Source organism: Oncorhynchus keta, chromosome 11 (genome assembly GCF_023373465.1).
Source record: "Oncorhynchus keta strain PuntledgeMale-10-30-2019 chromosome 11, Oket_V2, whole genome shotgun sequence".
In the NCBI taxonomy this organism is placed as follows: domain Eukaryota; kingdom Metazoa; phylum Chordata; class Actinopteri; order Salmoniformes; family Salmonidae; genus Oncorhynchus; species Oncorhynchus keta.
Genome location: NC_068431.1, coordinates 53,855,453 through 53,999,631, shown reverse-complemented (window position 1 = coordinate 53,999,631; position 144,179 = coordinate 53,855,453). Strand labels below are relative to the sequence as shown.

Sequence of the window (144,179 nt, the reverse complement as noted above, 5' to 3'; positions counted from 1 at the left end):
ACGGGCCTGGACATGTACTGGCTTAAGCAGGGGGGCACGTTTGGCACTGCAGGATTTGAGTCCCTGGCGGCGTAGTGTGTTACTGATGGTAGGCTTTGTTACTTTGGTCCCAGCTCTCTGCAGGTCATTCACTAGGTCCCCCCGTGTGGTTCTGGGATTTTTGCTCTCCGTTATCAGTGGTCTTGTATGTCTTCCATTTCCTAATAATTGCTCCTACAGTTGATTTCTTCAAACCAAGCTGCTTACCTATTGCATATTCAGTCTTCCCAGCCTGGTGCAGGTCTACAATTTTGCTTCTGGTGTCCTTTGACAGCTCTTTGGTCTTGGCCATAGTGGAGTTTGGAGTGTGACTGTTTGAGGTTGTGGACAAGTGTCTTTTATACTGATAACAAGTTCAAACAGGTGCCATTAATACAGGTAACGAGTGGAAGACAGAGGAGCCTCTTAAAGAAGAAGTTACAGGTCTGTGAGAGCCAGAACTCTTGCTTGTTTGTAGGTGACCAAATACTTATTTTCCACCATAATTTGCAAATAAAATCATTAAAAATCCTACAATGTGATTTTCTGGATTTTTTCTCTCATTTTGTCTGTCATAGTTGAAGTGTACCTATGATGAAAATGACAGGCCTCTCTCATCTTTTTGTGTGGGAGAACTTGCACAATTGGTGGCTGACTAAATACTTTTTTGCCCCACTGTATGTCACACAGCTGAGAGCCAAGTGAACTGAATCACACAGGGTTGTGACAGCTAAGGAGGACATTGTTGCCGTTCATGCTCTCACCATTGAGTAGACTATATCAAGGTCACATCTAGACGGCTACCAATATTAGTTATTTCTTGGATAGGCTGCTGTCCTACTTGAAATATAATCCTGGGAGGGAAAACAAATTGGCCACTGCCGGCGACACTGTGAAAAAATTACTACCGCCGACGACACTGTGAAAGGCTACAGCGACCCAGTACCCACTGCACCTTAGGTCGGCAGTTACCTCGTTACAACACTGGTGCACTAATCATTCACATCAGCTTTAGCGGTGCCCTCAATATGGTGTATGTGTAAAATGCGGCCCTACAATCCCCCCCCAAAAACTTTCTGCTGGTATTATGGGTATTATCTTTTAAACTGCTAGAAACAAGCCATAGTAATGCTGAAAAAAAACGGTCATTAATCTGCACTCAGTGTATTCTCTATGGGACTCAGAGGCTGCGGTACACCGGAGCCTATCACCATTACAGCAATTATTATCGGGGTGATGTTTTTCTATGTTGCACAGCAAGATATTTAAGAGCAATTTAGAGCGGCCCGAAATGGCTTGTCTCAATTTGAGCGAACTAACTAGCTAGCTTCTTCGAGATCGGTGTCCCTTTCACGGGACAGTTGGGCTAATGTAGGCTAATGCGATTAGCATGAGGTTGTAAGTAACAAGAATATTTCCCAGGACATATCTGATACAGTGCCTTGTGAAAGTATTCGGCCCCCTTGAACTTTGCGACCTTTTGCCACATTTCAGGCTTCAAACATAAAGATATAAAACTGTATTTTTTTGTGAAGAATCAACAACAAGTGGGACACAATCATGAAGTGGAATGACATTTATTGGATATTTCAAACTTTTTTAACAAATCAAAAACTGAAAAATTGAGCGTGCAAAATTATTTATGAAGCTTAATTTGAAATGTACATTTACATTTACATTTAAATGATGACATATACCAATACCAGTCAAAGGTTTGGACACACCTACTCATTCAAGGGTATTTTTTTTTCTATTTTCTACATTGTATAATAATAGTGTCAGGATTTGGCCAGGATTGTTCAGGTTTTGGTCACTAGATGCCCCCATTGTGCTTTTTTGACCCTTTTGTTTTTCACTTGATCTAGTTATTAGTTGCACCGGTGCCTCATTTCCCTTGAATGTATTTAAACCCTTAGTGTTCCTCAGTTCTTTGCTCTGTGTTTGTATGTTTAGCACCCAGCCCCAGCCATGCTGTGAACTTTTGTTTCTCTAGTTGGATTTTCTTGAGGTACTCTGGTTTTGTTCTTGTTTATTTTTTATTATTCTTTTGAGGTTTCATTTTTCCCTGCTGTTCTTACCACTTTGTGGATTTTCCTTGTGTCTTGGAGGATATACCTAGACCAGCGTCTGAGAGAGAGAGAACTCAACCGTAGACCTCTCACCCTAGCTCCTATCGGTCCCAGCTCTGAGTCTCCACCTTTATCCTCGCTGGCTCCACTGGAACCCATGCAGATTGGACGCATCTCCCAGGCTGAGAGAGACCGCCGTATGAGGGAGCGATGCTGTCTATATTGCTGCAAACCGGGCCATTTCCGCTCCACGTATCCTGGGCTCCAGGGAAACGTACTGTCCCGTGCAGGCCTGGGAGGACTGTAATGGGAAACATAACCTCCTCCCATCCATCCAACTCCCACCTGCTCATCACCTGCTCATTCCAGTCACCCTTTCCTGGGACAACCACGAGCTTCCCCTTCAAGCCTTGGTAGACTCTGGAGCCGCAGGTAACTTCATGGATGCTGTCTGGGCGAAGGAGAATGGCATTCCCTCTGAACCTCTAAGTGACCCCATGAGGGTTACTACGTTGGATGGAAGCTCTTCGGCATCTGGACTTGTCACTCGTGTCACTACCCCATTGCGACTTTCAGTTTCCCAACACCAGGAAGTGATGAACTTTAATCGGATCTCCTGTTCCGAGTTCCCTCTCGTCCTTGGATACCCCTGGCTTCACAGCCATAAGCCTCACATCGACTGGTCTGTGGGCACTATCAAGCAGTGGGGTCCTACGTGCCAAGCCACTTGTATCTTCCCGCGTTTCCCGAGTTCTCCTCCTGAGTCTCTAGAATCCATTGACCTGTCCCAAGTTCCCGAGTGTTACCATGACCTTCAACCGGTATTTAGCAAACAGAGGGCCACCATGCTACCACCCCATAGACCTTACGATTGCCCCATCGACCTGTTTCCGGGCATCTGCCCCCACAGGGCTCGGATCTTTTCCTTATCTCCTCCCGGACGAGCTGCTATGGATACCTACATCAAGGACGCTCTGGCAGCAGGCCTCATGCGTCCATCCACCTCTCCGGCGGGAGCAGGGTTTTTCTTCGTGGCCAAAAAATATGGTGGATGACTCAATGCCATAACCGTCCGTAACCGCTACCCGCTACCCCTTATGGCCACAGCTTTTGAGCTGCTCCAGGAAGCAGTTGTCTTCACTAAGCTTGACCTGCGGAACGCATACCATCTTGTGCGGATCAGACCCGGTGACGAGTGGAAGACCGCTTTCAACACGCCCCGGCTGTGTTCCAAGCGCTCATAAATGATGTGCTTAGGGATATGCTTAACTTCTTCGTGTTGGTTTACTTGGATGACATCATCATCTTTTCGAGCTCCCTTCAAGAACACACTAAGTATGACAGACAAGTACTCAAACGCCTCCTAGACAGCCATTTGTACGTTAAGCCGAAAAATGTGAATTCCATTCCTCCCGAGTTACAATTCCTGGGATTTGTAGTGGAACCCGGTCGAGTCCAGATGGACCCCAGGAAGGTAGGGGCGGTAGCGGATTGGTCCACCCCCAAGTCCGTTAAGGAAGTTCAGCGTTTCCTGGGCTTCACAAACGTTTACCGCAAGTTCATCAAGAACTTCAGCTTGGTGGCAGCCCCTCCTCTCAGCTTTAACCAAGGGTGGCAACGCAATGTTTCTGTGGGGAGAAGAAGCTGAGACGGCCTTCCAAGGACTCAAGCAGCGCATCCTCTCTGCTCCCATCCTGACACTACCGACTGCGGATGAACCTTTTGTGGTGGAGGTAGACGCATCAGAGGTTGGTGTTGTAGCTGTCCTGTCTCAGAGGGGTGAAGACAAGAAGCTTCACCCTTGCGCCTTCTTCTCTCACCGACTTACCCCTGCCGAGAGGAACTACGATGTGGGGGATCGTGAACTCCTAGTGGTTAACCAGTTATGCATTAGGGGGCGCTATTTAAAATGTTGGATGAAAAACGTTCCCATTTTAAACAAGATATTTTGTCATGAAAAGATGCTCGACTATGCATATAATTGACAGATTTGGAAAGAAAACATTCTGACGTTTCCAAAACTGCAAAGATATTGTCTATGAGTGAAACAGAACTGATGTTACAGGCGAAACCCAGATAAAAATCCAACCAGGAAGTCCCGTATTTTTTGAAACCCCTTCATGCCAATGACTCATTATATGGCTGTGAATGAGCTACGAATGAGCTTACATATTCCCCAAGGTGTCTATAGCATTGTGACGTCTTTTTAGGCATTTCCATTGAAGAATGGCTGTAAGGGACCATATATAGCATGTGGTCACATGGTGTCTCCCGCATAAAATCTTGTGTAAAATACTGAGGTAGCCATTTTTTCAATCGCTTCTCATGAGAAACCAATTGCCTCGACGGATATATTATCGAATATATATGTTAAAAACACCTTGAGGATGGATCCTAAACAACGTTTGCCGTGTTTCTGTCGATATTATGGAGCAATTTTAAAAAACAGTTTGGCATTATAGTTGCAGCATTTTCCAGTGTGATTTCTCAGCAAAGCATAATGAAGAAACGGGAGCTATTTCGCCTACAAAAATAATATTTTTGGAAAAAAGGAACATTCGCTATCTAACTGGGAGTCTCCTGAGTGAAAGCATCTGAAGTTCTTCAAAGGTAAATTATTTCATTTGGTTGCTTTTCTTATTTTCCTGAAAATGTTGCCTGCTGCCAGCAGAGCCTAGCATAGCATTATGCCATGATAAACTTACACAAATGCTTGTCTAGCGTTGGCTGTAACGCATATTTTGAAAATCTTTGATGACAGTGTGGTTAACAAAAGGCTAAGCTTGTGTTTGAATATATTTATTTAATTTCATTTGCGATTTTCATGAATAGGAAAAGTTTCTAGGGGTATTTATGTCCGCTGCGTTATGCGAATGCGTTTGAGGCTATGATTACGCTCCTGGATACGGGTTTGCTCATCGCAAGAGGTTAAGATGGCATTGAAGGAATGGAGACACTGGCTCGAGGGGGCTTCTCAACCGTTTCAAGTGCTTACGGACCACAAAAATCTGGAGTATATCCAGCAGGCGAAGCGGTTGAACTCCAGACAAGCTCGATGGTCTCTTTACTTCAATCAATTCCAGTTTATCCTCCCCTATAGACCCGGGTCGAAGAATCTCAAACCGGACGCCTTGTCACGTGTCTACGCTCCTGCCATTCGAGAAGATACTGACATGCCTGTCATTCCTGCCGCTAAGATCGTGGCTCCGATCTCGTGACAAGTTGAGGATACCGTGAAACGAGCTCAAGCCATCGAACCGGGTCCTAAAGGAGGTCCTGCCAATCGGTTGTTTGTTCCCAAGGCAGCGAGGACCCAGGTCCTTCTGTGGGGGCACTCCTCTCGCCTCACCTGTCACCCAGGCGTAGGTCGCACCTTGGAGTTCATCCAGCGAAAGTTCTGGTGGCCCACCATAAAAGAAGACGTTGCCACTTTCGTCAAGGCCTGTCCCGTCTGCTGCCAGGGCAAATCTTCTCACCTCCGCCTTCAAGGACTCCTTCACCCTTTATCTATTCCCCACCGACCCTGGTCCCATATCTCGTTGGACTTTATTACTGGCCTTCCTCCGTCCCATGGTAATACTAGTATCCTAGTCATCATCGACAGGTTTTCTAAGGCGGCCAGGTTTGTCCCCTTGACTAAGTTACCTTCTGCCAAGGAGTTCCGAGTCTTCGGCATTCCTCAAGATATGGTTTCCGACAGAGGTCCCCAGTTCGCCTCAAGGTTTTGGAAGGCCTTCTGCCAACTCATAGGGGCCACTGCCAGTCTATCTTCAGGGTACCACCCGGAGTCCAACGGCCAAACCGGGAGGATGAATCAAGAGCTGGAAACCACCCTCGGATGTATGGTCTCCAACAACCCGTCCACCTGGTCGTCCTTCATTGTCTTGGCCGAGTACGTGCGCAACACCTTGCGCTCCTCCGCCACTGGTATGTCCCCGCACGAGTGTCAGTTTGGCTATGCCCCTCCATTGTTCCCGGACCAGGAGGCAGAAGTCAGAGTGCCTTCAGCCTTGAGGTTCATTAGACGCTGTCGGCTTACGTGGAAGAGGACCCGTCTTAATCTTCTGTGTTACTCACAGCGGTACCAACGACAAGCCAACAGACGTCGCAAACAAATTCTTATTTTCAATGACAGCCTAGGAACAGTGGGTTAGCTGCCTTGTCCAGGGGCAGAACAGTCAGTGTCACCAGCAAAGCACCTTCACAAATCACACGTCCTCCATGCTTCACGGTGGGAACCACACATACAGAGATCATCCGTTCACCTATTCTGCGTCTCACAAAGACACGGCGGTTGGAACCAAAAATCGCAAATTTGGACTCATCAGACCAAGGACAGAATTGATTTGTTTAACATCTTTTTGGTTCCTACATGATTCCATATGTGTAATTTTATGGTTTTGATGTATTCTCTATTATTTTACAATGTAGAGAATAGTTTAAAAAATTACCTGGAATGAGTAGGTGTGTCCAAATCTTTGACTGGAACTGTATGTGTTCTGGCGGGATGACAGGATTACACCCTGATGTAGTATACAGTTCACTGCCAAGCTATTGGACGGGTCCACAATCTCCGAAGATACGTTTTTCCTCTCTCCCATAAATCATGCAAACACTGGTTTCAGGCCAAATTGAGTAGCCATCCGAGCCACTCATGCCCTCATAAATGCATCGTATGGTATACCTTTGATCTTGCCACACATATATTACAGGTTAGATGCCTGTTTTCACTATGAGGTTTATGAACAATCTTCTGTGCAATATGAAGTCTGGAGACATCAGTCAGCATTTGCCCTTTGGGATTTCTCAAGTCTGTTGAAATGTAAATTAATAGTGAGGAACTTTTGGACTGTTGTTAGTCTCTCTTTGTCTCCATCTCTCCTTCTCTCACTCTCTTTTTATCCTATTGTGCTTGTCACATAAGCCCTTTTTAGGGCCAGGAAAACCCCTGAATGTGACCTGTGTGTAAACCCAACAAAGACTGCCCTCTAGTGCACAACAACAGTGATATTACAAGTCAGGGGATGGCCCTTACAAGTGCCACCAGTGATGTAAGGGAAGACCCCACTGTATTGGACAAAAATGACTGGCAAGTCATTGGCATCGGACAAACCATATACACATTGGCCAATACCACCCAATTCGGCGTTGATTCATGCAAAGTGTATTGCAAATGCCATATGGCAATTGCCAGTTGTAACACTTTAAAATCCAACAGGGGGCGAATCCGCTCCACCGGGGTTTTCATATTGGAAATGTAACCCAAGTCAACGTCCAAAAGCAAAATTTTGAAAAAATGATTTTTTGTCAAAAACTTATCACCCCTTAAAAAAGTGCTTTCTGGACCGTTTTTCGAAATTCTTTCGATTTTTTTTGTCAATTACACATGTGTAAGAACTGTATGAATATACTTTTGTCCAATTTTATTATCATATTTTTTTAATATATTTTTTAAAATTGTGCATAAGGAATTTTTTTGTGGGCCAAATGCCTTAAGAAATTTGACATGCTCAAAAATCCTGCAGAAATGCAAAATTGACTGGCCTGATGAACTCGGGATGGCCGGGCAGTGATAGTTGTTCCTTTCCATCACTCGTTGTGTTGACTTCATCATGTCCATTTTGTGATGTTTTTTCACTATATAATCATATTGCAAGTGCACGTGCATTTGCAATATGTTATAATATAATAATAATAATAATAATAATAATAATAATATAATAATATATAATATAATAATAATAATATATGTTTCAATGTGCATTTACCATATGAAATTTGACATGCTCAAAAATGCAAAATTGACTGGTCTGATGAACACAGGATGGTCGAGCAGTGATAGTTGTACATTTCCATCACTCGTTGTGTTGATTTCATCATGTCCATTAGGTGATGTTTTTTCACTATAGAATCATATTGTAAGTGCACGTGCATTTGCAATATGTTTCAATGGGCATGTACCATCACGATTTTGTCATCCTATAAAAATGCTGCAGGAATGCAAAATTGACTGGCCTGATGAACACAGGATGGCCTGGCAGTGATAGTTGTTCCTTTCCATAACTCATTGTGTTGATTTCATCATGTCCATTTGGTGATGTTTTTTCACTATAGAATCATATTGCAAATGCACGTGCAATGTTGTGCAACTGGTAACCCAAAAATTAAAATATGGTTGTAAATGCATTTACCGGGACTCCTATTGTCCATGCCCGCTATGGGAGTACCCTACTACGGCCCTCTATCTATGGGGGCAGTCCTGAGTGCTTTATGGACTGTTTAAAATATTCTGATGGATACGCATTGTTGTGCAACTGGTGATTGAAAATAGGCACCTGGTAACCCAAAAATAAAAATATGGTTGTGAATGCATTTACCGGTCATTCTGATATTAATGCCCGCTATGGGAACACAGGATGGCCGGGCAGTGATAGTTGTTCCTTTCCATCACTCGTTGTGTTGATTTCATCATGTCCATTAGGTGATGTTTTTTCACTATAGAATCATATTGCAAGTGCACGTGCATTTGCAATATGGTTCAATGGACAATTACCATATGAAATTTGACATGCTCAAAAATCCTGCAGAAATGCATAATTGACTGGCCAGATGAACTCGGGATGGCCTGACAGTGATAGTTGCTCCTTCCATCACTCGTTGTGTTGACTTCATCATGTCCATTTTGTGATGTTTTTACACTATAGAATCATATTGCAAATGCACGTGCATTTGCAATATGTTTCAATGTGCATTTACCATATGAAATTTGACATGCTCAAAAATGCAAAATTTACTGTCCTGATGAACACAGGATGGCCGAGCAGTGAGAGTTGTACCTTTCCATCACTCGTTGTGTTGATTTCATCATGTCCATTTGTTTATGTTTTCTCACTTTTGCAAAGTCACTGTGCATTTGCAATATGGTTCAATGGGCAGGTACCATCACGAATTTGTCATGCTATAAAATCCTGCAGGAATGTGAAATTGACTGGCCCGATGATCGCGGGATGGCTGGGCAGTGATTCTGGTTCATCTCAATGGCTCGTTAGGGTTGATTTCAGAATGTCACTTTTGGTGATGGTACCTCGCTGTTTAAACATATTGCAAATGGACAAGAGTGACCAGCAAGTCACCGTCCATCAGTCAATTAGATATCATTCTGACACCAAACTGATACAAACTGACACTAAACCCACTTTTTCCAACCTGTTTAGTAGCCAACTATCACATACATCAGAGCTGGCCCAAAATTCACAACGCCTTTGGTTCAAACCATAAAAAAACATATAACACGTAGTTACGTTCTAGCTGCGGGTCCATTTCTTATGTTACGTGTAGGCCTAGCTGAGGCGACCCCGAATCCCAAGTTTCGGCTCGATCGGTCATTTGGTGTCCAAGCAAAACACTATGGGCAGAGACGGTCGCAATGCACCTAGTCTTGTGTCTCTGAGACATTTCTAAATGTCGCCATTTTCGTAATGGTCAAAATGAATTGAAGTCATTGCAAATGTACGAAGCTGTTTCTCGGTCCGAGAACCGTCTAGAGCCACGTAACTCACCACGCACTATCGACCTGAGGTCTAGAACAGGATTCTAAAGTTTCGGAACTCTAGGTCTGACGGTTCTTTAAAAGTTCCAACAAGGTTAACTAATGCAGGCAGTGTATGTCTCTACGCACCCCAATGGGTCCCTACTTCCAAGCTGTGTGTATGTGTGATTTAGTTTTCCTTTGAAATTTTATGGGAAAAATGACTGATTTACAGTTCATGGGGGTTACCTAGTCACACATATGAAGTTTTGAAAAGATCTGACCTTTTTAACCCTTGGAAACTGCCACAGTGACATCATTAATGGCACTTCCGGTTGGCACAGGAAGCTATAAGTAAACCCATGTCTTGATTGACATAGAAACTTACAGAATCCTGAGTTTTAAGTCTTTAAGCTAAGAATTGACTGATCTACATTTACATTACATTTAAGTCATTTAGCAGACGCTCTTATCCAGAGCGACTTACAAATTGGTGCATTCACCTTATGGCATCCAGTGGAACAGCCACTTTACAATAGTGCATCTAAATCTTTTAGGGGGGTGAGAAGGATTACTTATCCTATCCTAGGTATTCCTTAAAGAGGTGGGGTTTCAGGTGTCTCCGGAAGGTGGTGATTGACTCCGCTGTCCTGGCGTCGTGAGGGAGTTTGTTCCACCATTGGGGGCCAGAGCAGCGAACAGTTTTGACTGGGCTGAGCGGGAACTGTACTTCCTCAGTGGTAGGGAGGCGAGCAGGCCAGAGGTGGATGAACGCAGTGCCCTTGTTTGGGTGTAGGGCCTGATCAGAGCCTGGAGGTACTGAGGTGCCGTTCCCTCACAGCTCCGTAGGCAAGCACCATGGTCTTGTAGCGGATGCGAGCTTCAACTGGAAGCCAGTGGAGAGAGCGGAGGAGCGGGGTGACGTGAGAGAACTTGGGAAGGTTGAACACCAGACGGGCTGCGACGTTCTGGATGAGTTGTAGGGGTTTAATGGCACAGGCAGGGAGCCCAGCCAACAGCGAGTTGCAGTAATCCAGACGGGAGATGACAAGTGCCTGGATTAGGACCTGCGCCGCTTCCTGTGTGAGGCAGGGTCGTACAACGGATGTTGTAGAGCATGAACCTACAGGAACGGGCCACCGCCTTGATGTTAGTTGAGAACGACAGGGTGTTGTCCAGGATCACGCCAAGGTTCTTAGCGCTCTGGGAGGAGGACACAATGGAGTTGTCAACCGTGATGGCGAGATCATGGAACGGGCAGTCCTTCCCCGGGAGGAAGAGCAGCTCCGTCTTGCCGAGGTTCAGCTTGAGGTGGTGATCCGTCATCCACACTGATATGTCTGCCAGACATGCAGAGATGCGATTCGCCACCTGGTCATCAGAAGGGGGAAGGAGAAGATTAATTGTGTGTCGTCTGCATAGCAATGATAGGAGAGACCATGTGAGGTTATGACAGAGCCAAGTGACTTGGTATATAGCGAGAATAGGAGAGGGCCTAGAACAGAGCCCTGGGGACACCAGTGGTGAGAGCGCGTGGTGAGGAGACAGATTCTCGCCACGCCACCTGGTAGGAGCGACCTGTCAGGTAGGACGCAATCCAAGCGTGGGCCGCGCCGGAGATGCCCAACTCGGAGAGGGTGGAGAGGAGGATCTGATGGTTCACAGTATCGAAGGCAGCCGATAGGTCTAGAAGGATGAGAGCAGAGGAGAGAGAGTTAGCTTTAGCAGTGCGGAGCGCCTCCGTGATGCAGGGAAGAGCAGTCTCAGTTGAATGACTAGTCTTGAAACCTGACTGATTTGGATCAAGAAGGTCATTCTGAGAGAGATAGCGGTAGAGCTGGCCAAGGACGGCACGTTCAAGAGTTTTGGAGAGAAAAGAAAGAAGGGATACTGGTCTGTAGTTGTTGACATCGGAGGGATCGAGTGTAGGTTTTTTCAGAAGGGGTGCAACTCTCGCTCTCTTGAAGACGGAAGGGACGTAGCCAGCGGTCAGGGATGAGTTGATGAGCGAGGTGAGGTAAGGGAGAAGGTCTCCGGAAATGGTCTGGAGAAGAGAGGAGGGGATAGGGTCAAGCGGGCAGGTTGTTGGGCGGCCGGCCGTCACAAGACGCGAGATTTCATCTGGAGAGAGAGGGGAGAAAGAGGTCAGAGCACAGGGTAGGGCAGTGTGAGCAGAACCAGCGGTGTCGTTTGACTTAGCAAACGAGGATCGGATGTCGTCGACCTTCTTTTCAAAATGGTTGACGAAGTCATCTGCAGAGAGGGAGGAGGGGGAGGAGGATTCAGGAGGGAGGAGAAGGTGGCAAAGAGCTTCCTAGGGTTAGAGGCAGATGCTTGGAATTTAGAGTGGTAGAAAGTGGCTTTAGCAGCAGAGACAGAGGAGGAAAATGTAGAGAGGAGGGAGTGAAAGTTTGCCAGGTCCGCAGGGAGGCGAGTTTTCCTCCATTTCCGCTCGGCTGCCCGGAGCCCTGTTCTGTGAGCTCGCAATGAGTCGTCGAGCCACGGAGCGGGAGGGGAGGACCGAGCCGGCCTGGAGGATAGGGGACATAGAGAGTCAAAGGATGCAGAAAGGGAGGAGAGGAGGGTTGAGGAGGCAGAATCAGGAGATAGGTTGGAGAAGGTTTGAGCAGAGGGAAGAGATGATAGGATGGAAGAGGAGAGAGTAGCGGGGAGAGAGAGCGAAGGTTGGGACGGCGCGATACCATCCGAGTAGGGGCAGTGTGGGAAGTGTTGGATGAGAGCGAGAGGGAAAAGGATACAAGGTAGTGGTCGGATACTTGGAGGGGAGTTGCAATGGGGTTAGTGGAAGAACAGCATCTAGTAAAGATGAGGTCGAGCGTATTGCCTGCCTTGTGAGTAGGGGGAAGGTGAGAGGGTGAGGTCAAAAAAGGAGAGGAGTGGAAAGAAGGAGGCAGAGAGGAATGAGTCAAAGGTAGACGTGGGGAGGTTAAAGTCGCCCAGAACTGTGAGAGGTGAGCCGTCCTCAGGAAAGGAGCTTATCAAGGCATCAAGATCATTGATGAACTCTCCGAGGGAACCTGGAGGGCGATAAATGATAAGGATGTTAAGCTTGAAAGGGCTGGTAACTGTGACAGCATGGAATTCAAAGGAGGAGATAGACAGATGGGTAAGGGGAGAAAGAGAGAATGACCACTTGGGAGAGATGAGGATCCCGGTGCCACCACCCCGCTGACCAGAAGCTCTCGGGGTGTGCGAGAACACGTGGGCGGACGAGGAGAGAGCAGTAGGAGTAGCAGTGTTATCTGTGGTGATCCATGTTTCCGTCAGTGCCAAGAAGTCGAGGGACTGGAGGGAGGCATAGGCTGAGATGAACTCTGCCTTGTTGGCCGCAGATCGGCAGTTCCAGAGGCTACCGGAGACCTGGAACTCCACGTGGGTCGTGCGCTGGGACCACCAGATTAGGGTGGCCGCGGCCACGTGGTGTGGAGCGTTTGTATGGTCTGTGCAGAGAGGAGAGAACGATCTACACAGGGTTGAATGTAGTCACCTTTGAAGGTTATGTACATCAAAACACCTTTTGGGTCAATTTAACCACTTCTGGTTGCTTCAGGAAGCTTAGAATCGGCACAGGTAGACCTCATAGTGATCTGATGGACTGTCATAGAAGACAGGTTCATAAGGCATTCATAACCCACATAGGCTTCAGGTTGAATTTAGAGGTGCAGGCAATGTATTCCTATGGGAGAGAAGTCAATGCAAACTGTTTGAAGTAAACACCTTCTTTTAACTGTTAAGGGTTAATGCCACACGGTCAAGGTTAGGCTTGCACGGATCGGGAGGACCTCAGGAACGTACCTGAGGTCGAATTGTGCTTCTCACCTAACAGTTCTCTCACTGTCATGCAAAAGCAAATGACATTGAGGGCCAGCCTTCCTTTTGCGCCTTCTTTTTTTTTTCAAGGTCGCTGCACTCAGAGCGAGCTACGGTCAAGCGGGGCATCTCGTTGAACTCTGCACAGTCTGGAGACTATGGTGATGCCATTTTTTGTGTTGATTTCAGAATGCCATTTTGGTGATGGTCCCTCTCCGTTTAAACATATTGCTAATGTACAAAAGTCAACTAGCAAGTCAGTGTCCACCAGTCAATTAGATGTCATTCTGACACCAAAGGATACCAATTGACACCAAACCCACTTTTTCCAACTCATTTAGAAGCCAACTATCACATATGTCAGAGCAGGCCCATAATTCACAGCGCCATTAGTTTAAAACATAATAAAAACGTAAAACACATAGTTACGTTCTAGCTGCGGGTCCAGGTCGGACATTATGTGAAGGCCTATGTGAGGCGACCCCGAATCCCGAGTTTCGGCTCGATAGGTCCTTCGGTGCCCGAGTAAAACCCTAATTGGTGCTGAAAATCAAATTTTTCAATGCCTTGCTATGGGGTCCTTGAATGAGCTATCGGACCGAAACGTTGGGGTCCGTCTCTAGGGGCCGAGCCGGTTTCAATGCACCTAGTCTTGTGTCTCTGAGACTTTTCTAAATGTCGCCATTTTCGTAATGGTCTAAATGAATTGAAGTCATTGCAAATGTACGAGGCCATTTCTCGGTCCGAGAACCTTCTAGAGCCACCTAACTCACCACGCACTATCGACCCGAGGTCTAGAACAGGTTTCTAAAGTTTCGAACTCTAGGTCTGACGGTTCTTTTTAGCTCGAACAAAGCTAACTATTGGAGGCACTGTCTGTCTCTACAAACCCCAATACGTCCCTCCTTCCAAGTTGTGTGTCTGTGTGATTTAGTTTTCCTTTGAAATTTTATGGGAAAAATGACTGATGTTCATGGGGGTTGCCTAATCACACATATGACGTTTTGGACAGATCTGACTTTTGTAACCCCTCGAAACAGCCCCTGAGACACCAATTAAGGCACTTCCGGTTGGCACAGGAAGCAATAAGTCAAGACATATCCTCACTGGGGTATGCTTTTACAGAATCCTGAGTTTTAAGTCCTTACGTTAAGAATTGACTGATTTACACAGGGTTGAATGCACTATGTCTATCAAACTGCAGGCAGGTAATGGAAAAACACTTTTAGGGTGATTTTAACCACTTCCGGTTGGTCCAGGAAGCTTAGAATCAACACAGGTAGACCTCATACTGGCCTGATGGACTGTTACCAAAGACAGGTTCATACGGCATTCATAACCCATATAGACTTCAGGTTGAATTTAGGGGTGCAGGCAATGTATTCCTATGGGGAGAGAAGTCAATGCAAACTCTTTGAAGTAAACACCTTATTTTAACTATTAAGGGTTAATCCCACACAGTCAAGGTTAGGCTTGCACAGATCGGAAGGACCTTAGGAACATACCTGAGGTCGAATTGTGCTTCTCACCCTAACGGTTCTCTCACTGTCACCCAAAAGCAAATGACGTTGTGTGGCAGGCTTCATTTTGGGCCTAATTTTCTAATGGTCGCTGCGCTTAGACCGAGCGAGCTACGGTCAAGCGGGATATCTCGTTGAACTCGCACGGCCTAGAGATTATGTTTATGCCATTGCCTGCTCTCTGTGTCTTTGAGAACCGCACTTTTTCACTCCATCCTTGCTGTGTGTGCGTGTGAGAGCTTTTCTTTGACATCTGTTGGGAGAAATGACTGATTTACAGTTCATGAGGGTTACCTAGTCACACATATGACGTTTTGAAAAGATCTGACCTTTTAACCCTTGGAAACTGCCACTGTGACACCATTAAAGGCACTTCCGGTTGGCACAGGAAGCTATAAATAAACTCATATCATGATTGGGGTATGCCTTTACAGAATCCTGAGTTTTACGGCTTTATGTTAAGAACTGAGTTATTTACGGAGGGTTTAGTCAGTATGTGTTATTTCAGAAAATCATAGAAAATCACAGAAATCTGCAGAGCTCCGCAGCACACTTTAAAAGATTCATAAGAACACCCTGCAACTGGATCTGTAACCGTTGAAAAAAACACCTATCCGTGAACATCACCAAGGTGTCGTTGTACGATTTCTCTTAAATGACGATAGATAAATGGCTGGTTCTTTTTTTATTGACACCGGAGGCTCCTTGACTTTGACGTGAAGTGGAAAAATAATTTCTCTATTTTCATTTTGGACCTTTAATCCCAGATAAATGGCCATAACTCAAAAACCGTTGAGGCCTAGACGCCATCTTGTTCGGGGCCAACTGCCCATTATGCCGCCCCTACGCTCACCGAGTTTCGGCTTCTAAATATTTTCAGTTTTCGAGATAAGGCCCCGTCGTGAATCGTGATGTTTTGTCCAATAGCAATATGATTGCTTATGCCCTCTTGTGGGAATTTCCGGGACAGCGGAAAAATGACCAAAATCTTATTATTTTTGTAAAACGGAAACCGAATGTCCGACAAAGTTCATTTGATGACTTCCTGGTAGGTCCGGCCCTGCCGCTGGTTACGCCGTCCGCGAATTTTAGAAACGATTTCGGACGTCTAGTAAGGGATATGCAATATGCAATATGCAACATTTGCAATATGGACTTTCTCACTAACCATACAGGTACTGCCGAAATCTTCCCTTAAGGTATGGTATTATACAGCTGAAGTCGGAAGTTTACATACACCTAAGCCAAATCCATTTAAACTCAGTTTTTCACAATTCCTGACATATAATCCCAGTAAAAAATGCCCTATTTTACACCAGTTAGGATCACCACTTTATTTTAGGAATGTGAAATGTCAGAATAATAGAAGAGAGTATGATTTGAGAATGATCCCACAGGGTTCAATTCTCGGGCCGACTCTTTTCTCTGTATATATCAATGATGTCGCTCTTGCTGCAGGTGATTCCCTGATCCACCTCTACACAGACCACACCATTCTGTATACATCTGGCCCTTCTTTGGACACTATATTAACTAACTTCCAAACGAGCTTCAATGCCATACAACACTCCTTCTGTGGCCTCCAACTGCTCTTGAACTCTAGCAAAACCAAATGCATGCTTTTCAACAGTTCACTGCACACACACACCCGACGAGCATCACTACTCTGGACGGTTCTGACCAAGAATACGTGGACAACTACAAATACCTAGGTGTCTGTCTAGACTGTAAATTCTCCTTCCAGACTCATATCAAACATCTCCAATTCATAATCAAATCTAGAATCGGCGTTCTATTTCAAATCAAATCAAATCTACAAAAAATTGTCACATACACATGGTTAGCAGATGTTAATGCGAGTGTAGCGAAATGCTTGTGCATCTAGTTCCGACAATGCAGTAATAACCAACAAGTAATCTAACTAACAATTCCAAAACTACTGTCTTATACACAGTGTAAGGGGATAAAGAATATGTACATAAAGATATATGAATGAGTGATGGTACAGAGCAGCATAGGCTCTACAGTAGATGGTATCGGGTACAGTATATACATATGAGATGAGTATGTAAACAAAGTGGCATAGTTAAAGTGGCTCGTGATACATGTATTACATAAGGATGCAGTAGATGATATAGAGTACAGTATATACATATGAGTATGTAAACAAAGTGGCATAGTTTAAAGTGGCTAGTGATACATGTATTACATAAGGATGCAGTAGATGATAGAGTACAGTATATACGTATGCATATGAGATGAATAATGTAGGGTATGTAAACATTATATTAGGTAGCATTGTTTAAAGTGGCTCGTGATATATTTTACATAATTTCCCATCAATTCCCATTATTAAAGTGGCTGGAGTTGAGTCAGTGTCAGTGTCAGTGTGTTGGCAGCAGCCACTCAATGTTAGTGTTGGCTGTTTAACAGTCTGATGGCCTTGAGATAGAAGCTGTTTTTCAGTCTCTCGGTCCCAGCTTTGATGCACCTGTACTGACCTTGCCTTCTGGATGATAGTGGGGTGAACAGGCAGTGGCTCGGGTGGTTGATGTCCTTGATGATCTTTATGGCCTTCCTGTAACATCGGGTGGTGTAGGTGTCCTGGAGGGCAGGTAGCCCCACTACCCTCTGGAGAGCCTTACGGTTGTGGGCGGAGCAGTTGCCATACCAGGCGGTGATACAGCCCGCCAGGATGCTCTCGATTGTGCATCTGTAGAAGTTTGTGAGTGCTTTTGGTGACAAGCCGAATTTCTTCAGCCTCCTGAGGTTGAAGAGGCGCTGCTGCGTCTTCTTCACGATGCTGTCTGTGTGGGTGGACCAATTCAGTTTGTCTGTGATGTGTATGCCGAGGAACTTAAAACTTACTACCCTCTCCACTACTGTTCCATCGATGTGGATAGGAGGGTGTTCCCTCTGCTGTTTCCTGAAGTCCACAATCATCTCCTTAGTTTTGTTGACGTTGAGTGTGAGGTTATTTTCCTGACACCACACTCCGAGGGCCCTCACCTCCTCCCTGTAGGCCGTCTCGTCATTGTCAAGCCTACCACTGTTGTGTCGTCCGCAAACTTGATGATTGAGTTGGAGGCGTGCATGGCCACGCAGTCGTGGGTGAACAGGGAGTACAGGAGAGGGCTCAGAACGCACTCTTGTGGGGCCCCAGTGTTGAGGATCAGCAGGGTGGAGATGTTGTTGCCTACGCTCACCACCTGGGGGCGGCCCGTCAGGAAGTCCAGTACCCAGTTGCACAGGGCGGGGTCGAGACCCAGGGTCTCGGGCCTGCAGCCTTGCGAGGGTTAACACGTTTAAATGTTTTACTCACCTCGGCTGCAGTGAAGGAGAGTCCGCATGTTTTCGTTGCAGGCCGTGTCAGTGGCACTGTATTGTCCTCAAAGCGGGTAAAAAAGTAATTTAGTCTGCCTGGGAGCAAGACATCCTGGTCCGTGACTGGGCTGTTTTTTTCTTGTCGTCCGTGATTGACTGTAGACCCTGCCACATACCTCTTGTGTCTGAGCCGTTGAATTGAGATTCTACTTTGTCTCTATACTGACACTTAGCTTGTTTGATAGCCTAGCGGAGGGAACAGCTGCACTGTTTGTATTCGGCCATGTTACCAGTCACCTTGCCCTGATTAAAAGCAGTGGTTCGCGCTTTCAGTTTCACGCGGATGCTGCCATCAATCCACGGTTTCTGGGTCGGCAATGTTTTAATTGTTGCTATGGGAACGACATCTTCAACGCATGTTCTAATGAACTCGCACACCGAATCAGCGTATTCGTCAATGTTGTTATCTGACGCAATACGAAACATATCCCAGTCCACGTGATGGAAGCAGTCTTGGAGTGTGGAATCAGCTTGGTCGGACCAGCGTTGGACAGACCTCAGCGTGGGAGCCTCTTGTTTTAGTTTCTGTCTGTAGGCAGGGATCAACCAAATCGATTTGTGGTCAGCTTTTCCGAAAGGAGGGCGGGGCAGGGTCTTATATGCGTCGCGGAAGTTAGAGTAACAATGATCCAAGGTTTTTCCAGCCCTGGTTGCGCAATCGATATGCTGATACAATTTAGGGAGTCTTGTTTTCAGATTAGCCTTGTTAAAATCCCCAGCTACAATGAATGCAGCCTCAGGATGTATGGATTCCAGTTTGCAAAGAGTGTCTGCTTGGGGGGGAATATATACGGCTGTGATTATAATCGAAGAGAATTATCTTGGTAGATAATGCGGTCGATATTTGATTGTGAGGAATTCTAAATCAAGTGAACAGAAGGATTTGAGTTTCTGTATGTTTCTTTGATCACACCACGTCTCGTTAGCCATAAGGCATACGCCCCCGCCCCTCTTCTTACCAGAAAGATGTTTGTTTCTGTGGGCGCGATGCGTGGAGAAACCCGCTGGCTGCACCGCCTCCGATAGCGTCTCTCCAGTGAGCCATGTTTCCATGAAGCAAAGAACGTTAGTCTCTGATGTCCCTCTGGAATGCTACCCTTGCTCAGATTTCATCAACCTTGTTGTCAAGAGACTGGACATTGGCGAGAAGAATGCTAGGGAGTGGTGCACGATGTGCCAGTCTCCGGAGTCGGACCAGAAGACCGCCTCTTTTACGGAGTCGGTTTTTTTGGGTCGCCGCATGGGATCCATTCCGTTGTCCTGTTTGAAAGGCAGAACACAGGATCCGCGTCGCAAAAATCATATTCTTGGTCGTACTGATGGTGAGTTGACGCTGATCTTATATTCAGTAGTTCTTCTCGACTGTATGTAATGAAACCTAAAAAGGACAATCCTACCGATCCTCGACTTCGGCGATGTCATCTACAAAATAGCTTCCAATACTCAGCAAATTGGATGCAGTCTATCTGTTACGCCCTACCTTAGAGAGCTTTTTTATTTCTCTATTTGGTTAGGTCAGGGTGTGATTTGGGTGAGCATTCTAGTCTTTCTATTTCTTTGTTGGCCGGGTATGGTTCCCAATCCCAATCGTTGTCTCTGATTGGGGATCATACTTAGGCAGCCTTTTTTCTAGTTTGTGGGATCCTGTTTTTGTGTAGTGCCTGTGAGCACTCCAGTCGTTTTTTGGGAGGGGCACACGGGGGTGGCCGGCAGTGTGCCAGAGTGCCAGAGGCCGCCTGGGATTCAATAGAACAGTGCGAGGAGGGACGCCGGTGAATTGAGTTGGCGAGGAGTATGCGGAAACGTAGGCGTTTGGAGGAGCGTGTCACCAGTCCGGTGAAATCTGTGCCGGTCCCACGCATCATGCCTCCAGTGCGCCTCCCCAGTCCGGTACGTTCTGTGTCTCCTCCTCAAACTCTACTTGAAGTACGTATCCCCAGTCCGGTACGTCCTGTGCCTGCTCCCTGCACTCGCTCTGATGTAAGCCTCCACAGCCCAGTACGTCCTGTGCTACCTCCCTGCACTTGCCCTGAGGTACGTGTCACGAACCCGGTGACACCTGTACCAGTCCCACGCATCAGGCCTCCAGTGCCTCTCCTCAGTCCAGTACATCCTGTGCCTCCTCCCCGCACTCGTCCTGAGGTGTGTGTCACCAGCCCGGTATCACCAGTGCCGTCCCCACGCACCAAGCTCCTGGCGGCAGTTCCCAGTCCAGAGCGTCCGGCAGCGGTTCCCAGTCCTGAGCGTCCGGCGACGGTCCACAGTCTGGAATCTCCGGCGACGGTCCGGAACCTCCGGCGACGGTCCACTGTCCGGAACCTCCGGCGACGATCCACGGTCCGGAACCTCCGGCGACGGTTCACGGTCCGGAACCTCCGGCGACGGTTCACGGTCCGGAACCTCCAGTGGTGATCCATAGCCCGGAGCTTCCAGTGATGATCCATGACAGGACGCCTCCAGTGATGATCCATGGCCCGAAGCCTCCAGTTGGTATCCATGGCCCGAAGCCTCCAGTGATGAGCCATGGCCCGAAGCCTCCAGTGATGATCCATGGCCTGAAGCCTCCAGTGATGATCCAAGGTCCGGAGTCTGCAGTGATGATCCATGGCCTGGAGCCTCCAGTGATGATCCATGGCCTGGAGCCTCCAGTGATGAGCCAAGGTCCGGATTCTCCAGCAAGGGTCTGCAGTTCAGAGTCTCCAGCGACGGTCTGCGGTCCAGAGCCTCCAGTGACGGTCTGCGGTCCAGAACCTCCAGTGACGGTCTGTGGTCCAGACCCTCCAGCAACGGTCTGCGGTCCAGAGCCTCCGGCGACGATCCACGGTCCGGTTCCATGGAAGCGGAGGGATCAGCGAGCGGAGCGGGGCCTACGTCCCGAACCGGATCCGCCACCGAGGCTAGATGCCCACCCAGCTCTCACCCATGGAGTCAGGTTTTGTGGCCGGGATCCGCACCTTTGGGGGGCGGTTACTCTCACACCCTGACCTTAGAGCCTTTTTATTTCACTATTTGGTAAGGTCAGGGTGTGATTTGGGTGGGCATTCTAGTTTTTCTATTTCTTTGTTTGCCGGGTATGGTTCCCAATCAGAGGCAGCTGTCTATCGTTGTCTCTGATTGGGGATCATACTTAGGCAGCTTTTTTCCAACTTTAGTTTGTGGGATCTTGTTTTTGTGTAGTGTCTTTGAGCACTCCAGTCGTTACGTCTCGGTTGCTGTTTATTGTTTTTGTTGGTGAGTTTTATTTTAATAAGAAACATTTGGAACTCTATGCATGCTGCACCTTGGTCCGCTCATTTCAACGAACGTGACACTATCACAGTGCCATCCGTTTTGTTATATTTATTTTCTGTAATACCAATTACCCCAACGAAGACATTCTTTAAAAAGGTGTACTCAGTCATAAGTTTTAAATCAGGAAAGCAAAGACTTTTAAGCAAAAATTTGCATCCTGTAGCTCTAACTCCAAAGAGTTTTGGGACACTGTAAAGTCCATGGAAAATAAGAGTACCTCCTCCCAGCTGCCCACTGCACTGAGGCTAGGTAACACTGTCACCACCGATAAATCCACGATAGTCAAGAATTTCAATAAGCATTTCTCTACGACTGGCCATCCTTTCCTCCTGGCTACCCCAACCCCGGCCAACAGCTCCACACCCCCCGCAGCTATTTGCCCAAGCCTCCCCAGCTTCTCCTTCTCCCAAATCCAGATAGCAGATGTTCTGAAAGAGCTACAAAACCTGGACCCATACAAATCAGCTGGGCTAGACAATCTGGACCCTCTCTTTCTAAACTGGTCCGCCGCCATTGTTGCAACCCCTATTACCAGTCTGTTCAACCTCTCTTTCGTATCGTCCGAGATCCCTAAAAATTGGAAAGCTGCCGCTGTCATCCCCCTCTTCAAAGGGGGTGACACTCTAGACCCAAACTGTTATAGACCTATATCCATCCTGCCCTGCCTCTCTAAAGTCTTCGAAAGCCAAGTTAATAAACAGATCACTGACCATTTCGAATCCCACCGTACCTTCTCCGCTGTGCAATCCGGTTTCCGAGCTGGTAATGGGTGCACCTCATCCACGCTCAAGGTACTAAACGATATCAATAACCGCCATCGATAAAAGACACCACTGTGTAGCCATCTTCATCGACCTGGCCAAGGCTTTAGACTCTGTCAATCACCGTATTCTCATCGGCAGACTCAACAGCCTTGGTTTCTCAAATGACAGCCTCGCCTGGTTCACCAACTACTTCTCAGACAGTTCAGTGTGTCAAATCGGAGGGCCTGTTGTCAGGACCTCTGGCAGTCTCTATGGGGGTACCACAGGGTTCAATTCTCTGGTCGACTCTTTTCTATGTATATATCAACGATGTCGCTCTTGCTGCGGGTGATTCCCTGATCCACCTTTATGCAGACGACACCATTCTGTACACACCTGGCCCTTCTTTGGACACTGTGTTAACTAACCTCCAAACGAGCTTCAATGTCATACAACACTCCTTCCGTGGCCTCCAACTGCTCTTAAACGCTAGTAAAACCAAATGCATGCTTTTCAACCGTTCGCTGCCTGCACCCGCCCTCCCGACTAGCATCACTACTCTGGACGGTTCTAACTTTTGAATTTTTAAGATTTTTTAAGAATTTGTGGACCACTACAAATACCTAGGTGTCTGGATGGACTGTAAACTCTCCTTCCAGACTCTTATTAAACATCTCCAATACAAAATTAAATCTAGAATCGGCTTCCTATTTCGCAACAAAGTCTCCTTCACTCACGCCGCCAAACTTACCCTAGTAAAACTGACAATCCTACCGATCCTCGACTTTGCCGATGTCAGTTACAAAATAGCTTCCAACACTCTACTTAGCAAACTGGACGCAGTCTATCACAGTGCCATCCGTTTTATTACCAAAGCCCTTATATCACCCACCACTGCGACCTGTATGCTCTAATCGGCTGGCGCTCGCTACATATTCATCGCCAGACCCACTGGTTCCAGGTCATCTAGAAGTCGATGCTAGGTAAAGCTCCGCCTTATCTCCGTTCACTGGTTACGATAGCAACACCCACCCATAGCACGTGCCCCAGCAGGTATATCTCACTGGTCATCCCCAAAGCCAACACCTCCTTTGGCCACCTTTCCTTCCAGTTCTCTGCTGCCAGTGACTGGAATGAATTGCAAAAACATTTAAACATCTCCTTGCACATCATCATCTGCTCATCTATCACTTCAGTGTTCATTTGCTAAATTGTAATTACTTCGCTACTGTGGGCTTTTATTGCCTTACCTCCTCACGCCATTTGCACACACTGTATATAAGAAAGTCTATATACAGTGTGTGCAAATGGCGTTTTTTTCTATTGTGTTATTGACTGTACGCTTGTTTATTCCATGTCTAGCTCTGTGTTGTTGTTTGTGTCGTACTGCTTTGCTTTATCTTGGCCAGGTCGCAGTTGTAAATGAGAACTTGTTAAAATTAAATTAAAATAACGCAAAACTAACTCATTGAATAAAAAAAGAGAGCAGACGTTGATTTTAACCTTCCAGACTTGGAATTGTATTAACTCGCCCAGGGTTTTTACTTGCGACATATATGCAGTTATATGCACTAAAGAAGGACAATGGGTATGTATTGAAGATGCGCATGCTCATCCCCAGAATCTTTTCACATTTTTATTTTTTAAGGGTAGAGCTAAGAACATGAACAATGTCATAGTTAAGAACACTATAACAATATGGAAGAAAATGAAACGTAATCTACATGTAAAGAATCTCCTCTATGTAACGAATCTCCAATATGCAGCGTGGTAAGTGTTCGTCATATTTTAATTGAAAAGCTGAACACTACACAAAATAACAACGAAGAGAAAACAAAACAGTTCTGCCAGGTGAACAGACACTAAACAGAAATTAAACACCCACAACCGAAATGGGGAAAACAGGCTACCTAAGTATGATTCTCAATCAGAGACAACGAATGACACCTGCCTCTGATTGAGAACCATACTAGGCCAAACACATAGAAATATAACATAGAAAAAAGAACATAGACTACCCACCCCAACTCACGCCCTGACCAACCTAACACAAGGACATAAAAAAGGAACTAAGGTCAGAACGTGACACTACAAGAACATGTATCACTCCATTAAAAACACAACCCTATGGAACAAAAGTTGGATAGCTTTTCAGAATTCACAGCTAAAGTGATATACATGGAAGACTAAAGGCACAGAAACCCGAAATAACTTGGTGATAGGAAATGCATTTCATTCCATGACAGAATAAAAAATCAATTTTGGACTGACCTATGTAGATACATTTTAATACATCCAATTTAAACGTTTCAGATCAAGAAATGTCTATTTGAAATCTTTTGGACATCAGAGTAATTCATATGATAGGTAAGATATACAAAACCTCGCAGAGAGCCTATCCAACTTGGAACCAAGACTTAAAGAACTGATATTGGCACAAAATGGAGGAAATGTTGGAACTAACTAAATTACAGTTAACGTAAATGTACGCTTAATCCAGTATAAATTAATGTACAGAATGTATAACACGAGACGACATTCACAAATTCTACAGCACAACGACAGAGTAAAACTAACAAATGACTCAATAATCCATTCCTTCATGGAATGCTATAAAGTCTATAAAGTTGGCTGTCAGAAGTTTTACAATGTAAATTAACTTTTAATATGTCTGTCTGCATATTTCAAGACATGGCATATGAGGGTGCAGTGAGATAACCGATGGGTTGGACGATAGTTTTGTTGTCAATCATCTTTAAAAAAAAACGTGTACATAAAAACTGGAAATCAACCAGTCCTCCATCGTTTGATCTTAGACACATGAAAAGTGGGATGTACAGTGGGGCAAAAAAGTATTTAGTCAGCCACCAATTGTGCAAGTTCTCCCACTTAAAAAGATGAGAGAGGCCTGTCATTTTCATCATAGGTACAATTCAACTATGACAGGCAAAATGGAAAAAAAAATCCAGAAAATCACATTGTAGGATTTTTAATGAATTTATTTGCAAATTATGGTGGAAAATAAGTATTTGGTCACCAACAAACAAGCAAGATTTCTGGCACTCACAGACCAGTAACTTCTTCTTTAAGAGGCTCCACTGTCCTCCACTCGTTACCTGTATTAATGGCACCTGTTTGAACTTGTTATCAGTATAAAAGACACCTGTCCACAACCTCAAACAGTCACACTCCAAACTCCACTATGGCCAAGACCAAAGAGCTGTCAAAGGACACCAGAAACAAAATTGTAGACCTGCACCAGGCTGGGAAGACTGAATCTGCAATAGGTAAGCAGCTTGGTTTGAAGAAATTAACTGTGGGAGCAATTATTAGGAAATGGAAGACATACAAGACCACTGATAATCTCCCTTGATCTGGGGCTCCACGCAAGATCTCACCCCGTGGGGTCAAAATGATCACAAGAACTGTGAGCAAAAATTCCAGAACCACACGGGGGGACCGAGTGAATGACCTGCAGAGAGCTGGGACCAAAGTAACAAAGCCTACCATCAGTAACACACTACGCCGCCAGGGACTCAAATCCTGCAGTGCCAGACGTGTCCCCCTGCTTAAGCCAGTACATGTCCAGGTCCATCTGAAGTTTGCTAGAGAGCATTTGGATGATCCAGAAGAAGATTGGGAGAATGTAATATGGACAGATGAAACCAAAATATAACTTTTTGGTAAAAACTCAACTCGTCGTGTTTGGAGGACAAAGAATGCTGAGTTGCATCCAAAGAACACCATACCTACTGTGAAGCATGCGGGTGGAAACATCATGCTTTGGGGCTGTTTTTCTGCAAAGGGACCAGGACGACTGATCCGTGTCAAGGAAAGAATGAATGGGGCCATGAATCCTGAGATTTTGAGTGAAAATCTCCTTCCATCAGCAAGGGCATTTAAGATGAAACGTGGCTGGGTCTTTCAGCATGACAATGATCCCAAACACAATGCCCGGGCAACGAAGGAGTGGTTTCGTAAGAAGCATTTCATGTTCCTGGAGTGGACTAGCCAGTCTCCAGATCTCAACCCTATAGAAAATCTTTGGAGGGAGTTGAAAGTCTGTGTTGCCCAGCAACAGCCCCAAAACATCACTGCTCTAGAGGAGATCTGCATGGAGGAATGGGCCAAAATACCAGCAACAGTGTGTGAAAACCTTGTGAAGACTTACAGAAAGCGTTTGACCTCTGTCATTGCCAACAAACGGTATATAACAAAGTATTGAGAAACTTTTGTTATTGATCAAATACTTATTTTCCACCATAATTGGCAAATAAATCATAAAAAATCCTACAATGTGATTTTCTGGATTTTTTTTCTCATTTTGTCTGTCATGGTTGAAGTGTACCTATGATGAAAATGACAGGCCTCTCTCATCTTGCTCAGGGAAGAGCAGGGGCTGTTAACCCAGGGAACGCTCAAAGGGCGAGAGACCGGGGTCGCTAATGTTTCATCCCTTCTCGACTGAGGTGAATGAATAAGTTATGTTAATGAGTAGCGACCACAATCAGGTCAGCTCTAGCCTCTAGTTATCTGGCTATTTTTACTATCTAACAGCAGTTGTTTGTATGGAACATTTTTGTAGCCATTGTTTTGTTACGTTTCAGAAGTACATGCTGGAAGAAGAAGAAACGGTGTGACTTAGCATTTACTGTATAGGGGGGACTAATAAATGCATTGCCATTAATTGAAAGGTACGGATGAAATGTCAAGTTATGTACAGTATCACTATATTTGTTTTAAGATTATGGGTATACTGTGCAACTTTCATAAGGTCTGGATGCCTTATATGGAATACTGTATAACGAAAGGCGTCTGTATTGAAAACATGCCCACGTCAGTGGAGATACCTATTTTATATATTTTTTTTAACCAGGGAAGTCAGTTAAGAACAAATTCTTATTTACAATGACTGCCTACACCGGCCTGGATCCGAACCAGGGTGTCTGTAGTGACGCCCCTAGCACTGAGTGCCTTAGAACGCTGCACCACTCGGGAGACAATCCCTAGCTGCTGGGCTGCTCAGTCCTGGACCTGGGGGTTTGCTGTACTGCTGTCACTCTGGCCTTGGCCTAACACACCTGAAACCCATAATGTGTGGGGTGTGTTGGGTTGGGGCACTGCAGGGCCGTGGACCCCTAGGGGCAGGGCGGGGTGACCCAGATATATTGTGTGCAAGTAAAAATAGCTTTACAGTGCTATTAGGCCTATGATATGAATTATATGGTGGGTGTACTGTTTCTGTGTGTTAATGTGTAGGCGTATGTGTGTTTTCATTAAACTTTTGTTATCCAAACCTTTCCCTTGAGACATTAAAAAAAGATGGATAGGAAGTTGTATTGGGGAGAGATTTGAGTTATTGACTAGAGCCGCGTGTAGGCGGTTGGCTGTGTGGTTTGGCTGAAATTTGATATGGAGGATGTCTTTAAGACAATCAAAAGTTGTCTTTGTACTTTAATTGTAAGAGTTCATTTGTTAGGCAATTGGTTAAAGGTGGAACACAATATTGATTACTTAATTATTATGGATGTAGTTCAATCTGATCATTCACTTAAATATATTTTATAATCTCTTACCTAGGTTGATGACTGTGGGCATTTTTGCTTACTTTTTGTTGTTGTAAATAGAGAAGGCTAGAAGGGCCATGGGTCATATTAGATTGTGTAGAAATGCAGGAAATGTGGTTTAGATGCGCCAAAAAATGGGAGGGGCCCCAGACCCCTGCCAAATTATGTCCCAATCTGCAAATAGCACTGCTGGGTGATTTAAAAAGTCCTAGTTAATCGATCGATACTATAATAATAATCTTAGCAAAAATATGTATTTTTAATGTACAATATGTAGAATCTATGATAATAGAAAGGTTCAGAACTTTTGGGACACATCACAGCACAGTTGAAAAACATGGAAAATAGAAATCTAAACTGGATGGTGTTCGGAGATAGATGGAAGTGGTTGAGGGGAGCTGAAAGCTGGGACTAAAAACAAACAAAAAATAACTATTGTAAAATATACTGTGTACATAAAATGTATATAAACTCAGCAAAAAAAGAAACTGGACCCTGTCTTTCAAAGATAATTCGTAAAAATACAAATAACTTCACAGATTGTAAAGGGTTTAAACACTGTTTCCCATGCTTGTTCAATGAACCATAAACAATTTATGAACATGCACCTGGGGAACGGTCGTTAAGATACTAACAGCTTACAGACGGTAAGCAATTAAAGGTCACAGTTATGAAAACTTAGGACACTAAGAGGCCTTTCTACTGACTCAAAAAACACAGAAAGAAAGATGCCTAGAATCCCTGCTCATCTGCGTGAACGTGCCTTAGGCATGCTGCCAGGAGGCATAAGGACTGCAGATGTGGCCAGGGCAATAAATTGCAATGTCCGTACTGTGAGATGCCTAGGACAGCAGTACAGGGAGACGGACAGCTGATCATCCTTGCAGTGGCAGACCACGTGTAGCAACACGTGTTACACCAGGAACGTACAATCCCTCCATCAGTGCTCAGACTGTCCGCAATAGGCTGAGAGAGGCCTGTAAGGCAGGTCCTCACCAGACATCACCGGCAACAATATCGCCTATGGGCACAAACCCACCGTCGCTGGGCCAGACAGGACTGGCAACAGACAGGACTCAGTGGTCTTCACTGACGAGTCGCGGTTTTGTCTCACCAGGGGTGATGTTCGGATTCGTGTTTATAGTCGAAGGAATGAGCGTTACACCGAGGCCTGTACTCTGGAGCGGAATTGATTTGGAGGTGGGGGGTCTGTCATGGTCTGGGGCGGTGTGTCACAGCATCATCGGACTGAGCTAGTTGTCATTGCAGGCAATCTCAATGCTGTGCATTACAGGAAAGACATCCTCTTCCCTCATGTGGTGTCCTTCCTGCAGGCTCATCCTGACATGACCCTCCAGCATGACAATCTCACCAGCCATACTGCTCGTTCTGTGCATGATTTCCTGCAAGACAGGAATGTCAGTGTTCTGCCATGGCCAGCAAAGAGCCCAGATCTCAATCCCATTGAGCAAGTCTGGGACCTGTTGGATCGGAGGGTGAAGACTAGGGCCATTCCCCCCAGAAATGTCCAGGAACTTGCAGGTGCCTTGATGGAAGAGTGGGGTAACATCTCACAGCAAGAACTGGCAAATCTGGTGCAGTCCATGAGAAGGAGATGCACTGCAGTACTTAATCTTTGTGCTAGTCCCCTTTTTTCTCCACTTCCTGTCTGAATGACGTGCCCAAAGTAACCTGCATGTAGCTCAGGCCCTGAAGCCAGGATATGCATATAATTGGTACCATTGGAAAGAAAACACCTTGACGTTTGTAGAAATGTTAAAATAATGTAGGAGAATATAACACAATAGATATGAGAGGAGAAAATCCAAAGAAAAACCAACCAGAATTATTTTTGGAGAGAGACCATCCTCTTAGAAATGCAAGAGAAATTGTAATGAGAATAGCGAGAATTGAGAATGAGCTCCCTGGATGCAATTCCTATGGCTTCCACAGGGTGTCAGCAGTCTATGTTCCAGGTTTCAGGCTTGTAATTTAAAAACGAATAAGAAATATCAGTTTAGCAGAAGGACACAGTCTTGGAAATCCGTGTTTGCGTGCGTCATGAAAACATTACGCATCTGCTAAAATTGGTTTCCTATTGAACATACTTCTTTCCGTAAGAAATATTCTAGTTTGATTACATTTTAGGGTATGCGAGGAGTAAATAGAAACTCATTTTGACTTGTTGAAACAAAGTTTAAGGGTAGATTTTCAGATTCCTTTCTCTGCACATTGATTACTCAAATCAATGGCGCCAACTAAACTGACTTTTTGGGATATAAAGAAGGATTTCATCTAACACAAATACACTACATGTTATAGCTGGGACCCATTAGATGACAAATCAGAGGTAGATTTTCAAAAAGCAAGTGAATATTTTATCGTTATATGTGAATTTATGAAACCTGTGCCAGTGGAAAAATATTTTGATGTGGGGCGACGTCCTCAAACAATCGCATGGCATGTTTTCGCTGTAATAGCTACTGTAAATCGGACAGTGCAGTTAGATTAACAAGAATTTAAACTTTCAGCCGATATAAGATACTTATATGTACCTAATTTTATTTTTATTTTTAAATAGCATGGTTGGTTAAGAGCCGATACGACGGCAGCCCTACCCTCCGGCGCCATCTTGTAGATCTTTAATTCATTTTCTGTGTTAAAACAGAAAAATCGGCAACATGAAAACAACCCTTTTTTAATTACATTTTTTTATGGAAAAATTTAAAATGGCTTGATTTTTTGTTGTTGTGTTGTTTTTGCACATAAACCAAAAAACAACCAAAAAAAACCACTTTCACAAGTGGGCAGGGTTAAATGCACAGCTAACACTTCCTGTCCTTTCAAAACATGAGTTCACCTTTTTAACTTCATTATATTAATCTAATATCTATTAATTTATTAATGCCAATATAAGGTGATATTTCTCAATTTCTACATTAGATTTAAGATTATAAGCTAGTCACAGCATTGGTAGTGTTTATTCACTTATTAATGAACCCTAGTGCTGTAAATGGTTTGTTAACTGTCCTAGCTACCTAGTTAAACATTGGTAATCTGAGCATTTTAGACCATATCATTTCTAAAGAGGTGCCATTTCAGAATGAGGGGTGCTGTAGCTCTGCTGGTGTTGCTATTCTGTCTGTCGAGGGCATGGGCTCAGGAAAGGAGGAAAGTGGAGGAGTCAGAGAATGACAGCACAGAGTGACAGTAAAGAGGTAGAGAGCAGGGTGAGAGTTTCAGATTAAGAGCCAAAGGCCTGAGGCTACAGAAACAACCCACAAAGGACTGGCCAGGCCACCACACACACACCTGCAGTATACTCATCTCCCCCCCTCATTAGGAAAAGGCCCATTTAACAAATGATTGTGTAGATGATTTGTCTTTATACTGCGTTGTTGTGTCCATGTTTGATGTTCTATTCCAGGGAAAATCATGGAACGTAGCCTATACTCAATGTTGTACAACATTTGCAACCGCAGTGTTTTCACGAGACAAGTCTCTCCCCTCTATTCTATTAAGGGACACATATCCTGTCACCCTGATTCAGACTCTTCACACCTTTTTCTTTATACCACAGTGCACAAAAATATTCTAGAAATGTCCAATATTTTTCATGCTCTAATCTTTACACACGTACAACTCAGATATCAATATGTGCTTTAATGGATAGAAACAATGATTTTGGGGGTTCTTATCAATAATTTCAGAAAAAGGCCTATTTAATCCATTTCAATTGTATGTAGTAGCCTGTTAAATTCCACCAGATAGCAGTAAGGAGCAGCAATTAACCCTGGATTCCAGTTTAGCCCTGTTGGTATCTTGTGTCAGTATGTTGGTAGCTTGAATATGTTACATTCAATACAATGATAAGTAGGAGTGTTACACACACACATACACAGCATTAAAAAGAAAGACGGTCAGACTTTTATATCACTAAGCTTTCTTTATGGTCATATTGCATTTTACCTACACACCCACTAGCTGTCAAATCCATGCCTCCTCCGTCCTCAAATCCATGTATCCTTCATTCCTTACCTCTCTTTCAAAGCGCATCGGAGGAGGAGGCCCGAGGGGAGGAACCTGCAATCCTTTCCCCAAATGTGGTTTCAAATAAAATCAAATCAAATGTATTTGTCACATACACAGGGTTAGCAGATGTTAATGCGAGTGTAGCAAAATGCTTGTGCTTCTAGTTCCGACAATGCAGTAATAACCAACGAGTAATCTAACTAACAATTCCAAAACTGCCTTATACACACAAGTGTAAAGGGATAAAGAATATGTACATAAAGATATATGAATGAGTGATGGTACAGAGCGGCATAGGCAAGATGCAGTAGATGGTATCGAGTACAGTAGATGAGTATGTAAACAAAGTGGCATAGTTTAAAGTGGCTAGTGATACATGTATTACATAAAGATGCATTAGATGATATAGAGTACAGTATATACATATACATATGAGATGAATAATGTAGGGTATGTAAACATTATATTAAGTAGCGTTGTTTAAAGTGGTCTAGTGATATATTTTACATCAATTCCCATCAATTCCCATTATTAAAGTGGCTGGAGTTGAGTCAGTGTGTTGGCAGCAGCCACTCAATGTCAGTGGTGGCTGTTTAACAGTCTGATGGCCTTGAGATATAAGCTGTTTTTCAGTCTCTCAGTCCCAGCGTTGATGCACCTGTACTGACCTCGCCTTCTGGATGATAGCGGGGTGAACAGGCAGTGGCTCGGGTGGTTGTTGTCCTTGATGATCTTTATGGCCTTCCTGTGACATCGGGTGGGGTAGGTGTCCTGGAGGGCAGGTAGTTTGCCCCCGGTGATGTGTTGTGCAGACCTCACTACCCTCTGGAGAGCCTTACGGTTGTGGGCGGAGTAGTTGCCGTACCAGGCGGTGATACAGCCCGACAGGATGCTCTCGATTGTGCATCTGTAGAAGTTTGTGAGTGCTTTTGGTGACAAGCCGAATTTCTTCAGCCTCCTGAGGTTGAAGAGGCGCTGCTGCGCCTTCTTCACGATGCTGTCTGTGTGGGTGGACCAATTCAGTTTGTCTGTGATGTGTACGCCGAGGAACTTAAAACGTACTACCCTCTCCACTACTGTCCCATCGATGTGGATAGGGGGGTGTTCCCTCTGCTGTTTCCTGAAGTCCACAATCATCTCCTTAGTTTTGTTGACGTTGAGTGTGAGGTTATTTTCCTGACACCACACTGCGAGGGCCCTCACCTCCTCCCTGTAGGCCGGCTCGTCGTTGTTGGTAATCAAGCCTACCACTGTTGTGTCGTCCACAAACTTGATGATTGAGTTGGAGGCGTGCGTGGCCACGCAGTAGTGGGTGAACAGGGACACAGGCGAGGGCCCAGAACGCACCCTTGTGTTGAGGATCAGCGGGGTGGAGATGTTGTTACCTACCCTCACCACCTGGGGGCGGCCCGTCAGGAAGTCCAGTACCCAGTTGCACAGGGCGGGATCGAGACCCAGGGTCTCGAGCTTGATGACGAGTTTGGAGGGTACTATGGTGTTAAATGCTGAGCTGTAGTTGATGAACAGCATTCTCACATAGGTATTCCTCTTGTCCAGATGGGTTAGGCAGTGTGCAGTGTGGTTGAGATTGCATCGTCTGTGGACCTATTTGGGCGGTAAGCAAATTGGAGTGGGTCTAGGGTGTCAGGTAGGTGGAGGTGATATGGTCCTTGACTAGTCTCTCAAAGCACTTCATGGTGATGGAAGGTAGTCATTTAGCTCAGTTACCTTAGCTTTCATGGGAACAGGAACAATGGTGGCCCTCTTGAAGCATGTGGGAACAGCAGACTGGGATAAGGATTGATTGAATATGCCTTGCAAGTCCAGACGGCATCCCCAGCCGCGTCCTCAGAGCATGCGCAGACCAGCTGGCTGGTGTGTTTACGTACATATTCAAATGTTAAATGTTTTATTCACATCGGCTGCAGTGAAGGAGAGTCCGCAGGTTTTGGTTGCGGGCCGTGTCAGGGGCACTGTATTGTCCTCAAAGTGGGCAAAACAGTTAGTTATTTAGTCTGCCTGGGAGCAAGACATCCTGGTCTGTGACTGGGCTGGTTTTCTTTTTGTAATCTGTGATTGACTGTAGACCCTGCCACATACCTCTTGTGTCTGAGCCGTTGAATTGCGATTCTACTTTGTCTCTATACTGACGCTTAGCTTGTTTGATTGCATTGTGGAGGGAATAGCTACACTGTTTGTATTCGGTCATGTTTCTGGTCACCTTGCCCTGATTAAAAGCAGTGGTTCGTGCTTTCAGTTTCATGTGAATGCTGCCATCAATCCACAGTTTCTGGTTTGGGAATGTTTTAATCGTTGCTATGGGAACGACATCTTCATCGCACGTGTATTCGTCAATGTTGTTGTTTGACGCAATACGAAACATGTCCCAGTCCAGGTGATGGAAGCAGTCTTGGAGCGTGGAATCAGATTGGTCGGACCAGCGTCCCTCAGAGGGAGGCAAAGAATGAAGGAAACAAGGTGGGTTTGTAGGGTACGTTTAGCACCAGTGTTAATTTTGTCAACAATAACTATGATGAAAAACATCCAACTACCTATTTTTTCTGAGAAAAACATTTACAAATTACTTTTAATTTTAGTTGATGAAAATGTAATGAGAAGAGAATTCCACGAGAGACAAATGTGCATTCCGTTTCATGGACATTCGGCTCCTTTTGATCTCCTTTTGTTCTGTTTTGTCCGATCATAATCACCCATGCCTTAGCAGAATATAATACAATCCTCTCATTGGTCTTGCAGTTGTATGGGCTGATTGAGCTGATCTGCCTGGCTTTCCCACACACACAGCTGCCATTTGGTCACTTCAGTCACTCATCTCTCTTTTGAACTAATGCGCAACCAGGACATTTCAATTGTAATTTACCTCAATTAGAAACTATGTATTTGATCATCTTTGCTTTCATATATGCATTTAAAAAAAAAAATCTTTGCTCACATCCAAAACTGTATTTTGCCATGTGTATTGTTAATTAATCTGTTTCCTTTCTTGCATTTGTCAAATGTAAGTGCAGTTGCCTCTTCCCAATATTAAAAATACTATTTGTAATAATATTAGGAGTACAGTAAATATTCTGGGCATTGTTGGAAAGCTCAGATTCCCAACTTTTTTTAAGGCAATGCACCACACCCTCTTAGGGGGAAAAATGTCTTAATAATATCACAATCAAATTTAGCAGCTGAATATCGACACAAAAATAAGACTTTTTTTGTGATACAATTTTTAAAAAAATATTGTATTAAAATATGCAAACGAGGTCCTTCTGTAGCTCAGTTGGTAGAGCATGGCGCTTGTAACGCCAGGGTAGTGGGTTCGATTCCCGGGACCACCCATACGTAGAATGTATGCACACATGACTGTAAGTCGCTTTGGATAAAAGCGTCTGCTAAATGGCATATATTATTATATATTGAGGTGAAATCTCATTATACAAATACATTCTTCTGGACACTGGATGAAGTCAACCTAAAAAAGTTGGTTTCATTTTGTTAAGTCACTCCAGGATTGGATTTGTCCACAGCAGATTGTGGGTAAATACTTTTTTCATCTTTCTATCTGTAAAATACAGTACTAAAGACAGAAAATGGTGCTAAATATGTACAGAAAATGGTTTTTGTCACATTTTTCTAAAGAAAATGTAATCTAGAAAACAAATATTACAACATATAATGGGCAAGTCTGGAGAATATATCCAAAGATAACCACACATAATTTAGTGAATGAAGAAAAATAGTTTGGCGTGTGGGAATATAGCCCAATTTGTAACACTTTTAAATGATGTGTAATTTTATGTTGTCAGCTTTACAATTATTGATGTATGTTCATTATAAAGTGTTCATTATAAAATCATTCAAATGTTGATGACGGTAATATGATTAACTAAAGAATATATACATTTTTATCAAGGGTTTTACATTTTTATGTTTACTATTTGAAAATACTAATACTCCCAAGGTTATGAGACTCGAAATTGAGCTCAGGTGCAACCTGGTTCCATTGATCAACCTTGAGATGTTTCTACAACTTGATTGGAGTCCACATGTGGTAAATTGAATTAATTGGACATGATTTGGAAAGGCACACACCTACAGTTGAAGTCAGAAGTTTACATACACCTTAGCCAAGTACATTTAAACTCAGTTTTTCACAATTCCTGACATTTAATCCTAATAAAAATTCCCTGTTTTAGGTCAGTTAGAATCACCACTTTATTTTAAGAATGTTAAATGTCAGAATAATAGTAGAGAGTGATTTATTTCAGCTTTTATTTCTTTCATCACATTCCCAGTGGGGCAGAACTTTACATACACTCAATTAGTATTTGGAAATGTTCTATTGGATTGAGGTCAGGGCTATGTGATGGCCACTCCAATACCTTGACTTTGTTGTCCTTAAGCCATTTTGCCACAACTTTAGAAGTATGCTTTGGGTGATTGTCCATTTGGAAGATCCATTTGCGACAAAACTTTAACTACCTGACTGATGTCTTGAGATGTTGCTTCAATATATCCACCTACTTTTCCATTCACATACTTTTCCATCCTCATCATGCCATCTATTTTGTGAAATGCACCAGTCCCTCCTGCAGCAATGCACCCCCACAACATGATGCTGCCACCTCGAAGCTTCACGGTTGGATGGGGTTCTTCGGCTTGCAAGCCTCCCCCTTTTCCTCCAAACATAATGATGGTCATTATGGCCAAACAGTTCTGTTTTTGTTTCATCAGACCAGAGGACATTTCTCCAAATAGTACGATCTTTGTCCCCGTGTGCAGTTGCAAACCGTAGTCTGACTTTTTTATGGTGGTTTTGGAGCAGTGGCTTCTTCCTTGCTGAGCGGCCTTTCAGGTTATGTCGATATAGGACTCATTTTACTGTGGACATAGATACTTTTGTACCTGTTTCCTCCAGCATTTTCACAAGGTCCTTTGCCGTTGTTCTGGGATTGATTTTCACTTTTCACACCAACGTACGTTCATCTCTAGGAGACAGAACGCATCTCCTTCCTGAGCGGTATGACGGCTGTGTGGTCCCATGGTGTTTATACTTGCGTACTATTGTTTGTACAGATGAACGTGTTACCTTCAATCGCTTGGAAATTGCTCCCAATGATTAACCAGACTTGTGGAGGTCTACAATTTTTTTCTTGGCTGATTTCTTTTGATTTTCCCATGATGTCAAGCAAAGAGGCACTGAGTTTGAATGTAGGCCTTGAGATACATCCACAGGTACACCTCCAATTGACTCAAATTATGTCAATTAGCCTATCGGAAGCTTCTAAAGCCATGACATCATTTTCTGGAATTTTCCAAGCTGTTTAAAGGCAAAGTCAACTTAGTGTATGTAAGCTTCTGACCCACTGGAATTGTGATACAGTGAATTATAAGTGAATTAATCTGTCTGTAAACAATTGTTTGAACAATTACTTGTGTCATGCACAAAGTAGCTGTCCTAACCGACTTGCCAAAACTATAGTTTGTTTACAAGAAATTTGTGGAGTTGAAAAACGAGTTTTAATGACTCCAACTTCAGTGTATGCAAACTTCCTACTTCAACTGTATATAATGTTCCACTGTTGACAGAGCATGTCAGAGCAAAAAGCAAGCAATGAGGTCAAAGGGATTGTCCTTAGAACTCCGAGACAGGATTGTGTCGAGGTACAGATCTGGAGAAGGGTACCAAAGAATGTCTGCAGCATTGAAGGTCCCCAAGAACACAGTGGCCTCCATCATTCTTAAATGGACTAAATTTGGAACTTTACATAAGCTTTACAAAGGTTATTTATTTATTATTTAATTAAGAACAAATTCCTATTTACTGTGATGGCCTACCCTAGCCGAACCCGGACGACGCTGCAGCCCTATGGGACTCCCATTCACAGCCGGATGTGATACAGCCTGGATTCAAACCAGGGACTGTAGTGACGCCTCTTGCACTGAGATGCTATGCCTTAGACCCCTGTGCCGCTTGGGAGCCCATAAACTGTGCATGACTTTCAAGTTTGGGGAAAATAATTTTCACCATAAAAAAATATGCATGTTTAAAACGAAAGCATTACATGCATAACTGTATTTGCGGTCACTTTTGATAATGGTGTTTTCCGCTAATGGAATATTTGCATTTATAACCTATATTATAGCGCATTGCTGCGCTTATAATGTGAAGAAGTAGCCAAATAGTTGATCAACATTTTAAGCTAAACGTTCTGCTATGTTGCGTCTGCTCTGTTGCCAGTAGTTGTATTTTTTGGGATCTATCCTATCCCACAACTGTCCTAGACTATGTTTGTAATATTTATTTATCGCACAGAACAGAATATGGTGACCTTTGTACTGTGGGGAATAGTAGAATGACATAGACATAGGCTTTTGCTGATCCCATTAGGCCTGCTCGTCTTGTTGGCTGACGAAAAGTAAATGTGGACAGTTTTTCCAATATCTTCAATATGCACCTCGGAATTAGATAGATAGAGATCCGATCACGTGATGGAGAGCCATGTGAGTGAGAGGTGACTCGGAGCACTCAGCACTTAATAAATAGGAGAAGGGCACAACGGACACTGGCCACAAAAGGCATGGATTTTTTTTTACGGGATGCCACCGTGAAATTCTAGGCATTATCAAATGCTTGTCAAATTATGAGTGAGTGAATGATGCAGTGTACAGCCTGCGCAAAATAAACAAAGCAGAGCTCATCCTTTCAAGCAACTGTTTTCAAATCATCATTAGAGTCGCATCATGCAGCCTTACCTAATTTCTTTGTTAACTGGCATAGCCAGATCAGGACCTAACATAAGGACAACTCAGAGTATGCTATTCTGTTCTTCTGAAACAGACTACATTTTCTTCATATCATGTTTCTTTAGACCTGTCTAAAATAAATAATGGATTTATTGTGAAGGTGTAGGCTATATTACATGGATTTATTAGTCTTTATAAAATATAGATGTTACAAAGGTCTGCATCTGTCACGGTTTTCATGTGGTGAAGGAGAGTCGAACCAAACTGCAGCGTGTCGATTGCGATCCATGTTTATTCAAACAACGTAAACACAAATAAACAAACACTCCAAAACAATAAACGAAACTAAAACAGCCTATACTTGTGTCAACTAAAACAGCACACGTACATCAAGACAATCACCCACAATACAACCAAAGAATATGGCTGCCTAAATATGGTTCCCAATCAGAGACAACGATAAACACCTGCCTCTGATTGAGAACCACTTCAGACAGCCATAGACTCTCCTAGGACACCCCACTAAGCTACAATCCCACGAAGCTACACACCACATACAAAAACCCATGTCACACCCTGGCCTGACCAAATACATGAAGAAAAACACAAAATACTTCGACCAGGGTGTGACAGCATCAGTGGCATTTTCTGTTTTTCCATTAAAAAAACACAACAAACCCCAAAATAATAGATTGTGATAACATTGCCGATTGCTCCGTTATAACACAGAAAAGGAATTAACCACACGTACATGGACCTCATTCATTTGTTATATTTGGTCTTAGATCACGTCAAATAACAATACTATATGCTTTTAAACAATTTAATGCTGAAATGTATTTCAAAATATATACACTGATGTCATTTTATAGATTTTTTTCACATTTTCTCAAAGTCGCAGATTTGTTCGACACTGGAAGTATGATAGATAATGACAATTGTCACGCCCTGGTCTTAGTATTTTATGTTTTCTTTATTATTTTGGTCAGGCCAGGGTTTGACATGGGTTTATTATGTGGTGTGTTTTGTTTTGGGGTTTTAGTAGGTATTGGGATTGTGGCTTAGTAGGGTTATCTAGAAAAATCTATGGTTGCCTGAAGTGGTTCTCAATCAGAGGCAGGTGTTTATCGTTGTCTCTGATTGGGAACCATATTTAGGCGGCCATATTCTTTGAGTGTTTCGTGGGTGATTGTTCCTGTTCCTGTGTACCAGTATAGGCTGTTTCGGTTTTCGTGTTACGGTTTTTGTATTGTTCATGTTTATTCGTTATTAAACATTTATGAAAATAACCACACTGCATTTTGGTCCGATCCTTGCTACACCTCTTCAGAGGAGATAGAAGAAAACCGTAACAACAATTTTAAAATGTCAATGTGGCCTGTCTAGATTATTGTACTAACTTTGTTGACACCGCATTTTATGCATTTACACCAAACATAATTTGTTCTGTGGCACATTTTGATATATACTAAATATATCACAACCAAATATTAAAATCGGTTTCTTATTGAAAGATGGGAATCTGTAGGATTACCCATTGAGCAGAAATTATTTCCACATTTCCACTATCTTTCTTAAACGATCAGTATTTATTTATTCTATATAGCTGAGCATCTCTCCATCGTCTTCTTGAAACGCACTTTGAAGTAAATCTCAGCTATTTTATTGACCACCAATATTAGACTACTATACAAAAAGCCCTAAAATTGCTGAAATAAGTAGTCAATGAGAGCAGTCAATGAGAGAATATTTGATTAACTGATAACTCACACAGACATGGTGGCGTAGCAGGAAGTTTGGAATGACGTGAACTGATGAACACCGCCTCCACATTGACACATTGACTCTGTACCTGTTGGCTGGGCTCCCTGCCTGTGCCATTAAACCCCTACAACTCATCCAGAACGCCGCAGCCCGTCTGGTGTTCAACCTTCCCAAGTTCTCGCACGTCACCCCGCTCCTCCGCTCTCTCCACTGGCTTCCAGTTGAAGCTCGCATCCGCTACAAGACCATGGTGCTTGCCTACGGAGCTGTGAGGGGAACGGCACCTCAGTACCTCCAGGCTCTGATCAGGCCCTACACCCAAACAAGGGCACTGCGTTCATCCACCTCTGGCCTGCTCGCCTCCCTACCACTGAGGAAGTACAGTTCCCGCTCAGCTCAGTCAAAACTGTTCGCTGCTCTGGCCCCCAATGGTGGAACAAACTCCCCACGACGCCAGGACAGCGGAGTCAATCACCACCTTCCGGAGACACCTGAAACCCCACCTCTTCAAGGAATACCTAGGATAGGGTAAGTAAGGGTAAGTAATCCTTCTCACCCCCCTTCTCCCCCCAAAAAAAAAAAAAGATTTAGATGCAAGTGGCTGTTCCACTGGATGCCATAAGGCGTATGCACCAATTTGTAAGTCGCTCTGGATAAGAGCGTCTGCTAAATGACTTAAATGTAAATGTAACTAAGCAGTTCAAATCCCAGATGAGGATATGCTGAATAATACATTCTGTATGTATTAACATGCACAATGTTATCATGTACACGTAGTATACCAAACATTAGGAACACCCTCCTAATATTGAGTTGCACCCCCCTCCCTTTTGCCCTCAGAACAGCCTCAATTCTTCGGGGCATGGACTCTACAATGTGTCCAAAGCATTTCACAGGGATGCATGTTGTCTCCAATGCTTCCCACAGTTGTATCAAGTTGGCTGGATGTCCTTTGGGTGGTGGACCATTGTTGAAACACAAGATAAACTGTTGAGTATGAAAAACCCAGCAGCATTTCAGTTAAGTGATAATGCCAGAGAAGCCGGTATTTGGGGGATATATTGACACGGGTTCTGTTAGGCACGAAACGAAGTGGCAAAACTGGCAACCATGTTCTGTATATTTTTTTGTGGGTCATTAAATGAAATATTGTCCTAACCCTCAGAAAACTGGACAAAGGGAATGTTCTTGCAACATTCCAATGAAACGTGTCTAGGATATTAATATTGAATATTCTGAGGAGTTCTGTTTGCCATTTAGAGAGTGTTCTCCTAACTCTAATCCCAAACATGCTAAATTGGTTCTCAGGAGGTTTTTGTAACAGACATGTTCCCCTAATTATCGTAAAACTGGACACTCAAACATCTGGGGAACATTATGGGCAACATTACGTAATCGTTCTCTCACCCTAGAATTGTTAGCTGGGATGCCTGGAATGTTTCATGCCAGGCGTCCTTGTGGTTGGTGGAACAACGGGGGATTGAACACAGGTTCTGTTAAATTGCCATGCTGGCATTCCCTCTCTTTTACATCCTGGATTAGTGAGCTTTCTCTCAGAGTTGGAGATTTGTGAGGCTACAGTAACCTATTTGAGTTGCATAATGCATAATAAACCGTTTAATTCGAGAACACGATCCACTGTCCTGGAAATTATTTTATTCATTATATTGGTGTCAGAAGCAGAAACAAAAAATTGAGGTAGTTAGCTGACAAACATTGCGGTGGCTAGGTAGCTACGTGGATTACGGTAGCTGAGAAAAAGGACTGAAAATACCTTGTGGTAGTCCGAGAGTAAAGGAGGAGGAGGAGGCACATTGGGAAGCTTTTCGTGCCCAGTTCCAACTGTTAGCTTAATCACGGGAGTGGTTAGTTGAAGATAAGGCACTTCAGCTAGCTTTGTGCCTCACGGACGATGCTCTGTTCTGTTTGTTATTAATTAGCCCGGAGGACAGACATGATTATGGGGCTTTAGTTAGAGCACTGAAGAGGCGTTTTGGACATTGTTTACAAACTGGTTGTCACGACTCTGACTGAAGGTGGCTCCCCTTCCCATTCGGGTGGCGGTCGTCGTCGCCGGCCTACTAGCTGCCACTGATTCCTTTTCTCCCCCTCCTTATGTGTTTATTGAGTACACCTGTTTTAAGTTGGTTATAATTAGTGAGGCTTTATTAGTCAGCCGGCCCGCCTGGTTCTTTTTGCGGGATTGGTTATTGTAACCCTGGTGTTTGCATTAGATGTACATGTTTGTGTACTTAGTGCTAGACTGTTTTCGTTCCCCTGTGTCTGGGGCATTTGGTTTGCGCACCCGTAAGTGGGGTGACCGTAGTTCACCTTGTGTGCATTAAAAAAAAGCACTTTATTGAACTCTGCTTTCCTGCGCCTGATTTCACCCTCACGACACCCAGTACCTTACACTGGTCTGCAGTGCTCCGAATTGACTAATAGATGCATGCAGCCAGGGGAGCCACTACGGTTAGTAGCTAATGATTACAAAATGCCTTGGAGATGTATTTGAAGAGGGAACTTTCCGGGCTGTGGTGCAAAGCAGCCCAGAGCTGGAAAAGCCTGCATGGGTGGCTGAAATAAATTAACTAATTTGTGCTGTAGCACTACAGATTGCATGAAACACACAGACCGCACGCAACACACGCTCAGGCCCCATGGTCTGCTGGGGTTGTGGAAAAGTCAGGCCATCTGCACAGGGATTGCCCCATGTCCCCCAGGGCCCAAGGAAATGGCGCAAGGTCCATATCGAAAGTGCAGTGTGGACCCCTGGCTCTCTTTCCCAATCTCCACCATTGCCAGGAGGAGCCCAATGGCACCTGTGTTGGGGACTTTTTTCACGTCCCTGCCACTGTGGAGGGAGTACCCTGCTCTGCCCTGGTGGACACTGGGTCCACAGTCACCCTGGTGAGGCCGACATTGTACCAGGTTGAACACAGTTCAGTGCCTGTATCCCTGGGGTTGGACTTTCTTAAGAGCACAGACTTCCAACTAGACCTAGACAGGGGCACATTGAGCTTCCAGGGAGGGCCTGCAATCATCATGCCCCCATGTCACAGGTGTCCTTCATAGGGCACAAAGTGGGAGGAGAGAGCATCGGCACCATGGAGGACAAAGTGTGGGCTGTCCAAGATTGGCTCACCCCCACTGACCAGCAGCAGCTGAAGAACCTCCTGGGCATGGCCTCATAGTACAGGAGGTTTGTAAATGGATTATCTGGTGTCACTGCTCCATTAAACCATCTGCTGTCGAAGAACAAGACCTTCATATGGACAGTGGAGTGCCAGGAGTCCTTCCGCAACCCTTCAGCGTGCACTGGTCAAAGCCCTCGTGCTGAAGCCACCCCCGACCCCACCTTGCCCTTTATCTTGGAAGCAGACGCAAGCAATGTGGGCATGGGTGGGGTTCTGGCCTAGGTGGTGCCAGAGGAGTAGAGAGGGTTGTGGTGTACATCAGCAAGACATTCAACAAACACGAGCACCACTGCTGTGCCACCCGGCGGGAGCTCCTTGCTGTGGATGGGTCCATCAGCCACTTCAAGTTCTACCTGGGTGGCCTGCACTTCACGGTAAGGACTGACAAGTCTGCTCTACAGTGTCTCATGTCTTTCAAAGAGCCAGAGAGACAGGTTGCACGCTAGTTGGAGGAGTTTCGGCCATACAACTTCACAGTGGTACACAGACCGGGGGCACACCACTCCAACACCGACACCATGTCCCGCAGTCCCTGTAGTACAGACGGTTGCCGCAACTGTGAGCTGAGAGAGGCCCGTGAGTAAGAGCTGTGTGCAGAGGAGGAATTCTATGCCTCAGTATGCAAAGTGTGCGTGCCTGTCTGCTGTGAGCTGCAGGCTGTAGATGTGGATGAATGGAGGCAGAAGGTCACAGGCCTACAGACAGTGCTACAGTGGGTGAAGGCTCAGCAGAGTTGTCACGAAAACCCTCAGCAGACTCCGAAAACGGACCTCGGAGATGGCGTTCGAGCGGCCCTCTGATTGCCCTGCTGTTCTCCTGGGCCAGAGTACGGCAGGAGACACCAGGACCGTCTGGAGATAGCTCACACCTTCGACACAGAGCAGCTGGTAGATGCAGGTTTGAGGCAGAAAAGGAACTATGATGTGAACACACAGGGAAGACATTTTGTGGCTGGGGAGCTGTTCTGGGTCTACAGCCCCCTGAGAAAGAAAGGCCGATGCCCCAAGCATGACAGTGACTGGGCGGGGCCCTGCAGGATCTTGGACAGGATGGGGGAGGTGGTGTACTGGTTCTAGCGATCTCCCAGGGTGAGAAAGCTGGCACTGCACTGGGACAGGTTAGCCCATACAGAGGGGGCAGCTTCTCCTCCACAAACCCCAGGGACCCACACAACCCCTCCCTCTGACAATGACATTCCCCAAACTCCCACACCCACGCCCCACAGACTGGTTTCCAGATGGCCCACTCACCCAGTCTCCACTGTGCCACTGCATGGTTCCCAAGAGCCACGGACTGTATCCCCTGTTCCGACTGTAGCTCCTGTTCCCTTATCCTTTTCTCCCATGTCCCTGTCTCCACCACCTTTGCCCCAGAGGGACAACCCCCTACATTCTGTTGTTGTGTGGTTATCAGGGCACATTTACAAGTTACTCAAGGTTTTACAGGGTCCAGCAACCCAGACCCCTGCCGTGCCAGGCGTCCTTGTGGTTGGTGCAACAGCGGGGGGCTGGACAGGGGGCTAGACACAAGTTTGGTTATATTGCCATGCCGGTCATTATTCTCTATCTTTCTGTCCTGGATCACAGTGAGATGGCTCTCAGAGTTGGTAATTTGTCATTTGTGTATTCATTATAGCCTGTTCGAGTTTCATAATAAACCGTTTGATTCGAGAATGCGATCCACTGTTCTGGACATTATTTTATTCCTAATCTATCGAGGTCATTACAGTATGTAATCATTTAAGATAACTATTTTGCTTGTTCATGCTCTGGTCTGAATCGTTGCCTACCCAGCTAACAATTCTATGGAGAGAGACATTTTTTGCAATATTACCCATAATGTTCCCCTAATGTTTGAGTGTCCAGTTTTCTGTTAGTTAAGGGAACATTCTATCTATTTTAGAAAAACCTTCTGAGAACCTTTTTACCATGTTTTGATGGTAAAGTTAGGAGAGCATTCCCTTAGTTAAAGGAAAACTCCAACCAAAAACGATATTTTGGTATTTATTTCATTAGTCCATGGTTGATATAGTCCCAAAATGTTTTGCATGTCAGCAATCAAGTTTTCAAGATATATAACTTTCAAAATACAGAAATACAAGTGGAATGATGCATCTTGCATTATATGATGCTGTGAATTTGATGTGTGTATATTTACAGTAGCATGTCTGTACATTCTTACATTTGCATTTAAGCAATGATGATGCCAATTACACCAAAACAATACACAAAACAGTGTTCCAAGTTTTATTGTGGAAAAATAGATAAATTGCTAAATAATAATAATTAATATATTACTTACAGTTTTATACATTTTATGAGTTACAACGAGTTACTGTCTTCAAATATTGTAATATTATTACAGTTACTTTTGCAAGTAACCCATATATTACATTGGCTCTTCCTTTAAAAGCTTTGAGCTTATGCTGCAACCGTTTGTGGTAGATGGTGGCAGATTGTGGTAAATTGAGTCATTTTGGCAACAATGGCTGACACTGAATTAACGTGCCATAGAATTCCTTGGCACCCCGCAAGCTTTTCCACAGTGTGCCGCAACTTTTAAAGGACCACTGTACTTTCAGAAGCATACAGTGCCTTGCGAAAGTATTCGGCCCCCTTGAACTTTGCGACCTTTTGCCACATTTCAGGCTTCAAACATAAAGATGTAAAACTGTATTTTTTTGTGAAGAATCAACAACAAGTGGGACACAATCATGAAGTGGAATGACATTTATTGGATATTTCAAACTTTTTTAACAAATCAAAAACTGAAAAATTGGGCGTGCAAAATTATTCAGCCCCTTTACTTTCAGTGCAGCAAACTCTCTCCAGAACTCTTGTCTCTCCAGTGAGGATCTCTGAATGATCCAATGTTGACCTAAATGACTAATGATGATAAATACAATCCACCTGTGTGTAATCAAGTCTCCGTATAAATGCACCTGCACTGTGATAGTCTCAGAGGTCCGTTAAAAGCGCAGAGAGCATCATGAAGAACAAGGAACACACCAGGCAGGTCCGAGATACTGTTGTGAAGAAGTTTAAAGCCGGATTTGGATGCAAAAGATTTCCCAAGCTTTAAACATCCCAAGGAGCACTGTGCAAGCGATAATATTGAAATGGAAGGAGTATCAGACCACTGCAAATCTACCAAGACCTGGCCGTCCCTCTAAACTTTCAGCTCATACAAGGAGAAGACTGATCAGAGATGCAGCCAAGAGGCCCATGATCACTCTGGATGAACTGCAGAGATCTACAGCTGAGGTGGGAGACTCTGTCCATAGGACAACAATCAGTCGTATATTGCACAAATCTGGCCTTTATGGAAGAGTGGCAAGAAGAAAGCCATTTCTTAAAGATATCCATAAAAAGTGTTATTTAAAGTTTGCCACAAGCCACCTGGGAGACACACCAAACATGTGGAAGAAGGTGCTCTGGTCAGATGAAACCAAAATGGAACTTTTTGGCAACAATGCAAAACGTTATGTTTGGCGTAAAAGCAACACAGCTCATCACCCTGAACACTGCATCCCCACTGTCAAACATGGTGGTGGCAGCATCATGGTTTGGGCCTGCTTTTCTTCAGCAGGGACAGGGAAGATGGTTAAAATTGATGGGAAGATGGATGGAGCCAAATACAGGACCATTCTGGAAGAAAACCTGATGGAGTCTGCAAAAGACCTGAGACTGGGACGGAGATTTGTCTTCCAACAAGACAATGATCCAAAACATAAAGCAAAATCTACAATGGAATGGTTCAAAAATAAACATATCCAGGTGTTAGAATGGCCAAGTCAAAGTCCAGACCTGAATCCAATCGAGAATCTGTGGAAAGAACTGAAAACTGCTGTTCACAAATGCTCTCCATCCAACCTCACTGAGCTCGAGCTGTTTTGCAAGGAGGAATGGGAAAAAATGTCAGTCTCTCGATGTGCAAAACTGATAGAGACATACCCCAAGCGACTTACAGCTGTAATCGCAGCAAAAGGTGGCGCTACAAAGTATTAACTTAAGGGGGCTGAATAATAATGATTTGTTAAAAAAGTTTGAAATATTCAATAAATGTCGTTCCACTTCATGATTGTGTCCCACTTGTTGTTGATTCTTCACAAAAAAAATACAGTTTTATATCTTTATGTTTGAAGCCTGAAATGTGGCAAAAGGTCGCAAAGTTCAAGGGGGCCGAATCCTTTCGCAAGGCACTGTATCTTTACCAGCGTGTTATATATTTTTTATGTCTGAATTCATGCTGTAGGCCAGCGGTTCCCAAACTTTTCATAAAATGTACCCCTTCAAACATTTAACTCCAGGGTAAGCATACTCTCAAATGTTATTTTTTTGCCATCATTGTAAGCCTGCCACGCACACTATACCATTTATTAAGCGTAAGAATGAGTTTGTTACAATCCGGCTCACGGGAAGTGACAAAGAGCTCTTATTGGACCAGGGCACAAATAATAATATAATAATAATCAATAATTTTGCTCTTTATTTAGCCATCTTAGATATAAAACTTTATTTGTTCATCAAAACTTGGGAATAACTCACCACAGGTTAATGTGTGTGCTTGAAAGGATACACATAACTGTGCTATGTTGGGATGTATTGGAGAGTCGCAGTCTTAAATCATTTTCTGTGCCTGTATTTGGTTTTCATGCTCGCGAAGGCCAAGAATCCACTGTCACATAGATATTCGCTTGCAAAGGGCATCAGTGTATTAACAGCACGATTGCCAAGGCAGGATATTCTGAGCACAGCCCAATCCAGAAATCTGGCAGCGGTTTCTGATTTTTTTTTAAATTCACAGAACCGCTTGTCGCAATTTCGATGAGGCTCTCTTGTTCAGATATCGGTAAGGGGACTGGAGGCAGGGCATGAAAGGGATAATGAATCCAGATGTTTGTGTCATCCGTTTCGGGATAGTACCTGCGTAATTGAGCAGGCAACTCACTCAGGTGCTTCGCTATATCACATTTGACATTGTCCGTAAGCTTGAGTTCATTTGCACACAAAAAATCATACAATGATGGAAAGACCTTTTGTTGTCCTTGTTAATGCATACAGAGAAGAGCTCCAACGTCTTAATCATGGCCTCAATTTTGTCCCGCACATTAAATATAGTTGTGGAAAGTCCCTGTAATCCTAGATTCAGCTCATTTAGGCGAGAAAAAACATCACCCAGATAGGCCAGTCGTGTGAGAAACATGTAAGTGGTCAAACAAGTGAAAATTATGCAGTAAATAACTTTTAGCTCGTCTCTCAATTCAAACTTTCCCCCTTGATAACCAGCACACTTTTGTATGTTGTAAAAGTGTTACATGGTCGCTGTCCATATCATTGCATAGTGCAGAAAATACACCAGAGTTCAGGGGCCTTGCTTTAATTAACAAAGTTATTCACCACACTGTAGTGTCCAAAACCTCTTTCAAGCTGTCAGGCATTCCTTTGGCAGCAAGAGCCTCTCGGTGGATGCTGCAGTGTACCCAAATGGAGACGGGAGCAACTGCTTGTGCGTGCGTTACCACTCCACTATGTCTCCCTGTCATGGCTTTTGCACCATCAGTACAGACAACAACACATCTTGACCACCAAAGTCCATTTAATGTCTGTTACGGATACAGTTATCCTGTGTCTGTGTGTATCCTGTGTGTGTGTTTCTTTTCTCTCCTTCTCCCCTCACAGGTGAAAATCATCACTCCCCAATCAATCATCAATCAGAAGACACACCTCCTCCTATTTCCTGACCTATCACAGTTCCTTCCCCATGGTTTAAAAACCCCATCATTTGTTTGTTCTAAAGCTCAGCTCAGCTCAATCTCTCTGTAAATGCCATGTCTGTAGGTCTCTGTGTTTCACTCTCGCTTTGTGTCTTAAACCTCTCTTTTGTTTAAAGCACCTCCATAGCACTTTGTCATCACCTGTGAGTATTGTTTTTGGTTATGGTGTTGGTTTGTTGCTGGTGGGAAAAGGGGGAAACCAAGACAAGTCGCCCATGGGCATACACTACCCGTAGGTGAACTTTGTTAAATACACTAGTTAGAACTGGGCGGACCACCCACTGTATTTTTGGTTAGTTAGTTAGCTGTTGTTAAAGTAGGCTATTCTAGCTTAGGGGTGTTTTTGAATACTTCTTGTTTCTTTCCTTGGGTCCAGCTCAGCCCCTTTTCCTGCTCCCCCCATTACCGTGTGTTTATAAATAAACCTAGAGTTTGACGGTAGATTTCTGTTGTCGTGGTTATTTCGTGCACACTTTTACTTTGTCACAATAATAATTTGCATGAGTTATGTTACGGGTCTCATTACCATCCCCCTAGACTGTCGGGCCAAAAGGGATTCGTAACAATGTCACAAAGCTGTCCAGTACATTAAAAATAACCTCTCCTCTTGTCCTGGTTTCCAGTGGTTTGCAGAAGAGGATGTCTTCCTTAACCGCTTGCTCCTGACACGCAGGCGTCCCATCTAGACATCTGGAAATGCAAATGCGCTACGCTAAATGCTAATAGTACTAGTTAAAACTCAAACGTTCATTAAAATACACATGCAGGGTATTGAATTAAAGCTACACTCGTTGTGAATCCAGGCAACAAGTCAGATTTTTTAAATGCTTTTCGGCGAAAGCATGAGAAGCTATTATCTGATAGCATGTAACACCCCAAAAGACCCGCAGGGGACGTAAACAAAAGAATTAGCATAGTCGTCGCTACACAAACCGCACAAATAAAATATAAAACATTCATTACCTTTGACCATCTTCTTTGTTGGCACTCCTAGATGTCCCATAATCACTATTGGGTGTTTTTTTTCTCGATTAAATCGGTCCATATATAGCCTAGATATCAATCTATGAAGACTGTGTGATAAACGGAAAAAAATAGCGTCTTGTAACGTCATTTTTTTAAATGAAAAAAGTCGACGATAAACTTTCACAAAACACTTCTAAATACTTTTGTAATGCAACTTTAGGTATTAGTAAACGTTAATAAGCGATCAAATTGATCACGAGGCAAAGTATATTCTTTAGCTGTCCGTCTGGAAATAATGTCCGGGTAAATCTCAACCAAAATATCCGGTCGGAGACTTGAACAAATGGCTTGTCTCTTCTTTGTTTGACCAAGAAACAAAGTGTCACGGTTCATGAATCCACTGCCTCTCTCTCTCTCTCTCTCTCTCTCTCTCTCTCTCTCTCTCTCTCTCTCTCTCTCTCTCTCTCTCTCTCTCTCCCATGTTTGTGTGGGCGTGGTTCCCAATCTCGGCCTGATTGTCTGCGCCAGCTGGAACCACTTATCTTCCCTTTATATGTTCTGTAACCAGTGTTTCTTGTTGTCAGATCGTTGTTACTTCCCTGAGGTTGTGTCGTGTGTCTGTGCTCTTCTCTCGCCGCCCTTGTGTGGATTATCTGCTGTGCTCCTTCCTACCCATCCGGACACACTCCCCTGGATTTCTCAGCACGCTATCATTGGAAGATGCGCCCTAGTCCCTGGGTCGGATTCCGTCTGAGTACAGTCTGTCTGTCCTGTTGCTGTTGTAAACTGTATTCATTAAACCATCGTTGCTTGCATCTTGCATCCGCCTCTGTGTTGTCACAGAACGATCTGACCAGACCATGGATGCAGCGAGTTCAACGAGTCTGACCGAATTCATTTCCCGCAGTATCACGAGAATGGATCAACAAGAGGAGAACATCTCCAGCACAGGTCGGGCAGTAGAAGCCCTTGCGACGCAGGTAGCCCAGCTGATCCAACAATTACAACATCTGAGGGGTCCCGCTGCGCCACCTACACCGGCAGTTCAACCCGCCCCGCCAGAGCCGGATTCCCAGCTAGAGCCACGGCTACCGACACCAGAGGGTTATTCAGGTGATCCTGACTATTTTTATTTATTTATTTTACCTTTATTTAACCAGGCAAGTCAGTTAAGAACATATTCTTATTTTCAATGACGGCCTGGGAACAGTGGGTTAACTGCCTGTTCAGGGGCAGAACGACAGATTTGTACCTTGTCAGCTCGGGGGTTTGAACTCGCATCCTTCCAGTTACTAGTCCAACGCTCTAACCACTAGGCTACGCTGCCTGACTATTGCAGAGCCTTTCTTACGAGATGTTCCATGCATTTCTCGTTGCAGCCACGGACCTTCAACCGTGAACAGTCTAAGGTAGCATTCGTACTCACACTGCTATCAGGCAAAGCGGCTCTTTGGGGAACGGCGGTGTGGGCGAACCAGGACCCATGCTGCACCTCTTTCCAGACACTCTCCGAGGAGATGAGAAGGGTCTTCGATCGGGCCGTGGCGGGTAGGGAGGCGGCCAGACTACTCGCTGACCTTCGCCAAGGAGACCGTTCAGTATCGGAATACTCCATCCAATTCCGCACTCTGGCCGCAGAGTGTCAGTGGAACGAGGAGGCGCAGTGGGACATGTTCCTGCATGGGCTGGAGGACCGGATCCAGAAGGAGATTTATGTTCTGGACCTTCCCAGGAGTTTAAACGGACTAGTGGAACTAGCCTTGAGGGTCGACGCTCGTCTGAGTCGTATTGGCCGCCGAGCATGCCCTAACAGACCGTATAACGACACGGAGGGCGGGCATGCCAGTGGCGGGAACACGGCCAGTTCAGCCTCCGCTCACGAACCCATGCAGCTGGGGAGAGCTCGCCTCTCCCGGGAAGAGAGGGAGAGGCGGAGATCCCAAGGACTCTGTCTCTACTGTGGTAGAGCGGGCCACTTTATCCACTCCTGCCCGGTAAAAGATCAGGCCCGGTAGTAAACATGAGGCTACTATCGGGTGGTGTCACCACAGAGAAGACCTCATCATCTACTCTCCTCCCGGTAAGACTAAGATGGGCCACCCACACGCACGACACCCAAGCCTTACTGGACTCAGGAGCAGAGGGTAATTTCATGGACTTCAAGCTCGCTCACAAACTCCAGATTCCTATCACCTCACTCACGCACAAGATATCCGTCAACGCTCTCAATGGTCAAGAACTCCCCAACATTTCTCACACCACTGAACCTATCACACTCATCACTTCTGGCAATCACACTGAGACACTATCATTTCTACTCATGGACTCACCCCTTGCACCATTAGTCCTCGGCCACCCTTGGCTCACCCAACACAACCCCAGAGTTGACTGGGGTCATAACTCTATATCCATGTGGAGTAACAAGTGTCTTGAGTCCTGTTTAGTGTCTGCCTGTTCATCTGTGTCTGATTCTGTGTTTCTAGAGGAGGCAGTGGATTTGTCTAACGTGCCCGTTGAATACCTCGACCTGAAGGAGGTGTTCAGTAAGTCCCGTGCTGCTTCTCTTCCTCCGCATCGTCCCTATGACTGTGCAATAGAATTATTGCCAGGTGAGTCTCCGCCTAAAGGCAAGTTATATTCACTCTCTGTTCCTGAGAGGGAGGCTATGGAGAGATACATCTCTGATTCTCTGGCATCTGGATTCATTCGTCCTTCCTCTTCTCCAGCGGGGGCGGGGTTCTTCTTTGTGGGGAAGAAGGACGGATCTCTGCGTCCTTGCGTTGATTACCGTGGGTTGAATAACATCACAGTGAAGAATACCTATCCCTTACTGTTGATGTCCTCAGCCTTTGAAAGGTTACAGGGAGCATCCGTGTTCACTAAGTTGGATTTACGTAATGCTTATCATTTGGTTCGCATAAGGGGGGGGGGACGAATGGAAGACCGCGTTTAACACCCCCAGAGGGCACTTCGAATATTTGGTCATGCCTTTTGGGCTATCCAACTCCCCAGCGGTTTTCCAGGCACTCGTCAATGACGTGCTGAGAGATATGATTGATCAGTTCATATATGTTTACCTGGATGACATACTGATTTTTTCTTCTTCTCTCCAGGAACACGTTCAGCACGTCAGACGAGTGCTTCAGAGGTTGTTGGAGAATGGACTTTTTGTCAAGATGGAGAAATGCATTTTTCATGCACAATCCGTTCCATTCCTAGGTTACATCGTCTCGACTGAGGGTATTCGCATGGATCCTGACAAGGTTAAGGCTGTGGTGGATTGGCCAAGCCCAGATTCCCGTAAGGCCCTACAGAGGTTTCTGGGATTCGCCAATTTCTACCGGCGTTTCGTTCGCAACTTTAGTCAGATAGTCGCTCCTCTTACCGCCTTAACCTCCCCCAGAGTGACGTTCAGGTGGTCCGATACAGCCGAGGCTGCATTCGCCAAACTCAAGAGCCGCTTTGTTTCGGCTCCCATCCTCATAGCTCCCGATTGCTCGCGTCAGTTCGTAGTAGAGGTGGACGCTTCAGAGGTGGGGGTAGGTGCGGTACTTTCCCAACGTTCCTCTTCTGACGACAAGATGCACCCTTGTGCGTTCCTTTCCCATCGGTTATCACCTGCGGAATGCAACTACGACATTGGCAACAGAGAGTTGTTGGCAGTGAAGTTAGCACTGGAGGAGTGGCGCCATTGGTTAGAGGGTTCGGGGGTACCTTTTATAGTTTGGACCGATCACAAAAATTTGGAATATATCAGAACCGCCAAGCGACTCAACTCCAGGCAGGCGCGGTGGGCACTCTTTTCGGACGTTTTGACTTCTCTCTCTCGTATCGCCCGGGTTCCAAGAATGTCAAACCCGATTCCCTTTCTCGCATTTTTGACCATTCCGAACGCCCATCCACTCCCGAGTGCATCCTACCCGGGACCCTAGTAGTATCCACACTCACATGGGAGGTTGAATCGAGGGTCAAAACGGCCTTAGAAGGGGTAACGCCTCCGCCCGGTTGCCCGCCTAATCGGTTGTTTGTGCCGGAGGGGTGTCGGTCCGATGTTATTCGGTGGGGGCATTGCTCCAACGTAGCGTGTCATCCAGGAGTCAGCCGCACTAGCTTTTGGTTAAGCAGCGCTTTTGGTGGCCACTGATGGCTCGTGACATTCACAGTTTTGTCTTGGCTTGCTCGGTTTGTGCCACTGGGAAGACTTCTAATCGACCCCCAGATGGGTTACTCCAACCGCTGTCGGTCCCTTCGAGACCCTGGTCCCACATCGCGCTAGATTTTGTTACCGCCCTCCCGCCCTCCCAGGGCAAGACGGTGGTGTTGACCGTGGTGGACCGGTTCTCGAAGGCGGCTCATTTTATTCCCTTGCCTAAATTACCATCTGCCAAGGAGACAGCGGTAGCTGTCGTCGATCACGTCTTTCGCTTACATGGCCTGCCGATGGACGTAGTTTCTGACAGGGGGCCCAATTTGTGTCCAAGTTTTGGCAAGAGTTTTGTAGGTTACTGGGAGCGAGTGTCAGCCTGTCTTCAGGGTTTCATCCCCAGAGCAACGGTCAAACGGAGAGGGCCAACCAAGATTTGGAGAGAGTGTTGCGATGTTTGGTTTCTAAGAATCCCTCTTCCTGGAGTCAACAACTCTCTATGGTTGAGTACGCTCACAATTCGTTGCCAGTGGCAGCTACGGGTCTCTCTCCATTTGAGTGTAGTTTAGGTTACCAGCCACCTATCTTTCCCAGTATGGAGTCCGAGGTCACTATTCCTTCCGCTCACGCTTTCATCCAGAGGTGCCGTCACGCATGGAGCAGAGCCCGTGAGATCGCCACCGGTCGAAGCCTCCGGTATACGTCGTTGGCCAAAGAGTGTGGCTTTCTACGAAGAACATTCCACTCCGATCTGTTTCGAACAAGCTTGCCCCCAAATTTATCGGCCCGTTCAAAGTCACCAGGATCATTAGTCCGGTGGCGGTCCGGCTCAAGCTTCCTCCAGCGTATAGGAGAATTCATCCTACCTTTCATGTGTCTAAAATAAAACCTGTGTTTCAGGCACGCATTAACCCGCCGGTCCCGGTTCCCCCGCCGCCACGCCACGACTTGTTGATGGGGAACCCACCTTTTCTGTCAATCGTATTTTGGACTCTAGAAGGAGGGGGGTCTGAGTACAGTCTGTCGTTGCTGTTGTAAACTGTATTCATTAAACCATCGTTGCTTGCATCTTGCATCCGCCTCTGTGTTGTCACACAAAGCCTATGCAAATGACAAGACTGTTGACATCGTGTGGAAGCTGTAGGTATTGCATTCCAGTACCTGGTGGACTGGGAGGGTTACGGAATCTTCCATTCGGAAAGATTTTAGAAGGCTGGGTACTCACTGCACGGAGGAGATCTGTCCAGTGTTTCTTGAAGTTGGGTACCTGCTAGGGACATTCTGGATCACTCCCTTATCACACATGATTTGGAAGCAATTGCGACAGGTAAGTGGATGGATGCAAACTTTTCCGCCTCCAAACCTCAGGGAACGCCAAGAGAGAGATCGTTCCTCTTGAGATGAAAATAATCATGGGGTATTGTCAACGGTTCATGAATCCACTGCCTCTCTCTCTCTCTTGACTCCCATGTTTGTGTGGGCGTGGTTCCCAATCTCGGCCTGATTGTTTTAATGCAGTGCTAGCCAGCTGGAACCACTTATCTTCCCTTTATATGTTCTGTAACCAGTGTTTCTTGTTGTCAGATCGTTTCCTCATAGTTACTTCCCCTGAGGTTGTGTCGTGACACACAGCTGTCTGTGCTCTTCTCTCTGCAAACTTTCTACTATTAAACTCGCCCTTGTGTGGATTATCTGCTGTGCTCCTTCCTACCCATCCGGACACACTCCCTGGATTTCTCAGCACCATGCTATCATTGGAAGATGCGGTTAAAGCCTAGTCCCTGGTTCGGATTCCGTCTGAGTACAGTCTGTCTGTCCTGTTGCTGTTGTAAACTGTATTCATTAAACCATCGTTGCTTGCATCTACAGTGCTGCAAGGGCTGATTTCAGACTGCTAACCTACAAAGGCCTCCTACCTATACATACCTACACGTACGCTACGGTCACAAGACGAGGCCTCCTAATTGTCCCCTGAAACAGCTGGACTCCGCCTCCTGTGTTGTCACACAAAGCCTATGCAAATGACAAGACTGTTGACATCGTGTGGAAGAAGCTGTCCACCTGACTGTGCTGCTGCTCCAGTTCAACTGTTATTGCAACCTCAGCCCATTTATTTCTTCCTAGTGGTTTCTAGGGAGTTTTTCCTAGCCACCGTTAATCAATGGGTTGAAGCACTTTGAGATATCAGCTGATGTACTAAGGGCTATATAAATAAATTTGATTTGATTTGATATTTCCAGTGATCAGATTTTCCTGCGCTTTTCGATGAAACGCACGTTCTGTTAGTCACAGCCGTGATTTAACCAGTTTTATAAGTGTTTTCTATCCACACATACTAATCATATGCATATAATATATTCCTGGCATGAGCAGCAGGGTGCTGAAATGTTGCGCGATTTTTAGCAGAATGTTCGAAAAAGTAGGGGGTAGGAGTAACAGGTTAATTGACCCCCCATAAACGTAATGGACATATACCAGGAGCTGTGCCAGGCCTGCGACGCAGTAATTGTTTCAAAATATCTCCTGCCACGTCATCAATGCGTCTTGAAACAGTGTTGTTTGATGAAGGCATTTTCTGTATAGTTTTTTTGGCCTTTTCCCCCAGGATTGTCCCAGCCATATCCGCGGCAGCAGGATGAACTATGTCCCCCACAATAGTTTGGGGCTTGCCTGTCCTAGCCACTCGGTAGCTCACCATTAAAAGACTATTCTAGCCCCTTCTTATTAATGGTATCTGTTGCTTTTATACATGTCTTACTACACAAAAGTCATCTTAATTTGCGCTCAAAAAGCGTTTGCCTAAGTTTATCGATAGCCTAGCATAGCATTATGTACACTTAGCATCAGGAAGCTTGGTCACGAAAATCAGAAAAGCAATCAAATTAACCGTTTACCTTTGATCTTCGGATGTTTTCACTCACGAGACTCCCAGTTACACAACAAATGTTCCTTTTGTTCCATAAAGATTATTTCTATACCCAAAATACCTCTGTTTGTTTGTCGCGTTATGTTCAGAAATCCACAGGAAAGAGCGGTCACGACAACGCAGGCGGAAATTCCAAATAGTCTCCATAATGTCCACAGAAACATGTCAAACGTTTTTTAGAATCATTCCCCAGGTCGTTTTTAAAATATATATTCGATAATATATCAATCATGTGTAGGTTATTCAATAACAGCGGGAGGAACAATGGCCGCTTTACTCTGTAGCGCAAAAACTCACTCTGAGAGCCCCCACCTATCCACTTACACAATGTGATCTTTCACACTCATTTTTCAAAATAAAAGCCTGAAACTATGTCTAAAGATTGTTGACACCTTAGGGAAGCCATAGAAAAATGAATCTAGTTGATATCCCTTGAAATGGAGGATAGGCATGCATAGGAACAGAAGGGTTTCAAAATAAGAAGCACTTCCTGATTGGATTTTCCTCAGGGTTTCGCCTGCAATATCAGTTCTGTTATACTCACAGACAATATTTTGACAGTTTTGGAAACGTTAGAGTGTTTTCTATCCTAATCTGTCAATTATATGCATATTCTAGCATCTGGTCCTGAGAAATTGGCCGTTTACTTTGGGAACGTTATTTTTCCAAACATAAAAATAGTGCCCCCTAGTAGCTTCAAGAGGTTAAATTAACTTGCTATGGCTGCAATCCCGATATCGGGATCGATATGACAACTACCAGTGAAAATAGAGGGCGCCAAATTCAAACCACAGAAATCTCATAATTACAATTCCTAAAACATACATGTGTCTTATATCATTTTAAAGCTATTCTCGTTGTTAATCCCACCAAAGTGGGCACTACAAACGATTATGTTAGGTCTCCACCAAACCACAACAAGCACAGCCATTTTCCAGCAAAATATAGCATTCACAAAAAGCATAAATAAAGATAAAATGAATCACTAACCTTGGATTATCTTCATCAGATGACACTCATAGGACTTCATGTTACACAATACATGCATGTTTTGTTTAGTAAAGTTCATATTTATATAAAACAATCTGAGTTTACATTGGCGCGTTAGATTCACTAGTTCCAAAAACATCAAGTGATTTTGCATAGCCACATCGTATCAACAGAAATACTCATCATAAATGTAGATGATAATACAAGTTATACACATGGAATTATAGATATACCTCTCCCTAATGCAACCGCTGTGTTAGATTTCAGAAAAAGTTTACGAAATTAGCCTCCATGTTGGAGTCAACAGAAAGCAGAAAATACTAAATACATGTTTCCTTACCTTTGATGAACTTCATCAGAATGCAGTCCTAGAAATCCCCGGTCCACAATAAATGCTTAATTTGTTCGAAAATGTCCGTTATTTATGTCCAATTAGCTACTTTGGTTAGCACGTTTGCTAAACAATTCCAAAGTCAAAAAGCGTGTCTACTATAACGTGTCGAAATTTCCAAAGGTTCCGTAACAGTCAGTGGAAACCTGTCAAACGATGTACTGAATCAATCATTAGAATGTTGTTTACATATATCTTGAATAACGTTCCAAACCAGAGAATTAGAATTACTTCAGATGAGTGGTGGAACGCAAGTCCTTCCCCTGTGAACGCGCCTGGTGAAAGCATGGCCAACTCATGGCTGTGTTGACTATTTCCTGTGTCAATCGACCCCCCTTCACATTATAGTCATCAGACAAAGTTCTATTGAATACTGATATCTAGTGGAAGGCGTAGGAAGTGAAAATTCGCTGCAATTTCAATGAGACCTTGGTTGAAAATCTGCCACCTCCAGAAGAAAACAAATCAGGAAGTGGAATTTCTCAGGTTTTTGCCTGCTATATGAGTTATGTTATACTCACAGACATAATTCAAACAGTTTTAGAAACTGCAGAGTGTTTTCTATCCAATACTAATAATAATCTGCAAATATTAGCAACTATGACTGAGGAGCAGGCCATTTGATATGGGCACCTTTCATCCAAGCTATTCAATACTGCCCCTGCAGCCATAAGAAGTTAACCAAAAAAGTGTTAAACAAATCAAAATATATTTTAAATTCTTCAAAGTAGCCACCCTTTGCCTTAATGACAGCTTTGCACACTCTTGGCATTCCCTCAACCAGCTTCAAGAGGAATGCTTTTCCAACTGTCTTGAAGGAGTTCCCACATATGCTGAGCTCTTGTTAGCTGCTTTTCCTTCAATCTGCAGTCCAACTCATCCCACATCATCTCAATTGGGTTGAGGTCGGGTGATTGTGGAGGCCAGGTCATCTGATGCAGCACTCAATCACTCTCCTTCTTGATCAAATAGCCCTTACACAGCCTGGAGGTGTGTTTTGGGTCATTGTCCTGTTGAAAAACAAATGATAGTCCCACTAAGCGCAAACCAGATGGGATGACGTATTGTTGCAGAATGCTGTGGTAGCCATGCTGGTTAAGTGTGCCTTGAATTCTAAATAAATCACTGACAGTGTCACCAGCAAAGCACCGTCACACCTCCTCCCCCATGCTTCATGGTGGGAACCACACATGCAGAGATCATCCGTTCACCTACTCTGCTTCTCACATAGACGCGGCGGTTTGAACCAAATATCTCAAATTTGGATTTATCCCACCAAAGGACAGATTTCCACCGGTCCAAAGTCCATTGCTCGTGTTTCTCTGTCCAAGCAAGTCTATTCTTATTATTTTTGTCCTTTAGTAGTGGTTTCTTTGCGGCAAGTTGACCATGAAGGCCTGATTCACACAGTCTCCTATGAACAGTTGATGTTGATAAGTGTTGCATTTATTTGGACTGCAATCTGAGGTGCAGTTAACTCAAACTTATCCTCTGCAGCAAAAGCAATTCTGGGTGTGTCTTTCCTGTGGCAGTCCTCATAAGGGACAGTTTCATCATAGTGCTTAATGGTTTTTGCGAATGCACTTGAAGAAACTTTTAAAGTTTGTGAATTCTTTTCGCATTGACTGACCTTCATAAAGTAATGATGGACTGTCGTTTCTCTTTGCTTATTTGAGCTGTTCATGTCAAAATATGGACTTGGTCTATTACAAAATAGGGCTGTCTTCTGTATACCACCCCTACCTTGTCACAACACAACTGATTGACTCAAACACATTAAAAAGGAAAGACATTCCACAAATGACATTTTAACAATGCACACCTGTTAATTTAAATGCATTCCAGGTGACTATCTCATGAATCTGGTTGAGGGAATACCAAGAGTGTGCAAACCTGGGGTAGCTACTTTGAAGAATCTCAAATTTAAAATATATTTTGATTTGTTTAACACTTTTTTGGTTACTATATGATTCCATATCTTTTATTTCATAGTTTTGATGTCTTCACTATTATTCTACAATGTAGAATATAGTAAAAAGAAAAAAGAAACTTGAATGAGTAGGTGTGTCCAAACTTGACTGGTACTGTATATATAATTTATTATATTTATTTTTAAAATAAAACATTTTCAGGCCTCAAAATGTGGACAATGAGGCTTGCAAGACAAGAGAATCCTCTTGTGTTGAAGAACTGGTTGAACAAGACAGACCCAACAAAAGTGTTTCAGTCAAGAGACATCTTTATTGTTAAATTATGAATCAGTCTAATTTCTTACAATTCAGGAAGATAGACAGCAGCAAAATAAAGATGAAACTGTAGTAATTAGTCTGAAAGTATTAAAAAATAAATAGCTTTGTAGGGAAGCTATAACAATAGCATCGTAAAGACCTTCATTGAAGGGATAGAATGCTTTGAAATCAGTTCTACATTTTTTCTCCTTTAAATACATTCTGGAATGCTCTATCATTACATACCTAGTGAGAGGAAATTTGAAAACAAAGCTGTTTTCAACTAACGACACATAAGGGGTGGCATAATAGCTAACTCCCCCTTTTTACTCTGTCACCAGCAGCATCTTAAATTAAATAAAGCAATGATGTTTTAACACTCAGGGATTTACCTGGCAGAAATATAATAATTTTAATATGCAGTTGAAGTCATAAGTTTACATACACTCGTTTTGCAACCACTCCACAAATTTCTTGTTAACAAACTATAGTTTTGGCAAGTCGGTTAGGACATGTACTTTGTTCATGACATACAGTGCCTTGCGAAAGTATTCGGCCCCCTTGAACTTTGCGACCTTTTGCCACATTTCAGGCTTTAAAGATATAAAACTGTGTTTTTTTTGTGAAGAATCAACAAGTGGGACACAATCATGAAGTGGAACAACATTTATTGGATATTTCAAACTTTTTTAACAAATCAAAAACTGAAAAATTGGGCGTGCAAAATTATTCAACCCCTTTACTTTCAGTGCAGCAAACTCTCTCCAGAAGTTCAGTGAGGATCTCTGAATGATCCAATGTTGACCTAAATGACTAATGATGATAAATACAATCCACCTGTGTGTAATCAAGTCTCCGTATAAATGCACCTGCACTGTGATAGTCTCAGAGGTCCGTTAAAAGCGCAGAGAGCATCATGAAGAACAAGAAACACACCAGGCAGGTCCGAGATACTGTTGTGAAGAAGTTTAAAGACGGATTTGGATACAAAAAGATTTCCCAAGCTTTAAACATCCCAAGGAGCACTGTGCAAGCGATAATATTGAAATGGAAGGAGTATCAGACCACTGCAAATCTATCAAGACCTGGCCGTCCCTCTAAACTTTCAGCTCATACAAGGAGAAGACTGATCAGAGATGCAGCCAAGAGGCCCATGATCACTCTGGATGAACTGCAGAGATCTACAGCTGAGGTGGGAGACTCTGTCCATAGGACAACAATCAGTCGTATATTGCACAAATCTGGCCTTTATGGAAGAGTAGCAAGAAGAAAGCCATTTCTTAAAGATATCCATAAAAAGTGTTGTTTAAAGTTTGCCACAAGCCACCTGGGAGACACACCAAACATGTGGACGAAGGTGCTCTGGTCAGATTAAACCAAAATTGAACTTTTTGGCAACAATGCAAAACGTTATGTTTGGCGTAAAAGCAACACAGCTCATCACCCTGAACACCGCATCCCCACTGTCAAACATGGTGGTGGCAGCATCATGGTTTGGGCCTGCTTTTCTTCAGCAGGGACAGGGAAGATGGTTAAAATTGATGGGAAGATGGATGGAGCCAAATACAGGACCATTCTGGAAGAAAACCTGATGGAGTCTGCAAAAGACCTGAGACTGGGAAGGAGATTTGTCTTCCAACAAGACAATGATCCAAAACATAAAGCAAAATCTACAATGGAATGGTTCAAAAATAAACATATCCAGGTGTTAGAATGGCCAAGTCAAAGTCCAGACCTGAATCCAATTGAGAATCTGTGGAAAGAACTGAAAACTGCTGTTCACAAATGCTCTCCATCCAACCTCACTGAGCTCGAGCTGTTTTGCAAGGAGGAATGGGAAAAAATGTCAGTCTCTCGATGTGCAAAACTGATAGAGACATACCCCAAGCGACTTACAGCTGTAATCGCAGCAAAAGGTGGCGCTACAAAGTATTAACTTAAGGGGGCTGAATAATTTTGCACGTCCAATTTTTCAGTTCTTGATTTGTTAAAAAAGTTTTTGATTTGTTAAAAAAGTTTGAAATATCCAATAAATGTCGTTCCACTTCATGATTGTGCCCCACTTGTTGTTGATTCTTCACAAAAAAATACAGTTTTATATCTTTATGTTTGAAGCCTGCAATGTGGCAAAAGGTTGCAAAGTTCAAGGGGGGCGAATACTTTCGCAAGGCACTGTACGTAAACAACTTCTCATTTCTTATTTCACTTCTAAAAGAAGCTGTGATTCTACATGCAATTTAACACAAATTAATGAATGACATCTAGGTTGTGGCATCAAAGTACATTTACACCATTTCAATAGCTGCTATGCTCGTTTCAGTTGAGCTCAAAAGTATTATTCTTCAGCTAACCTTTCATAATGCCATATTTTCTGGCACAGCATATTTCAAATGAAGCATCATATACATGTTTTACATTAGATACAGATATTCCATCGTTTTCCTTGTCATTAGTTGAAGAAAAAACACAACTCATAAAATGTTTATCTACAGCATTCACCATGGCCAAGAATAATAACGAAAACACAAAGTTAAGAAAATAAATACAATCTCCTTGTTATTAACATGACAGACATTTGTTTGAAAAGAATGCCACAAAACCATTCCAACTTGCAGTAGATACAAACTTAAGTCTAAAGAACGAGTACTTCTATCATGAATATGCATATTTCAGCAAGCTATAAATAGTCAAGCAAATTAAAAAGGTTATGTGGGTTTGTTTCAATCATCCCTACTTGATTAAATAGCTCTGATTTATGTGAGAAATATGATAGTGTGAGTTTAACTCTGTGGCCAGAGACTTGGCATCAAAAACATGCTCCAGTGTTCCAGAAACACAGACAGAATGGAACAGGGTTTCAGATGTTCCGATATGGCTCCTCAACACGGGGGCCCCTCAGGGGTGCGTGCTCAGTCCTCTCCTGTACTTCCTGTTCACTTATGACTGCAGGGCCAGGCACGACTCCAACACCATCATTAAGTTTGCTGATGACACAACAGTGGTTTGCCTGATCACCAAAAACCATGAGACAGCCTATAGAGAGGAGGTCAGAGACCTGACCATGCGGTGCAAGGTCAACAACCTCTCCCTCACGTGATCAAGACAAAGGAGATGATTGTGGACTACAGGAAAAGGAGGACAGAGCACGCCCCATTCTCATCAACGGGGCTGTAGTGGAGCAGGTTGAGAGCTTCAAGTTCCTTGGCATCCACATCACCAACAAACTAACATGGTCCAAGCAGAAGAGGGCACACAAAACCTAATCCCCCTCAGAAGATTAAAAAGATTTGGCATGGGTCCTCAGATCCTCAAAAGGTTTTATAGTAGCACCAACGAGAGCATTCTGACGGGTTGCATCACTGCCTGGTATGGCAACTGCTCGGCCTCTGACCGCATGGCACAGAGGGTAGTGAGTAAGGCCCAGTACATCACCGGGGCCAAGCTTGCTGCCATCCAGGACCTCTATACCAGGCGGTGTCAGAGGAAGGCCAAAAAAAATGTCATAGACTCCAGCCACCCTAGTCATAGACTGTTCTCTCTGCTACCGCACGGCAAGCGGTACCGGAGCGCCAAATCTAGGCCCAAGAGGCTTCGAAACAGCTTCTACCCCAAAGCCATAAGACTCCTGAACAGCAGCTCCAGACTATTTGCATTACCCTTCCACCTCTTCTATGATGCTGCTACTCTCTGTTATTATCTATGCATAGTCAATTTAATAACTCTACCTACATGTACATATTACCTCAATTACCTCGAGACCGGTGCCCCCGCACATGGACTCTGTACCGGTACCCCTTGAATACAGCCCTGCTATTGTTATTTACTGCTGCTCTTTAATTATTTGTTATTCTTATTTCACTTTTTTTTTTTTCTTATAACTGCATTGTTGGTTAAGGGCTTGTAAGTAAGCATTTAAGGTCTACCTACACCTGTTGTATTCAGCACATGTGAGAAATAACATTTGATTTGAGGTATTGTCTCTCTATTCATATGAAAGGTTTTTCTTTATTCCCTAAAATATTGAATGTCACTTGATTTGATTAGGTAGTATACTTTGAATCGATTTGAGGTGCATGTGTGTTCAAATGGGGGGCATGTGACCCAACAAAAATGAATGACAGTGCTATTCAACCACTCCAGTGGACTATCAGCAGCATTTGTGGAAAGTGAAGATGTACCTTTGATAATGTGTTAAGCTAGATGCAAACAGAAACTTTAGGTTAAGAAGTGATAGTTGATTATTTTTACATCCTTCGAGGTAGATCTCTGTTGGAAAACAAACCGTCAATAGGCGTTTTGAAGCTATGACATCATCAAGGAAATAAACATTGAAATAATTAAGTTAATCTATCAAATGTGAAATATTTCTACAACCAAGCCAAACCACAGTTTTGGTTCTGGCCGATATAGTGAACCGACCACTCTTGATTATTCTAGCTTCCCTGCTTGTCTCTGAAGCAGGGTTTTGGAGGTTGGGAAAGGGTTGTTGCACTGGTTAGTTGACTAACTAACCAGCTTCCTACACTACTTCCCTCGGCCTTGGATCCCACCACTGCCACCAACTGCCCTTTCCCTTCCTGCTTTATCAGCACAGACTCAGCAGTCCTGGAAGCTGCACTCTGAAGAAACCACCTCTGGCCTCTTGGCGAGGTTACATTTTCCTACTTCCACCACCTTACCGGTGTAGTCAATACACAGCACGCTTCGATGGCGCACCCCCACACCACATGTCCTCGAGCATGCCGACCAGGGACCCATCTGCCAGACAGGGCAGGGCAGGTCCCCACACGGCCGGATATCTACCGGCCGCAGGTCCTCATCACAGGAGAAGGACAGGGTGCCTGCCCCGTCCCGGCACTCTACGTTCCTTCTTGACCAACCTGAACCACAGCTCTTGGAGCACTCGGACCACTCCCCCAGAGCCCACTCTGAGCCCCCTAGTGGCAGAATCGCATGTAGCGAAGCTCTACCCTCAGCTCCAGGCTTGGTGAAGGGGACATCCCTGGGGAGGAAAAAGCTGTACTTGACCCTAGGGGTAGAGGCGTCTCCGGCTGTGGACAGGAGTTGGACAGCGACTGCCTGTCGGAGCTTCTGGTAACTCAAGACCCTCTCCAGGGTGGTGGAGGAACCACTGTACCGGAGTACGGCGCCCAGGACTGGGATGTCCTGCTCTGCTGTGGACACAGAGAAATTCCCGTTCAGGATGTAGGAAACCTCTGTCTTCAAGGCCAGGTAGTTGCCGTCGTGTCTGATCCCGCGGTGGCTCTTTTGCTTGATGTCGATGTTGGTGGCCCCAGCCGGAATGGTCACAATGTCGTTGTAGCCGAAACTGTGTTGAATTAAATTAAGACAGAGGAAAGTTTCAGTTGAAAGCTTATACTTATCTACAGGATGTATGCTAATGACTTTCCATGACCAGCATTTGAATGCTTTCTATGACACCAGAATCATCTTGAAAAGACGTGAATCAGTCAACCATTTTCACGAATTCAGAGAAACAACTCTGCCCTCAAAGGAATTGAATCCTGAATATATTTATTTTACTCACATGGCTTTATTCATCGATCCAGTGATCTTCCTGCAGGTTGTTCCATCACCCCCACACATGCCACATTTGTCCAGCTTCACACTGGAGCCGATCACCTGATCGCAGCCAGCTTTGACGCACTGTCCCTGGACACAGATGGAGGTGGTGTCTGGGCCACAGGTGGTGCCATCAACAACCTGAAACAACACAGAAAAACATGCAAAGTATTCGCCTCAACTCCTAGAGCACTGTAAATCAAGCGTGTTGATGAGTTGGAAATGAATCAACCCAGTGATCAAAACTGGTTTCTGGTTATAATGATGTCATTTCAACCAGCTGGGAACTATTTCAAATTTAAGTAGAGTTATAGATACCTTGGCCTCGAAGACTTTGAATTCATTGCTGCCTCTTGCTCTGCAGAACAGTTTGCACCTGTCCCTGGGTGAGACACCATTGTATTTGGGGATCCACTGCTTGATGTTCCCATGGATGTCCAGGTATCGGTCGCTGTTGTACTTCTCACACTGCTCATCTCTGAAGCTCTTACCTGGGAGAACGATATCATTATCAATCCTATCTCTACTGATGACATTCAAGCATGTCAAGGGAACTCTTATACTACTAATTAAACTAGCCTTTCATAACACTTTTCACAACACATTAAGTGTGTGCCATCAGGCCACTACTTTACTACCTCATATCTACAATACAAAATCCATGTGTACGTGTGTGTAGAGTGCGTGTGTTTGCATGTGTATGTGTGTATCTGTGCTTGGGTGCCCGCCCAATGTAATTGTTGAGGTGTGGATATATTGATCAGTTATTGATTTGGATATAGTGATTCATTGTTGGTGTTAATTTACCATGCTCATCTTGGCAGGCCTGTATGTGACAAGTCTGGTACTTGGCTCTCTGTCCCGCACAGTATGCTCCTCCGTTTTGTGGCTTGGGATCAGTGCATTCTCTCTGGGAAAACTCCACCCCTCCGCCACATGACCTGGAGCATGACCCCCAGGGGCCCCACACACCCCAACCTCCGTCCACAGGCTCCTACAAGATACAACCAGACAGACCAATCAGTAATTATATCAATGAAATTGTGCTTAGAACCCTTCAACTGTTGTCACAAAGTTTACAGGCTTTGAGTGAACATGTGAAATGAAATTATTCACACTACAAAAATGGAATCTCTACCCTCAGTAATGAAATACCCTACCCGTGTCATTTGAAAACAATTACTATATGGCAGTCTTGATAAGAGTTTTTTTTTGCTTGGTTAGGGTTTTTAGTTTGGCATCTCTTGTGACATATAGTGGCCTGCCCTGCAGTCTGCCACGCGTGTAACTGCCTCTTGTGCGTACTCACAGCTCCTGGCATGTGCTACTAAGACACAGCATTTCATTTCTCTGGGGTTTTTACGAGTTGGCTGCAACAACTCCTCTAACAGCCAGAGTGTCTGGAATCACAAGCTAGTCCCTTGGAACAGGCTTGGCTGTTTTTAAATATACTTACTTTTTAAAGGCCTGAACAAAATATACTAAGCCGGGCCCTCAGACTGACATTTGGGGGTCTGAATAAGAGAGGGATTTATTATTTTCAGCTGCCACGCGACAGGGCTGGTACTGGGGCCTGGCATAGGGCCAGGGCCGGATGGGGGCACATGACAAAATGAGACTACATTCTATTTCTGAAGATGAAGTATTGAAACAGACGGGAGCCAGAAACTGTCTCTCACCAAAGCAGTGAAAATAAATAACACCTGTCATGGTCAAGTGTAGACAGTGAGAGAAACAGAGCGCAAGAGAGAGAAAGTCAGAAGAGAAAGACTGCAAGAGAGAAATCCTGTAGGCTATGACATAAACACTGCATACAAAAAGCTAAAGTAGGTAGTAAATCGTTGAGGTAGCCTATTTAAACAAGTTTTTTCAGGCAGGTAAGAGGGTTCATAAATCACACAGAGACTGGAGGAGTTAGTGCCTCAGACACAATCATCCGATCCCTATGCAGAAGGATGGAGGATTTTAGCCAGTCACTCAGACAGACAGAGCGAGAATCAGAATGGTTCAGAATACTGTTGAAGTCGGAAATGTACATACTAATACATTCAAACTCAGTTTTTCACAATTCCTGACATTTAATCCTAGTATAAATTCCCTGTTTTAGGTCAGTTAGGAAAACCACTTTATTTTAATGTGAAATGTCAGAATAATAGTAGAGAGTGAAGTTTACATACACTCAATTAGTATTTGGTAGCATTGCCTTTAAATTGTTTAGCTTGGTTCAAACGTTTCAGTTAGTCTTCCATTTTGGCCCAATCCTCCTAACAGAGCTGGTGTAGCTGAGTCAGGTTTGTAGGCCTCCTTGCTTGCACACATTTTTTCAGTTCTGCCCACAAATGTTCTACAGGATTGAGGTAAGGGCTATGTGATGGCCACTCCAATTCCTTGACTTTGTTGTCCTTAAGCTATTTTGCCACAACTTTGGAAGTATGCTTGGGGTCATTGTCCAAGGCCGGAAGGGTAGCCTAGTGGTTAGAGTGTTGGACTAGTAACTGGAAGGTTGCAAGTTCAAATCCCCGAGCTGACAAGGTACAAATCGATTGTTCTACCCCTGAACAGGCAGTTAATCCACTGTTCCTAGGCCGTCATTGAAAATAAGAATTTGTTCTTAATTAACTGACTTGCCTAGTTAATTAAAGGTAAAATTAAAATTTGCAAGACCCATTTGCGACAAAGCCTTAACTTCCTGACTGATGTCTTGAGATACTGCTTCAAAATATCCACATAACTTTCCATCCTCATGATGCCATCTATTTTGTGAAGTGCACCAGTCCCTCCTGCAGCAAAGCGCCCCCACAACATGATGCTGCCACCCCTGTGCTTCACGGTTGGGATGGTGTTCTTTGACTTGCAAGCCTCCCCCTTTTTCCTCCAAATATAATGATGGTCATTATGGCCAAACAGTTCTATTTTTGTTTCATCAAACCAGAAAACATGTCTCCAAAAAGGACAATCTTTGTCCCCATGTGCAGTTGCAAACTGTAGTCTGGCTTTTTTATGGCGGTTTTGGAAGCAGTGGCTTCTTCCTTGCTGAGCGGCCTTTCAGGTTATGTCGATATAGGACTCGTTTTACTGTGAATGTAGATACTTTTGTCCCTTTTTCCTCCAGCATCTTCACAAGGTCCTTTGCTGTTGTTCTGGGATTGATTTGCACTTTTCACAACAAAGTACATTAATCTCTAGGAGACAGAACACGTCTCCTTCCTGAGTGGTATGACGGCTGCGTGGTGCCATGGTGTTTATACTTGCGTACTATTATTTGTACAGATGAACGTGGTACCTTCAGGCATTTGGAAATTGATTCCAAAGGATGAACCAGACCTGTGGAGGTCTACACTTTTTTTTCCTGTGTTCTTGGCTGATTTCTTTAGCTTTTCCCATGATGTCAAGCAAAGAGGAACTGAGTTTGAATGTAGGCCTTGAAATACATCCACAGGTACACCTCCGATTGACTCAAATGATGTCAATTAGCCTATCAGAAGCTTATAAAGCCATGACATCATTTTCTGGAATTTTCCAAGCTGTTTAAAGGCACAGTCAACTTAGTGTATTTAACTTCTGACCCACTGGAATTGTGATACAGTGAATTATAAGTGAAATAATCTGTCTGTAAACTGTTGGAAAAATTACTTGTGTCATGCACAAAGTAGATGTCCTAACTGACTTGCCAAAACTATAGTTTGTTAACAAGAAATTTGTGGAGTGATTGAAAAAATAGTTGTAATGACTCCAACCTAAGTTTATGTAAACATCCGACTTCAACTGTACATATAGTACCTCTCTTTTCTGCTGATCAGTCACTGCAGCACAGACACCTCCCTGACAGGTGGTGTTGGTCCCAGCTCCAGCTCCAGCCCCAGCCCAGCAGAGCGTGCCATCAGCCCAGGGCAGGCTGCCGTTCCGGGTGGTGCAGTGTGGCTGGCCCTCCTCCCGGCACCACAGCTGGCTGCAAGTCTGGTCCTCTGGGGTGTCCGGACACAGGCTGAACTCCTCCCCGAAGGCCTGCTGGCACTGACGGTCCAGGTTGTAGGAGACACCAGGGGGATCAACAGGGAGAGGGAGAGTCTGCTCTGGAGGATCCAACAGACAGTCACCTGAGAGAGTGGAACATAAAGCAGGCACAAATCAGTCAATCAAATTGATTCATAAAGCCCTTTCTAGTTCAGCCGACAGTCACCTGTAAAGAGACACATTTTTATTTATTCAGTCAGTTGAGGATAAATGATTGCATACAACGATGGTCTAGCTACATTAACATACAGGCACAGACCCATGAACAGGCATGAAAGCTCCAGTAAGCTCAGGGGTGACAAAATGTCAATAAGATCTGGAGGACGTGTTAGTCAGTGACTGACATTTGGGAGATCTGTACATACTGTATTATACTGAAGGTGTTAAGAAGACCTAGGGGGGGGGGGGGCTAAAGCTCTGATAAAGTTGGGAGCACACGTTCCTCTTCTATCAATCACCAGGAAACGACAACTGCAACTGGGTGCCAGTCCGCCTGAAGCACGTGAAATTGGACTGTTATGTTTATTTTTTGCAAACCTAAAACAGGTGTACAACAGTTTTAGCTTGAGGGGGCTATTTCCATAGCAGAATGGAATCGCCAAATACACAGAGATGTGTTTAAGGGAAGATACATTCTTTGCCTCTAAAGATTTTGTTGCCAGAAGGTCCAGTGGCTGAATCGGGTGATAGAAATGGTTGTAGATCATTGCCAAACATTACATTTCACTTTAGACTTCTGAAGCAGCTTCTCTTCATGAACTCTATGTAGACAAATATACTTTAACTCTTGGCATTGATGTGCATGTCAGACAGAAGAGTTACTGCCTCTCTGCCCTGGTACAGTATGTTGCTTAATCCTATTTTGTTAGATCTTTTTGGTGGTATGGCCCCTTTAACAAAGGAGAATTCTGCAACATCAGTCCACTATATATCTGTGGCAAGGTCGGTAAAGACAACATGTGCTTGGCTACACTCGTTTTCTCTTCTCTGTGAGGGAAAACAGTTGTTAAAGCTGGAATGTGTGACTCACCAGCAGATGAGGCAGAGAGAGAGACAGAGAGATTATTTTATTACAATGTATATTGTATATATTGTTGCTTTGGCAATATTGACGCAATGCTTTTTTCATGCCAATAAAGCAACTTGAATTTGAATTTGAGAGAGAAATCAAAGTGAAGATTGAAATATCGATGTGGGATAAAACATTGACTGAGAAAAATGGATGCTATTTCGCAACACAAATATCTGCTTTGCCTTAGATTTGCTATCTTCCATTCTAGGAGCAAAAACATTCATCTTGAGATGCCTTCTCCCAGCAATCTCAGGCATGTCTGCTGTGTGTGTGTGTCATCTGAATTATTACAGTGCTGTCTGTGTCTCTGCCCTGCCATGAGCAGACAGAAGTGAAGAGAAGAGCCTCTCACTGCAAAGAGAGAGGAGCTTACTCTCCAAGGACTGTTAGTTTGGACACTCTCAGCAAAATTACAAATAGTGGTTTTCAGAAACCATAAATAGAGGTTGGTGGAGCGCGTTTAGGCAGAATGGGCTTTTTAAAAAGAGAGAGAAATAAAATAAACTTGTGAAATGTTAGGGGTTCATATTATATAGGGATTTCTCCCCACTCTCTGAGTCCTAAATTACATAGCACACTCTCCGTGGCAGGTGTCTATTAACTGCATAATAACAGCCTATGGCCCTTTAGGACAAATGTCTCAAAACTGTTATTCAAACATAATGAAACCGCAAACTGTTTTCACTCAGATTCAGTTTGTCTGGAATGCTACCTCATGACCAAAACCAAATGAAAGCTGGGAACCACATGTTAACCAATAAGAACAAACTGTTGATGCAATTATGTTCGTGGGTAGTAAGTAGTGCATCGGGGAGTCATGATTTCAGCCAATGCATCTGACTCAATACATCTACACTTGATACAGTGGTTAGAGAGAATCGAATAGAATAAAAGAGTAGAGAAGAAAGCACTGGGATAAAGGTTTAAAAGGGTAAGTTATCCTACCATATCCATTGTCGAAGAACTCTGTGACATAGCGTGCGCTACATGGTGACCATGGCAAAGTCTTGCTGAGGCTAAAGAACACAGACGCCATCACGTGTGGCCCATCCAGGTGTCCGAACCATCTGATACAGTTATTAGAGTCGTCATGAGGCATGCTGAGTACATGACCTGAGGAGATAAAGAAGAAGATGCTGCTGAGAGCTGACGTATGGCTTACATCATGCACTTTTCTAACTTTATTTCTCATTTAAGCTAGTTGGATGGTTTTGTGGTTTACAAGGAACCTAATTATGATATTAACTGAATGAAAGCAAGAGGCAAAGCAGGACAGCCATCACAAGTGACTCAGGAGAAGGACGAGACATCCATCCACATTGGCCTTTACTCAAGTTTCCTTCCTTGTGAGATAGGAAACACACAAGTATGCAGTTTGTTCCATAGTGTGTTACTGTAACATACCATGCCCATATTTCTATAGCGTATTAACATACCTAGCTCGTGTGTCACGGTGTAGGCGGCCTGCAGACCGTTATCCTCTATTACAGAGCAGCTTCTCTTGGGGTCACACATGGTGCCCACGTCAGCCACCCCCAAGGTGTCACAGCTCCTCTGACCACAGATGTCCTGCATAGGGGGTACAGGGAGAGAGGACATGAGGACTTTATCACAATGGGAAAGAGGACAAGATGAGAGAAAAATGGCGAGAGGAGTAGGGATCTCACAACTCATCTGCCCATAGATATCCTACATGGGGTAGAGGGAGAGGAGAGGAGAGGAGAGGAGAGGAGAGGAGGAGAGGAGAGGAGAGGAGAGGAGAGGAGAGGAGAGGAGAGGAAAAGGGCTAGGGGATTAGGGAGAGTAGGAAGAGGAGGGACACATTTCAGACACTGATATCCAGACATTGCTACGTTTGTTCCAGACAGAGGGGGTTTTCCCCCTAAAAGTGAAGCTCTTGCCAGCAAAACATATTTGTCAGTGTTTCCATCGTAAAATGAAGCAAATACATGGCAGCCAGTAGATTTGGGGAGAAAGAAAATTTAACTGTGTGGTATCTAAAGCACACAGTGAAGGGGGATTCAGTATAACAAGGCCATTGAAGCTCTAGTTTCAGTTACACTTACAGACAGGCATCCCCAAAAAAGGGTACTTTGGAGACTGGAAGGGCAAAGGGGCATGTGCTCTGCACAACACAGGGGTTGATGGGAGAATAGGCTGGTGGTAATGGCTGGAGCGGAATGAGTGGAATGGTATCAAATACATCAAACATATGGTTTCCATTCCATTTGCGCCGTTCCGGACATTTTTACGAGCCGTTCTCCCCTCAGCAGCCTCCTGCGCTGCACAGGTGGAGCCCTATCTGTGCACGTGCCACCCTATCTGTGCACGTGCCTGCTTTTCACACTAAACAGAGCCAAACCAAGCTGTACCGAGCATGGCCTGGTTTTGCATCCACCATAGTTGCTGGAACCATACTGAAAAGGACAATGTTAAAATAAAATATTTGAGCTAGTACTGTTTGGTCAGCACGAGAGTAAAAGGGTAATAGGGTTCATCTCACCTGCCTGGTGAATTGGATAGTTGTGTCCTCGCACAACTATTGAGTGATTGAGATGGAATGGCTAATGTTCTAAGTTCTCACCTGTCTGGTGAATAAGATGGCTGTATCGTAGTGTTCCAGGTGCCTCTGGCTGGAGGGGTTGAAGAGCTGCTGCCAGTTACAGAAGTTCCTGAGGGCCATTCCTCCGTTGCTGGACACCTGGGGCCCTACATCTTCGTCCTCCACCACCAGCATCTTCACAACCACCAGGCTCACTGAGTTCTTCAGACTGGGGTGGCGGTAGACCCGCGCCGCCACTGCCATCAGAGTCAGTAGGTAGTGCTTTAGAGGGAAGAGAGAGATATGCCTTGTAATATATAATTTAGTAGAACTGTCAGCATTGACAGTGACACATATATTACGGAAATGTGGCTCATGCGGGAATCGAACCCTGGTGTTGCCAGCACCATGTTTTAACCAAATGAGCAACTGGAAGCACATGTGGAAGCATGGGAAACAATGACCTAACCAATGATCTGTAACACCCAACTAGAGGTCGACCGATTAATCGGAATGGCCGATTAATTAGGGCCAATTTAAAGTTTTCATAACAATCGGAAATTGATATTTTTGGGTGCCGATTTGCCGATTTTTTAAAATATATTTAATTAGGCAAGTCAGTTAAGAACACATTCTTATTTTCAATGAAGCCCTAGGAACGGTGGGTTAACTGCCTCGTTCAGGGGCAGAATGACAGATTTTCACCTTGTCAGCTCCGGGGATCTGGTCTTGCAACATTACAGTTAACTAGTCCAACGCAATAACGACCTGCCTCTCTCTCGTTGCACTCCATTGTTACGCGAATGCAGTAAGCCAAGGTAAGTTGCTTGCTAGCATTAAAATTATCTTATAAATAACTATCAATCATAATTAACTACACATGGTTGATGATATTATTAGATATTATCTAGCGTGTCCTAGCGTGTCCTGCGTTGCATATCAATCAATATCAATCATCAAATTTGCAGACGACACTACAGTGGTAGGCTTGATTACCAACAATGACGAGACGGTCTACAGGGAGGAGGTGAGGGCCCTCGGAGTGTGGTGTCAGGAAAATAACCTCTCACTCAACGTCAACAAAACAAAGGAGATGATCGTGGACTTCAGGAAACAGCAGAGGGAGCACCCCCCTATCCACATTGACGGGACAGTAGTGGAGATGGTGGAAAGTTTTATGTTCCTCTGCTTACACATCACGGACAAACTGAAATGATCCACCCACACAGACAGCGTGGTGAAGAAGGCGCAGCAGCGTCTCTTCAACCTCAGGAGGCTGAAGAAATTTGACATGTCCCCGAAAACACTCACAAACCTTTACAGATGCACAATCAAGAGCATCCTATCGGGCTGTATCACCGCCTGGTACGGCAACTGCTTCACCCACAACCATAATGCGCTCCAGAGGGTAGTGAGGTCTGCACAACGCATCACTCCCGGGGGAAAATGACCTGCCCTCCAGGACACCTACACCACCTGATGTCACAGGAAGGCCAAAAAGATCATCAAGGACAACAACCACCCGAGCCACTGCCTGTTCACCCCGCTATCATCCAAAAGGCGAGGTCAGTATAGGTGCATCAATGCTGGGACCGAGAGACTGAAAAACAGCTTCTATCTCAAGGCCATCAGACTGTTAAACAGCCATCACTAACATTGATGGCGCACGGCCATCCATATATTTGTATATACATTTTCTTCACTCCTTTACACTTGTGTGTATAAGGTAGTTGTTGTGAAATTGTTAGATTACTTGTTAGATATTACTGCACGGTCAGAACTAGAAGCACAAGCACATTACACTCACATTAACATCTGCTAACCATGTGTATGTGACCAATCAAATTTGATGATATAGAGACACATGGCATTTTAATTGAATTCACAGAACATTTGAACAGTATTTAATCATACAAACACAACACAACTATCTGTATTACCCTTCATATGCTGACAAACTGCATATGTGGGGTTTGAACTTTCAATGTTTGGGTTTTCCAACCAGATAATTAACCATCTGAGCCACTGGGGGATAGCCTTGTGGCTTTGTTCAGCCAAATTTGGTCAATCAGGACACAGAACACATAAAAATATATCCTCCTCATATGCTGTGTACTTGTAACACTGTATTTCATGATTTTCTTTCTACAACACGTGTTGAAAGTCTTATTATTCACACCCCTTGACTTTTTCAAAATGTTGTGGTGTCACAGCCTGAATTTAAATTTGATTTTTTTTTGTCACTGGCCTACACACAATATCTTGTAATGTCAAAATGAGATGTTTTTTATTTATTTGACATTTTTACAAATTAATTAACAATGAAAAGCTGAAAGAAATGTACCGAGTCAATAAGTATTCAACCCCTTTGTTATGGCAAGCCAAAATAAGTTAGGGAGTAAACATGTGCTTACCCAGTTACATATGTTGCCCGGACTCACTCTGTGTGCAATAATAGTGTTTAACATGATTTTTTAATGACTGCCTCATCTCACTACCCCCACATATTTTTATTTTATTTATATATCCATTATTTTACCAATTAAGTTGACTTGAGAACACATTCTCATTTACAGCAACAACCTGGGGAATGGTTGCAGAGGAGAGGAGGAGGATGAATGAGCCAATTGAAAACTGGGGATTATTAGGTGACCTTGATGGTTTGAGGGTCCGAGTGGGAATTTAGCCAGGACACCAGGGTTAACACCCCTACTCTTACGATAAGTGCCATGGGATCTTTAATGACCTCAGAGAGTCAGGACACCCGTTTAACATCCCATCCAAAAGACGGCACCCTACACAGGGCAGTGTCCCCAAACACTGCCATGGGGTATTTTTTAGACCAGAGGAAAGAGTGCCTCCTACTGACCCTCCAACGCCACTTTCAGCAGCATCTGGTCTCCAATCCAGGGACTGACCAGGACCAACCCTGCTTAGCTTCAGAAGCAAGCCAGAAGTGGTATGCAGGGTGGTATGCTGCTGATATGCGTACAGTTATGGGTAAGGTCCTTCAGTGATGCAGTGCATTTCAAACAGAGATTCAACCATGAAGACCAGGGAAGTTTTCCAATGCCTCGCAAAGAAGGGCACCTATTGATAGATGGGTAAAAATAAAAAATGCAGACATTTGAGCATGGTGAGGTTATTAATTAGACTTTGGATGGTGCGTCAATACACCCAATCACTACTGGCGTCCTTCCTAACTCCGTTGCCGGAGAGGAAGGAAACCATTCAGGGATTTCATCATTAGGTCAATGGTGACTTTAAAATAATTACAGAGTTGAATGGCTGTGATAAGAGAAAACTGAGGATGGATCAACAACATGGTAGTTACTCCAAAATAATAACCACATTGACCGAGGGAAAATAAGGAAGCCTGTACAGAAGAAAAATATTCCAAAACATGCATCCTGTTTCTAACAAGGCACTAAAGTATTACTGCAAAAAATGTTGGAAAGCAATGCACTTCTTGTCCTGAATACGAAGTGTTATGTTTGGGGCAAATTGAGTACAACACATTACTGACTACCCTTCTTCATATTTTCAACCATAGTGGTGGCTGCAATATGTTATGGGTATGCTTGTAATCATTAAGGACTGGGTAGTTTTTCAGGATACAAAATGAATGGATGGTTCAGTCTGCTCTTACACACTGAGAAATTAATTCCCCTCTCAGCAGGACAATAACCTAAAACACAAGACCAAACCTACACTGGAGTTGCTTACCAAGAAGACAGTTAATGTTCTTGAATGGCCGAGTTACAGTTTTGACTTAAATCTACTTAAAAATCTATGGCAAGACCTGAAAATAGCAATGATCACCAACCAATTTGACACCGCTTGAGGAATTGTGACTAATGGGCAAATGTTGCACAACCCTGGTGTGGAAAGCGCTTAGAGACTTACCTATGACTCATAGCTGTAATCGCTGCCAAAGGTGCTTCTACAAAGTACACTGCTCAAAAAAATGAAGGGAACACTAAAATAACACATCCTAGATCTGAATGAATGAAATATTCGTATTAAATACTTTTTTCTTTACATAGTTGAATGTGCTGACAACAAAATCACACAAAAATTATGAATGGAAATCAAATTTATCAACCCATGGAGGTCTGGATTTGGAGTCACACTCAAAATTAAAGTGGAACACTACAGGCTGATCCAACTTTGATGTAATGTCCTTAAAACAAGTCAAAATGAGGCTCAGTAGTGGTAGCGCCTGGGCATGCTCCTGAGGGATCTCCTCCCAGTCCTGGACTAAAGCATCCGCCAACTCCTGGACAGTCTGTGGTGCAACGTGGCGTTGGTGGATGGAGCGAGACATGATGTCCCAGATGTGCTCAATTGGATTCAGGTCTGGGGAACGGGCGGGCCAGTCCATAGCATCAATGCCTTCCTCTTGCAGGAACTGCTGACACACTCCAGCCACATGAGGTCTAGCATTGTCTTGCATTAGGAGGAACCCAGGGCCAACCGCACCAGCATATGGTCTCACAAGGGGTCTGAGGATCTCATCTCGGTACCTAATGGCAGTCAGGCTACCTCTGGCGAGCACATGGAGGGCTGTGCGGCCCCCCAAAGAAATGCCACCCCACACCATGACTGACCCACCGCCAAACCGGTCATGCTGGAGTATGTTGCAGGCAGCAGAACATTCTCCACGGCGTCTTCAGACTCTGTCACGTCTGTCACATGTGCTCAGTGTGAACCTGCTTTCATCTGTGAAGAGCACAGGGCGCCAGTGGTTAATTTGCCAATCTTGGTGTTCTCTGGCAAATGCCAAACGTCCTGCACGGTGTTGGGCTGTAAGCACAACCCCCAACTGTGGACGTCGGGCCCTCATACAACCCTCATGGAGTCTGTTTCTGACCGTTTGAGCAGACACATGCACATTTGTGGCCTGCTGGAGGTCATTTTGCAGGGCTCTGGCAATGCTCCTCCTGCTCCACCTTGCACAAAGGCGGAGGTAGCGGTCCTGCTGCTGGGTTGTTGCCCTCCTACGGCCTCCTCCATCTCCTGATGTACTGGCCTGTCTCCTGGTAGCGCCTCCGTGCTCTGGACACTACGCTGACACACACAGCAAACCTTCTTGCCACAGCTCGCATTGATGTGCCATCCTGGATGAGCTGCACTACCTGAGCCACTTGTGTGGGTTGTAGACTCCGTCTCATGCTACCACTAGAGTGAAAGCACCACCAGCATTCAAAAGTGACCAAAACATCAGCCAGGAAGCATACGAACTGAGAAGTGGTCTGTGGTCACCACCTGCAGAACCACTCCTTTATTGGGGGTGTCTTGCTAATTGCCTATAATTTCCACCTGTTGTCTATTGCATTTGCACAACAGTATGTGACATTTATTGTCAATCAGTGTTGCTTCCTAAGTGGACAGTTTGATTTCACAGAAGTGTGATTGACTTGGAGTTACATTGTGTTGTTTAAGTGTTCCCTTTATTTTTTGGAGCAGTGTATTTTCTCAGGGGTGTGAATACTTATGTAAATTAGATATTTCTCTATTTAATTTTCAATACATTTGCAAAATGTTCTAAAAACATGTATTAACATTGTCATTATGGAGTATTGTGTGTAGATGGGTGAGAAAAAAAGGCTGTTACACAACAAATGTGGAAAAAGTCAAGGGGTAAGAATAGAGAATAATGTGGTTTCTGAAGGCACTGTATGAAGTATTAAAATACATGTTTATTTTTATTATTAAATGCGTTTCAAATGTCCTATTAATGAAATTCTATGCATATTGTTTACATAGCAAGTGTAAAATAGATCTGGTTGTGTTTGTATGATTAAATGTTCAAATTCAAATGTCCTATGAATTAAATTAAATACAGATTGTCAACATATGAAGTGTTAAAAATATGGATGTGCTTGTATGATTAAACGCTGTTCAAATGTCCTACGAATTAAATAAGAATGTCCTGTGTCTCTACAGTGCATTTGGAAAGTATTCAGACCCCTTGACTTTATCCACATTTTGTTACTGTCACATTCTGTCCATCGTTCGTATGTGTTTTCCTTGTTTTAGTGTTGGTCAGGACGTGAGCTGGGTGGGCATTCTATGTTGTGTGTCTGGTTTGTCTATTTCTATGTTTGGCCTGATATGGTTCTCAATCAGAGGCAGGTGTTAGTCATTGTCTCTGATTGGGAACCATATTTAGGTAGCCTGTTTTGTGGGTGATTGTTCCTGTCTCTGTGTTTGCACCAGATAGGACTGTTTAGGTTTTCACTTTTCTTGTTTTGTATAGTCTGTTCATGTATAGTCGTCGTTTATTAAAAACATGAATAACCACCACGCTGCATTTTGGTCCGCCTCTCTTTCACCAGAAGAAAACCCTTACAGAATCACCCACCAACCAAGGACCAAGCGGCGTGGTAAACAGAGGCAGCAGCAACAGCAGCAGCAGGAGAAGCGACAGGTGCAGCAGGAGCAACAGCAGCAGCAGCAAAGGCAGCAGCAGGAGAAGCAACAGAGGCAGCAGCAGCAGTGGGAGAGGCTGCACTATTTGGATAAATGGACTTGGGAGGAGATCCTTGACGGAAAAGGACCCTGGGCTGAGCCAGGGGAATATTGCCGCCCCAAAGCCGAGCTGGAGGCAGCGAAAGCAGAGAGGCAGCATTATGAGGAGCTAGCACGGCAGAGTGGCTGGAAGCCCGAGAGGCACCCCCCAAAATTTATTGGGGGGGCACAGGGAGAGTGTGGCAGTGTCAGGAGTCAGACCTGAGCCAACTCCCCCTGTTTACCGTAAGGAGCCATGGATGGAATTGGAGCTGTCGGCGAAGCAGAGTGCTGAGTCTGAGAGTGTGGAGGATGTATTGGACAGAGTAGAAAGAAAGCTGTTGGTTTTGCATAGTAAGCACGGCATACCAGTGCCAGCACCACGCATCAGGCCTACAGTTCGTCCCGCCTGTCCAGCGCTGCCGGAGCCTTCCTCCTCTCCAGCGCAGCCAGAGTCTCCCGCCTGTCCGGCGCTGTCAGAGCTTACCGCCCCTCATGCCAGAGGCGCCAGAGCTCCTCATTCCAGAGGCACCAGTGCTCCTCAGTCCAGCGCTGCAAAACCTTTTTCTCCAGTCTGCCCAGCGCCGTCTGAGCTACCCGTCTGCCCAGCGCCGTCTGAGCTACCAGTCTGCCCAGCGCCGCCAGTGCTGCCAGTCTGTCCAGCGCCACCAGTGCCGCTAGTCTGCCCAGCGCCGTCTGAGCTACCCGTCTGCCCAGCGCCGTCTGAGCTACCAGTCTGCCCAGGATCCGCCAGAACTGCCAGTCGGCCAGGATCTGCCAGTCGGCCAGGATCTGCCAGTCAGCCAGGATCAGTTAGATCCGCCATTCAGCCAGGATCCGCCAGTCTGCCAGGATCCACCAGTCAGCCAGGATCCGCCAGAAGTGCCAGTCAGCCAGGATCTGCCAGATCCGCTAGTCAGCCGGGATCCGCCAGTCAGCCAGGATCTGCCAGTCAGCCAGGATCTGCCGGAACCACCAGCCAGCCAGGATCTGGTAGATCCAGCAACCTGCCTGAGCTTCCTCTCACTCCTGAGCTTCCTCTCACTCCTGAGCTTCCTCTCACTCCTGAGCTTCCTCTCGGTCCCGAGCTTCCCCTCGGTCCCGAGCTTCCCCTCGGTCCCGAGCTTCCCCTCAGTCCTGAGCTATCTCAGTCCAGTGGGGCCCGTTGTTAGGTTTCCTAGGCCAAGGTTAGCGGTGAGGGTCACCACTCAAGGGACACTAAGGAGGTGGACTAAGACAATTATGGAGTGGGGTCCACGTCCAGCGCCAGAGCCACCACCACGGACAGATGCCCACCCAGACCCTCCCCTATAGGTTTAGGTTGTGCGTTCGGAGTCCGCACCTTGGGGGGGTTCTGTCACATTCTGTCCATCGTTCGTATGTGTTTTCCTTGTTTTAGTGTTGGTCAGGACGTGAGCTGGGTGGGCATTCTATGTTGTGTGTCTGGTTTGTCTATTTCTATGTTTGGCCTGATATGGTTCTCAATCAGAGGCAGGTGTTAGTCATTGTCTCTGATTGGGAACCATATTTAGGTAGCCTGTTTTGTGTTGGGTTTTGTGGGTGATTGTGTTTGCACCAGATAGGACTGTTTAGGTTTTCACTTTTCTTGTTTTGTATAGTCTGTTCATGTATAGTCGTCTTTATTAAAAACATGAATAACCACCACGCTGCATTTTGGTCCGCCTCTCTTTCACCAGAAGAAAACCCTTACAGTTACGTTATAGCCTTATTATTTAATAGATAAAAAAAATCCTTCATCAATCTACACACAATACCCCATAATGACAAAGCAAAATAAGCTTTTTAGAATTTTTGCAGATATCACATTTACATAAGTATTCAGACCCTTCACTTAGTACTTTGTTGAAACATCTTTGGCAGCGATTACAGCCTCGGATCTTCTTGGGTATGACGCTACAAGCTTGGCACACCTGTATTTGGGGAGTTTCTCCCATTCTTCTCTGCAGATCCTCTCAAGCTCTATTAGGTTAGATGTTGAGCGTCGCTGCACAGCTATTTTCAGGTCTCTCCAGAGATGTTTGATTGGGTTCAAGGACATTCAGAGACTTGTGTTGTCTTGGCTGTGTGCTAAGGATTGTTGACCTGTTGGAAGGTGAACCTTCGCCCCAGTCTGAGGTCCTGAGCACTCTGGAGCAGGTTTTTATCAAGGATCTCTCTGTACTTTGCTCCGTTCTTCTTTCCCTCATACCTTTCCCTCAGTCTCCCTGATGCTAAAAAACATAACCACAGCTTGATGCTGCCACCACCATGCTTCACCATAGGGATGGTGCCAGGATTCCTCGGGATGTGGCACTTGACATTCAGGCCAAAGAGTTCGATCTTGGTTTCATCTGACCAGAGGATCTTGTTTAGAGGATCTTGTTTCTCATGGTCTGAGAGTCTATAGGTGCCTTTTGGCAAAATCCAAGCGGGCTATCAAGTGCCTTTTACTGAGGAGTGGCTTCCGTCTGGCCACTCTACCATAAGGACCTGATTGGTGGAGCGCTGTAGAGATGGTTGTCCTTCTGGAAGGTTCTCCTATCTCCACAGAGGAACTCTGGAGCTCTTTCAGAATGACCATCGGGTTCTTGGTCACCTCCCTGACCAAAGCCCTTCTCCCTGATTGCTCAGTTTGACTGTGCGGCCAGCTCTAGGAAGTCTTGGTGGTTCCAAAATTCCTCTATTTGAGAATGATGGAGGCCACTGTTTTCTTGGGGACCTTCAATGATGCACATATTTTTTGGTACCCTTCCCCAGATCTGTGCCTCGACACAATCCTCAATCGGAGCTCTACAGACAATTCCTTTGACATCATGGCTTGGTTTTTGCTCTGACATGCATTGTCAACTGTGGGACCTTATATAGACAGTTGGGTGCCTTTCCAAAATATGTCCAATCAATTGAATTTACCACAGGTGGACTCCCAATCAAGTTTTAGAAACATCTCAAGGATGATCAATCTAAACAGGATGCACCTGAGCTCAGTTTTGAGTATCATAGCAAAGGGTCTGAATACTTATGTAGATAAGGTATTTCTGTTTTAAAAAATGTCTATAAACCTGTTTTCACTTTGTCATTATGGGGTGGATTAATGAGGAAAAACGTAACGTAACAAAATGTGGAAAAAGTCAATGGGTCTGAATACTTTCCGAATGCACTATTTGTCAAATACAGTCCTCAAATGTGAATTGCCATTAAATCCGGAGAGAAACATAATGTGGATGCATTCCAATCTGCTTTCCTATGCTTTAATGTGCATATGGTGTGGTAATATTAGGTCAAACGTAAATACATAATTTTCTAAATGCCCTTGAATGTTGTGAAGACCTCCAAGACAAGGTAAAAATGTATATTGAGTGAACATCAATGGACTATTATGTTAAATTTAAAAGAAATATGCTCTGAATTTCATAACTCACATTTCATTCTTACAACATTAAGGGAATGTCCTGTGCAACCTAACTTAAACATTGTATGAATGTCATCACATCAGCATATTTTGTGTTTTGGTAACCTATCATAATTTACACACACTGTTCCCACAACCTAATTGCATGTTCTTGGAACCTTTAAAGAACTCAGAAACACTGTTTTGTCAACCTTCTTGCAACATCAAATGAATGTTTTGTACACGCTGATACAAACGTTATCTGAATGTCAAAACTACTCAACCGTTTTTGAGTTTTGGGAGAATGCTGTGTCTCTTGTTATGTCTTAACAATGTTCCCACAAAGTTCCCACAAATTTGTGGGAATCAACAGATGAAATGTGTTGTGGGAACGTTCTTGTAACATAAAGTGAATGTTTTTTGCACCCTTAAAGAAACATTGTGAAATCATCTGCACAGCTGGACAGTTTTGGTGTTTTGGGAACATATATTTTGTCCCCACAATGTTCCCACCAGACTCTTCCCACAAGCTAATTAAACATTCTGGGAACCTTTAAAGAACAGATTAAATGTGCTATAGGAACATTCCTGCAACATCAGGCAAATGTTTTATACAAACATACAAACTGTTCTGTGGTCGTTGTTACAGATGTTGTGCACAACATTTTAGCGAACGTTAGAACATTCCAAGGATATTTAATATAAAACATTTCTGATAAATACATTTGTATGAATGTTTTTGTATGTTATATTCTTAGTGTTAGATACATCCCTAACTAGAACTTAATGTGAATCTAGGTTAATGTTATGGGAATGTTCCTGGGTTTGCTGGGATGGTCCTGGGTTTGCTAGGTGGTCCTGTAGCTCAGTTGGTAGAGCATGGCGCTTGTAACGCCAGGGTAGTGGGTTCGATCCCCGGGATCACCCATACGTAGAATGTATGCACACATGACTGTAAGTCGCTTTGGATAAAAGCGTCTGCTAAATGGCATATATTATGGTACTATCAATTGTGCACTACCTAGTTGTCAATAAACATTGAATCCTGGATTCATTTCACTAGTTAATTAATTGCAAAGAGATCTGACAACACACGCTCTGCAGGCAGTCAGAGAAGGGACCCAAATCCATAAGCCAATTGGAATCAAATGTTTAAACATTTGTGTTTTTCTTTCCATCAATAAAATGGGTTGAAGACCACAAAAACAAAACTCCTCTTGGCTTCCTCTCATTCCCAGATGGTTTAAACTCAAACACAAGACTCTGTGCCAACATTTTTATTTACAGTTTCAGATAGACACAAACTTAGTCAGATTGTATAACATCACTCCATCTTTTCTGAGGTTATTAGGTATTGACAGTATATATAGTGAGCTCCAAGAGTATTGGGACAGTGGGATTTTTTTTTTGGCTCGGTACTCCAGTACTTTGGTTTTGAAATTATAAAATTACTATGAGTGCAGACTGTCAGCTTTAATTTGAGGTACTATTAGAAATTACAACACTTTTTGTACATAGTCCCCCCCCATTTCAGGGGAGCAAAAGTTTTGGGTCAAATTCACTTACATTACCGTTCAAAAGTTTGGGGTCACTTAAAAATGTCCTTGTTTTTGAAAGAAAAGCTATTTTTTGTCCATTAGAACGCCATCAAATTGATCAGAAATACAGTGTAGACATTGTTAATGTTGTAAATGACTATTGTAGCTGGAAACAGCAGATTTTTAATGGAATATCTACATAGGCGTACAGGAGTCCAATTATCAGCAACCATTACTCCTGTGTTCCAATGGCATGTTGTATTAGCTAATCCAAGTTTATCATTTTAAAAGGCTAATTGATCATTAGAAAACCCTTGTGTAATTATGTTAGCACAGCTGAAAACTGTTGTACTGATTAAAGAAGCAATACAACTGTCCTTCTTTAGACTGGTTGAGTGTCTGAAGCATCAGAATTTGTGGGTTCGATTACAGGCTCAAACTGGCCAGAAACAAATAACTTTCTTCTGAAACTCATCAGTCTATTCTCGTTCTGAGAAATTAAGGCTATTCCATGTGAGAAATTGCCAAGAAACTGAAGATCTCGTATAACGCTGTGTACTACTTCCTTCACAGAACAGTGCAAACTGAACTATCCAAGCAGAAGATGTATCTCCTTCAAATGTTTATATTTGGTCACTAAATATAATTACATTTGAAATCGACCAGAGCTTGAAACCCTAGGCCTATACTCTAAGTCGGTGTTCATGTCATAAGCAGGAATTCCCCTCGACCACACCCAAAAAATTGGGGAAGACAAACATCACTGACAACGATGAGACAGGCTATAGGGAGGAGGTCAGAGACCTGACCATGTGGTGCAAAGACCACAACCTCTCCTTCAACGTGATCAAGACAAAGGAGATGATTGTGGACTAAAGGAAAAGGAGGACCAAGCACGCCCCCATTCTCATCGACTGGGCTGTAGTGGAGCAGGTTGAGAGCTTCATGTTCCTTGGCGTCCACATCACCAACAAACTAACAAGGTCCAAGCACACCAAGACAGTCGTGAAGAGGGCACGGAAAAACCTATTCTCCCTCAGGAGATTGAACAAATTTGGCATGGTTCCTCGGACGAAACACACATCACGACAGGAGAGACACCACAACACTACATCAAGAGAGGCTTAAGACACGTCATAGCATGGCAGCAACACATGACAACACAGCATAGTAGCAACACAACATGACAACAACATGGTAGCAACACAACATGGCATCGGCACAACATGGTAGCAGCACAAGACATGGTACAAACATTATTGGGCAAAGACAACAGGATAAAGAGCAAGGAGGTAGCGACAACACTACATCAAGCAAAACAGACACAACTGTCAGTAAATGTCCGTTATTGATTCTTTGAATGAAAAGATGAAGATAACCTGTCCAGTTTGAGTGTTATTTGCTGATCGTTCCAGTTGCTAGCTGCAGCAAACTGAAAAGAGGAGTGACCCAGAGATGTGTGTGCTTTTGGGACATTTAACAGAATGTGACTGGGAGAACAAGGTGTTGTATGTGGAGGATGAGGGCTGCAGTAGGTATCTCAGATAGGGGGGAGTGAGGCCTAAGAGGTTTTTATAAATAAGTATCAACCAATGGGTCTTGCGACAGGTATACAGAGATGACCCGTTTATAGAGGAGTATAGAGTGCAGTGATGTGTCCTATAAGAAGTATTAGTGGCAAATCTGATGGCCAAATCAAATCAAATGTATTTATATAGCCCTTCGTACATCAGCTGATATCAAAGTGCTGTACAGAAACCCAGCCTAAAACCCCAAACAGCAAGCAATGCAGGTGTAGAGGCACGGTGGTAAAGAACCTCTAGCCACTGGAGAGCACCCTTACCTGCCGATCTATAAATTGCGTCACCGTAATCTAGCATGGGTAGGATGGTATAAGACTGTATCATCTGTATATAAATAGAGGAGAGAGCTTTCTACTGCCTGAGCTATGTTGTTGATGTGTATTGAGAAGAGCGTGGGGCCTAGGATTGAGCCTTAGGGTATCCCTTGGTGACAGGGAGTGGCTGAGACAGCAGTTTTTTTTTACTTTATACACTGCACTCCTTGAGAGAGGTAGTTAGCAAACCAGGCCAAAGACCCCTCAGAGACACCAATACTCCTTAGCCGGCTCACAAGAATGGAATGGTCTACCGTATTAGGGGCGGCAGGTAGCCTAGTGGTTAGAGCGTTGGAATAGTAACCGAAAGGTTGCAAGATCGAATTCCTGAGCTGACAAGGTAAACATCTGTCGTTCTGCCCTTGAACAAGGCAGTTAACACATTGTTCCTAGGCTGTCATTGAAGATAAGAATTTAGAAAGGTAAGAAAGGTAAAACATAAATAAAATCAAAAGCTTTGGCCAGGTAAATAAAAATAGAAGCACAACATTGCATGTCAAGTGTCCAAAGTTGTCATCAAGGCAAAGAGTGGATACTTTGAAAAATCTCAAATATTAAATATATTTTGATTTGTTTAACACTTTTTTGCTTACTGCATGATTCCATATGTGTTATTTTATAGTTTTGATGTATTCCCTATTATTCTACAATGTAGATTTTTTTAAATAAATAAAAAACCTGGAATGAGTAGGTGGGTCAAAACTTTTGACTTTCACTGTATGTGCAATTTGTAAAATATGTTACGTTTTTGCAAAATGTACAATATGTTATGAATATGCAAATGTATGATATGTTACAAATTCCAATTTTTTGTTGCTAACATTTGGCTAGGTGGCTAATGCTAATGTTAGCCAGATGGCTAACATTAGCTAGGCTAGGGGATACTGTTACAGTTAGGAGTTAGGTTAAAGGGTTAAGGTTAGCTAAAAGGGTTAGGGTTGAGGAAGTGTTAGCTAGCATGCTAAGTGGTTCCAAACTACCTAAAAAGTAGTAAATAGTTGCAAAGTTGTTAATTAGCTAAAATGCTAAAGTTATCCATGATGAGATTAGAACAAAGATTGCTAGACATTTGCATTATATGCTCACCCATCCACCCTCCTTTTGTTTTTGCCTTAAATAACCTTCTATCTTATGTTTAACCTCTTGCTCCTTCCTACCTGACACGCAGGCGTCCCATCTAGACATCTGGAAATGCAAATGCGCTACGCTAAATGCTAATAGTACTAGTTAAAACTCAAATGTTCATTAAAATACACATTCAGGGTATTGAATTAAAGCTACACTCGTTGTGAATCCAGGCAACAAGTCAGATTTTTAAAATGCTTTTCGGCGAAAGCATGAGAAGCTATTATCTGATAGCATGTAACACCCCAAAAGACCCGCAGGGGACGTAAACAAAATAATTAGCATAGTCGTCGCTACACAAACCGCACAAATAAAATATAAAACATTCATTACCTTTGACCATCTTCTTTGTTGGCACTCCTAGATGTCCCATAATCACTATTGGGTCTTTTTTTCGATTAAATCGGTCCATATATAGCCTAGATATCGATCTATGAAGACTGTGTGATAAACGAAAAAAAATTGCGTCTTATAACGTAACGTCATTTTTTAAAATTAAAAAAGTTGACGATAAACTTTCACAAAACACTTCAAAATACTTTTGTAATGCAACTTTAGGTATTAGTACACATTAATAAGCGACCAAATTGATCACGAGGCGATGTATATTCTTTAGCTGTCCGTCTGGAAATAATGTCCGGGTAAATCTCAACCAAAATACCCGGTCAGAGACCGGAAGAACTGCGCTGCCTTGCGTCTGTTTGACCAAGAAACAAATAGTAGGCAAATGACAAGACTCTAGACATCGTGTGGAAGCTGTAGGTATTGCAACCTCAGCCCCATTAAATGTGGTTCACCTTTATCAATGGGTTCAAGTCGCGCATGGATATATTTTTCCATTTTCAGTGATCAGATTTTCCTGCACTTTTCGATGAAACGCACGTTCTGTTATAGTCACAGCCGTGATTTAACCAGTTTTATAAACGTCTATGAGTCTATGAGTGTTTTCTATGAGTGTTTTCGCCATCACGGTTGACAACTCCATTGTGTCCTCCTCCCAGAGCGCTAAGAACCTTGGCGTGATCCTGGACAACACCCTGTCGTTCTCAACTAACATCAAGGCGGTGGCCCGTTCCTGTAGGTTCATGCTCTACAACATCCGCAGAGTATGACCCTGCCTCACACAGGAAGCGGCGCAGGTCCTAATCCAGGCACTTGTCATCTCCCGTCTGGACTACTGCAACTCGCTGTTGGCTGGGCTCCCTGCCTGTGCCATTAAACCCCTACAACTCATCCAGAACGCCGCAGCCCGTCTGGTGTTCAACCTTCCCAAGTTCTCTCACGTCACCCCGCTCCTCCGCTCTCTCCACTGGCTTCCAGTTGAAGCTCGCATCCGCTACAAGACCATGGTGCTTGCCTACGGAGCTGTGAGGGGAACGGCACCTCAGTACCTCCAGGCTCTGATCAGGCCCTACACCCAAACAAGGGCACTGCGTTCATCCACCTCTGGCCTGCTTGCCTCCCTACCACTGAGGAAGTACAGTTCCCGCTCAGCCCAGTCAAAACTGTTCGCTGCTCTGGCCCCCCAATGGTGGAACAAACTCCCTCACGACGCCAGGACAGAGGAGTCAATCACCACCTTCCGGAGACACCTGAAACCCCACCTCTTTAAGGAATACCTAGGATAGGATAAGTGATCCTTCTCACCCCCCTTTAAGATTTAGATGCACTATTGTAAAGTGACTATTCTACTGGATGTCATAAGGTGAATGCACCAATTTGTAAGTCGCTCTGGATAAGAGCGTCTGCTAAATGACTTAAATGTAAATGTAAATGTTCTATCCACACATACTAGTCATATGCATATACTATATTCCTGGCATGAGCAGCAGGGCGCTGAAATGTTGCGCGATTTTTAACAGAATGTTCAAAAAAGTAGGGGGTAGGAGTAACAGGTTAATATGTTTTTATTCATTTTACCATTATTTTACCAGGTAACCATACCAAGTAACACTAATTTAGTTTTCACGGATTTACATTTACTATATTACGCCTGGTCTATGAGATCAGGCTGGGCTGCCTTGACAGTTCCACAAATGCCATTTCAGGCGCTTATTTTTGCCTGGAAAAATTAAACTGCATTGGAAATCCTTTGTGTGTAATGACGCGTTTGGACATGTGCCCATCACATTGCATCCAATGCAAAAATATATATAATAGTGTATTGGTTTATAATTTTTGTTAACGATATATTCCGTTTGTGGTTATCAATTTGTGCCAGTTCATGCCCTCACCTTTATTTCGTCTCCATAGAAATGTGTCATTGAAGCGTCGGCTACGACCAGCGTCTCGATATATCTTGGAGAGGAGACAAACCGTCGCTTCCGTCCCGTCGCTAGCTCAGCATCATCAACAGGATATGCAGTGCCGTCATCTGTGGCCAGACGGCTTTTATCCTTCACCTGATCAAACGCTTGGAAAGTCTTGGACAAATGTTGTAATTCGGTCAAAACTCTCCTTTTTATAATGTGCACCTGCAAGAATGATCTCTCTGTTTTACCATGGCCAATAACTTTGGGTTGAATTAGATACACATCCCCATGCGCTATGAAGAACCCTTGCATCCCGTGGCACAGGCTCACCGCGACAACAGATTCCTGGTCGGTGTCCACCTTCCCTGAGAAGAAGCAGCCTTTAAGCTCGTCCCCATTCCCCTCTGGCTTGATGATACCACCGGTAAAATGCCCTGATCTGGTTCCGTTGAAAAGCGCAGCCAGATGTTTCGATTGTATGTGCTGAATGGTTAACTTTGGAGCAACAAACGAGTCATCCGGAGTCAAATTCAATGTGAAGTCCTGGCCGAAAGCTGTCAATCTGAAGCTATGTTGATCCTCGCTCCTTTTCCAGAGCCGACCGCTGGTCTTCACACTGTTTATGACGGGTATGGTCTCCTCCGAGTGGAACAATTCCGACAGCACAACGTTGTTTAAGGACAGGGTTAATAAAGTGATATGTAAAGTTGAACCCATTTTATTACTATCACAAGCACCGTTTATATCAAAGAAACGATGTAAATGTGTGATAAGATCTTTTTTCTTCTTAATCTTCTTAATAGAGAAATTGCTATGAATAAAGAAGAGCGCGTATGACAGGTACCATACAGTCTTGAGTGCTCAACATAGAATTGCGCTATACATCTTGATTTTACTTAATAAATCAAAATTAAACAACCACCAATCACCTATAGCCATTGACATCTATAGGAGTTGCAAAACAGTAGGCTATACTAAAAATAAAGAATTATTATTATAGTTAGTTGAAGTCAGAACTCGAGACCTGTAGCAGACTGAATAAGCGGCGACTTCTCGTGACTGTGGTATTTATACAGCCTTGCTCTTCTTAAACATAGGCCTAAGTGGTTTATTGTTTTTATATAATTTGCTGCTGCTCTCTCCACCCCCTCGTGCTTACAGAAAAAAAAACATAAACTAAAATCAAATTGATCCAATGGGACCTCACTGGCACGCCCACTCTTCAATAGTTCCAACAGATATTCTAGACGAGACAGTCTAAATGGGATCCTTGGGACGTCCCTGGACCGAGTAAGGTCGAAGTAATACCAGCAAACCGTTGACTCATCTCACTCCATTACGTTTAGCTCTCTATTTCAGCGGCAAACTTGCAGCCTAAGTCTGAAAATATAATCAAATCTCTTCCAGAACTGCATGCGCACACTTAAGGCTCGAGTCTCATCTTCACGTTCCATCTGACAAGACTGGACCGAAGACAGTACAGTATTTAGAACCTCTGTGACTGGACTGTTTACCACCAAATATTTGATTTCAACTCAAAGGAAGCACTTACATAGATTACATAAATAAAGCCGTGAGTGATACATAGAGGAAAGACTTGAGCACATTTTTCTTTCTCTGGAATTATTTTGTAGGCTGTGCTTGTGCTGCTTATTCATTCTCAGTGATTGACTGAGCTCGACACGTGCACATTATTTAGGATCAGTAGCCATTGACAGTTATAGCCTGGTAGTAAAAATGTAAAATGGCTATTTGTTACACAACAATAATAATGTAATAATTGTGTTTTCGTTAGACACATTAAGTTAAGTTAAAACACGCCCACACCTAACACACAAATGTGGAGTTAAATAACATTTCCAAAATTACAATGAAAAAAAAATGCAATCGCATCACATTCACTTTGGGACTTTGAAAATGCTTCGATGTCTATTACTTATTTCCCATTTTGGCCACATTACAATAGGCTACTTTACTTCGAAGTCTCTATCAGGTGTCAGCTAAATTATCATAATGACCAATGATAAAACAAACGTATTATTAAATCACCGTCTTTTAACCACGACGTGGCAGTGTTGTCTCACAATTCAAATGTAGGCGCTTCTGATGATGGAGTTGAATCCCATGTATGTTACAAAAAAAAAATGCATTTAAATGGAAAGAAATCAAACAAATGATGCACACAATTAAAACGTAACAGTTAATGGATGATAGCAGCTAATTGTATTCAATTGATTTGATTAGTCTTGTTTAGTTAGACAGAAGCGGTGTACATGATTATGCCTATTAGCCACAAGATGCCGCACTTGTATCAGCCTCCAGAACATTGTATCTGAAAAGAGAACTGTCTGGACACCGCCAGGCATCCAATCTAAATTAAGTTGGAGTTCTGAACAATCTTGAAAGACCAAACACCGTCAAGTAAAAGTACCCAACACATCACATTGTTTCCCTTTGTCACGGTTGTGTTGTATTGTTATTTTCACAGTTCCATAGTAACATTAGGCTACTGTTTTACATTGTAGGCTATAAACTCGTGTTGAACTTGAATGGACTTTTCCCCAGTGATCTGATGATGATGATTCGTATGATGATTGTGACAGCATGATTAATCAGATATAGCCTAAACCCTGTCTCACTGGCTCAATTATACTACAGCGCATAGGCATGTAGCCCACTGGTTTCAGTTAATTATAAACCCCAAGAAGATTGGGTATATTGAGCACAAGACTAAAAGTATGCACACTATCCACTATCCACTTTCCACATCCATGTTGGTCTCTGAGCTCGCATGCCAATAAGATGATCATATTTGTATCATCAGTGGGTGTTGAAGCATAGCCTAACTCCTAGATACATCTTACTAATTCACAAAGGCATGTTATAAAAGGGCATTTTGTAGAGTATAGGCACTGGCTAGTAAACATATGCAAAATATATCACTCATTTGGTGTTGTGCTACTTTGCTTTGGATGTTGCGTTGGATACAAATGTGTATGGAGGCAGGCTGCGCGCTAAGCACTGCATAGCATAGCACAGACCCAGCTCGAGGGGTAAGTGGAAGGAAACCCTGTTTTTCGTGTGCTGCGCGGAAGTTGTGATGCTAATACAGTACAGAGTTTCAAGTGGTCGCAGAGTAAACCTTGAACTGAGACGCATAACCAATGAGCTTTCCCGAGCGCCTCCCCAAAAACTCTGTTGTCACTAGTTACCGCAGCCACAAAGTCAAAATGGTCTATATCGTAAAAATTCATTAAAACAAAATGTGCTTTATAGTCTTCATTTAAGGTTATGGTTAGGCATAAGGTTTGCAGTGTGGTTAAGGTTATGGATAAATTTAACGTTAGGTTTCAAGTCAGATTTTAAGAGAAATTGTAGAAATAGGCGGGGTTAAACCATAATTACGACTTTGCGGCTGTGGTAACTAGTTACGACCCCAAAAACTCTGATTACAATTTCTCAATATTTAGGCTACTCATGACGCAAAAGCATAAAGTCCACAGAAGGCAGCAATCGGCTCAGCAGACAGGTAGATGATGGGAACGGGTCAGATATTGAAGGATTTTGCACTGAGCGGACTTGTAACGGCAATGTTTTAGAATAGCCTTCCATTTGCGCCTTGGATTATTCTCTGTTGTATCGATCACTCATTACGACTGCATTAGAGGGAACGTTTACGGCTCGTGCAGGCTACTTCTGTTGTTCATTTCAATTCCTGATCATTACATTAGGTTACTCAATAAAACCAATCATGGTGATGTTCATAAGGACAATATTGCTCTATTGTTTCGTGATTCTACACTCCAGATCCGTTAATTGCATGGAGAGTGAAAGTGAACTTTGCTACCCCATTAGACTGGATGACAAACAATATGAGCATAATGTTTTTGACAACGGCGAGGATATTCTTACGGGGATAATTGTTCTTAAAATAAGCGCCTTCCAGCAGGAGCTAGTGCTTGATTTGCATCCAGATTCAAATTTCCTTGCCCCCACCGTCTCTGCCTCCAGTCCAGCTGCAAGCGGGGACCTGAGCAGGTGTTTTTTCTCTGGTTATGTCAACTCAGACCGGCTCTCATACGCAGCGCTGAGTCTGTGCAAGGGCTTGCAAGGCGCATTCGGTTTCAAAGGCTGGGAATATTTCATCAACCCTGTCCACAATGACACTACTTCAGGAAATACCAGGAGCGCCGAGAGCGTGCATGTTATCCGGCGCCGTAGCAACGATAACTTCAACGGTAACTCGACCTCCAGGTGCGCGGTGGACACGGGTCCAGACGTCGCCGCGTCTTTGGAGAAATACAAGCACTTATACAAAGGTCACAATGTGACTGAAACAATGTTAAAAGGTATCCAAGGTAGATCCAAGAGATTTGCCTCCATCCCCAGATACGTGGAGACGCTGGTTGTTGCTGATGAGTCCATGGCTAGTTTCCATGGAGATGACCTTAAACATTACCTCTTGACACTCATGTCTGTGGCAGCTAGGCTCTACAAACACCCCAGTATTCTCAACTCCATCAACATTGTTGTTGTCAAGTTCATTGTGCTAACTGATGATGACAAAGGACCCAAAGTCTCAGGCAATGCAGCAATGACGCTGCGTAACTTCTGCACTTGGCAAAAAAAGATTAATAAGAATAACGACAAGCATCCAGACTATTGGGATACTGCCATACTGTTCACCAAGCAGGTAAAGTTGAGCTTTATTCTGTCAACATGGGGTGCTCTCTATCTGTCACCTTGCGATCACCATGGGAGCATGGGATGGCAGGTAGCTTATTGCAAAGGTGTTGGGACAGTAACCGAAAGGTTGCTCGTTTGAATTCCACAAGATGAAAGCACATTTCCATTTTACACCTCACACTTGTACATGCCGTGAAACTGGATAGATTTAAGCACCCTCTATTTTACCTTGGTTTGCAAGTACGTATGCATCTGTGCAATTAGAATTACTGTGTAATCTGTATGCAGAATGAGGATGATTGTGATGCATTGGATCATTGCAATAGTTTGAATGGGAATATAATTGAATGCACCACATAAGCAGTCCAAACCAGTCTATAATGCTGACCATTATCTTCCATCAGTGTGTTTGTCTATGGTGACATAGATGCCATATAATGGAACTTGTGTCACAGGGAGGTATTGGAGCCTTGGCATAAGTCCATGTAAACCCAATGGCACACGAGACATAGTCACAGACATAAAACTAGCTAAACCAACCCAACCCCAGGTCTCATAAAGTAGACACTGACTTGATTTATGCTTGTTTACAAATCACAATGCTTATTTATAAAAGGCTGGGTTCAGTGGGTTGTCCCTGCCCTTAAACATGAATTGATTCGCACTCAAACACACTTTCCACCTCTGATGAACTCTGAGACAATCCCCACCTGTTGGGAGGGAGAGGAAGACAGAGAGGAAGAGGGAGAGCGAGAGAGTGAAATGGAGGGCCGCGCCCACAGCACAGTGTCGACAGACCAGACCACTCATTACTCACACAGCCAAACAACAAGACTCTACATGCCACGTGGCCAACCGGCTGGTCAGCCCTAACACTGAAGTAAGGTCAGGGATTGTCATGGTCCAAGTTTACCATTACAACCAAAAATAGTCACTGTCAGAGCAGAGTGGCAGTTATTTGTTTCTGTTTTGCTGACATTTTTTCTTTTTGATTCATTTCTAAATTTCAGACAAGGTCAGAGTTGAAGTCCCTCCTTACATTCCAACCATTATTAGAGAAGGTGTAGCTCTTTGACCCATGAAGAGACATGTGAACACTCACTTCTCAGCCAAGTTTCAGACAGCCGTGATATGACAGACAGACACAGACGTTATACAGTCCTTTGTTTTCCTTAGTATAGAAGGTTGTCCATGGTTTACTGTCTTGGAAGGTAGGCAAGCATTTTAGTGGGGAGAGAGATTCAGACACCTCCAATAGTAGCAAGGAATACAGTTACCATGCAGTTAGATACTTTAGTCTCAGAGCTTTCATGCAATAAATAGATTGGCAGAGCCAAACTTAATGTCAGTGCAGTGCTGTACTCAACCACCCTTACTTGGTAGATGTAATTTAAATAATTCCGGATCATGTCATATAGCACGTTATGTCATGGCCAATCTCTTCATGACCAAGTCACTGTACTTTCCAGCAAACATACTGAACATAATAATCCAATAGAAAATGTACCAATAAACTAACAACTAGCTTAGTTATTTGACCTGTGCTCTGTGACAAGGGAGTGTCAGTCAGTCCGTCAGTACCCCGAGGGATGAAGCAATCGGAAGTGTCTTGTTTTATGTGGACCTTTCCCACCCTGCCTTGCCTCCAGCTGTAAATGCGCTGGCTTGTCCCTCCCCACCTCCCCCTTCCCCCTCTGAGGATGCCTTGCCTGCTCCCCATTAAATATGCCCCTCGGGAAGATCACCATGAACATGTCAGAAATTCCCCTATCCTTCCCTCCCTCCCGCCACGTCTCTGGCCCTGGCCCACTTGCTTGCCCCCAGTCTGAAACCACAGCAGCACTAGAGGAGGGGGAGCCTCGCAGCTGCAGCCAGCCGCAAGGGACAGGATTCAGCACACCTCTCCTCTGCCTAGTGCACATTTCTCATCTGGGTTGTTGGCTCAATTTTAGCATTTTGATTTAGATCTGTTTGTGTGTATTTCCATTCACTCCTGCGTTTCTACCATGTGACCTCTACAGCGATTATTTTTTTTACCTGTCACTCGTCAGGATTGTTCACCTACACATTATGTGGAAGTCATTCTGAAAATTGATTGAGAATTTATTGTTGAGTATTGAAAATACACTGGAGATTTTAAACAACTGCACAATAACTACACTATTACACGTCTTGTTGCTTTTTAATTTACCATAGTGGTTTCCAGTTGGCTAAACCTTACCTTTAATAAAGCCCAACTTTATCGAGTCCCTCAGATTTACACCTAATAAAAGAGGCTTAGTAGCACTGGCAGTGTGGCGTGGCACAGTTGGCCATCATCAGTCACACGCTTTCCTCTCAAAACCCCAAAAGTGACAAAGAAGCCTTGCAAGTCATTTTAAACAGCACCATATGAGCCTGTCATCCTAAAACCACTAAATATAAACAGTCTCACGCCAGGCTATAACCAAGTAATTACACATGAATAACATAACAGAGACTAACTGTTGTGTGTGTCAGAACATTCGCTGTGGTAAATAGTGGCAAAGAGTGGCAAAGAATGGCAATATGGATCAGCATCACTATTAGAAAATTGAATGTGTCAGAATCATATCTCTCCAGGCGACACTTTTGTTGGCTTAGTTGGCAGCTGTATAGGCTGAATGTAGGCTTAAAAAGTCATGTCAATGATAATAGGCCTACTAGAAGAGGAGTAGATTGATAAAACTTAATTCAACAAGTTGGATGAATATTTTATCTCTAGAATTACACTCTGCAGTCATTGCCTTTGCAGTAATCTTGGTAACCATACAGACCATTGGCAACAGGATTTGTTATGACCACTGAGATACTATGCAGTTCTGTGAGGGTAAAACCTTCCAAAGCATGGGCTTGGGCTCATCATTTAAAATATACTGCCATGGGGACTTGTAAAGGAAGTGAGAGAAAGAAAGACTTGAAACAATCAGTATCAGTTTAAATTTAGCTCCCTCAGGCATTCAGATTATTCCTCATGACAAATGAGTCTTACTGTTCCTGAACATTGGAGTGGACGTGAAAGACTAACATATCTCACCTTCAGCTGTGAAGCTGTCATTATGAGACCCAATACTCCCAATGGGCCCTTACAACTACCACACAGCAGACCCTTGTGTGAGCTAATTTCTTTACTGTCTTTCATTGGCAGTAATCCTAACTTCCTCCTCTCACCCCAATCCCATTCTCTCCAGCTCTCCTTTCCATTTCCGCTCGTTTCTGTCTATAATAATAACAAGTCTGATTAAACATGTTAAAGCTGAGTTGTGGTGGACACTGGTATGTAGTCTGTGACTCAGAGAGAGAGAGAGAAAGAGAGGACGGGGAGAGTGGGAGAACTAGAGAGAAAGAGAGGGAGAAAGTGAGAGAGAGGGGGGGGGGAGAGTGCGAGAACTGGAGAGTGGGAGAAAGTAGACAAATTGAGAGGGAGTTGGAGTGAGATAGAGGCAGAGAGGAAGAGAGAGAAATGGAAAGAGAAGGAGGGGGAATGCACACATGGAACAGTTTGGATGTTATAAAAGCCTAATGAAAGTCTGCTGTTTTTACCACCGGGTGCCAATTGGGTCAGTGTTGCTTGAGGAGAGGAGTCGTCTTTGACACAGTGAAAATGAATAGGTTTTGACAGACATGGGCTGGTGGTGATGCTGATGATGCACTCAGCCGACCTTGGTCCATAGCAGGAGACAGTCATGGGACACTTTCCATGCTTGTGGCATAGGCATTCTCATTCTAAATACCCAGAGGGCATGACATCACAATGACGTAATTTCAATCCGTTTCTAACGCCATTTCAACCATTTCCCCCCAGCTGGTTAGGCACATTAGATTTAGACGCCTGTGAAAGGGTCTTGAAATGGTTTGCAATCAACAGCACAATGGCTTGAGTAAGGCACAGATTGTGCCTGATGTGATGTTTACTTATGCTGAGTTTAATGTACTATACTTATGTGTTTTATATAGACCACTCAGCTCTCACAGGGAGCCTCAGTTCTCCCCATGGCTCCTTCCTTACTGCTCTGCAGCTTGCTGAGATCGCACAGTAACGTCCACAGAATGTGCAGTGTATGTGAAAACCCCTTTTCCAAAAGATTAGTAATGGATTCTGACCATAAACCTGCCAGATTCATATTTCCCCAGAGAGGGCTGGATGGGAGAGTAACTCTACACTAAGTTTGCTATTAACTTCCATGATAGACAGATACACACCAGGGTAACAAGGGGGGAAGGACACACCTAGCTAAGTATTTCCAGATCTTATAAAACCCTTCCCGGTGATACTGGTGAATCAGACCAAGGTTTCCAGTTGTCGTTGCAAGCTGCTGCAGTTGTTGTTGTGTAACTTGTTTAGTGCCTAGCCTAATTCTTTCTTGCTGTTGCTCTTTTAACATTTTGCAACAACATGTCGCTTTTGAATATGCCACCAGGCCCCTACTAATCAGCCACCGGCTGATTGATTGAATCACTACAACTTTGATTGGCCCTACTCTGTTCTGTTGCAGTTCTGTGCAACAACATGTTGCTTTTGAATGTCCCTCCAGGCCCTACTGAGCCATCACGAGCAACATGACTTATGTTATGGAGGGAAGTTTTAAAATTTTTATTTAACCTTTATTTAACTAGGCAAGTCAGTTAAGAACAAATTATTATTTACAATGACAGCCTAACGGGGAACAGTGGGTTAACTGCCTTGTTTAGAACGACAGATTTTTACCTTGTCAGCTCGGGGATTCAATCCAACAACCTTTCGGTTACTGGCCCCACACTCTAACCACTAGGCCATCCCAAATCCTACTCTGTTCTATGCCTGGTTCAGTGAAAAGAGGAAGTAACATGCAGAAACAAGGTCACCAAAAGCAGTGGGTCTTTTAATTATGATTAGTCAGGATTGGAATGCTATTATTGGTCATTGTCATTAAACAGCTGGGTGAGTGAGTCCACACCGTGGAAAGATGGATAGGATGGAGAGTCAGGATTGGCAGTTGTGTTTGTGTGTGTGCGTGCGTGTCTGTGTGTGTGTTAAACAGCTGGGTGAGTGAGTCCACACCATGGAAAGATATGGCAGATGGCGGATGGGAAAAGTAGGTCATTGGCAGATGAAAACACAGCAGCTCATTGCAGTTTAGTATACTTTCTCATAGGCCTAGCGCAATCAAAAAATGTGATTGTCCTGTGTTTTATATATATTTCCACACTATGAGGTTGGAATAATAATATGAAATTGTGAATATGATGATAATGGCCATTTAGTGTAAGAGCTGTTTGAAAAGACAGTTCTCAGTTTTTCCCTCCCCACTCAAACCACTCCCAGACAGTCGTAGAAAATGATTGCTTGAGAAATGACAATTTTTGACCATTTTAATTGCTAGGTGGTCGCGGACTCCGTCCAACCAATCTCCCTACTTTTGTTTCAGTCTAAAGTAACTAGATCATTAGTAGGTATCATACATCTTGGAGATGCTCAGAAATACATTAAGTATGTTTCATATTGCTCTGATGCCAGGCTGTGCACACTAGAGTAGAATCTTCGACAAACACACAGTAAAAACCATCAATCCCCAAAGCTCCTCTCAGCTTTGATCTGGTGTTTAAAAGTATATCCAAACTGAAGCCTTAAAGTACTGTGACAAATTATTTGAAGTATCTACCACAATTGCTTGACAATGAAAATCCAATCCAGATGTGTGTGTGTGTGTGTGTGTGTGTGTGTGTGTGTGTGTGTGTGTGTGTGTGTGTGTGTGTGTGTGTGTGTGTGTGTGTGTGTGTGTGTGTGTGTGTGTGTGTGTGTGTGTGTGTGTGAGTGTGTGTGTGTGTGTTTTAACTCAATATCAAATAATAAAGTACCTGGGATTCTTTTCAATTTAAAGGTTGTGTGTTTGAGTCACGTCGGGAACAACTGTATTATTTTAGCTAACCCTTCCCCTAACCTTTATTCTAAACTTTAAACCGATTCACCTAAACTACTACTTAAATTCACCTTACAGTTTTGTTTTAGTTCCCCTAACCTTTCACGTAATTTATCCTAACCTTTGTTGTTAGTTCCCCAAACCAACAACGTAAATTCTCCCCGTATTTCTACTTTGTTGTTACATGCAACAATCAACCTGGTCTCAGAGAAAGACGTATAATACTATATGTCCTCCCAGATGTGTGATAACTTCCGTCATCCAATTCGTATGCTACTATACGACCAGGTAAAATGTATGATACTATACATCCTCGAAATTTGTATGATATTGTACGACCGCTATTCCATTCATAATGTAACCCGACATAACGTAACATACTGTATCATACTAAATTTAGTTTCACAGATTTATTTACAGAATAATACAAACTGGGGAGAAAGGCATTGCTCCATGGGTTGTTTAGGTACTGCCTGGTTGTCAGTGAGGCCTGTGATAATGAGGTCCCAATGGGTCCCTACTCACTAACATACATTGTGTTTAAAACAGTGTGGTGCAGACATATAGGTAAATTGGAAACTTTGCTACTTGGCAGAACAATTGGAGGCATTTTCATTAACTCAAGTAAAGGTAGATTAAATGTGTAGTGGGGGTTTCCAGAAAGCAATGCCTATTGGGAGAACGTATGGCAAGCCCAAGCAGACATATTAGAATGGTTTGTCACAGCATTAACATCTGCTAACCATGTGTATGTGACAAATACAATTTGATTGATGACACACAGTATAATCACTATATATAGTACATACTACTGTGTTGTCTACCTCTTTCAAGGTATTAAAAGCACGACAAGTAAGAGGGTCAAATTAGCTTGACAGCAAGTGAATATCCTAGTTAAATCTCAGAACAGCAATATACATGTTATTGCCATGTGTAATGGGAGAGATGAGTGTGTTTGTCTGACCAGTGTGTGGTGTGTGTGTTATCTCCTGTCCAGGACCTGTGTGGAGCCTCCACCTGTGACACCCTGGGCATGGCTGACGTGGGCACCATGTGTGACCCCAAGAGAAGCTGCTCTGTGATAGAAGACGACGGTCTTCCCTCCGCCTTCACCACTGCTCACGAGCTTGGTGAGTGCTCTGCCACATCACCTTAGTCCGTCCTCCAGGGTTGGAATTGAACGTTCAGTTTACTTCCTGAATTGACTCAATGGGGTGAACCCATTCACCCAAACCTGCTGTCCTCTCCAAACCCCCTTGGCACAGTCATTGAGAACCCAAAGTTGCTGTTTTGTCAGTGTGGCAAGAATAGTTACGAAAAATGACCCAGATTTCCACTTTTTAGTTTGAACAGCATTAGAGCTGATATAAAGGAAGACCGATATCTATGCAGATTCTCATTGTATTTTTATGTGAATGTAAAACTGTAAAAACGGTCAAACAAAGACGAAACTGTTGACGGTATCACCTCCTTTCACAATACCTGAGCAACCATAAAATCATTTTTGTAAATGTCCAGTGTTTATTGACTGACAAAAACAACAAGCCAGTTGACGGCAAGGTACATGACCTATGCTGCCCAAGTAAATCCAGTAAGTAATTTATTGAATAACAAAGATGAATGAGACAGTAATGTCTCCCTTCTTCCTCTTCCTGCTATAGGCCACGTGTTCAACATGCCGCATGACAATGTGAAGGCGTGTGAGGAGACGTTTGGGAAGCTGAAGGACAACCACATGATGTCCCCTACCCTGATCCAGATCAACAGGACCAGCCCCTGGTCCCACTGCAGCGCAGCCATCATCACTGACTTCCTGGACAGCGGACATGGTGAGTCAGCAGAACCTCTGACCTCTAACCCCTGACGCTCACACATAGGCATGTACGCACAGCACATACCTGACCCTTACTAAGGTGTTGTAGTGGTAAAGAGATATTTGGGTAACCCTTGAGTGCTGCCGGTAAAAAAACTAGGCAAACCCTTAACCCATTTATCTTGTGTAATATGTGGGAAAACCCTACAAGGTTGGTACACTGCCTGGACAGTGGAAATGGTGAGTCATCGTGACTCTTACCTTCTGACCCCTAACCCCTGACCCTTGTTGTGTAGAACAAGAGGAAGGAATGTAGGGAGAGTGTTTGATAAAGAGGTGTGAGTGAGACTCAGCTGAACTCAGTCTCACTGTGGTGCTTCAGGCACCCCTTATAACACACTCATTGGTTGACAACATACAGTACAAACATCTTGTGTTGTGTTGGCACCAGGACTGCTGATGGCTGATCACATTGAGAGAACACATGCCCATCCTAACGTGCTGCTGAGCACATAATCACAGAGCCTGTTCTGTTCCTGTTGTGTCCCTGTCACAAACAGAGTCACACAGTCTAGCCTGTTATCTGTTGCCACAGGGTCAGTAACTAGGGGGCTATGAAGCCTGCAGTTGGCAAGGAGGAGGCTGACTTACTTCGCAAAGCAGACATTTGTATTTTTATTTTTATCAATTCCGCCTGATAAGATCAAATAGATAAAGATGGTAGTTATTGTCCCTGAAAGGGAAATGTGTTTTAGACATATATACTGCTTAACATAATGATTATAAGTCTGCAAATAGTCCAAGAATATAATAACCTCTCAGCCATGAATATGACCTGATGGGGTAACAACAGCTATAGTTATCTCTGTCGTAAAGACGAATCACGTATCAGATAACTCTAAATGGGACATGTGCACAGACCAGACAGCTTACACTCACTGTAACGTTGGAGGCACTCACAAAATGTTACATTACAGACAATGAGAGAGAGAACGCTCTCTGCAGACATCCTAATCCTACTCTCTTGAATATGGAGCTTGTGCCAAGCAGGGCAAACCACAAGGTCTGGACCCAGATCAGTGACAAACTGTTATTTCAAGGCCTGCTATCCTGACCATCTGTCCCAAATTAGAGGGGCTGTTATACGAAGAACCACCGCAGTGGTTTGGGCAGCTAGGTGTAGTCCTCAATACTTCCCACATAGGTTAAAATAGAATAGAAGAAACATGCTCTGTTCGTTCCATTCTGTTTTCATGGCCGTTACATGACATTTTTCCTCAGGACAGAGAAAAGTAGACAACGACAATGCCTGGTTCAAAGTAGCACAAGCACGCACGCAAGTTAGGAGTGCCTTGAGACATTAGGAGTGTGTGTCTCTTTGTTAAAAACAGCTGGTGCGTGTTCTCTAATGATAAGGAAGTCTCAAGTTTTTGCTCGCCTGAGTTAGAATACCTTATGGTAAGCTGCAGACCATACTATTTACCAAGAGAGTTTTTATCTATATGTTTAGTAGCCGTCTATTTACCACCACAAACCGATGCTAGCACCAAGACTGCACTCAACAACCTGTATAGGGCCATATTCAAACAAGAAAATGTACACCCAGAAGTGGCGATTTTCGTGGCCGGTGATTTTAATGCAAGGAAACTGAAATACGTTTACCTAATTTTTACCAGCATGTCACCTGTGCAACTAGAGGCCACAAAATTCTAGATCACCTTTACTCGACACACAGAAACATATACAAGGCTCTCCCTCGCCCTCCCTGATTCCTACTTACAAGCAAAAAACTCAAACAGGAAGAACCAATACGGAAGTGGTCCGATGAAGCGGATGAAACACAGCAGGACTGTTTCGCTAGCACAGACTGAAATATATTCCGGTATTCATCCAATGACATTGAGGAGTGTACCACATCAGTCACCGGCTTCATTAATAAGTGCATCAATGATGTCGTCCCCACCGTACGTACATATCCCAACCAGAAATCATGGATTACAGGCATGCCATGGATTCTTGTGCGACCTCACTGAGCTAAAGGCTAGAGCTGCTGCTTTCAAGGAGTGGGACATTATCCGGACGCTCATAAGAAATCCCTCTTCAACCTTTGGCGAGCCATCAAAAAGGAAAAGCATCAATACAAGACTAAGATCGAATCCTACTACGCCGGCTCTGACGCACGTCGGATTCGGCAGGGCTTGCAAACTATCACGGATTACAAAGGGAAAACCAGCAGCGAACTGTCCCGTGACACGAGCCTACCAGATGAGCTAAACACCTTCTATGCTCGTTTCAAGGCAAGCAACACTGAACCATGCACGAGAGCACCAGCTGCTCCAGACGGCTGTGTGATCTCACTCTCCGTTGCCAATATGAGTAATTCCTTTAAACAGATTAATATTCACAAGGCCGGACTACCAGGATGTGTACTCAGAGCATGGGCTGACTAGCTGGCAAGTGTCTTCACTGACATTTTCAACCTCTCCCTGACAAAGTCTATAATATCTACATGTTTCATGCAGACCACCATATTCCCTGTACCAAGAATGCCAAGGCAACCTGTCTAATTGACTATCGCCCCGTAGCACTCACATCTCTAGCATGAAATGCATGGCTCACATCAACACCATCATCTGAGGCACCCTGGACCCAATTTGCATACCGCCCCAACAGATTCACAGATGATTCAATCTCTATTGCACTCCACACTGCCTTCTCCCACCTTGACAAGAGGAACAACTATGTGTGAATGTTGTTCATCGACTAAAACACCATGGTGCCCTTCAAGCTCATCACTAAGCTCAGGACCCTGGGACTGACCACCTCCCTCTGCAACTTGATCCTGGACTTCCTGACAGGCCGTCCGCAGGTGATGAGTGTAGGCAACAGCACAACCTCCACACTGACCCTCAACACATGGGCTCCTCAGGGGTGCGTGCTTAGTCACCTCCTGTACTCCCTGTTCACCCATGACTGCGTGGCCATGCATGACTTCAACACCATCATCAAGTTTACTGATGATGACTACACAACGGTGGTAGCTCTGATCATCAAAGATGATGAGACAGCCTATAAGAAGGAGGTCAGTGACCTGGAAGTGTGGTATCAGGAGAACCTTACCTCTCCTTGCCTAGTTAAAGGTTAAATAAAAAAATAAAAAATGTCAGCAAGACAAGAGTGCTGATCGTGGACTACAGGAAACGGAGGGCTGATCATGCCCCCATCCACATCGACGGGGCTGTAGTGGAGCAGGTTAAGACCTTCAAGGACCTCTATACCAGGCAGTGGAGAAAGGTACTAAAAGTTGCCAAAGACCCCAGCAGACACTGGGACACATGTTGGACAATAGAACCCAGATTCATACAATCAGTAGGTCTAGGCAGTGTTGTAATACTGGAGACTGTGACCGTTCTTGAGACCACATTTTTAGTGTCTCGGTCTTGTCCTGTCAGAAACATTTGTACTCAGTCAGCCGGCGGAGTAAAAAACACATAATTATCAGCCTCCATTTAATAAGCGCATACAACCGCTTCGCCAGGCCAAATATACACACTCCTTTCTTGAAACATTAATTCCTGCAGTCTTTATATCTATTATAGACATGTTTGCATAGTAGCGAACCTATTGGACCTAGGCCTTCATTGTGTGACAAGTTGGTGATGCTGAAACACAGCAACGGTAATACCAGAGCACTCATGTACGTAGGAGAGTGCACTTTTTGTAAAACAGATGATCCCCAGGTGAAGAAGAAAAAAAATGTATGGATAGCGGGGGCTATTTAAGCAATAAGACAGGTGAACTCAACAGGGTGGGGGGTGGACTCAACAGCCCTTAGCCGTGGTATATTGGCCATATATCACAAACCCCCGAGGTGCCTTATTGCTCTTATAAACTGGTTACCAATGTAATTAGAGCAGTAAAAATAAATGTTTTTGTCATACCCGTGGTATATGGCCTGATATACCAAGGCTGTCAGGGCTCGAACCATCCATTTTTTTAAATGCAGGTATATGCCGTATACCCACTTCTCTTTCAGTGGGCATTTGCATTTACTCACTTCTTAATCCCCAGTTATGTGTAACAAAATAGTGTAGTAGAGGTATACAATATCAAGTATGTAGTACAATAGTGGAATCCTGCCTACACAATTGCAAAACACGTGAAATATATTCACATGCACGCTGCTCACATAGCCTAACATCTTCTTCGATAACACCTGTTGCAGCCGCTGCAAACTAGCCAACAACAAAAGATAGCTAGCTAGACCCTGGGCAAACTACTGCTCGCTATTGCACAGCGATCTGTTGACCTTTGATAAGGCAGAAGTTTCCATACGTATTTTTGGTAAAAACGGTCCCACCCATTACAATTTCAAATGTGATTGGTTTATTCCACTGTCACTCCCAAATGTTGCCCTAATACAGTTGAATGGCATGTGCCTTCTATCCAGCTTCTCATGGCCTAGCTAATGGCTGAATTAGCTAGGTAGATTTATCTCGCCAAAGACAAAATCTGAACTGAAGATATTAAATCAGAACATGATTGAAAATAATAATATAATTGTAATTATTGTTGTTTTTATTATATTAGAAATCCTTAGCCCTCTGAAGGCGTAGACGGTCCACATTGTTCCCCGCTGTGTTTGGGTTAGTAATAATTGCCCTCAGCATGCATTTGTTTACCATTCTGAATGTCTATAGAATCCATATGTTCTTCTGAAATAGGCAGAAATACTGGACAAAGAATTACAATTATGGTCTTGAATGGGACTCGCTTTTTTATGTTCTCGGTATTGAATTGGTCTCGAACCTGCTTGTCCCTCTCCCGATCTCGGTGTCAACTCGGTCTCGACCTCCTCGATTTGCTCCGGTCTTGGTCTTGAATTTGTCTCGCTTTAGGTGGTCTCGAACACAACACTGGGCCTAGGCTACATAAAAAAACATACAAAAATCAATGAGTCTGATGCAACAGATCAGAAAATGTTGATGCACTATTAGTCTGTGTCTTCACATTATAAGCGCAACAATGTGCACAAGACAGTAGGCTACGCGTGAATGTTTGTTTCATAATGCAATTAGCATGAAAATACCATTGTCAAAGTGACAGATATGAAAATATCCTTTAGAAATTTAGAAAGAGGAGAGATCTAAAGATGCAACAACTAGCATGGGTTGCTAATACGACTAGGATTGTGCCTTTGGTTACTGGAAAATGAAAGAAAGTTGAAAACCAATAGAACATGAGAAAAATAGGCTACTGGTTTCAATGGCATATGGAAGTCTTTATAATATAATTGCCTATACAGATATGGTTGGATTTTGCCGAGACTACCTTGAAGCAAAGTATAATATGTAGTAAAACTTTCAGGTTTCAAACAAATAGCTATACTTTTTCAAAATGTGTATTGCCTCCAGCACATTGCAAAGTGTTGTGTGGCGCGCTGATGAAGCCTGCCTTCCATTGCCAATGCATTTAAAAGGCAAAAGGGAATCGCGCTTCAATTACGAGTTGAGATTTTTTTGTTGCTATTTTTAATCGTGGCCAGAAAAATTATTTTCAACGTGCGATTGCATTTCAAATGATTGAGCAACGATTGGGCTTATAAAAGCTGTGCGCGTGTGATAAATAAGATATCCTACATAACAAATATACACTACCGTTCAAAAGTTTGGGGTCACCTAGAAATGTCCTTGTTTTTGAAAGAAAAGCTCATTTTTGTATATATTTTTCTGTATATAGCCTTGTTATTGTTATTCTTATTGTGTTACTTTTTATTATTACTTTTTATTTGAGCCTACCATTATGGGCTATTAGCAGGACAATATACCTTAACCAACACCTCTCTGTATTTTGATACTTTGTAAATGGGAGCTCCGGAGTGGATGGGGGCTCTCGCAATGTAAAATGCGTGTTGCTACAGATGCAGGTTTGATACCTGTGCCGGCCGCCACCATATTTTTCGATCTAGTGTAGGCCTACCCATAGGCGACATGAGTCTCACTAGTGTTGAGTAATTTGCTGTTAAAGTGGTGTAGGTCTTATTTATTTAAAGAGCATATTGGAGTTAGAAGCAATATAGGATTTGAAGCAAAAGCCTACAACTATTTTAGCACCATTTCGCGCTGCTCTGAGACAAGCATGGGGACTGGTCTTGATAAATCGATTGAGGTTTTTATTTTCACTTAATCTCCATTTGGATATTGGTTAGACTATAATAAAAAATTAGGTCGCAGATATGTTATGCTCTTAGTGTAACCTTTATTTAACTAGGCAAGTCAGGTAAGAACAAATTCTTATTTACAAGAACAGCCTATTCCTTCCTCCCCGTCGGGGAATTGAACCCAGATCTCCCGCGTGCCCTGTCCACATGACATGGGGATTCTTTAGCTAAATAGCCAAGTACTGTACTGCCGACCGTCACGTTGTACAGCGCCATATTCTCCATTCCTTCCTAACGGAAACCCAGAGGGTTTTTTGTTTTTTCTTGGAATAGAAACACCATAATATTAATCTAATTAATTAAGCAAGTAACAATCCAAATTTGACACGCCTAATCATTCCAGGATGTTCCTTTATTTTGACGATTTTCTACATTGTAGAATAATAGTGAAGACATCACAACTATGAAATAACACATATGGAATCAGTTAAGAACAAATTCTTATTTACAAGGACAGCCTACTCCTTCCTCCCCGTCGGGGAATTGAACCCCAGTCTCCCTGTGCCTGCATTCTCTAGTACAGCCATCATTGAAGGTACTTGAGGTCACCGAGAAAGTCTGGTGATGGCCTGCTCTCCCTTATGTAAGAAATTAGGCACTTTCCCATGTTCACTACAGTGTGTATTGTAGGCTATGCTTACTTGTCAGACTGCACATTGGCCTAATAAACAAATGCAGGTGGCTTATATACATTTACATTTAAGTCATTTAGCAGACGCTCTTATCCAGAGCGACTTACAAATTGGTGCATTCACCTTATGACATCCAGTGGAACAGCCACTTTACAATAGTGCATCTAAATCTTTTAAGGGGGGGGGGGTGAGAAGGATTACTTTATCCTATCCTTATATCTTCAAAATGCTTTAAATGCTTTATTATCAAAATGTAAAAGCATGTACTTTACAGTACTGTATTTCCTCATCAGCATCTTTATGCTTTCATTAATAAAATAATGATAAAAATACTCTTTCAAAATGCAGATGTTGATTTAGCTTTGGATCCATAACGAATTACTATGAGAATAAATCACTGAATTACAGAAATATTGGAACAATATGTCTAATGAAGGCAAACAAATTGTTGCTTACTGGAAAATACTCTTTCAAACGCACATGGTCACGTTGTACATCATCATTATGGCCATTAGCAGTGCTATATATTTTGTCCTTTATTCAGATTACAATCGCTCACTGTTGTTTTAAAAAAAAATATATATATATATAGCCTTCCCGCTGTGGATGTCTATTTCAGCACCGTTTCTCGCTGCTATGAGACAAGCATAGAGAAACGAAAATGTTCAATTATATTCCATGATATTCTTAAGATATATCTTTTTAGATATACTGTAGGCTCATAGGCGAAATGAGTATTGGTCACACTACAATTAGGGTGTGAAAATGTTATGCCCCTTAGATATTAATTTAGAATCCTCCAATCTTCTTATGCTGTAGCCTACTCCCGACCGTCACGTTGTACAGTGAAATATTTTCCATTCCATCCTAAAGGAAACCCTGAGGGTTTCGTTTTTATTTTCCTCGGAATTTGAAACACCATAATGTACTATGTTATTACAAAAAAGGTTTTGCATTCTCTAGTAATGCCAATATGGGAGACTATCAAATGGTTCTCGAAGTTGCCCTCTGGTGGTCAAACTAGCACTAACTCGCATTAACATAAAAAATGGCTGACAATTAAATAACGTGCCATAGAATGCTGCAGCAAGGTATGCTGCAGTATGACACAACTTTTAATGGAGGAACCACTGTGTGTGCCAATTTTATTCCACAAAATTATGCAAATGAACCCATCGACCGATAAGCATGTGACCGGTCAAATGTATTGACTTGTTTTTCCATCAATGAATAGGCTAAAAATGATTATTTTACAATGTGATTTTTTCTTCTTCTCCCAGACAATTGGCCAGTGCTAATTTTATTTATCACCTTTTCTATTGTTTTTATCGTCCAAAAGCCGGCTATTACCTTCTAACAGAAACTCTACGCTGGAGAAGTGACGATTTTCATTGATCGGACATTTGAAAATGTATTGGTCATCTATGTGCATTGGGGAGTAACCCATTAGGGCGTCCACATACGCAGCCAGCGGCATCAAAAACCTAGGGCTATTGGCCAAATGTCACGCCCTGGCCATAGAGAGACTTTTTATTCTCTATTTTGGTTAGGCCAGGGTGTGACTAGGGTGGGCATTCTATGTCCTTTTTTTGTATGTTTTGTATTTCTATGTATTGGCCTGGTATGGTTCTCAATCAGGGACAGCTGTCTATCGTTGTCTCTGATTGAGAACCATACTTAGGTACCCTTTTCCCCCACCTGTTTTGTGGGAAGTTAACTTTGACTTTGTTCAGGGCACATAGCCCAAAGCTTCACGGTTTGGTTTTTGTTCTTTGTTTTGTCGGCATCATTTTTAATAAAGAGAAAATGTACGCTTACCATGCTGCACCTTGGTCCAGTCCTTCAGCCAGCCGTGACACCAAATGATTTACATGTTCTTAAAAACAGCCTACAACAAATTACAAAACACTATTCTATATGTTTTGATTTTCGATGTGTAGCATATGCAAAACTATAGCATATGGTTTTATTGAGTTTTACTTTCCTAAAATAATTATTGTCAACCTAACGGTTCAGCTGTTAGATTTGAGCACGAAATGCATCAGAAAATTGCATGCATATAGGCCTATAGACTTATGCATCCACTCTATGATATTAATATTTTAAAATAAAATGTAAAAAGAAGAGATGCTTAGGCCTAGCTCCAGAGAGAGAGATACAGATATGCCAGTGGCATGCTATGACACCGACATGCATTTATTTATCCTTGTCAGATAGGCTACTGCGTCTGCTATACAGATATAGACATAGGAGGCTAATTCGTAAATGTTTTACCCTAATATTTTTTAATAAAGATAAGCATGATATGTTAGATTATAGGATAATCTTTGGTAGGCCTAAAATGTTCTTCCTCAAGTTCTACTGTCATAGACAGTTGGAGTGCCAGTGCACACTGCCTTCATATCACACCACACCAAACTGTCAAAACCGTTTCTAAACTTAAGGTAATGTAACATCAGCATCAAGTCAAGTTATTGCGAAAGGGAAAATATCACAGCAAACACAACATTGCATTTGGAACTTCATTTGGCCAAAGAAAATGGCGGAAGAGAATGAAATAAAACACTTGCAAACTGGTTTAAACCTTCACCAAAGTTCTGAACAGGCTGTATTGCAGGAATTATCAAGAAAGGTCCTATAAGTAAGCCTTTCACTGTTAGTATGCCCCTTTTGTTTACGAAAGCATGTGACAAATACAATTTGATTTGAGTGTATTGAGAAGTTAGCTTCCAATTCAGTCTGGCCTTTTGATGTTGTGTAACACAGACCTGTCAAACCTGAATTATTATTAGACTTTTCCTGGAAACAGCTAGGCCCTCTGCTCTGTGCTTCTTCTTCTTATCGTTACTCCACTCTGCAGGGCTTTTGTCACTCAGGTGTGCTGTCTTAGGTAGGGTTGCACATTTTGGGGAATATTCAGAGGTGGAAAGATTCCGTGGGAATTAATGGAAATATATGCACATTAATATTAATACCATTTAAATTTAGATTTTTTTGTATTGGATATATTTACCATATCACATGGAGACAGAAACATAAACCTTTTACCTTGTCATAAGTTGACATAATGGTAAATGATAAATGCTTCCAATAGAAAACAAAACAGGTTTAGTTACGAATTGGACTTTAATTAAATTAGTTGACTATTCACACGTGGGATGATTTCACTGAACAATAAAATAAAAGGGAATATTGAATGATCCCCAATGATCCATCGCATCTCCCAAAAATCTTTTCAACATACATCTGTAAAATGATAGTTTATAAACAAAAACTTTGGTTGTTTTCCTCTCAGACTTCCCATGTCTTCTCCCTGGACCTCCTCAATGTCCACCTCTTGAACATCAGACTCTGAGGCCTCATCTTCACTGTCACTTTCCAACTTTGTTGAGGATGGCTCATTGTCAGGCTCAAAAAGCCTCAAATTTGCCTGGATGGCCACCAATTGTTCAACCCTTGTGTTGGTCAGCCTGTTGCGTGCTTTGGTGTGTGTGTTCCCAAACAAGAACCAGTTGTGCTCTGAGGCGACTGATGTTGGTGGGATTTGGAGGATGATGGAGGCCACAGGGGAAAGAGCCTCAGATCCATAAAGTCCCTTCCACCAGGTGGCTGATGAGATATGTTGGCACGACTGACATATTTGCATCTCCATCCCAAAGCCCTTGTTTGGAAGTGTACTTCGCCAGACTGCCAAGAACCTTGCCCTTATCCAGGCAAAGGTGGCGAGACACGGTAGTGATGACACCATAGGCCTTGTTGATCTCTGCACCAGACAGGATGCTTTAGCCAGTATACTTGGGGTCCAACATGTACGCTGTGGCGTGTATGGGGCTTCAGGCAGAAGTCGTCAAGCTTTTTGATGTATTTCAGAACAGCAGTGTCCTCTGCTTGGAGCAGCAGTGAAGTGGGCAGGGCAGTATGGAATTTCTTCTCTTACATCTGCAAGTAGAGTCTGAACATCAGACAGGATGGCATTGTCTCCCTCAATCCGTGCAATGGCTACTGCTATAGGTTTCAGGAGTTTCAGGCTGCTTACCACTCTCTCCCAAAATATATAATCCAGGAGGATCCTCTTGATGGGGCTGTCCATATCGGCAGACTGTGATATGGCCATTTCTTGGAGAGACTCTTTCCCCTCCAGGAGACTGTCAAACATGATGACAACACCACCCCAATGGGTGTTGCTGGGAAGCTTCAATGTGGTGCTCTTATTCTTCTCACTTTGCTTAGTAAGGTTGATTGCTGCTCTAATTGATGACCCTTCACATACCTAATTATTTCCTTGGTTCTCTTGTAGAGTGTATCCATTGTTTTCAGTGCCATGATGTCCTTGAGGAGCAGATTCAATACATGAGCAGCACAGCCAATGGGTGTGATGTGAGGGTAGGACTCCTCCTCTTTAGACCAAGCAGCCTTCATGTTCGCAGCATTGTCTGTCACCTGTGCAAATACCTTCTGTGGTCCAAGGTCATTGATGACTGCCTTCAGCTCATCTGCTATGTAGAGACCGGTGTGTCTGTTGTACCTTGTGTCTGTGCTCTTGTAGAATAATGGTTGAGGGGTGGAGATGATGTAGTTAATTATTCCTTGCCCACGAACATTCAACCACCTATCAGAGATGAATGCAATACAGTTTGCTTTCTCTATGATTTGCTTGACCTTCACTTGAACTCTGTTGAAGTCAGCAAATGAGTGGATAAAGCATGTCTGGTTGGAGGGGTGTATGCTGGGCGAAGAACATTCAGAAATCTCTTCCAATACACATTGCCTGTGAGTATCAGAGGTGAACCAGTTGCATACACATCTCAAGCAAGACATTCATCAGCATTTCTCTGACTATATTCCTCTATTGAGTCAAACAAATATCTGATTACAGGAGGACCATGAGCTGTTGCTATCGATAAGGTGTCTGATTCATAATTTCCCCCTCAAATATAAGTAGAGGGACTTTTGTCAGAGGTTGCTTGTTGTGAGCGCTGAGGGAACTTTATGCACTTCACCAGATGATTCTGCATCTTTGTTGCATTCTTCACATATGATTTGGCACAGTATTTGCAAATGTACACAGCTTTTCCTTCTACATTAGCTGCAGTGAAATATCTCCACACATCAATGCCTGTGGATTTTCCTGTAAAGATTAGAAAAAATAAATACAATTCCATGTATAGATAAATAGTTCAGCAGTTAGATTAAACAACTTCTTTGTAAGATAAATGTTTTAAAATGAATGGAATGTATGGATACAGGTGAATTAACACACTCCTCAGCAGTTAGCACACTCCTCAGTTCGCAAGCTAAAACCCACATGGTAGCAAAAACTAACTAGCAGAAATTGTTAACAAGTTAGAAATCATTTAAACACACTTTGCTGTAAGCTGCTATTTCACCAGAAAGATTCCGACCCTTTGCAACCCTAGCCTTAGGTCAATGAATTTGCATATATCTGTTTGTGTGTGTGTGTGTGTGTGTGTGTGTGTGTGTGTGTGTGTGTGTGTGTGTGTGTGTGTGTGTGTGTGTGTGTGTGTGTGTGTGTGTGTGTGTGTGTGTGTGTGTGTGTGTGTGTGTGTGTGTGTGTGTACATGTCTGTGTGTTCACATGTGTGTGTGTGCATGTCTGTGTGCTTGTGTGTGTGTGTGATCGTTACTCTACTCAGCAGGGCAGAGGCAGACATTAGGCAGACGTCTATGGAACAGCACACTAATGGGTTAAACTAGACTTGGCTGAGTCAAGAAATTGTGTGTGTATGTTTTAGGAGGTAGACGTACCACCTCCTGTGTGTGTGTGTGTGTGTGTGTGTGTGTGTGTGTGTGTGTGTTTGGTCTTTAACAGCTAAGTGTAATGAACCATCAGCAGTTTCTGAAGCGCCGTCTTCAAAGGGGTCGACGTCACGGGGTCACGACTGGGTGACTGGCTGAGAGGCTGTGCACTTGTTTAATCTGCACACACGTGCACACACGCAGAGATACACACGTACCCACTCACACAAACATTTGAAAATCCTCACGTGCAAAGTGTTTCACTACAGAAAAATAAAAAAAGAGAAAGGATGCAAAAAGACAGAGCAGTTAAACACTTGAATTGAAGGCACTTGAAGTACAATAAACTCAGCCTTACTAAGAGTTGGAGTAAAACACCTCTGTTGGTTTAGCTGTGTAACTCATGGCCTGTATTTCTCTCTCTCTGTTCACTAGGTGAGTGTCTGCTGGATCAGCCCCTGAAGCCTCTGGCCCTGCCTGAAGTCCTCCCTGGATCCTCCTACAGCCTGGACCGGCAGTGTGAACTGGCCTTCGGAGATGGCTCCAAGCCCTGTCCCTTCATGCAGCCGCCCTGTGGTCGGCTCTGGTGTACAGGGAAGTCCCGGGGCCAGCTGGTGTGTCAGACACGTCACTTCCCCTGGGCTGATGGCACCGCCTGTGGGGATGGAAAGTTGTGTATGAGGGGCGTCTGCATGGATAAGATGGATATACACAAGACTAAGGTAAGGCTGTGAGATATGCACATGTGCATGCACATGCAGGTGGGCAGGCACACACACACACACACACACACACACACACACACACACACACACACACACACACACACACACACACACACACACACACACACACACACACACACACACACACACACACACACACACACACACACACACTCGCTCGTCCAACACTCGTCAACACACTTCAAACACTTCAAGCTTTCAAGCAATTCTCACACCAGTGTGAGATATGTCATGTCAGTCGAGATGTGAATGTCCTTCCACTGTGGTGTGAATGACGCAAGCCCCATGTTGTCAAACATACTTATTTAGGTATTTTACTCACGCTGGAGCATTGGCCACTGACATAGGCCATGTTGTCATATCGCTTATAAGAACCATGTAATAACACTTTAATAACTGTTATAGCCGTATAATAACCTGTTATAACCTCACCCCAGGTGGACGGGCGGTGGGGGAGGTGGGGTTCGTTTGGCTCCTGCTCCCGTACGTGTGGAGGGGGTGTCCAACTGGCCAAGAGGGAGTGTAACAACCCAGTGCCCTCCAACGGGGGCAAATACTGCCAAGGGGTCCGGGTCAAGTACCGCTCCTGTAGCCTGAACACCTGCTCTGACACAGGTAAGAATCGGCCCAAGACCTATATTTAATTACTTAATCCTCTCTATTCCCTTTGGGACATTTTGTAAGGTCAATGAGCTCACTCCACTTCTTCCGGACCATGGCAACATGTTGTACCTTGCTCCAAGAGAGGTGATCCCTGCCAGGTCATCTTTTTATTTTTATATTTGTATTTTTTTCACCTTTATTTAACCAGGTAGGCAAGTTGAGAACAAGTTCTCATTTACAATTGCGACCTGGCCTCTCAAAACCTATAACTACTTTACTCTATTACTTTTACTTTGTTACATTTTGTTTTACTGGGACAGTACACATTAAATCAACATGACTGTATGGTTGGTCCTCACCTCTAACATCTGACCTCTCTCTCCCTGTTTTAGGTAAAAGCTACCGCGAGGAGCAGTGTGAGGCGTTTAACGGGTTCAGCCTCAACACCAACCGGCTTACCCCCTCGGTCGTCTGGGTCCCCAAGTACTCCGGGGTCTCCCCCAAGGACAAGTGCAAGCTCATTTGCAGGGCCAACGGCACCGGATACTTCTACGTCCTTGCACCCAAGGTTAGTTGGCAGCCACCTTCCTATTCTATTTTATTCTATTCTATTTTATACCCTCAAACCTAAGGTTAGCAACAGGCACATTTGAAACCATGAAGACATGGTATGTGTGCTAGAAGCAGCATTGTTAAGCACTACACATCAGAGGTCTTCTCGGATACCGAAATTGCGATTCGAATGGAATCGGATCCATTACATTCCCACCGACACTGACAGGACCAGGTCATTTTTAGCTTGAGCACGCATAAAAGTACCTGGTCTGTGTGTAAATGTAAGCAGTAGTTCCTCACTGGGTTTGAAAGATCTTTCCAACACTCTCCTTCTCGATAGGCGTAAGTAACCACTGCGCCTTGGTATGAAATAGCAACATATTGCTGATCTCATATCTCCAGTGGAAACATCATGGAATATGCTACCTGAACACTTCCCCCTTGGGAGGGCCCAGTTGAAACAATGTAGCATGTCCGCTTCAGCGAGAGATCAAGCCAGTCAGAGAAAGAGGCACACAGGCAGAGGATAGAGATTCATGCTTTTGATAACTGCCATGTGTAGCAAACGTGATTCATGGGGAATATTTATTTTCATCAGGATATTTTCTTCTTCAAAATACAGTTTTGGATCTGGTCGGTATTTCACATATTGTCAGACAGATCCGAAATCCCTGGCGACCGAGCGTGATCCAACCCGGGGTCAAAGGGTCAACTACAGAATATCTGACCTGTTCGAATATCGTGTCGGATCTCGGGTAATCGGGTTAGGGTATATCCGTGAAGACCTCTCCTACACATGTCCAGACCACCTGAGATATGTTCTTGTCCAGAATTACTAAAGCCCCCCCCCACACACACACACACAGATGAACTGACCTAAGAGAGCAGCGTCTAAGAAGAAAGGAATGAGGAGGGAATGTAGTAGAGAGAGAAAGAGGGCATGGAGACAAGGCTTATCTTGTTCAGATAGAGTGGTGTGGACTGAGACAGAGCAGGAGCCTCAGTCACGGCATGGAGTTGCGGGTTCCACAGTCCACAAACTCCGCTTCACATTGCCGTCACACTATCAGGCTTTCAGAGCAGGGGCAGATATGCAGAGAGACATGAAGGGGTAAGAGCTCTTACTGGTCAATACTGGAACAGAGTTTCTGAGAACAAGTGTTTATTTAACCCTCCTGTTGTGTTCGTTTCATGTTAATTAATTCTGTGTTCCCAGTCCAACATGACCACCCCATTATAGCTAATGTTATCACCTAATGTTGTGTTAGATCTTTTTATCAACTTAAGTTCTTGTGAACATTACAAGGCCTGTAGGCCTCATTGACCTGAGCTCACACAACTCGTTTTTGAGTTTAAAAAAAAGCATAATGTATGGATTATTTTGACTCTAACAAATACTCAGATGAAACATATTGTGCTATTTATCACATGACTACTTTGTGTCAAAGTTTAACAAGGCCTCTCTCCTCCTCACCAGTGTCATGATCAAATATATGATCAAGAGCCTCACATACAGTATATCGTTTGGTCATTGTGCTGCCACAGAATGAATTGTGAGCAAGGCCTCAAAAAGGTTTCATATACCAGAGCTGCGAGAAAAGTTCTATATATTATTGAAACAACGTTGTGAATGTTTGTGAGAATGCCAACAGGTGTGGTTCCTGTGGCAGAAAGATTCTATTGGGGAAAGGTTCCCAGAAGGACAGATTTTTACCTTGTCAGCTCAGGGATTTGAATTTGCAACCTTTCGGTTACTAGTCCAACACTCAAACCACTAGGCTACCCTGCCGCTATTGATGTTGCATAACATTTGTTGAGTAATAAAATACATCTATCTCTGTATCCCAGGTGGTGGATGGGACCCCATGTTCTCCAGACTCCTCAGCAGTGTGTGTCCAGGGGAAGTGTATCAAGGCTGGTTGTGACGGCAAGCTGGGCTCCAACAAGAAGTTTGACAAGTGTGGCACCTGTGGAGGTGACAACAAGAGCTGCAAGAAGGTGTCAGGACTCTTCACCAAACCCATGTGAGTTCTCGGACCATTTATGCAATTTCCCGTAGGTGTTTAGAGAACCATCTTGTAATGCATGGAAGTCGTCATTGTTTACAAGTGACACAAATTCCTATAACAGGAATGGATTGGATGAATTCCATGTAAAAGGGATGGTTTTGTTAACATTACTGTAACTGTTTAAATAACAGTGGTTTTACTGATTTATGAATGTATTCTATTTTCCCCCAAAGACACGGTTATAACTTTGTGGTTATGCTTCCGGTGGGGGCATCCAACATAGACGTACGGCAGCGCGGCTACAAGGGCCTGGTGAGTGATGACAACTACCTGGCGGTGAAGAACAGCCAGGGCCAGTACCTGCTTAACGGGAACTATGTGGTTTCTGCTGTGGAGAGGGACATCATCGTGAAGGGTAGCCTGCTGAGGTACAGCGGTACGGCCGGCCTGGCAGAGACCTTGCTGGCTGTGAAGCCGCTCCGCGAGGCCCTCACTGTGGAGGTCCTGTCTGTCGGTCAAATGACCCCTCCCCGCATCCGCTACTCCTTCTACCTGGCCCGCGAGAGCAAGGACAAGAAGAAAGAGGAACGGGCGAGGTCACATAACAGTGTTCTAGCGGAGGACGTGGGCGGTGGGCAGAAGGGAGGAGAAGGAGGGGATCTCCTGAAGAAGTCCTCATACAGTATTGAGGGACCCATTCCAGGTAAATGGTCCGCGGCCATGTGGGACGAGTGTTCGGTGACGTGTGGGAGAGGGGTGCAAGGGAGGCTGGTGCAGTGCCTGGGGCCGGATGGAGAGCCAGGGCTGGACTGTGACTCCATCGTGAGGCCCTCGGGTACCAGGGTGTGTGGGGACCCTTGTCCGGTGTGGGAGATTGGGGAGTGGTCGCCCTGCTCCAGGAGTTGCGGGAAAGGCTTCAAGAGGCGGCCGCTGCGCTGTACCACGCAGACGGGGTTGCAGCTGCCCCGGGACCACTGCAGTGCGGGGAAACGCAAGCCACAAGAACTAGACTTCTGTCACCTAAAGCCTTGTTAACACACCATGGACCCTCCTTTTGTTGCCTCCTAGTCTACAGTACTATCCCTCCTCAATGGACTGGTGTGTTTTTCAAAAATGCATTTGACAAAGAAAAGACAAAACCAACAAGAATAAACAATCCCAATAATGATCCTGAACTTTGTTTCTGGTGTATCTGGCATCTGCCTGCAAAATGGGACAAATGTGAAGAATGAAGGACCCAATGTTGTTGGAAAGACAGAGACTGAGAGGGAACTGTGCTGTAATCTTTAGGTCATTGGTTAGTTGGTTACCGGTAACACTTTTGAAGAGCCAATATTACAGAAACAGTTGGTGTTGTTTGTATTTTTTGTTACAATCCCAATGTATTCTAGATTGTATTCTAGAATGTCCATATGCCAGCAATCCATCCAGTTGACCTGATGAATCTGGAACCAATGCACCGCACCATCTTGTCCCTCTCTGGTGTTGTAAAGTTCAGGTTCTGTGGGACATAGCAGAACTCTAAGTTGCTCGCGAGCCAACTGTCCACACAGCTTTCTCACCTACTTATCCTGAAGCCAGACATTGTGGGAAAATATAAAGAAAACATACAGTATGGAAAAACCATCTGCGACCTGGACCAAGATCATAATGCCCTTGTACTGCATGAGAATACTTTATACTGCAAAAATACTTATTGTATCCCCTTTACGTCCAGAGGTAGAATAAGAATCAGGAGAAATTGTTGTACTATACAGAGTATTGTGCTGAGTATTATTGCACCGGATATTACCAGTAGATACAGTGTCATGGTAATTATTCCACACCTGGTTCATACAGTATCATGGGTAATTATTCCACACCTGGTTCTAGAATGAACATGTTCTTATTAGGAAAATAAATTTGGTAAGCATAGAATGTGATGATAGGATGTCTGTTCCGTGATCCGTGAAAATAATTGTTTTCCTATGGTGTTCTGCTCCTCCACGACATGAAAATATGCCGACACATTTTTTTTAGCAATGACAAAAAGGGGTAGTGCAATGGGGATATCATATCTGTTTCCCTTGTGTTCCTCTTGCAAACAATACAGAAGAGCAGAAATAAACCTGTCCTTGGATGCGGCACAAGACATTCACTTTCTACAGAACTTGAGACAGCAGAACTTGAGTAACGGAAACTGTTACAGAAATAGATGCAAAAATCGTCAAAGTCACATACAGTAGTGTAGTCAGTCCCTAGAAGCGAACTGGGACAGGAAAAAGGAAACTCGCTACCGACGCCTCTGTAGTAGTCTGCACTCTGTCACCACCACACCAGTGTGTTAGCGAGAGAGAGAGCTTTCAGCGATGTCATCATCCTCCTACGTTAGGCTACGCCCAGGGCCACACTAAGTTAGGCTGCGCCCCAGCCCCTGACTTCACCGGCCGTTATCACGTTGTTCAGCTCAGTTTAGCAGAGACCGATGTTGACTCAGCCTGTTTGATTCTCCCTCCCTCTACACGGATTGAAGTGGATTTAACAAGTGAAATCAATAAGGGAGCATAGCTTTCACCTAAATTCACCTGGCCAGTCTATGTCATGGAAAGAGCAGGTGTCCACGATGTTTTGTACACTCCGTGTACACCGTCCAACGGAATGCTAACTTGCAGATACCTTCTCCCTTTCATTCTCCCTTTCCCCACCATCCCCTCCACACATGCACATGGACAGACAGTGTGTTCCAATATCTGCACTGGCACACCACACGGAATTAAGCAGTGGGTGTCGGGCATGCATTCTTCCAAGTAGTGTGTTAGTATAGATGCAGTATTTGAACTTGTACTAGGACATAGCAAGCATGTAAGCATCTTTATCACTGGGTTTGATTGTGTGTTCATTGTTGCCCCTATCATTCCGATTGTTGAGCCAGCGGTACAGCTTCTGAAATCCTGTCAACGTGTTTGGCTTTAGTTGCCATAGCCAAGTTATTATCATTGAAATGAAATCATCAAAGTGGTATAGAAAACTGTCCTACTAATCTTTCTGAGACTGTGACAGAATGTGTGTTCTGTTGGAGCTCTCTGTTCCATCCTGTCCACAGCCGGAGCCCTAAGGCGAGAGGCAAGCTGTTCTTTGTACACAGTTAATGAAACCCCCTGTAATCCATTATATGCTTCTTGTTTTGGTTCTTCAGAGGGACCACATTGTCCATCTACACGATGGTTCCTGTATTACTTGGAATATTTTATTTGTCATTTATCTTTTGCACTTTGTACAGCAAAAGAGTGCAATGTCATGTCCTTGCATGGGCTGTCTTTGTATACTATGTATACATCCATTCCGCTTTGCGCAAAATAAGTATTGTAAATACTTTTTCATGTTTTTTCGGGGAGGGTTTGTCTACGCTGGCAAATTTTTTATTGTATTTGACATCAAGATATTTATTCCAAATAAAAACATTTACACATCTGTTCACTCCCCCTTTTCCCCTCTTCAAAATATATTTGATTCTCACAGTCGTCCTCAGGCTTGTTGCCAACGATAAATGAAAAAGCTTCCCACTGGGTACAAACTGGTTGACTCAATGTAATTTGTCAATGTTTTGTGACATTGTGAAAAAATGTGAAAAATACATTAGATTTGAAAAAGTCATCAATGTAAACTGTTGTTTTCGGGGTAAAATTTAAACCACAGGATTATGTCATCATGGTAAACATACACAAATCCACCTCAACCAAAAATACAAGTTAAAGAATGGGACTAAATCAAATCAAACTTTATTTAAAGTGCATTTAAAGTTCGATTTGATTTAGTCATATTATTTAACTTCGATTTTTGGTTGAGATGGAAACATGAATTCAACATATAAATTATTTTTTTTGTAGACAAACTGGAATTACAGCCAGTGGCACAGATGGAACTATCCAAGCAGAAGATTCATCTCTTTCAAACTAATGTAACATTCAACTTTAAAATGATGAACACATTCATAGCCACATTGAGGCCAGTGTCTAACTATGCATTTCTTCTTATGAATCATATAAAGTGTGCATGTTCAAGATAGCATGCATAGGTCGTTGCAGGTCTATGGAGATCTTCACAATTGTTGTAATAATCTGTGCAAAATCTCAAACGGCATTGATCACTTGCACCATGTACTTTTAATGTAATCTCAACTCCAATCCAGGTCACTTGGTTCTGACCAAGCACCGTGATAACACATGAATCTGTTGCAAAAATAAACAAAATATCTGACATTGTATTCCCATTTGAACGTTGCTGTCAAATATTATCCACTTTGAAATGACATGGCGTGCCCAGTGGGATATGTATACAATATACAAAGTTTTTTTTTTCTCTCTCTCTCTCTCTCTCTTGTAGTTGTGTCTGTTAGTCATATGTTTATAGCATATCATTTTCCAGGCATTGTTTAAGAAATGTGGGGCACGTCAAAAATATGGATCATCATCCAGAAAAAGAGGGCAAACAGAGAGGGAGAGGAAGAGAAAGGGAGTGTGGAAGGAACCAAATTTCAAGCAGGGAAATGTTACATCTGGAGCCTCCCAAAGCAAAGCCATGTATGGCAGTTTGACTTCATTATTACTCTGTTATATATAGGCAGGCTCTCGGCTCTCACTGAGAGAAAGAGAGAAAGGGGTCAGAGGCTAGCTAGTACAGCCAGTCAGCCAGGAGGGAGGTATTGTTCCAGGCTGCAGAGAGGACTATTACATCAAGCTGAAGGTATTGTTATGTCAGTAGGAAGAAAGTTTGATTAAACTGACCTACATAAAAGCAGATCGAAATGTTTTATTTTTTTTTACAAAAAAGCTAAGGGAATAGAAAAACCTGACGGAATTGTTTTGTTCTTGGCTTCTTAGCCTCAGTCCAGGATGATGGAGTTTGGTTGAAGGCTCCTCTGGAACAGCCAAATAACTCTCAACTGTATCTAGAGAAATTCTGAGCAGTGCAGCATGCACTTCACAGAAGAGAAAAAAAACTTTGAGCAGTTTGAAGAACCGCTTGTTCCAGGGAGAGACATATCTTGGGAGATACAGATGCTTTAGTAACAACATCTTCTCAATAGATCTGGGGCATTCTTTTGGGGGACCCAATTCCATCAGAGCTCTTTATCAAGGGTACTTGTCTGGATACTACATGATTCCCTATGTGTTATTTCATAGTTCTGATGTAGAAAAATAGTAGAAATAAAGAAAAACCCTTGAATGAGTAGGTCTGTCCAGCCATTTGATTAGATGTTCAGGAGTCTTATGGCTTGGGCGTAAGAGCTGTTAAGAAGCCTTTTGGACCTAGACTTGGCGCTCCGGTACCATATGCCGTGCGGTAGCAGAAAGAACAGTCCATGACTAGGGTGGCTGGAGTCTTTGGCAATTTTTAGGGTCTTCCTCTAACACCGCCTGGGATATAGGTCCTGGATGGCAGGATACTTGGCCCAAGTCATGTACTGGGCCGTACGCACTACCCTCTGTAGTTCCTTGCGGTCAGATGCCGAGCAGCTGCCATACCAGGCGGTGATGCAACCAGTCAGGATGCTCTCGATGGTACAACTTTAGAACTTTTTGATTATATGTGGACCCATGCCAAATCTTTTTAGCCTCCCGAGGGGGACTAGGCATTGTCGTGCCCTCTTCACGACCCACTTAGTGTTTGGACCATGATAGTTTGTTGGTGATGTGGACACCAAGGAACTTGAAGTTCTCAACCTGCTCCACTACAACCCTGTAGTCCACGATCATCTCCTTTGTCTTGATCACAGTGAGGGAGAGGTTGTTATCCTGGCACCACACTGCCAGGTCTCTGGCCTCCCCCCTATAGGCTGTCGGTGATCAGGCCTACCACTGTTGTGTCGTCGGCAAACTTAATGATGGTGTTGGAGTCATGCTTGGCCATGCAGACATGGGTGAACAGGGAGTACAGGTGTGGACTGGGCACGCACCCCTGAGGGGCCCCTGTGTTGAAGATCAGCGTGGCAGATGTGTTGTTAACTCGCCTTACCACCTGGGGGTGGCCCATCAGGAAGTCCAGGATCCAGTTGCAGAGGGAAGTGTTTAGTCCCAGGGTCCTTACATTAGTGATGAGCTTTGAGGGCACTATGGTGTTGAACGCTGAGCTATAGTCAATGAATAGGTTCTCACATAGGTGTTCCTTTTTTGTAGTTGGGAACGGGCAGTGTTGAGTGCAATAGAGATCACGTCATCTGTGGATCTGTTGGGGCGGTATGCAAATTAGGAGTTTCTGGGATAATGGTGTTGTGAGCCATGACCAGCCTTTGAAAGCACTTCATGGCTACAGACTTGAGTGCAATGGGTCGGTGGTCATTTATGCAGGTTACCTTGGGGTTTTTGGGCACAGGGACTATGGTGGTCGGCTTGAAACATGTTGGTATTACAGACTCGGTCAGTGACAGGTTGAAAATGTCAGTAAAGACACTTGCCAGTTGGTTAGCGCATACTCTGAATAAACGTCCCGATAATCTGTCTGGCCCTGCGGCCTTGTGAACCTGTTTAAAAGTCTTACTCACATCGACCATGGAGAGCTTGATCACACAGTCGTCCAGAGCAGCTGGTGCTGTCATGCATGCTTCACTGTTGCTTGCCTCGATGCGCGCATAGAAGTCATTTAGCTCATCTGGTAGGCTTGTGTAACTGGGCAGCTCGCGGCTGTGCTTCCCTTTTTAGTCCTTAAAAGTTTCAATGCCCTGCCACATCCGACGAGCGTCGTTGCCGGTGTAGTAGGATTCAATCTTAGTCCTGTATTGACGCTTTGCCTGTTTGATGGTTCGTCGAAGGGCATAGTGGGATTAACCTATAAGCGTCCAGGTTAGAGTCCCGCTCCTTGAAGGCTGCTGCTCTACCCTTCAGCTTGATGCGGATGTTGCCTGTAATCCATGGTTTCTGGTTGTGGTATGTACCCCACTGTGGGGACATCATCATCGATGCAATTATTGATGAAGCCAGTGACTGATGTGGTGTACTCCTCAATGCCTTCGGAAGAATCCCGGAACATATTCTAGTCTGCCAGTTAAACAGCCCTGTAGCTAAAAATAGTTTTAATGTAGTTTTAGCTTAATTTGGATTTTTTTCCCTCTGGTGGCACATGTGACATGCTTGTAGAAATTAGGAAAACTGATTTAAGTTTCCCTGCATTAAAGTCCCCGGCCACTAAGATTGCCGTATCTGGATGAGTATTTTCTTGTTTGCTTATGGCCGCATACAGCTCATTGAGTGCGGTCTTAGTGCCAGCATCGGTTTGTGGTGGTAAATAGACAGCTACGAAAAATATAGATGAAAATCTCTTGGTAAATAGTGTGGTCTACAGCTTATCATGAGATACTCTTCCTCAGGTGAGCATAACCATTTGAAAATCTAGTCAGCTGTATGATATCGATATCGTCATTCAGCCATGATTCGGTGAAACATAAGATATTACAGTTCTTAATGTCCCGATGGTAGGATAGACTTGATCGCAGCTCATGCAGTTTATTATCCAGTGATTGTACGTTGGCTAATAGGGTGGATGGTAGAGGCGGCTTACCCACTCGTTGGTCAGGAGCCCGTAAATCGCAGCCTTCTCCTCCGGCGCCATTCTTGAACTCATCCACCTTCTGCTTCAGAGTAGGAGTGCTAATCTAAGATTAGGTCCCTGCGTCCATAAAATCGTATTCATTACGATCTCAAATCAGAACTGATCCTAGATCAGCACTGCTACTCTGAGATGCTTTTTGAATACAGGCCCTGGAATCTAAACCTGGGATCTATTGGGCCCAATAGAATGGGAAGAGGGGGAAGTCTTTGCAGGAGGAGGAAAATCCAACCTCATCACCTTATTTCCTGTTTAAACCAACTGACCCATAAATCCAAGCTTTTTTCTTTCTTTCTTTCCTCCTCTTTCTTTTCTTTCCCCCATCATTTTTAGTTTCTTCAACGACCACAGAAAAAAATGTTAACCGTTCTAGAACTCTGGAGCTAATTAGAATGAGAAGAGTCAGCAGATGACTCAGTTCTCTCTTCTCTCTCTCTGGGTTCCGTCTGATCAGCAACAGATTCCTGTTTTTGTGGTTGAACACGGAATCACTGAATCAGACAAACTGCTCTCTCTGGAGACAGTTTAAAGGATAATCGCTGTGGAATAAAAAGTGCTTTGTACCAGTATCATATGGTACTGAACGAGGGTAGGCCTATATGGTGAATGTTAAATTAAAGGGCTTATCAGAAGAGCCCTTAGGGCCCACATCTGCACATCTCAACTCTGAGGAGGTCTGCTGGGTGCTAAGTCAGGGAATAGAATATGATACATCTGGGAACAGATTGCTGACCTGGAGAAAGGGTCTACTGTAGCCTGGTCCAATGGTTATAGGAGTCTGGATAATGGCTATATGAGTTGGAAAGACATCACAAACAGATCTGGGACTAGGCTATACTACTCATAACAACAAATTTCACCCCTCTTCTCCAGTGCATATAACTTTTGAAGTCATTTGGCCCAAAGGGGTTCTGTGTGTCTAAGGTTCAGTGATTGTTCAACATAATGTCTATTGTTAATACACTCTGTGTTACGGAATAGATGGAGTTTCTTCAACTGTCAGTAAACACAGGCCAAAAGTTCCCCAAAAGTCCCCTCAGGCCACACTTGAAGGATGAAATACTTCAATACCCATAATGCTGTATAACATTTTTGGTTTTATCTGAGTAAATATGTTCATGAAGGATAACATAATAGTGTCTTCTAACCAATACATGGTGTCAGAAGTGGGATATCCAATAAAACACTCTCTTCAAATCAAATGTATTTGTCACATACACATGGTTAGCAGATGTTAATGCGAGTGCAGCGAAATGCTTGTGCTTCTAGTTCCGACAATGCAGTAAAAACCAACAAGTAATCTAACTAACAATTCCTAAACTCCTGTCTTATACACAGTGTAAGGGGATAAAGAATATGGACAAAAGGATATATGAATGAGTGATGGTACAGAGCAGCATAGGCAAGATACAGTAGATGGTATCGAGTACACTATATACATATAAGATGAGTATGTAAACAAAGTGGCATAGTTAAAGTGGCTAGTGATACATGTACTACATAAGGATGAAGTCGATGATATAGAGTACAGTATATACGTATGCATATGATATGAATAATGTAGGGTAAGTAACATTATATAAGGTAGCATTGTTTAAAGTGGCTAGTGATATATTTACATCATTCCCATCAATTCCCATTATTAAAGTGGCTGGAGTTGAGTCAGTGTCAGTGTGTTGGCAGCGGCCACTCAATGTTAGTGGTGGCTGTTTAACAGTCTGATGGCCTTGAGATAGAAGCTGTTTTTCAGTCTCTCGGTCCCAGCTTTGATGCACCTGTACTGACCTCGCCTTCTGGATGATAGCGGGGTGAACAGGCAGTGGCTCGGGTGGTTGATGTCCTTGATGATCTTTATGGCCTTCCTGTAACATCGGGTGGTGTAGGTGTCCTGGAGGGCAGGTAGTTTGCCCCGGTGATGCGTTGTGCAGACCTCACTACCCTCTGGAGAGCCTTACGGTTGAGGGCGGAGCAGTTGCCGTACCAGGCGGTGATACAGCCCGACAGGATGCTCTCGATTGTGCATCGGTAGAAGTTTGTGAGTGCTTTTGGTGACAAGCCAAATTTCTTCAGCCTCCTGAGGTTGAAGAGGCGCTGCTGCGCCTTCTTCACGTGCTGTCTGTGTGAGTGGACCAATTCAGTTTGTCTGTGATGTGAATGCAGAGGAATTTAAAACTTGCTACCCTCTCCACTACTGTTCCATCGATGTGGATAGGGGTGTTCCCTCTGCTGTTTCCTGAAGTTCACAATCATCTCCTTAGTTTTGTTGACGTTGAGTGTGAGGTTATTTTCCTGACACCACACTCCGAGGGCCCTCACCTCCTCCCTGTAGGCCGTCTCGTCGTTGTTGGTAATCAAGCCTACCACTGTTGTGTCGTCCGCAAACTTGATGATTGAGTTGGAGGCGTGCGTGGCCACGCAGTCGTGGGTGAACAGGGAGTACAGGAGAGGGCTCAGAACGCACCCTTGTGGGGCCCCAGTGTTAAGGATCAGAGGGGAGGAGATGTTACCTACCCTCACCACCTGGGGCGGCCCGTCAGGAAGTCCAGTACCGAGTTGCACAGGGCGGGGTCGAGATCCAGGGTCTCGAGCTTGATGACGAGCTTGGAGGGTGTTGAATGCCGAGCTGTAGTCGATGAACAGCATTCTCACATAGGTATTCCTCTTGTCCAGATGGGTTAGGGCAGTGTGCAGTGTGGTTGAGATTGCATCGTCTGTGGACCTATTTGGGCGGTAAGCAAATTGGAGTGGGTCTAGGGTGTCAGGTAGGGTGGAGGTGATATGGTCCTTGACTAGTCTCTCAAAGCACTTCATGATGACGGAAGTGAGTGCTACGGGCGGTAGTCATTTAGCTCAGTTACCTTAGCTTTCTTGGGAACAGGAACAATTGTGGCCCTCTTGAAGCATGAACAGCAGACTGGTATAGGGATTGATTGAATATGTCCGTAAACACACCGGCCAGCTGGTCTGCGCATGCTCTGAGGGCGCGGCTGGGGATGCCGTCTGGGCCTGCAGCCTTGCGAGGGTTAACACTTTTAAATGTCTTACTCACCTCGGCTGCAGTGAAGGAGAGACCGCATGTTTTCGTTGCAGGCCGTGTCAGTGGCACTGTATTGTCCTCAAAGCGGGCAAAACAGTTATTTAGTCTGCCTGGGAGCAAGACATCCTGGTCCGTGACTGGGCTGGATTTCTTCCTGTAGTCCGTGATTGACTGTAGACCCTGCCACATGCCTCTTGTGTCTGAGCCGTTGAAATGAGATTCTACTTTGTCTCTGTCCTGACGCTTAGCTTGTTTGATAGCCTTGCAGAGGGAATAGCTGCACTGTTTGTATTCAGTCATGTTACCAGACACCTTGCCCTGATTAAAAGCAGTGGTTCGCGCTTTCAGTTTCACGCGAATGCTGCCATCAATCCACGGTTTCTGGTTAGGGAATGTTTTAATCGTTGCTATGGGAACGACATCTTCAACGCACGTTCTAATGAACTCGCACACCGAATCAGCGTATTCGTCAATGTTGTTATCTGACGCAATACAAAACATATCCCAGTCCACGTGATGGAAGCAGTCTTGGAGTGCGGAAGTTAGAGTAACAATGATCCAAGGTTTTTCCACCCCTGGTTGCGCAATCGATATGCTGATAAAATTTAGGGAGTCTTGTTTTCAGATGAGCCTTGTTAAAATCCCCAGCTACAATGAATGCAGCCTCCGGATAAATGGTTTCCAGTTTGCAAAGAGTTAAATAAAGTTCGTTCAGAGCCATCAATGTGTCTGCTTGGGGGGGGATATATACGGCTGTGATTATAATCGAAGAGAATTCTCTTGGTAGATAATGCGGTCTACATTTGATTGTGAGGAATTCTAAATCAGGTGAACAGAAGGATTTGAGTTCCTGTATGTTTCTTTCATCACACCATGTCTCGTTAGCCATAAGGCATACGCCCCCGCCCCTCTTCTTACCAGAAAGTTGTTTGTTTCTGTCGGCGTGATGCTTGGAGAAACCCGTTGGCTGCACCGCTTCGGATAGCGTCTCTCCAGTGAGCCATGTTTCCGTGAAGCACAGAACGTTACAGTCTCTGATGTCCCTCTGGAATGCTACCCTTGCTCGGATTTCATCAACCTTGTTGTCTAGAGACTGGACATTGGCAAGAAGAATGCTAGGGAGTGGTGCACGGTGTGCCCGTCTCCGGAGTCTGACCAGAAGACCGCCTCGTTTCCCTCTTTTTCGGAGTCGTTTTTTTGGGTCGCTGCATGCGATCCATTCCATTGTCCTGTTTGTAAGGCAGAACACAGGATCCGCGTCGCGAAAAACATATTCTTGGTCGTACTGATGGTGAGTTGACGCTGATCTTATATTCAGTAGTTCTTCTCGACTGTATGTAATGAAACCCAAGATGACCTGGGGTACTAATGTAAGAAATAACACGTAAAAAAAACAAAAAACTGCCTAGTTTCCTAGGAACGCGAAGCGAGGCGGCCATCTCTGTCGGCGCCGGAAGTCCTAAAAAAATACATTTAAAAAAAGTTTAAAAAAGACATTGTAGCTCCAACAAGAGTCATTCCTTAGGGTTGTTTAGTATGTGTCAAATCGGTCATAAGTAGCAACATTTGTGTTTTTTACATTGGATAAATGTAGAGACTTAGAGCTACAAAATGGTATATCATACACTCTATTTTAGGAATAATGGGAAAGTAATTTTGCTTTGATACACAAATGTGTATTTGTTGTTTGTGACCCAGAGACTCCCTGACCATTTATTTTGAGACTGTTCTTATTTCAGAAGATTTCGTAGTAGATATATTTTTTTAAATGTTCCTATTAATGTTCATTCGAAAGACTGATATTATGTTTTATTTTGAATCAAATTATATGAACCCTGATTTAACATTCATTGTTGATTTGTTAATTTTTCATTATCCATTTTTCTTTATCCATAAAATGAAGTGGGCGGAGAACAAACCCCTCTTCACATTGTTAAGATAGATTTAAATATTATTTTGAAATTAAGTATAAAAACAAAAAAGCAATTCGTACCATAAAAGGTTTTGACAAAATGAAAATGTATCTCAATATGTAGGTTTATGTATATTTCAGTTTTTTTAATTTGTTTTGTTCATAATAATAATAATAAATATATAAAAAATAAATAAAAATAGCAGTCAAGCACCCAAGCTAACTTGCTAGCTACTTCCAGGCACAAATGAGAGAACAGAATGTTCACTGAACATTACTCTCCCTAGCCGAGCTGGTTAGGCTGTTATGTTATCCAGAGCGTTGGTGACTACAACTGTGCTGTTAAATTGTCCTTTCGTAAATTCAGAGCATTCCGCTCTCTGAGCATTCAGAGCACACACTGGACCCTCTGGCCGATGAGTAGGGCTGATCCGAACATTCTGACATCAAAACGGCAGTCAAGCACCCAAGCTAACTGGCTAACATTGGCTAGCTTACTAGCTACTTCCAGGCACATAATGAGAGAAAACCCCACTCTGACCATTTTACTCGCCCTAGCAGAGCTGGTTAGGCTGTTTTCATGTTATCCAGAGCATTGGTGACTGTAACTGTGCTGCTGGCAACAATTTAATTAAGCTTTTTTGCCAACATTTACTGACACCAGCCATATTCAACTGGTGTTGAGCGTTCACAAATTCATCACTTATTCTGCGCTCTGGCACACTCAGATGAGATTGCTCTGAAATCGTAGTAGATGGCCAGACAGAATTTACGAATGCACCTGAAATGGTTACTTGCATAGTGGATTCTTTTGTTAAGACATGTAGCTAGCTAGCTAGCTAAGCAATGAACCACAATCACAATTCATGATGTTGCTACCCTGCATGAATCTGCAGGTAGCTAACCAATGTCTATCAACAGTTGTCGCAGTGAAATGCAATTGAAATGGATACTTGCATAGTGGAGTCTTTTGTTAAAATATGTAGCTAGCTAGCTAGCTAAACAATGAACCATAATCCTGTTACTACCCTGCATGAATGTAACGTTAGCTAGCAAGCCAGCTAACGTTAGCTAGCTAACAGTGCACTTTAACTTCTTGCGTCGAGCCATCCCGGATCCGGTATCGTGACTACAGCCTCAAGCTCATTATCATAACGCAACGTTAACTATTCATGAAAATCGCAAATGAAATGAAATGAATCTATTTGCTCTCAAGCTTAGCCTTTTGTTAACAACACTGTCATCTCAGATTTTCAAAATATGCTTCTCAACCATTGCAAAACAAGCATTTGTGTAACAGTATTGACAGCTAACGTAGCATTTAGCGTAGCATTTAGCAGGCAACATTTTCACAAGAACCATAAAAAGCATTCAAATAAAATAATTTACCTTTGAAGAACTTTGGATGTTTTCAATGAGGAGACTCTCAGATAGCAAATGTTCAGTTTTTCCTGAAAGATTATTAGTTTAGGACAAATCGCTCCGTTTTCTGTGTCACGTTTAGCTATGAAAAAAAACCTGTATCCAGGATTGTGTAAATCTATCCGCAAGCTCATTAGCATAACACAATGTTAACTATTCATGAAAATCGCAAATTAAATGAAATTAATCTATATGCTCTCAAGCTTAGCCTTTTGTTAACAACACTGTCATCTCAGATTTTCAAAATATGCTTTTGAACCATAGCTAAACAAGCATTTGTGTAACAGTATTGATAGCCTAGCATAGGATTATGCCTCTATTTCAGCATGCAACATTTTCCACAAAAACCATAAAAGCATTCAAATAAAATCATTTACCTTTGAAGAACTTTGGATGTTTTCAATGAGGAGACTCTCAGATACCAAATGTTCAGTTTTTCCTGAAAGATTATTTGTTTAGGACAAATCGCTCCGTTTTCTGCGTCACGTTTAGCTACGAAAAAAAACCTGTATCCAGGATTGTGTAAATTTATCCGTAAGCTCATTAGCATAACACAACGTTAACTATTCATGAAAATCGCAAATGAAATGAAATCAATCTATTTGCTCTCAAGCTTAGCCTTTTGTTAACAACACTGTCATCTCAGATTTTCAAAATATGCTTTTGAACCATAGCTAAACAAGCATTTGTGTAACAGTATTAGTATTAGTATTAGCCTAGCATTGGATTATGCCTCTATTTCAGCATGCAACATTTTCCACAAAAACCATAAAAGCATTCAAATAAAATAATTTACCTTTGAAGAACTTCAGATGTTTTCAATGAGGAGACTCTGTTAGATAGCAAATGTTCAGTTTTTACAAAAAATATTATTTGTGTCTGTCACGCCTTGGTCTTAGTATTTTGTGTTTTCTTTAATTATTTGATCAGGCCAGGGTGTGACATGGGTTTATGTTATATTGTATGTTCGTATTGGGGTTTGTAGTATTTGGGATCGCGGCTGATTAGGGGTGTTGTAGGCTTGGCTGCCTGAGGCGGTTCTCAATCAGAGTCAGGTGAGTCAACCGTATTTAGGTAGCCTGGTTTCGCTTTGTATTTCGTGGGTGATTGTTCCTGTCTCTGTGTAGTTTCACCAGATAGGCTGTAATTAGATTTCACGTTCCGTTTGTTGTTTTGTATTTTGTAATAGTTATTTCATGTATCGTTCCGTTTTCCTTCATTAAAGATCATGAGTAACAACCACGCTGCATTTCGGTCCGACTCTCTTTCCACAAACGAAGAACGACGTTACAGTGTCGACTAATCGCTCCGTTTTGTTCATCACGTTTGGGTAAGGAAAAATAAATAATAATAAGTCATTAAAACGCAAACTTTTTTCCAAATGAACTCCATAATATCGATAGAAACATGGCAAACCGATGTTTAGAATCAATCCTCAAGGTGTTTTTCACATATCTATCTACGATAACTGCCACAATGGATTTTTACTTTCTCTTCTGAAGAAATGGAACGCGCATGGACCTACAGATTACGCACACAGGACACCGGGCGGGACACGAGATAAATGTAGTCTCTTATGGTCAATCTTCCAATGATATGCCTACAAACACGTCACAATGCTGCAGACACCTCGGGGAATAGACAGAAAGCGAGGGCTCATTCATGGCGCATTCACAGCCATATAAGGAGACATTGGAACACAGCGCCTTCAGAATCTGGGGCATTTCCTGTATGAAACTTAATCTTGGTTTCGCCTGTTGCATTAGTTCTGGGGCACTCACAGATAATATCTTTGCAGTCAATTCCATGCATAGTCAAGCATCTTTTTGTGACAAAATTGAAGAGGTTAACTTGAAATTAAACTACTTTCTTACCCGTACATATCATAGATGGACGCATCTCCTGTCGGGTGCCATGGTTGCCCTTAGTTTGAAGATGTAATCTGGAGAGAGGTGTTTTTTTAGGTTGTAGATGTTCTTGTAGGCAGAACGCACCGGAGTAGGATTCTATTGCAATGACAGGCACAACTCAGCCCATACCCAGTTTATCAATGCAAATAGACCATCGCCATATATGGATCTGTGCCATTTACTTTGAACTGAACTGCGTTTACAGCATGAGTGGCTACGCTTGTTTTGAGATCAAAGCGAGAGCTGCATGTAGACACTTGTGCACATTTGTTCATATTTTTTGCTAGTAAGTGTGCTATTAGCCCAGTTATAGCTCATTTCTAGTCAGCAATTGGGGAGTGGTTGCTTCCTACAAGAGCTCAAAACATGTGCATTTCTAGCCATATTTGCAAAGCTTGAATAAGCTAAGTAGCCAAAAGGGTAGAAATATTTGTCTAATTCTCTGTAATAATGTTATGAGAATAATAATTAACTTCAATTTGTAAAGTGGCATCAAACAACACATTTTCAGTCACCTCCTTGTCTGAAGGATAAGTGGATAAACAGGTTAATGGTCAAGCCCTGCATATTTTCCAAATAATTACATTATTTTTTAACATTAAATGCACTATGCATTTTGTGGGTTGTTTGCTGTAACTACACAGAAAAAAACAACAAATGATCGTAGTAACTTATGACCTATTAACCATCATTTATTTACATTCATTTATTTATTTAAAGTTGTGTATATTATATTGGTTTTATTTGATTACTTTATTATTGAATTAGAAAGTCATCATCTCAGCTGCTGCCTATACTGTCTGATAAAAAAATCACTATTTTAGTAGTTCTTCAAAGTCAATAAAGGCATACTGCTGAATACCAACTATCAATCACTTAGATCATGTATTTTCAGGTAGAGATACGCCGAGAAGCAACTGCTCTCAATCTAACATTCTTCTGTCTCTTATGTAGCAGTCATAAAACACAGATCTGACAAGTAGGCGCGCAATGTATTTTGGTCATTATATTAATTACCACATTTTCTGTGCTAAACTATGTAGAATATTGGCCTTTTGGAAACTACAACTTGATCTGATTTATCTCTAGAGAAACTGCAAAATGTGCTCATTGAGCACACAGAAAAAAACTAAATGGAATTACAATAATTTCAACTGAACATTGCGCCCAGAAAAAAACTGAACCAAATGGAATTAAAATAATTGAACCGAAGATGGTCCATTAGTTGTTTAAAAACCGAAACATAACCGAAATGTTGGATAATCACTCAGCACTATTAGCTATACAACTGTAACGTTCTACCCCTGAAAGGGGGGAAATATGAGAACAGTTTCACACTGACACATAGCATCAGCGACAAAACAAAACGTATGTGTCACGCCCTGGTGTAACGGTTCTCTTTTGGTGAAGGAGAGTCGGACCAAAATGCAGCGTGTAGATTGCAATCCATGTTTAATCAACAAACGTAAACACGAATGAACACAAACACTACAAAACAATAAACGTAACGAAAACCGAAACAGCCTATACTTGTCAAACTAACACAGCGACAGGAACTTCTGTGGCTCAGTTGGTAGAGCATGGCGCTTGTAACGCCAGGGTAGTGGGTTCGATTCCCGGGACCACCCATACGTAGAATGTATGCACACATGACTGTAAGTCGCTTTGGATAAAAGCGTCAGCTAAATGGCATATATATTATTATTATATATTAAAGACACTAAGGACAATCACCCACGACAAACTCAAAGAATATGGCTGCCTAAATATGGTTCCCAATCAGAGCTAACGATAGACACCTGCCTCTGATTGAGAACCACTCCAGACAGCCATAGACTTTGCTAGATACCCCACTAAGCTACAATCCCAATACCAACACCAAAACCCCATGATTGTTCCTGTCTCTGTGTTTGTTTGCTTGCACCAGATAGGCTGTATAGGTTTTCACGTTACGTTTGTTGTTTTTGTATTGTTCGTTTTTTTCATCGTCATTAAACATGTATCAAGAATACCACGCTGCATTTTGGTCCGACTCTCCTTAACCGCAAGAAAACCGTAACAGTATGACATTTTTAGATCTGCATTGTTTGCATTTGGATTGCATTCAGATGTAGGCCTATAGGGAAGATAGGGCATGTGGATATGTTCATATTGAAACATATCTTCTAACTTGTCCTAACTTGTTTGATAAGATTGTAACACTTTACTTGACACCCATCGTCATAAGACTTTATGACAGTCATAACTATGTCATTTTGTCAAAATAGCTTACATAACCTGTCATAACCTGTCATAATATGGTCATAACACTGTCATGACCCATATATTTACACCTGTTGCGACATATATTACGTCATTTTATGGCTGGTTATGACACCTACATAAGAGTGTCAAAACCCAGATTTGTTCAATGTTTTTTTCCCTGTAAGGAAGTTTCCTTTCGTTTGAAAATGTATTTCTTTATTCCTTTTTTTGTGCATCATATTTTAAATAACTTGCAGAAAATAAGATGACCCTGACAAGATGACATTTACATTTACATTTAAGTCATTTAGCAGACGCTCTTATCCAGAGCGACTTACAAATTGGTGCATACACCTTATGACATCCAGTGGAACAGCCACTTACAATAGTGCATCTAAATCTTTTTAGGGGGGGTGAGAAGGATTACTTATTATTCCTTGAAATAACTTGTCAGAGAATAAGATTTTGACTGGGCTGACAAGATGACCCCAGAGGTGACAAGAAGCATTATGAACATCCTGAGTCACTTTAATTGGACTAAGAAAAAATACACTCAATGACAATGTCAAGAAGCAGTATGACTATAATAATCATATAGCCCAGACAGGCCTATCACATACATACCCTTATGTCAGTCATAAATCAAAAAGAGGGTCTCTTTTCCTGCTCCTGAAATCTGCTCCTGCATTCATCCCAATCAGCAGCAACAGAGCTGGAAGAAGGTGCATGTCTGACTTAATTTGGTGCGCAATTACAATTATAATTTTATATGGTCAATTTCAGAAAATGTTGTATAACATAAACATACTCTTGACAAGTAGGCTATGGTGTAATGGAATGTTTTGCTTTGTGTGGTAGGTTTGTGGGTTTTGGCACTATTTATGTAGGTGTCATAACCAGCCATAAAAGAACTAACCATGGTAGGTTTTATGGGTTTTGATATGCTTATGTACGTGTCATAACCAGCCATAAAATAATGCAATATCTGTCACAACAGGTCTAAATACACAGCATGTATCATGACAGTGCTATGATCATATTATGACAGTGCTATGACTATATTATGACAAGTTATGTCAGCATGCATTGAATCCTGCCTCAGCCTTACCGCTGAGCACCACATCACTGTCTGTTTCAGTAGCCTACTCTCTGGCTCCAGTTAACGTTAGCTTATTACTTCATCCTCCTCGCTCACTAAGTAATACTAGCCAGAGCCCTGGAACATTATTGCAATAAAAGTCTCTGCCGGCAGCTAGTCACCTGACCAGGGGTGAAAGTGTAATTATTTTAGTACCTCCTATATGTTTGCGCGTGCACTAAACATGTGTATGGGCCTAATCATAGAATTACATATAGAATCCCTATTAATTCAATAGGATCTGTGTGGACCTAAAAGTAAAGAGTTGTCATTTAACTTTTAAAATGCATGACCTTTTATTGTGGCATTAACACAACCAGTCGTGATGTTTTCATCTGATTGTCAAACAATCACTTCAAAGGGCTCCTTTACTAGACTACCCTCACACGTTCATCCACTCACAACATATTTCCAGCCTCAAAAACAGCGGTGATTGGAAAGAGACATCGGTTACACAAAGCACCAAGTGGCCCGCACCATCTGGCCAGAATATATGCGTCCAGTTCTTTCCATGTACGTCTCGGTGTGGGCCACTCATCTCCGCCATGGCAAAATTTCAGTGTTCTACTCTAACCATGTTGCATTTTGGAGAGTAGTATAATACCACCCGTTTTCAAGTCCATTTGCTATTTTTTATGCCTCTGACATGCAGTAATGATAAAAAGTGGTGTAATAACAGTTTTCTTGACATTTTGTTTTAATCATTGTAATAGGCTAATGTTTTACCAGTACAGCGTACCCCCTCTATTATTTTGCTGTACCGTCTTACTTGCACCCCTGCACCTGACTGACATAGCTAACCTATAAGTAGCATTTATTTTTTTCTTCAGACAATTCCTTCGCCCTTAATGGCTTGGTTTTTGATCTGACATGCACTGTCAACTGTGGGACCTTATCTTGACAGGTGTATGCCTTTCTAAATCATCTCAAATTAATTTAATTTAACACAAGTGGACTTCAAATAAGTTGTAGAACTATCTCCAGGGTGATCAATAGAAAAAGGATGCACCTGAGCTCAATTTCGAGTCTCATAGCAAAGGACCTGAATACTTATGTAAATAAGGTATTTCTGATTTTGATTAGCAAACATTTCTAAAAACCTGTTTTTGCTTTGTCATTATGGGGTATCGTGTGTGAATTAGGGCTGTTGCAGCGACCGTATTACCACCACACCGGCGGTCACGAGCCATGAAGGCCGTTAAATTCCACGTTACCGTTAAGTCATGGTAATTAGACTTCTCTGAGCTCTGATGCTGCTGCTGGTCATTATTAGCCTCCCAAACTTGCTAACTGCCTGGTACTCATCATTCTTTTGTCCCTCTAATCACTCTGACATCCAATGCAAGTATAATTGAAATCTAATCAAACACTTGATGAGAGCCCATGAGCTCATGTTGCGCAACATTTCTATAGGCTATGCAATTGTGTGAGAAAACAGAGTGATGGCCTCTACTAAAAAGAGGAGGATGCCATCAGCTTTCTATAGGCTAGGCCTACTATATTTATTTCTCAATATTCCTAATATTAACCCTTTGACGCGTACAATCACGCATTTGTGATCATTGAACGATCTGCGTACAATGATCACGTATGATCTCCGTACGATCTCAAATACGTGATTGGAACAGTAGCAACAGGAAGTATGACACAACAATCACGTCTAAACACCAGTGTTGTCTGAACAGTATCTAAATATTTTTTGTATGGATGGAAAAAAAAGGTCTTAAACTTTATTCCTCAATTTGACCTTTTATTGTAATAGATAAATGCAAACTTCATCATCCAAGCTGTAACGCCCAATGAGTGAATGGGTGTGGAGTCAGGCGCAGAGAGCAAAGGATGCGTGAAAAAACACGATTTAATGTCCAAAATTAAAAAGAACAAAACCCAACACAGGCGTAACTATTAAAACAAATAGTACCCTTAGGTAAAATACCAGGACAGCGAGAAAACCCAACAAAACACTCACACCATACACAAATACAGAAGAACAAGCCCGCACAAACAGAAGCGGGCTAAACAAACTTAAATAACAACACCCTAACAACCAAACAATGAACAGGTGAAACCAATTAGACAAAACCAAACGAACACGGAACAAAGGATCGGTGGCTGCTAGTAGACCGGCGACGACGACCGCAGAGCGCCACCCGAACAAGAAGGGGAGCCACCTTCGGTGATATTCGTGACACAAGCATCACACAGAAGCATCCACAGCCAAACTCATTCAATAAACCAGTCTAAATAACAGGTTGCACTGACAAAAAACAAAATATAAGTTAGCGACCTAACAGCTAGACTAGTTTACAATGTATCACATCTCTGGTGAGCAGAAGAAACTAATGTAATGTGGTTTAGAAAATAAATGCGTGTCAGCTAAGCTAACAGCAGCTAAAGTCTTTATAACGGCAGCCATGGTTGTATACTTTAGCGAAAACTCCCTAATCCCAGAATGCAAATTCACTATAATGCCGCATTCAAAATAGTGTTTTGAAAACCACTGGTAACTGAAAATAATGAGGTCATACTTGGAAAAATAGATTTGAAAGGTCGTCCAACTCGGAAATACAACTCGGGGCCTCTTTCTAGAGCTCTGGCTTTACAACGTGAAGATCACTGATGTCGAAGATTTTATCATGTATTTTTCAGATTTCCAAGTTGTTTTGTCAGTCAACCTACCAGGGTAGTTACAAACAGCACAGGAATTAAATCATAAACATTTATTGATCACATTTTTACTAATGCTGCAGATATTTGCTTTAAAGCCCTATTAAAAATGTGTAGAATGTAGTGATCCTAATATCTAGGAAAACCACAGTTCAAAAGGCTGGGGCTAATATAGTGTATAAGACGTCATACAAGAAGTTTTGTAGTCATTCATATGTTGATGATGTAAAGAATATTTGCTGATCTGTGATGTGTAATGAGGAGCAACCAGACGCTCCACTTGATGCATTTATGAAACTACTTATTCCAGTTACTAATAAGCACGGAAATGACTGTAAAAACTGTTAAATCTCCTTGGATTGATGAGGAATTTAAAAATTGTATGGTTGAGAGGGATGAGGCAAAAGGTACAGGTGCAAAGGTACTGCAAATTAAGAAATCATGTGACTAAACTAAATAAAAAGAAACTACACTATGAAGCAAATATAAATTATGTAAAGAATGACAGTAAAAAGCTTTTGGGCATCTTAAATTACATTTTGGGGGAAAAAAAGCCAACTCGGCTCCTTTATTCATTTAATCAGATGGCTCAAATCACAAAGCCCACTGATATTGCAAACTACTTGAAATACTTTTTAATTGGCAAGATAAGCAAACTTAGGGATGACATGCCAGCAACAAATGTTGACACTACACCTCCAAGTATATCGGACTAAATGAAAACAAGAATTGTACTTTTGAATTCCGTTCAAAATGCATACAAAATTAATCCCGTAAGTTACCAATAAATTTCTTCTAAACAAGTCAAACAACGTTCCTAATCAATCCTCAGGTACCCTATTATGTAAATAAATGATACAATTTAAGACGGAGAATACCGGAGACCATTACTGGAGATAAATAACGAAGTACGCGCATTCACCGGAACGCGCTACAAACACTACAGCCAAAATGGGAGCAACTTAGAAAAACGACAAATTATAGCTCATTTTTCAAAAAAACAAGCCTGAAATTCTTTCCAAAAACTGTTGACATCTAGTGAAAGCCCAAGGAACTGTAATCTGGGAGGACTTCCTTTTATATTCTCATTCCCAGCCATTGTAATCAGAGGTTAGCTGAAAAAATAAGAAAATGGATGGATTGTCCTCGGGTGTTCACCTGCCATATCAGTTCTGTTATACTCACCGACAATATTTTAACAGTTTTGGAAACTTTAGAGTGTCTTCTATCCAATACTACAAATGATATGCATATCCTAGCTTCTGGGCCTGAGTAACAGGCAGTTAACTTTGGGCACCTCATTCATCCAAACTTCCGAATACTGCCCCCTAGTCCAAATAATTTAACCCTACTAGAGAGCGTGTGCCCTCAGGCCTAGGGGGAAGCTAAAGTCATTCCTCTACCCAAGAATAGTAAAGCCCCCTTTACTGGGTCAAATAGCCGACCAATCAGACTGTTACCAACCCTTAGTAAATTTCTGGAAAAAATGGTGTTTGACCAGATACAATGCTATTTTAAAGTAAACAAATTGACAACCAAATTTCAGCATGCTTATAGGGAAGGACACTCAACAAGCACAGTACTTACACAAATGACTAATGATTTGCTGAGAGAAAATTATGGTGAAATGACTGTGGGTGCTGTCTTGTTAGAGTTGAGTGCAGCTTTTGACATTATTGATTATAGTCTACTGCTGGAAAAACGTGTGTTATGGCTTTACACCCCCTGCTATAATATGGATAAAGAGAACAGAACACAGAGGGTGTTCTTTAATTGAAGCCTGTCAAATATAATCCAGTTACAATCAGGAATTCCCCAGGGTAGCTATTTAGGCCCCTTGCTTTTTTCAACTTTTACTAATGACATGCCACTGACTTTGAGTAAAGCCAGAGTGTCTATGTATGCGGATGACTCAACACTATATACCTCAGTTACTTCAGCGACTGAAATGACTGCAACACTCAACAAAGAGCTGCAGTTAGTTTCAGAGTGGGGCACGGAATAAGTTAGCCATAAATATTTCTAAAACTAAAAACATTGTATTTGGAACAAAACACTCACTAAACCTGGTTCACTTTTGACTGGTACTTGCAGACTTGTTTACGTGTTGCTGTGCGTTTTGTTGCCAACCTATTTTGCTACCTGACAACTTTAAGTTTTTTTACTTTTTAATTACCGTTTATATTTTTGTTTTTCCCTCAACTTTTTCACTCCGGACGCTTTATCTTGTCATGGTTCGTCAGGACCTCCAACAGCCGAAGCTAAGAAGTAACATTAACATGATG

At 43.3% G+C, this 144,179-nt stretch overlaps 2 protein-coding genes across 3 annotated transcripts; one reads left to right on the top strand and one right to left on the bottom strand.

The window, feature by feature from the left end:
* Positions 1-47,359: 47,359 nt before the first annotated feature.
* On the bottom strand, positions 47,360-92,170 carry adamts8a (ADAM metallopeptidase with thrombospondin type 1 motif, 8a). Of its 2 annotated transcripts, XR_008060642.1 has the most exons (10): positions 91,028-92,170; positions 74,375-74,614; positions 73,227-73,359; positions 72,736-72,903; positions 70,485-70,801; positions 67,512-67,698; positions 67,023-67,195; positions 66,670-66,845; positions 62,857-66,450; positions 47,360-47,506 (listed from the first exon to the last, which is right to left on the bottom strand). XR_008060642.1 is itself a non-coding variant. In XM_035781300.2 (9 exons), exons 1-9 carry the CDS (start codon positions 91,760-91,762, stop codon positions 65,718-65,720), a joined length of 2,862 nt encoding a protein of 953 aa, XP_035637193.1. In that variant the 5' UTR covers positions 91,763-92,170; the 3' UTR covers positions 61,115-65,717. The 2 variants fall into 2 exon arrangements, 1 of the variants encoding a protein (XP_035637193.1); XM_035781300.2 differs by lacking the exon at positions 47,360-47,506 and having other exon boundaries at positions 61,115-66,450.
* Positions 92,171-94,513: 2,343 nt separating this feature from the next.
* On the top strand, positions 94,514-123,434 carry adamts15a (ADAM metallopeptidase with thrombospondin type 1 motif, 15a). The gene is made up of 8 exons (XM_035781298.2): positions 94,514-95,738; positions 102,647-102,779; positions 103,311-103,478; positions 116,506-116,792; positions 117,254-117,431; positions 117,812-117,987; positions 119,823-119,998; positions 120,217-123,434. The coding sequence occupies exons 1-8, from the start codon at positions 94,797-94,799 to the stop codon at positions 121,016-121,018; spliced, it is 2,862 nt and encodes a 953-aa protein (XP_035637191.2). The 5' UTR covers positions 94,514-94,796; the 3' UTR covers positions 121,019-123,434.
* Positions 123,435-144,179: the final 20,745 nt, after the last annotated feature.

Excerpts from the sequence above, each read along its gene's own strand:
- adamts8a (XM_035781300.2), bottom strand. The coding sequence starts at position 91,762 with ATGGGTTCAACTTTACATATCACTTTATTAACCCTGTCCTTAAACAAC. Across the intron at positions 72,904-73,226 it reads CACCGTGACACACGAGCTAG|GTCATGTACTCAGCATGCCT; the intron begins GTATGTTAATAC and ends TTATCTCCTCAG. Across the intron at positions 66,451-66,669 it reads GGATCGATGAATAAAGCCAT|TTTCGGCTACAACGACATTG; the intron begins GTGAGTAAAATA and ends AATTCAACACAG.
- adamts15a (XM_035781298.2), top strand. The coding sequence starts at position 94,797 with ATGGTGATGTTCATAAGGACAATATTGCTCTATTGTTTCGTGATTCTA. Across the intron at positions 103,479-116,505 it reads CTTCCTGGACAGCGGACATG|GTGAGTGTCTGCTGGATCAG; the intron begins GTGAGTCAGCAG and ends TCTGTTCACTAG. Across the intron at positions 119,999-120,216 it reads GGACTCTTCACCAAACCCAT|ACACGGTTATAACTTTGTGG; the intron begins GTGAGTTCTCGG and ends TTTCCCCCAAAG.